Source organism: Phocoena phocoena, chromosome 7, assembly GCF_963924675.1.
Source record: "Phocoena phocoena chromosome 7, mPhoPho1.1, whole genome shotgun sequence".
In the NCBI taxonomy this organism is placed as follows: Eukaryota; Metazoa; Chordata; class Mammalia; order Artiodactyla; family Phocoenidae; genus Phocoena; species Phocoena phocoena.
This window is the reverse complement of record NC_089225.1, coordinates 71,937,098-72,081,276: the sequence shown is the minus strand read 5'-3', so window position 1 is coordinate 72,081,276 and position 144,179 is coordinate 71,937,098. Positions and strand designations below refer to the sequence as shown.

General features: G+C 39.4%; 1 protein-coding gene across 1 annotated transcript; it reads left to right on the top strand.

Annotated features, from left to right (window-relative positions):
- Positions 1-51,667: 51,667 nt before the first annotated feature.
- On the top strand, positions 51,668-134,777 carry STAT4 (signal transducer and activator of transcription 4). Its single transcript, XM_065880470.1, has 23 exons — positions 51,668-51,798; positions 53,146-53,290; positions 96,402-96,500; positions 99,544-99,636; positions 100,559-100,637; positions 103,426-103,511; positions 105,018-105,169; positions 106,771-106,929; positions 107,732-107,824; positions 110,316-110,375; positions 110,677-110,694; positions 110,781-110,874; positions 112,672-112,716; positions 123,176-123,259; positions 124,777-124,875; positions 127,260-127,395; positions 128,943-128,992; positions 129,228-129,322; positions 130,442-130,578; positions 130,912-131,103; positions 132,581-132,647; positions 133,574-133,682; positions 134,719-134,777. Exons 1-23 carry the CDS (start codon positions 51,671-51,673, stop codon positions 134,743-134,745), a joined length of 2,247 nt encoding a protein of 748 aa, XP_065736542.1. The 5' UTR covers positions 51,668-51,670; the 3' UTR covers positions 134,746-134,777.
- The last annotated feature ends 9,402 nt before the right edge of the window (positions 134,778-144,179 follow it).

Genomic DNA, 144,179 nt, shown 5'->3' with positions numbered 1-144,179 from the left:
CCGCTCGTCTAGGCTCACAGGTGTGCTTCCTTACCTCCATATATTGAACTCAGGTGTGGCTGTATGATTGTCTACCGTCAATAAAACGTGAGGGCAAGTGATATGGGTCACTTCCAGGTGAAGCACTTAAGACCTGGTGCACGATTCCTCGTGATCTTTTTTCTCCCTGCTGCCATGATGGGTGCCTTCCAAACAAGGGAGCCTCTACCAGCCTAGGTGTCGGAGTGAGGATAATGTAGAACAGGCATCAGCAATCTACAGCCCCTGGGTTGGCTGCCTGCTTTTATAAATAAAGTTTTATTGGAATAAAGCCATATCCATTTGCCTATGTTTTCAAGTTGCAATGGTAGAATCAGATTGTTGAGGCAGAGACTGTATAATATGCAAACCTAAAATGTTTACCAAATGGGCCTCTAAGAAAAAGTATGCCAACTGTTGATATAGAGCACTGTTTCCACAACCCACATACTTGAGAAAGACATGTAGATTGAAAGGAAAGACATGCCTTTGCTATTTTAAACCAACAAAAAGTGGGAATTATTTGTTAGTCATACATAACCCAGGTTATTCTGACACAAAACTCTTAAAAAAAAATCACCCAATTTGTGTGTATGTCATTAATAGAAATATATTACTCAAGAAATAGTGAAAACACAGATGTTAAAAACAAACTTATGGTTACCAGGGGGTAGAGGGGGAGGAGGGATAAATTGGGAGATTTGGATTGACACATACACACTACTATATATGAAATAAATAACTAATAATGACCTACTGTAGAGCACAGGGAACTCTACTCAATATTCTGTAATGACCTATATGGAAAAAGAATCTAGAAAGGAGTGGATGTATGTATATGTGTAACTGATTCACTTTGCTGTTCAGCAGAAGCTAACATTGTAAATCAACTATACTCCAATGAAAACTCTAAAAAAGTAGTGAAAACAACTAACACAGTACTTGGTGCAGAGTAAGCACTTAGGTAGTAGCTTTTCTTTTCCTGGTTGAACATTCCCCATGGAAAAGAGACAGAGCACTGGTGTAACCAGGAAGGGACTACTTGTCACTCCCTCAGAACACATTGTCTAAAAGTGGTGGGTTTTCAGCAATTTTTAAAGGAAAGATGTTGACTTGTCAGTTATTAAAATGTTAGAAAACATTAGAAGAACCAGAGAATGAAAGCAAAGGTGAGTCTGTTGAATACGTTGAAATCAATTGTCAGAACAGGAGGCATGTAAAGAAAGGAGGCAAAGAGTGGCCCCTTTTCATCTGATTGCTCCTGGGATGCTGGAGCTTGGCTACACGTTTGAAGCAGAGGTGAAAAAGCTGAACTGGATACAGCTACTTCAGTAATGGAAATGATTTAAAGTTTTAAATGGTAAGTATTTCCGCCCCCCACCCCCACCCCCCGCACTCTGGAAGAAAGTTTAGGGAATATTTACTGTTTTAAATATCAATACCAACAACGAACACTTTGACAGCTCTTATAATGTTCTAGGCGCTATTCTGAACACTTGACATATTTTCCCTCTTATAATCAGCCTACGAGCTAGGTATCATCATTATCTCCAGTTTAAATAAAAGGGTGAAGCATATAGAAATTAAGTAGCTTTCCCAAGGTCAGCAATTACAAAGAAGTGGAGCTGTCCTTGAACGCAGGCATTCTGGGTCCAGGGCAATGGCTCTCAACCGTTTTGCTCTATTGAAGTTCAAAAGTTTACTGCTGGACTTGGGACAGAGTATGAAGGCAAAGACTCATTGCTAGGCTGCTGTGTTCGCTAGGATGCTTTGGCTCTGTGTATCAGAAAACCCAACTCAAACTGCCTTAAGCAACGACGAAATTATCTCGTGTAACAGAAGTCAATAGGAAGGGCAGCTGCAGAGTTGGTCGTCAATGGTTCACCGATATCATGGAGAACCCAGGTTCTCTTTGCCTTTTGATTCTGTTACCCACAGCACTGACTTCACCTAAGGCTCTTTGCCCTTACGGTCAGTGATGGCAACCAGCAGTAAAGGGTGCATATGTGCTCCTTTGCTGCCACCCAACAAGAAAGAGACTCCTCCCTCCATTTTCCATTCTTTCTGGGCCAAATTAGGTCACATGTTTATGCCTGGGGTGGGGTAGCAGGGGGGAAAGGTGACCAGGGCAATGCCGATACTGTTTGGCTTAGAAAAATCGGGGTTCCTGGAATTGGAGAAGGAGTCAACTTCAATCCTGCTGCACGGCAAAGGGACTTAATACCTGAATAAAATCAGAGTTTAGTTAGGAAGGAAGATGGGAGCTGGATGGATGAGCAACTAACAATGTCCAGCGGCAGGTATCAGCTAAAATGCAACCATATCTGCCAACTTGGTTATCTCTGCCACCCTTTCTCTGGGAATCCTTTCTCACAGAGAGTATACTGAAGTGATAAAAACTCATACTCTTGTTGCATCATGAGTCTGAATCTTAATTCTTTTATCTGTTCAAAGATAAGTTGCTGGGCTTCCCTGGTGGTGCAGTGGTTGAGAGTCCGCCTGTCGATGCAGGGGACAAGAGTTCGTGCCCCGGTCTGGGAAGATCCCACATGCCGCGGAGTGGCTGGGCCCGTGAGCCATGGCCGCTGAGCCTGCGCGTCCGGAGCCTGTGCTCCGCAACGGGAGAGGCCACAACAGCGACAGGCCCGCTTATCGCAAAAAACAAACAAACAAAAAAACAAACAAACAAACAAAAAAAGATAAGTTGCTTAAATTCTTGAGAGACTGTACAAACAGACAAATATATATTAAAACTATGAATATATTTAAAAATATATATGAATATATGTATAAATATATTTAAATATATATATATAAATAGGACTCTGACCCACAACCTGCAGCAACCCACCCAGAAAGCCAGCCTAGTATGCAGGCCAGGAAGTCAGACTACTACCTCTAGCCATCAGTTCATGAACCCAAACGGTACCCCTGTAGTAATAGGCCCCAAACAGTCAGGACTTGATTAATAACTGACACCTTTCATCATTTTTGGCCTCAATTCCAACTCAGGATCAACCAGAGAAAGTCAAGTATGCACCCCTAACCAATTACACAGCAATTCCACAATTCTAGTTAGCAGCTTACAGCTTTCTCATGCTAACAGCCTCCAATCAGGATAGACCTGAAGCCTTCCCTTTGTCCACTACAAAGCTTTAATTTGAATTGCATGTTGAAACCATTTTCATGTAGTTAAGAAGCTAAACTGTTAAGGATCTATGACGGAAACATATACTTAGTCCTCATAAATAATATTTCAAACCACAAAATTATAATTCATTACCCCTACTGAAAGGAAGATACAAAGAAATATGATTAAAATATAATGAAGAAGAGGAAATACCAAGGGAGAGAGAGACAGGCATCTTTTCCCATGTGCATTATGAGACACATGAACAGGGCAGAAGAGGCTCCCAGGGGGAAATAAAAAAGGACAGGATGGTGTAAGTGTCTTACAGAGAAGGAGATGATTTATTCCCTTTATCTTAAGAAACGATAAAGTGTTTGTTTTGTGCACCCATCTGTATTATAGATTATTCTGATTAAAAGGAGTTAAAACTCATTGAAAGGTGGAGAGAGTGAAGATGAAAGTAACTATGGTTGGGGAGCATTCCAGGTTATAATCAGTTTATCCCTCAAAGACCTCTCCAAGTGATCAAAGAATGTGAATAAATTCAGGACAAAATCATTTTAATCATACTGATTCAGAGAAAATACTATGAGGCACCTGCATGACGTAAGATGAGTCAGGGCTAGGTTTCTCAAAGATGATTCATGGGGTACCCTGGATTCATGGTGACCTACTCGCATGAAAACCCCGAGAGGCATCCCCACTCAGCCACCTGTCTGGACACTTGAAAAATACATGGACAGCAGGGTGTTAAGGGGAGGAAACACTTCTTTGAAGGTGATAATTATAGCCTCTGGGAAACACTGAGAGCTCAAAGAGATATCCTAAAAATTAGTCTTTGATTATCTGTAACAGAAAGTAGTGGGGAATCAGAGTCCCGTCTCCTTTAAGTAATAAAACAATAAAAGACAATAGGGAGGCAGAGAACTGACCACAGTCTTCTGCTGTATGCCTTAAGCAAGATTGATTTATTATTTTTTTTAAAGCTCAGGCTTGATGTTTCAACAGTTGCCAGGCAGATTTTTCCTTTGTGAGCCAGGTTCTGCACTTACTCACTGATTCTGCATTTGGCCCTCTTACACTAATAACCCCACAGAGACCCCTCTTCTTTCACGCACAGTGAAGCAGTAACTCCTCATTCTCTATCTCTCCATGTGAAACAGATGCTGTGTCAAAATGCTGTCGACACCCAGAAATAGATCCACACAAATATACCCAACTGATTTTTGACAAAGGTGAGAAAGCTGTTCAGTGGAGATAGGATAGCCTTTCAGTAAATGGTGCTGGAGCAGTTGGACATCATAGGAAAAAGAGAGAAAGAGGGAAAGAGAGAGAAAAGGAGAAAAAGAAAAGGAAGAAATGAGCCTTGACCGAAGTCTCACACATCATAAAAAAATTAACTCAAAATGGATCATAGACTTAAATGTAAAACATAAAAACTACAAAACTTTTAGAAAAAAAAAACGAGAGAGTCTTTGAGACCTAAGACTAAGAGAGTTTTTAGACTTGGCATCAAAACCATCATCCATAAAAGCAAAAAAAAAACCCCCACAAAATCGGACCTCATAAAGTTTAAAACTTTTGCTCTATGAGAACTCACATGAAGAGAATGAAAAGAAAAGTTATAAGCTGGGAGAAAATATTTGCAAATTACCTACATGGTAGAGGATTAATATCTATAATGTGAAGAACTCCCCAAACTCAAGATTTAAAAGAGCAAACAATCCAATTAGAAAAGGGGCAAAAAAGACATTAATAGACATTTCACCAAAGAGGATAAACAGATAGAAAATAAGCACTTGAAAAGATGGTCAACTTCATTAGCCTTTAGGGAAGTGCACAGTGAAACCACAAAGAGATATCACTAAGACATATCAGAATGACTAAAATTTAAATAGTGGCAATACCAAATGTTGGGGAGAATGTGGGGAAATTGGGTAACTCATACATTGCTGTTGGGAATGTAAAATGATACAACCACTTTGGAACACACTTTGGAAGTTTCTTATAAAACTACATGCAACCATCATATTACTCAGCGATTGCATTCCTAGGGTATTTATTTCAGAAAAATGAAAATATGCACAGTCACACAGAGACCTGTACACAAATGTGCACAGCAGCTTTACTTGTAGTAGCCGAAGATAGGAATCAACCTGGGTGTCCTCCAACATGCACATGGTTAAACTGTGGTACATATATAACATGAAATACTGCTCCCCAGTGGAAAGGAACAGACTATTGTGATGGCTGCAACAATTTGGACAAATCTCCAGGGATTTATGCTGAGTGAAAACAGCCAATTCCAGAAGGTTACATGGTACATAATTCCATCTATATAACATTTCTGAAATGATGAAACTTTGGAAATGGAGAACAGATTAGTGGTTGCCAGAGATGAGAAACTGGGGAGGTGGCACGAGAGGTGCGTATAATGATAAAAGGGCAACAACATAAGAGATACTTTTGGTGCTGGGACTGTTCAGTATCTCGACTATGGTGGTCACAGACCTACACAGCTGGTAAACTCATATGGAACTTGATACAGAAGTGTGCCTGCACCTCCAGGAACACATGCAAATGAGCACAAGTAGAACTGGGAAAATCTCAATAAGATCAGTAGATTGTGTCAATGTCCATATCCTGGTTGTGACATTATACTATAGTTTAGCAAAATGTTACCACTGGGGGGAACTGGGTAAAGTGTACAAAGGATCCCTCTGCCCTGTTCCTTATAACTGCAAACTTATAATTATCTCAACTAAAAAAATATATGTATACATATTACGCTGTTGATGGAGTAACAACCGAAGTAACAACATGTGTCAGAAAACTAAGCTAGGCCCTTTTGCAGGTAATTCTGACCATTCTAGATGTTTGTATGTTTACTCTCAGGCTGTGTCCATATCATACCCAAAGTTTTGGTTTTTAAGTTTAATTTTTATCATAAAGGTAATATTGAACTGTAGAAAAGAAAGAAATAGACATAAAAGGAAAATAAAATAAAAATCACTCTAATCTCACCACCCAACAATAACTTGAGATTTGGCTTTTTAAATAGGCCATAATATAATTTTTAGTTTTTATCATTTTAGTATTATGATTAATGCTCTCATAAATATCTGAGGCTTTCTGAAAATATATATATATATTTAAAAATTATCTTATTAAAGATACCATTACTATACATATAAATAAGATCAAGAGATTGTATGTCAATATCCCAGTTATGATATTATACTACAGTTTTGCCTTTGTACACACATGTACAAGATAGTTTATCTACTCCAATACAGTGATCATGAACATTCCTGCTGCTCATTTTGGAGATAACTCTGCATCCGTGTTCATATAGGAGGTCAGGACCCTCAATGCGTGCTTGGAGAGAACATCTATTGCTAGTGCTGTTACCCGACTGCTCTACTAAGGTGTTGGGCCGCACCCCGTGTGCAGGCCTGCAAGCGCTGTAATTGTCCAGCCTCAAGACCAAAGAAAGAGCCTGGAGACAGCAACAGAGACATCAGTGACTTACTGGGCAGGGCATCCTACATGTATGAAATGAAGGATCCTGGAGCAATACCCGCCATGTGTGGTATGCAGCAGGCAGGACATGGCAGCAGTCCTCACTACTCCGGGGAGAAGGAAGCTACCGTTAATAGGGGGAATTGATGTCAGTTGGGCTCATCAGTTACCAGGGAAACCAGTGGCTGGGGCTGGGGTCGGGGGAGAGCATGTAGGCAGTTACTAATTAAGCCTTATAATTAAGAGCTTGGATAGTCATGTGAGTGAAGTGGGGCTTGTCCAGCAGGGATGTACAGAGAGCAAAAGAATAGCCATCTTGAATGGCCTGATCATATGTTCCACCCCTACATACCCTGCATGACCCTTAGCGTCCTGGTCCACCCCTCTTCCGGGATATCCCTGGAGCCAGATATGTAGAGGGGCACCGCAACCAATTACCACGAATGCAATACAGATGGCAGCAGCTGAAGAGTATTAGGAGTAAGACGCCTAGTAGACTAAAGATAGTAATTCACCAAGAGGTGGGCAAACTGTGGAGCCAGATGCTTTTCGGGTCAAGTGTTCATGGAAATCCAGAGGAGGATAACAACAGCATCTCGCTGGAGACCCAGCAGTCAGACTTTTTCCACAGGTGAGACCACCACTGTCACCCAGTCTGCAAACAGATTCCTTCCCTTCAGACTAGGGATGAAACGTAAGATGTTTAACAGGCACAGTACAGGTAAGTTCATGACCGTGAAGTAGCATACAAGCAGTAACAGCATTCTGAGATAATACCAGCCCTGCATGTGGTTTTTGTCCTGGCCTGCAGTTCCATACCCTCTGTCCACACTCAGTCCCCACAGCCAGTACTGGACACTGGAGAGACAGTGGAGAAAAACAGAAAATAGGGTTAACATATTGGTGCATTTCTCCAGTAGGGGGCCTGGATTAATTACCCTAGTAGTCTCAGGTGGGGCTGGGTAGAAGACAGGTGAAATCTGTACATAATTTTTTAAAATTCTATTCCCCAAGGGGTGTCAAACCCAAACCACCAGGGACTTACCTTACCAGGGCCATTTTGTAGTGTGTTCACCTGGGGTAGATCCTGTGAGGAGAGCAAAAGTGAGTTTTCATCCTAACTGACAGTTGGCAATGGTCCTTTGGTGGTCAGTAGTTGAACTCAAATTGTGTTGACTAGTTGCCTCTGGATTAACTTGGTGTAGGCACTGGGATGATTGCTCCTGGGATGTTTGGTTATAGTTTGCAGGGCTTGAGCTAGCCTCCTGGTCCACGTGTTGAGACAGTGGTCTCCCACCTCAGTCGTTCACAGCCCGGCAGCAGGCGAGTTGTAAGGCAGGTGGAAATGCCAGTGTATGTTATTTTTATTGGCCCATTCCTGAACTTCATGGTCCTTGGTCGCTCTCCATGTCCATGGGAGGCCCGTATGTCGCACACAGCTGTTCCAGACCCTGAGCAGCGGTTTTCTGTGTTGCTTGACGACTCAGGTAAGCCTTTTGTAATGTCTTCCACCTGTTGTAACACATCACAGACTGCATATAGCTGCTGTTCCATCATACTCTTGTTGCTCTGCCCGCTCCAGAGCTGGGACCGGAAGCCCATGGGTACTCTTTTATTGTTTTGCCATTACCACTGGCCCCAACCAATCCGTCTGGGTAACTAGCCACGTCCAATTCACATGGCTGTCCCTAAGTTAATGTCCCTGAAGCCTGTGTCTGTAATTCTTTAGGTGTGGTGGGTTGGGGGTATGCTTGTCTTACCCAACCAGAAAACATCCAAGTATTTAATAGATAATCCAGGTCCTTGCGTTCTGTCTGTATTCACCAGCCACACCCCGTGCAGTCAGATGAGCCATGAGCGTGGGGCTGCTACTTTTAAACTGGAGAGAGGCTCTGAGGTTTACAGGATATCATCCGTACAGCAGAAGAGAAAGACATCTCTCATGGTGGTCAGCTGCCACAGGGCCCCACATGCTAGTGGATGGCCACCTCAGGATTACCTCCTGAAACTTTCTGTTCCCGTCCTTATTTCCCAACATCTCCATGCTCACGGAGTTTCCTTGGCCTCCTGGCTGGCTCACCAGTTGTTGGGCTGGCTGCACCCTCACAGGCCTGCAAGCCTTGTAGTTGTCCAGCCTCAAAACTGAAGAAAGAGCCTGAGACAGCAACAGAGACATCAATGGCTTATTGGACAGAGGATCCTACACGTCTGAAACAATGGATTCTGGAGCGACACTGTACCATGTATAGTGGGTGGGTGGCAGGTAGGACGTAGCAACAATCTTCACTACTCAGGGGAGGAAGAGGCTACCATTTACAGGGGGAATTGATGTCAGATAGGCTCATCAGTTACCAGGGAAACCAGCGGCTGGGGCAGGGGGTGAGGGGCCAGCATGTAGGCAGTTACTGATTAAGCCCTATAATTAAGAGCTTGGATGCTCGTGTGAGTGAAGCAGGGGCTGGTTGAGCAGAGGATGTACAGAGAGCAAGAGAACAGCCATCTTGAGTGGCCTGACCATACATAAGGGTATACATTCAAGGAGGGGCAGAAAGTCCTCCAATATCTATCAAAGACTAGGAGATTGCCCCTCCTGGATTTCTGTAGGCTTTAGTGCACCTCCCAGTTCTGAGAGGCATGTATGTTCAACGATCTTCCTTCATATAAAAAGAAAAGGAGAAAAAGCAAAACAGACAACCAAAAATCACACTTCTAGAGAGTCCAGTTCTGCGGTCCTGGCTTAGTCTCCATGAGTAGGTGAAATCTGATTATTTGGCTCTATACTTGTGCAAGCCTGGAATGGATTCTCCTAGGCAGCAGGTAATAGACCCTGACATTTCAGAAATCCTCCAAAGTAGAATTCACTGGAATGAATACCCTGCATAATTCAGGAAACAATCAAAGAAGTGCATGACTATATATTTCCAAGTCTTCGTCATCACAGTGCCACAGAAGGGCAGTAACCTTTCTTAAGCTAAAAGGGGTAAAATAGGAAACTCTACAGGCACAAAAGTGTGCTATTACTTCCATTCCAGGAGAGGTTTCCAGCATCAGAGTACCACCTGGCAGTCCCTGGAAGCGAGCATCCTTTCTGTGGTGGAAACACTAGTTGAAATGCTTTACTTGCACTGCTGATGTGACAGTCTTGCCTGGAAACTACCTATGCTTTTTCTCACACTTCACTGAATTGCATTTAATCTGTATTTTTCTTGTTGTATTTCAATGTATCTTTCTGTGCTGGAAAGGGATATAAGGAGAAGAGCTGACAGATTGAATAGATGCTGTTTCCCACCCCACCCTCGTCTATAGCTGTCTTCTCATTCAGGGCTTGATTCCCTGTGGAATCAGAAGTGAAATTTTGGCTTGGCAAAAAGCCTCTGAAAGCAGTGCCAGGGCACACCGTAGTTGGCATCCACCTGTGGAAACTCAAGCCAGCTCCTCAGTTCCCTCCCACAGCACTGGGGCAGATATTCAAGCAAATTGATGCCAGGCTAATTTAAGACATGATGGGAAACTGATTTCAGCAAAGCCAGAATGACTTTTTAAAAATTTTCTCCGACAGGAAATAAAAACAAGAAGTTCCCTAGGATATTATTTGGAACATAAAGTGAAAGAAGATTAGAACATCGTCCCTGTGTAGCTTCTGTAGCTCCAGAAATGGGAGCTGTCAGAAGGTAGAGTTCAGGTCTTTACATTGTCAGTGCACATGTCAAGAGGGCAAGAATCTCCAGATGTCACTGAAGTCAATGTGTCCACCAAGGGCAAAGCGAGCAGGTTGGCTAGAAATGAGGCTATTTTCAAGGAACAAGGGGTTTCTGCTCTAGGTGCACATTGACCTTTATGACAGCTACGAATGCTGCTTCAACAGCTGTGCTGAAAAGGGCACAGACTGTTATGCCTCCACTTCGGCATGAACATAGAACAGAGGAAGAAGACCTCCCAGCCAATCCTCGAGAGTTGTTAACATAGATTTAGAATTCAAGGGAGCCAATAACTCCACATGACACACTCACCTTTGTTTGTTGCACTTCCTTCTCTGTATTACACTCTATTTCATATCCGAAGACGAGGTGTTGCTTCTGGAAACACAGATCCTTCTAACACCCACTGTGATTCACCAACAAGCCAGGCTAGTGTTGTTTAAAGACTTTTTGTTCCAAAACCAACAACAGCACTTCAAAATTACATAACATCTTTCTTTCAGTGTTCTTACAGCAGCTCTTAGACATCACCTCACTAAACCGACACCTTCAAAAGACTTTGATAAAGGCAAGAGTGGGTGCCAGCTAACCCCCCGCCCTACACCTGCCTTATCTGTGTGATATTGCAGAATGAGGCCTGCGCTGGAGGGGGGTGGTCTCGCTTCTCCACTTACTGTTTGGCTTGAGAGGGTCACCTAAGCTTTGTAAAGCTCACGCATCTCATCCGAAAAATACGGAGGCTGAACCAAATGATGTGCACGCTTTCCAGTCCTGTGAGCCTATGAAATTCTGACATGGGGAAAGGTTCTCATGACAAGAGGTAGAGCGCCAACTTGCCATGCAGTTAAGTGGGCTTAACTTTAACATCAGGCTTTATTTCCTTGAAGGGAAAGTGCATATGCTAAGCCTAGTTTCTGTGCCACCCAGATCCACTCATCCTCACCTATTCAATAAAACCTGGCTTTGGCCATTAGCCTTCATTCCTAACTAGGAAGGGCCTGGCTGCAGCCCATCCATTGCTGCAGTCTTAAGGCCTGGCCACTGTTGCTGGAGCTGTCACCACAGACGGAAAAGCTTCAACAGACGTGACCAGCTAAGGAGAACAGACGACTGTGACCACGCGCTGCCTGGATTGGGCCTTCAGAAGCTCCGGGGTCTTCCTGGAGGGGGTGATGAAACAACTCCGATGTGGCAGGAAATTGACATAATGGGGTGAATTCTGACCAATAGGAGACAAGAAATGAGAGGCCCCATGCACATAAACTCCTTGCCTTTTTCCCCCCAACAGACTGTTCCAAATGAAGTTATTTTCATATTGTCCCTCTGGGGATGTCCTTATTTTATTTATTTACTTTGTGTGTGGCCCCGTCGGGTCTTAGTTGCAGCACGTGGGCTCTTCGTTGTGGCGCGCGGACTGCTCTCTAGTTGCAGCGCGTGGGCTCAGTAGTCAGTAGTTGTGGTGCATGGGCTTAGTTGCCCCGCGGCATGTGGGATCTTAGTTCCCCAGCCAGGGATTGAACCCTCGTCCCCTGCATTGGAAGGTGGATTCTTAACCACTGGACCACCGGGGAAGTCCTGGGATGTCTTTTTAAGACTGAGAAGCTAATGTGTTTGTGGCAAAACTCTGGCTAGCTAGGTCATGCACTTCCTTGTGTTTGTTCTTCCTCATTCCCGTCCTCATTTCTCTTTGCCTGCTGTGATGCCACCCTACAGTTAAGTGTTAGCACAGAAAATTTTGCCTCAGGTTCTGTTTTCTAAGAACCTAGGCAAATACAGTGGTATAGGGAGTTCCCTTAGAAGTCAGACATTCAGGATAGAAGTGTGGATCCCCATTTGTGGTGGTAAACTGAAAGCCCCTAATCCCTGGCATGCAGTGATGTCATGTCCCTGGCATGCAGCCCCTAATCCCTGGCATGCAGGTGATAAAATATTCACCTGGGTTTAGTTGGTATGTGGTATAGGTGGAAGGCAAGATATTGTTGTGTCAAGTGGCTGCTGTTCCTTGACATGAAGGGGAAGTGATAATTACCAGAACTGTCTTATGGAGTAGCTGCTTTTGATGGCTTTTTGAAAGATTTACAAAATGGAATAACAGGCTCAGGAAAGCTAATTGCCCACTTACAGCATGCTGTGAGAGCCAGAGGGTCTCTATGGAAGCTTTTAAAATTCTCTTGTCTCCTACAGCTGCAAGGCATACGAGGAAGAAAATCATGTCCAGGATTGCATGTTATAGGGTAGCAAACTTTCAAAGTAGACAAAATGCACAGCCCAACGTGCTCCTATGTCAAAGTGAGGGTCTGGAGAGGAAGAGTAATAACCTGAGACCTAGAATGGGGACATTTGAGTGAACAAGCCTGATCATCGTGAATGTCCAAATGTCCCTGCCCCTCCTTCCTGCCTGGGAGAAATGGCCCCTTCTCCCTCCCCGGAGGAGAAAAACTTCTACTCGTGCTGAACAATGTAATGATCTCATCTGAAGTCTTGTTCTGCTCAAGATCTGCCCCACTGCCTTCAGGTTGATAATCACGGTAACATCTCAGAACAGCCTGGCCACGGAGGGTGCTTTGGTCCACAGGGATCGCTGGTGATGGGTAATGGATCATGACCATCCTAGGAGTGAGATGGATAGACAGACAGCCACTTTGGCTACCAGATCTCTATAAAGAAGGCCCAGTTTCAAAAGTGGCCCAGAGGCAAAAGGGATGTGCAACCAGTCCAGGCTGCAGTGAGGGCCTCTCTGCCACTTGAGCCATGTGATTCACCTGGCTGGAAGGTTCTAAATGTATCTGTGGGTGAGAATACTGCGTAGAATCTCTGAAAAGTCTCATTAGAAGAATCATAGCACAGACCCTCGTGATTCTGGAGCACAGTTTCATCTTTTGTGGCAGAGAACAACTCCCTATTTGGAAAAATAACACGATGTTCATCCCAAATAACAATTTAGACCTCATCATGGAACACCAAGTGACTGTGAAACACAGCTGCTCATCGTGAGCTGAGTGCTATCAGATCCACCAAATCACAGGGCCGGGTGGAGACGACAGCGATGCATGACACAATAGAAGAGGTACATTCAGGATTAGACTAAAGTCAGTCCAGGACACCTGAGTGAATTACAGACGCAGGTGGCCTGGGCTCATTTTCCCTAACTCTGTTGTACTAGTACCTGTCCTTCAATCTACATCTATGGCATCATCGGGGGTTCCCTATGGCAACTGTCAGAGGGAGAAAGGACTTGGGCCTGGTTCACAAAAGGGATGGTATAATATGTTGGTTCCAGCCAGGGGTAAGCTGCTGCTCAAAATTGACCCTGAAGGAAAGCGGTTAAGAGAAATCCTTCCACTGGGCAGAATTAAGGGCAATACATTGGTTATCCATTTCATATTGAAGGAGAAGTGGCCTGAGGAAAGGATGTATACCGACTCCTGAGCAGTGGGAAGTGATTTGATTGAATGGCCAGTACTTAGACGGAACAAGACACGAGACAAGGATGTCTATACCAAAGCTGTACGTACACAGACTAATGGGAGTGAAGAAAACGCACGCAGATCTGTTATCACATACTAATACGTACCAGAGAACGGCAATCTCGTACCAAGCTCTCAACAAACAATGTCAGTCAGCTCCTTACTGAGTCATCCAGTGCTCATGCAATGGGGCCGTGAAACCAATGTGGCAAGAAGGGAAACTAAGCATGGATCAAAAACACATGGACTCCCTCTCAAGAAGGCTGAGGCTAGCTCCTGTCGCTACTGAATTCCCTACTTGCCAGGATCAGAGACTAACACTGAGCCTTTGGTATGGCCTCAGTCTTGGAAAGACCTGCCAGCCAGCTGGTGGCAGGTCAATTACAGCAGACCCCTTCTACCTTAAAGAGAGCAGTGATTCATACTTGCCTAAATTGATACTTTGGAGATGGATTTGCCCTCCCTGCCCACAGTACCTGTGCCGACACCACCATCTAAGGACCCACATAGCGCCGAATCTACTAACTTTATACATGTGACCTTTCCTCAGAGTAAAGGACTAATTTTATAACAAAGGAAGTGCAACAACAGGCTCATGACTGTATAGTTCACTAGTCTGAAAATGCATTCTGTCACTCAGAAGCAGCTAGCTTGATAGAAGAGTGGAATGGCCTTTGGAAATCTCAGCTAAGGTACCAGAAAAGGGACAACACCTTGTAGGGTTGGGGTGCTGTCCTTCATGGTGTGATTGATTAGATAGGTAGATGTCCTATATGGTATAGCGTTGGACCTGTTCCACCATAACTCCAAGTGACCCACCTGCAGAATTTGAGCTTCTCGTGCCCACAGACTCGGTCTCTGCTAAATTAAGGTGTTCTGCCTCCCCGGGTGGGAACTCTTGGGCCTGGGGTTCCACTGAACTGAGGGCTAAAACTACCACCTGACCTCTTTGGGCTTCACATGCCAGTGAACCAGTAGGCAAAAAAGAGAGTTACGATACTGGCAGGCATGATTGGTGATGATTCCCTTGAAGAGAGAGGGTTGCTGGTACAGAGAGGAATATGTCTAGAACCCAGGGGATTCACTGGTACTTCTCTTGGCTCATCTGTGTCCAATAATATCTATTAAAGAGCAATGTATCAAAAATAATTTGATAAGAATAAGGCAACTAAGGGCTGAAACACTTCAGAAATGAAGGTCTGTGTCACCGCACCAGGAAAGCAACCAAACCAGACCAAAGTGTTGGTCAAGGGTAAGGAAAATCTAGAATGGGTGGTCAGGGGATGAATGAGTGTCGGTGCTGCCCAGGGGTTGGCTGCAGCAGCAAGGGCTGTAGCTTGGTTTGTTAACCTTCTTTAAGCCTTTTAAGAGACCAAAGGACTGGATTGCATTCCCGCTTTCAGGAAAAGAAAGAACTTCTTATTACCGTAAAGATAATAAAGTCAGGATCTCAGGTTGGAGTAGCCCAAGGGAGGGGTCATGTCTGTGAAGGGACAACTACCAAGTTGCCAGCATCATACTCACCCTCAGACTCTGTCATGATGCTTCTCATCATCAAGGGAAGAATCAAGGTGTTTCTGTGAAACCAGTCCAAACAGTAAGTCTTGATAAAGGGAAGCACGGGGATGGGGGAGGGGACGAGGTCAGGGCAGGAGTGATTCAAGAGCCAGTTCTTGATTCCAACACTGGTTCTTGGAACAGCAAGAAGAGCCTGCACATGCTGCCCTGAGGGTACGAACTGGCTAAAAATCTAAAGTGTGCTTGATGTTCAGCAAGGCCGAGGCTCGCCCAGCAATTTTCCACAAAGAAATGCAGAGTCATCAAGGGATGTGCAACCAGTCCAGGCTGCAGCGAGGGCTTCTCTGCCACTTGAGCCATGTGACTCACCTGGCTGGAAGGTTCTAAATGTATCTGTGGGTGAGAACAGACCTCCTGTCAACTGGATCAGCCACCTCAGAACCAAGGTGTGGAACGAAGAAAATGAGAAGACCTTTGCACGTTTTGTTTGTGTTAAATAAAACCTCAAATGGGGTGTGTGCGTGTGTGTGTGTGTGTTTACGTACACAACACATATACAACAGCAGTAGAGGGTAAAAGGAAGAAAACTTAAACTTCTCAGAAAAACCCACAAAAGCAATCTGGGGAGATTCCGAGAGGAGCATAGATACATATCAGTTTGTTTAAATCTGAATTGAAGAGGAAGAGAAAAGAAGACTAAGACTTTGTCATTGAACTCTCTACACTGATAATCACCGGATTGAGGTTCAGGTGACCATGAAATGGGCTGTACTTGAGACTCAGAAAGTAAAGACAGTGAACCGAAAGAATCAAAAAAATCCAGTCTATGTGACAAGTCAATACTCAATGAACTAAAGTGGGCATCTATAAAAGATCTCCCTACCCACTGCCCCCATAGTTTCTGCTCACGTAGTAAATGTGTTTTGTATTCAAATTACACAAGGATGTGATGAACTATAGGAAGACTCAATAAATATTTATGGAATGAAAAATAGTTACTGCAGAATTCTAAGGCAATGCTAGAAAATCCCTCTAAATTTCTAAGGCCCAAACAAACAACTTTATCGGGATATTAGTCTCTAGTGAAGACTTTTTTTATTATTCCTGGTAATTGTAAAACTGGTTATTTGGAAGGAAGGACTTAAATTTTGTATTAGCAGTATAATAGGGTTCTTCGAGAAACAGAACCAATAGGATGTGTGTGCACGTGTGTGTGTGTGTGTGTGTGTGTGTGTGTGTGTGTGTGTGTGAGAGAGACAGAGACAGACACAGAGACAGACACAGAGAGCGAGAGACGGAGACAGAGACACACAGAGAGACAGAGAGAGAGAGACACACACACAGAGACACACAGAGAGACACACAGAGAGAAACAGATGCACACAGAGAGAGAGAGAGACAGAGAGAGAGAGAGAGAGAGAGAGAGATTCATTTTAAGGAACTGGCTCACACAACTTGTATCTCTGTGGAGATACAAGTCCAAGATCTTCAAGGTAGGCTGGCAGGCTGGAGACTCAGGGAAGAGTAGCAATTGAGTTCAAATGCAGTCTGCTGGCAGAATTCAATCTTCATCAGAGGACATCTGTCTTCTTTTTATTAAAGCCTTCAACTGATTTGATGAGGCCCACCCACTGTCTGGAGGGTAGTCTACATCACTCAAAGTCTACTGATTTAAATGTTAATCTTATCTAAAAAATACCTTCACGAAATAATGTTTGACCAAATACCTGGGTACCATGACCTAACCAAGTGGACATATAAAATTAACCATTACAAGCAGTAAGTGAATATTCAAGCATATTTAATTGGATTATAAAGTTGTTTCTTTGCATTGAGACAATGAGTGTATTAGTTGAGTTTGCAACATCAGTGCTTTGACTTGGTTGTTAAGTAGTACATTTAAAATACATGAAAGTGATTCGTGCTCTGTGAACTCCAAGGCATTGGGTCCTAAGTGTGGCCAGTTAACACCCTAAACTTTTGTGATGTGTTGGGTTGTGGTAAGGTGACCAATTCGTTTTGGTTTTTCTAGGACTCCCCTGGCTTTAGTACCAAAAATCCCACTTCCTCAGAGACTCTTCCCTCCCAGCAAACCAGGCCACTGGTCACCATGGTGTGCTGTGCTAAGACCTTCCTTGCTCCCCAAGAGCAGCAGGGATTTAAGGGTGGTTTGTACTGACAATAAAATAATTTATGTTTGGACGGGTGTGAATGACTTCATGATGCTTTCTGCCTCTGCCTTGGAGAGAATCCTAAAACAAGCAAAGAGAACCCGAGATGGGGCCTTGTCCCTGGGTGACTTTATCACTTGATATGACTCATTGGGAATCTTACCAAGAACAGTTTTGGCAATCTCACATCCAAAAGAAGGTATATCCTCACCGTTTGCTTCTGTGGCCCCGAGGACCAAAGTCAGGACCTCCGTCAGGAGGCAACTGCCCTGGTGGTGGGCGTTAAACCAGGTCTGTGATTGTTTCTGCCCTCCTCTAGGACATAGGAGCACCCATGACAGCACAGGAGAGGGTCCACCGGTGGCCAGGGCCCCATCATGGCCACAGCATTCCACCTTGGCAAAGATACACCTCTGTCACCTACACATGGCGTTTGTCTATTTCCTGGATTCATTTGCTTGAGCGGTATGTAGTCAAATGTTTAGGATTCTAAAAATTATTTGGGGCCATAGACTAGAACCATAGAGTTCCTGAGGTTTGGTTTTTGTTTTTGTTTTTTTTGTGGTACACGGGCCTCTCACTGTTGTGGTCTCTCCCATCGTGGCCTCTCCCATTGTGGAGCACAGGCTCTGGACGCGCAGGCTCAGCAGCCATGGCTCACGGACCCAGCCACTCCGCAGCATTTGAGATCCTCCCGGACCGGGGCACGAACCCGTGTCCCCTGCATCGGCAGGTGGACTCTCAACCACTGCACCACCAGGGAAGCCCAGAGTTCCTGCGTTTTGGGGAAATGGTTGAGAGGAGAGGCCAGAGGATGCTGACACCTGGTCAACCTCCCACCTCCAAGACACACCCTGAGATACTCCCCTTTCATTTACTTTACATTCTGGGCATCCACACCAGGTTCTGTTTAATTAAAATATTCTTTTTATTGCTAAAATGTTTGAAAACAAAAATATAGGATACAAAATATTTAACATTTACCTCTACAGATATGATTATGAATACTTGAAAGCACTTGAGTGTCGAAATGACCCCAATATCTTAAGCCACATAAATTTTTTTTCTTTATTTTCATTTCCAAATATAGCATTCCCCCACCCTCCTGCCTTTTTTAAAAAGATGTAAAGGCTGAGAACTTGAATGATTAGGTTCAAAATCTAGCGCTGCCATTTTCTACCTTTCTTACTGTGACCAGTAAACTTAAGCTATGTGAGCCTCTGTTTCCTTGTGTATAACATGAGTATAATAATGCTGACTTTCTGGGTTCTGTGAGGGTTAAATGAAATAATGCACATAAAGTGCCTGGCATGTAGTTGCTTAATAAATGGTAACTACTATTCTAATAAACTGACCATGAAACTTCACGACCAAGCCTCTGCATACCTCTCCAGTCTCACCTCTCACCATCCCCTTACAGTTCACCTTATTCTGGCTTGAACATCCTTTCAAGTTCTGGCAGACGCTTAAATCACTTTCAGAATAAAGAAATTAAAGAGTTTTCTTATTTGGGAAAGGGTGGCAGAAGACGCCTAAAGTGTGAATTCATCATGCCATCCTGCCCCCAAATCTCCTTCTGTGCTTTGAATATGCTGTTCTCATCTGCCTGTGGTCCTGTTTCTCTTCTTCTTCACCAGACTAATCATTAACGCTCCCCCAAGGTTCAGCTCAGGTGTCACCTCGCCAAGAAGCTTTCCCCTTACTCCTCCCATCTAGATTAGAGGCAGCCTCCTCTGTAATCTACCATGGAACCCATGAGAAGGCCCTGTACATGTACGTTTTAACATTTTAGCCCTCACAAGACTATGGTAGCAAACACATCTCATGGTGCCTGTATGACCATAGCCTGTTGTAAGAGGATCTCGCTACTCAGATCCCTGGGGTGGTCATGTTTTGTACACCCTGCTCCTCTCCACCCTATCTTTCCCTTCCTCAGATGAAACTGTACCCGACCCAAGGTCTTCACCATGAACTACAACGTATGACTTGTCACCTATGGCAGTAGTTTCAGTCCTATTTGTGCATCAGCATCACTACTGGAATTTTTGTTGTTGTTGTTGTTGGCGGTACGTGGGCCTCTCACTGTTGTGGCCTCTCCCGTTGCGGAGCACAGGCTCCGGGCGCACAGGCTCAGCGGCCATGGCTCACGGGCCCAGCCGCTCCGCGGCATGTGGATCCTCCCGGACCGGGGCACGAACCTGCATGCCCTGCATCGGCAGGCGGACTCCCAACCACTGCGCCACCAGGGAAGCCCCATCACCACTGGAATTTTAAAACAGATACACATGCCGTGCTTTCCATCCCCAAAGATCCTGAGTCAGTAGGTCCAGGATGGGCCCACGCATGGATATTTTTTAAAAGCCCTCAGTTGATTCTGAGAGGCGTCCAGGATAAATGACTCTCTCGACTAGCACAGAAAGAAGACCTTGCCTAATTAGATCTTACTGGAAATTTGAATAAGGAAACATGGAAGGAATTTTATAATGAGCTTGGAATGGAAAGGGACAGAATTTCATGGGATTGAACAAGGGTTATGGAAAGTCAAAGGCACTCGTCATATGAGGTGACCGGGAGCAGAGCATATGTGGATGGTGAAGTTGTTCCTTAGAGAGAGGACAATGGAGCTGATGTGTAGGCAGAAGCTAACCAAGCGAGAGAGCAAGAGACACAGAGACAGAGCGTCACAGAGAAAAACAGAAAGGACAGAGGCAGAGAAAGAGAATAAGAGAGAAACAGGCAGAGAGAGAGAAAGAGAGAGAGAGAGGGAGAAAGAGAAACCTCTTTTAGAACTGCCACCATTAACCTAGTTCCCCAAACTAGAAACCTCTATGAACTTCTCCCTCCTCAGCCACATCCAATCTTGTCATTTCCATCTCGAAAAATGTGTTTGAAATGTGGCTTTTTCTTTTCTCTCATCCTGCCGTCACTACCTTCATCCCAGCCTCCATCAGCACTTGCTAAGACTAAGGGCAAAAACCTCACATCTCGCCTCTCCCTCTGGAATCCTCCTACCCCAGTCTATCCCCAACTCTGTTGCTAATCACACCACCTCATCTTCTGGTTTATGAGACGACAGGCCTTCCTGATCTGGTCCAACCTGCTTTGCCTCATCTGCAACGTCTACTCCCTCCAGATCTCACAGCTGCCTGGGCCCTCGCCCTTGTAAACGCAGTTCCCTTGGCCCTCTCTTTTGTTTCTGGCAAGCTTCTACTCAGCCTTCAAAACCTAGCTCAAAATTCGCCTCAGTGTTGCCTTTCACCTTCTCCAGGCAGTGTTAGCTTGTTCGAAAGCTCCACCCTTCCCCATTAGCCCGTGAGCTCCTCAAAGAGAAGGGCTCTTTTGTTTGTCTCCGATTTCCCAGAAGGCACTTGTGAGGTGTTATCACTGTGTCTGGGGGATTGTAGGAATCAGTGAGCAGTAATTTGAGAGCCAGGGCATTGCTGTGTGCAGAGGCAGCTGTGTGTATGATTCTATACCCCCAGACTCTGCTCCTGCATTGCAATGTCTTGTATTCACCTGCATTTACATACACAGATCCCTGGATGCTCCAAGGAGACTTTCCCCAAAGTTTCTGGAGATGACAGTTCTGGGAAGCAAAGAAAAGCAGCTAGGGAGAAGAAGCCATTTGTCCATGTGGGTATTTGGACTACCTAGATGTACAAAAGAACAATTTCTTTCCTTTTTATTTTGAATCCTAAGAAAGTGCCCCAATAGGAAGACTTAATCTTGAAAAGGGAGAAGATGGAAATGTGAATTAACTCATTCTCCATGACCTGAACCACTTAAAACCTCTAACTAAGCTTGGGGGGCAGAAATATGAGTTCAATCAATGTTGAAACAATCATTCTGATGTGGAAATGTACATGCAAAGAGCACTTGCTTTTCTTTTTTTTTTTTAATATTTATTTATTCATTTATTTTGGCTGCACCGGGTCTTAGTTGCAGCACGTGGGATCTCCGCTGCAGCATGCGGACCTCTTAGTTGTGGCATGCGTGCGGGATCTAGTTCCCCATCCAGGGATCAAAGCCTGGCCCCTGCATTGGGAGCACAGCGTCTTACCCATTGGACCACCAGGGAAGTCCCTCAAAGAGCTATTCTGACCAGTTTTTATTTTTTTATACTTTTTTCCCTTTGACAGTGATGGCAAAAGGAACAAGACTTTTGTTCACTAGAGGAAGCTCAGTAACATGTATCGGGGCAATTAACTTGAAATTCTCTAGTGGCTAAGCGGTTCAGGGGACTACTGAATGTCAATTCAAGGCCTCTCATGAATCCTGTTTGCTTCCATTGGCTGAAAAAATACTTTAAGATCTTGAATTATGTGCTAAACATTTTCATTTTGGTCATGACTCCCACTTGAGTCACTTGGTATTAGATGGAAAATGAGTAGGAAGGGACAGATCTCTGCCAACTGGAAGGATAGAGGCTAGTCTGGACAGAGCATTTCGTAGGATGCAGATTTGAGCGTAAGCCAACTATTTTTAAAATCCTCATTCTTGTAAGCTAGTGCATGACCTCCATAAGGGCAAGGGGATTCTAGAGGTACATATTTGCCATCTGAAGTGGCCTGTGCAACTCATCTAGAAACCTGCATCACTGAGAACTCGAAATTAATCATAGTGATGAACAAGGAGAACAAGCTGGGGCAGAGAGGTCAGTTTCATTTGATAAGAATGGAACGCGTGGTCTAGCTGGGAATGTGCTGACATTCATTACATTCAGGAAAATTCTCCACAGCCTCTCCCTCTGGAGAGGATTCCTGGGAAAGAGAAGGGCTCCCTGTGAAGCTATAAAAAAGAGAACCCCTAAAAACCCTGGCTTTTGATGGTGTCCAGAATCACGGTGACCCTAATACCATCAGATGCCGTTCTTCTTGGTCCTGCAAGGGAAAACATCTTTCCATTCACACCTGGTGGGGTTCCTGTGTTTGTCCGAAGCATGTTAGAAGCAGAATGCCTAGTTAGTAACCAAGCACCAGCTGGAGCTGTTTTCTACCCAAATGGATGGTTTTTATCTTGAAGCTCCCTGTTCCATTGTTCTTCAGAGCTGTGAAGGGCTTGTAACTTAGCTAACCGCATCTCCCACTTTGTCCTGGGAAACCAAACGCAGATCTGGCTTAAACTTCAAGCAGGCTAGAGGCAAACTTTATTGAGTTTTGTTGCTGTTATTCGTTTTTGAAAGAGGCAGCAGTGGGAATGGCATTTGAAGTTTGCTTTCAGTGTTTGGGGAAATAGGCACCTATCACTGTAAAAGACATTTTCTTCAAAATGTGAAAGAACTCCTCACTGTTTCAGCTTAGCTCTTGAAATTGAAGTGTTTAGGGAGAAGTGGATATCTGGTAATAGATGATGATGAAGAACTTAAGGGGGTGAGAGAAGATATGAAAAGTCATCGAATACAATCCCTTGCTTTAATAAGACCACAATCTGTAATTTTCTTTTGAAGTGATGCAGCCTGGAAATAGGTATTGCAGATGAGTCTAGGTCCTTGTACTTCTCTGCTTCTATGTCTTGGAACTGTCATTCACAAATTCTACTCTGCCGTCTCTGAAGATGACTTTTGAATCTGTGTGTGCAGAGGAATTGGCATCAAACAGAGCTGGGTTAAAATCTCAACTTGGCCACTTTGCTGCTGTTTGACCTTGCATAAATTACTTGACCACTGTGACTCTCCTGATGAGTCTAATACAAGTTGTTATCTCACCTGGCTTTAACCTATTACAGTTCATTATTCAGTATTGGTTCTCCTCACCTATAATAATAATAACTATCTTGCAGGGATGATTTTTTTTTTTTTTTTTTTTTTTTTTTTTTTTTTATGCGTTACGCGGGCCTCTCACCGTTGTGGCCTCTCCCGTTGCGGAGGACAGGCTCCGGACGCGCAGGCCCAGCGGCCATGGCCCACGGGCCCAGCCGCTCCGCGGCACGTGGGATCCTCCCAGACCGGGGCACGAACCCGCGTCCCCTGCATCGGCAGGCGGACTCCCAACCACTGCGCCACCAGGGAAGCCCTGCAGGGATGATTTTTAAGACTAAATGAGATAATACTATTTCCCCTACTTGGGTAATGCACACAACTCCTTTTAAGTAAAAAATTGTGTGAAATTCAGTATTTATGAAATTATTTTTATCATAAGGTTACTTAAGTCTTGGTGCTGAGTTGTGAATAGTGTCATAGATGCCCATACTTGAGTGGGCTTATGGAGCCACACCCCTCTAAAATCCACTGAGAAATCTTCAACAGAGGGGTTATATGTTAACTGCATCTTATAAAAAGATCACTTTGGCAACAATTTTGAGGATGGCTTGGAGTGGCTGAGAAGTCAGGCGAGGCCAACTGGGCCCTAGAAATACTCCAAACTCATAAGCCTGACATTCAAAACATCACAGCTCTTTCACTGCTCGCTAGCTTTACCCACTTCCGTTTGCCAGTATGAAGCGTCTGCTCCTTCCCCAAACTCACTGTGTTTTCCTGTCTACTTGGCCTTTACTGACACCTTTCTCATCACTTACAACATCTCCCAGTCCTTATCAAGGGACTTGACTTATCTTCTCCACTCAGTCTTCCTTAGTTTGTTCAAATGACCTAATATGAATCACAGGTCACCTTGTATTGAGGTATTTATGTTCAATACCATGATTTGTCTCTTTCAGTTATTGGGATCAAATTTGATGGCAGGGACGAGTCTTTTACAGGTTGGTGTCTCACTTGGCTTTAACCTATTACAGGTCATTGTTCAGTGTTGGTTCTCAGTAACTTACTGAATTAATAATGAATAAATAAACCACCCACTGACTCATCTTGTAGAGACATCTGTATATAGGTATAAGAAAATTATTTAGTAAATGCCTAAAATCTATTCAAACTGGATGTTTTACATTAAGTTCATAAGTGAAAAGTGAGAGTTCATTTAAGACATAGAAGCTTGTCAGAGATTTTTAAATGAAGCTTATTTAATGAACTATTTTACAAAAGAACATGTACAATAATGGAAAGCCACAGAAAGTGGGAGTGATGTAGAAACATGCTTTGGAGAAAAACATTTTACTAATTTACAAGGAAAGTAAAAATAGAAGCAAACAGTGAAAAGACTGAAATAATCTTTTTTCCATATGTTTTGTTTTATGTTTCTTTTACTTCTGACCATGACAAAAACAAAGTTGCAGATAAAACAGCACTTTTTGTTGGTAAGAGCAGGGCACTGGTTTGCAATACATAGAAACTGTAAAACAGTAAGAAAAAAAGTCAGAAATCTAGGATCTATAGACAAGGCTGGAATGATACTCTACACCGTAAGTTTAAAAAGTCAAAATGAAGCAAAGTCATAATTTAAAAAGCTGTTTTAAGAACTGTTTTTTTGAATTCTTGTCCTCGTTTACACCAAATCTTAAAAATACTTAAAGACTTAGTTACACCTTAATTGTTATTCTTGGCCACTTTACAATTACTTTGATAATTTTTTAAATAGAAAAGTCAGTACTGATTAGATCATAATCAAAATGCTCCCCAATGCAGCTGTTCCCATTGGGGAAAATCTTAACGAGCTGTTCATAATTTTTATTTTCTTTACACCTCATAAGGTGCCTTGCAAAACCAAGGCACTTAATAAGTGTTTGGTGAATGAGTGAATGAATGAATGAATAAATGAATGAAGGATGAATAAATAAATAGTACTGCACAAAGCAGTCATCCACTGACAGCTCTTTGAATGATGGGCAAGGTGTCTCAAAGGAACAAAACCGTCCTCGTTGGTCTGTGGTTGGAAATTCAGTTTTTTAAGGAACAGAAAAAGGCACAACATCTTAGATTAGCTCAACTCCCTTGGTTTTATACCCTGGTACAAAGTATGTCCCTAGCTGTGGCCTCCAACCCCCCTTACTCCCACCCGGAGACCCAGCCTTGTCATGGCTTCTCAGCTTGGCTGTGTACTCTGCACCACTGGTCCCAGCTCTGACACACACATATAATTTACCTATTATTTGTCAATAGATTAAAATACTAGATTGGTCTGGGGAAAATGTAGTTCATGTAAAGTCAGTATCTTATTCTAGTCACATTATTCACTGTGGCAATTTTTTCCCTTGCTATAAAAGTTGAGCTAACAGGTCTTTAATTTTTAGAACTAAACCTTTTTCCCTTTTATTACACAATCGTTTTATGTTGGCTCTTTTCCCGGTGTGCGGTCACTTCCTCAGTCCTCCATGAAATGTTAAAGCATAACAGATGTAACTCGGCAAAACTTCAACCAGTTCAGCGTGTTCACTGTGAAGTAAGTCATACTCCCTGTAAGTTTGAAGACAGCTTCTTTATAAACAATCTACCATCAGTCTCTTGTTCTCTTTCTGGGGCTCTCTGTCCTTATTTCTAGTCCATAGTGTGGTACTATTTTGATATTCTATCAATCACATTGCTTCTAATAGAAATTCAACTCCAAGTTGCTTAAGGGAATAAAAGGAGTATTCATTTCCTAGGTTAGCCAGGAAGTCCAAAGGTCCAGGGCTTTAGATACAACTAGATCCAGAGACATATGTTGGCTTTGTTGAATAACACCTTCCATAGACAGGAGAGGAGGCCACTGAGAGTTCCAGGCTTACATGGTCCTTACCATTCACGATCCTGAAGAGAGAGAGTCAGAGAGATTGAGTGCCCTGACTGGCCATCCTGGGTCCCACCATGAGTCTGAAAACATGGGTGATTCTGAGGAATAAAGCATTGCTGGCTTGAGATTACTGCGTTCTTCACAACAAAGACCAAATTGGAGTAGGAATCTGACAGCCAATCTGGATAGGCCTAGCCTCCCACCTCCAGATATTACAAAATGCACTTTGAGAATTTGAATTAGCCATATATGTATTCAACATTTGATTGTAAGAAGAAAATACACTCAGGAACAAGATAGACTCTCCAGTTCATAAAAAGAGCAAAGCCTAGGGGTGAGAAATCAAGCATTTCAGCTGTGCTATTAAATAAATTCAATCAGGTGAATAAATAAGCCTGAAACAATGGCCCTTTCTGAGCCAGAGTTTACACAATACAGTACACAGCAAAGGTGAAAGCCTCTCCAGATGCGAGGGCCCTCAAGGACTTTTCCCCTTGTTGGCCTTGTCCAGTAAAGGTGTTCTCTGCAGTAACCTGACCTTGAGTTTTGCGCAGGCATCATTTACAAGAGTTAATTACATTTCACCAGATACCATTTACTCCACTGGTTATCTCCAAAGAAAAGAGCAGGACTGTGTTGGAAGCTCCCATTTAAGGAATTAAGTAGAGCATGAGCACAGCGAACTAAAACAGATTTGGTGCTCTGTCAGTATTGCCAGAGAAGACAGCACAACGAAGTCAGTGTAGCTCTTACTACTTGGCCCTTTGCCTTAAATAAAGTGTTAGATTCCCTATCTGGGGATTCTGCCCTTGGCTGGAAAGATGAGTTGCGTGGATGATCTAATCATTTTTTCTCCTTTTGCCAACCACTGTATGTAATCCATTGTTATCATTAGTAAGCAACACAGAGAGGCTTTCTCTGGGAATGGCATAGGAAGTTAGAAATACAAACACAGGGAATACAGCCTTCCCCTATGATGTCAGCTTCTGTTTTAGTTTAAATATTTTTTAGAGGATCTCCCAGTTAAGCCAGACGTCTTGTTTACAATGGGGCAGTATTACAGAGTGTGAGAGAGAGGACAATACACTGATAGTACAAGTTACCACTATGCAATCATGTCAGAGTTTCATGTTACATCTGGTTAACTGGCTGCTGCCGATACGGCCAAACATGACAAGCTTCTCTGCCCTGAATCTACAGACTGAACGCCATCTAAAAGGGAGTTTGAGTAGCTAGCTAGCTCTTTGGTACATTACCCGGGATCTTAGTATTTATGAGAACGAACATTATTTTCATTAATTAATCTTTGATGTCATAGCAACACTTGATAAAGATGACTACCACCCAAATTTCCCTGTGGATTTTTCTGCCCCTTGTAGCAAATGAGGAAGTGAATGCAGAGGCCTTGCCTTTATATGACAAGTGAATTGGATTATTAGGGAAAGTTCTCTGGAAAAACCAGTGAACCAACAAATAAGCAGTAGTGGCTCTAGAATTTCCATAAAGCGAGAACTTAAAAGTAGCACCTTTTCTGGAAAGGACAGCCGAAGAATTTGTCTTGAAGGTGAATTTGCATAGCAAGTACACCATATTTACTTAGATAACGTGTTCTTTGGTGGGTGACGTGGTGAATGTTATGGAAAGGCAAGAGATTCCTGATCTCTTGGCAGTACCGCTCTGGGTAAATTTGAAAAACCCAAGTAAATAAAGTGCAAACAATGATTTTTATCTAAATTGACCAAATTCCTGGCTCAGATCTCACCTAGGCATGAAACTGACAGTGTCACCATTCAGGTATTCAGGTAAAGCCAAGCCAAGAAAAAAGCCCCACCATTCGTTGACCTAAGTGTTACTGTTCACATCACCGCTGCTCCCCTACACATCCATCCTGGTGTAAAGTACTATCCAATACACTTGCCGTAGAGCAAGTTGGTGGGTCAAGTTTATCAATTCTGTAAACCCTGTGATGTCTCAGGGACAAGGCCGTTATTCAGTCACAGATGACAAAAGCCTAGAGAATAATACTTGTCTCGTTTAAACGTGAAAGGAACTGTTACAGATAAATTCAGAAGAAGCCTCCATCTTTAGTCGCTCTGTGAGTTGGTTTCCCTGTGAGAATAGTGCCCTCTGGCGTTTCTTTAATGTTCAAGCCTTCAAATTGGCTAGGGAAGAGAAAACCTTTACAACTTGACCAACTGGAAAGATTTAGGTAATAGTATTGGCTGTCCTTAAAATAGCACTTTTCCATTAAAGACTGTGTTCTTAATTGTGCCTCAGACTCCCCACCTCCCTTGTTCTAAAATAACATAAAACTAGGAAGGAACTCGGTAGTTGACACAGATCAATGCAGGCAGTAGCCAAACAGACAAGATATACATTTATTGCAGCTCAGCAGCGGTGATTTGCAAAGTCAAACATTTCTTAAGAGAAAAAAGATAGCAATCCTTCATTTTAAAGATTTAGTTCATTATTTTCACACCCAGTGTAGCTACAGATGGAGGTTCACCTTCCGTGGAGACATCTAATTTAGTTTCCTTTAGTTTAGATTGGTTTTGGACGGCACAGCCGTTGGTAATTTCTACATATGGAAGAAAAAAAAAATGCTATTCCCTTCTCGTGACAGTTTTTCAGAAATCAGATATTTGTTACAGGTGGTTATTTGCTTTAGAGAATTTTTTTTTCTTTCTTTTTTTGTTTGTAGCAAGGAATTCCAAGCTGGTGAAGATGGGATACAGGTTTTTTTCTGCAAAGATTTGTTGTAACAACTCTCATAATCTCCAGATCTCCAGAGAGGGATACTAGTCTGAAATTTGGGAGGCGAAACTAAATACAGAACTATATTAAGTCTGCATCTGGTTGCTTCAATCTATTTTTCCGGACGCGCAGGCTCAGCGGCCATGGCCGCTCCGCGGCGTGTGGTACCTTCCTGGACCGGGGCACGAACCCATGTACCCTACATTGGCAGGCAGATTCTTAACCACTGGACCAACAGGGAAGTCCCGTTTCCTCCGTTTTTTTTTTTTTTTTTTTTTTTTTTTTTTTTGTGGTACGCGGGCCTCTCACTGCTGCGGCCTCTCCCGTTGCGGAGCACAGACTCCGGACGCGCAGGCCCAGCGTCCATGGCTCACGGGCCCAGCCGCTCCACGGAATGTGGGATCTTCCCGACCTGGGGCACGAACCCATGTCCCCTGCGTCGGCAGGCGGACCCTCAACCACTGCGCCACCAGGGAAGGCCGCTTCAACCTTTTAAGATCAAGCTGATGAATGAGAGGGGAGAGAAAGGAGCTGTTTGGGTTCATGTCTTCCAAAATACTCACATTCATCCATCTTGCCAAACTGGGTAGTATTTGCCTTTGTTCTCCTCTTCCTCCCTCTTCCCTTTCTCTTTCTTTTTGGGGCAACCCCCAGGAGGTAATATAACTGTGTGTAGAATGATCAGGGCTTGGAAATACGGCTTTAAAACTGAGAAGGCACGCTAGTAGCATTCATGCCTGCAGGTGTGTGTTATTTGGTTAGAACAGTGTAAGTCCACACTGTGTATTGTGAGGTGTACCTGTGTGTGCAGGGGGCGGGCTTACACTTTTTTGAATTATGCCAACAGTTGAAATGCAAGAGATTTTTCCTTAAAAATCCGGATTTGCAGCTTCTCCTGAAAGACTTTCCAGAGAAAAAAGATTTTCAGGTATATGTTAGAAAGGTTCTCCACAAGCCCATTATCTTCCTGGCCCCGGAGGCCTTTGAGTTCACAGCACCGGATTTATGGTGGCCATTCCTTTTTTTTTTAATTGAAGTACATTGATTTACAATGTTGTGTTAATTTCTGCTGTACAACAAAGTGATTCAGTTATACGTGTATATACATTCTTTTTAAAAATTCTTTTCCATTGCAGTTTCTCACAGGATATTGATTATAGTTCCCTGTGCTATACAGTAGGACTCTGTTTATCCATTCTATATATAATGGTTTGCATCTGCTAACCCCAAATCGCCAATCCATCTCTCTCCCACCCCCAGGGCCATTCTTCATTGGTTGCCTTTCTGTTAATATACAGACCACTGGGGCTTGTGTTGAACTCCCAAAGGGTCCTATCAAAATATTCATCCACAGCTCCATCAGCCCCATCTCACTAAACTACTCTGTTCCCTCCAACCATAATACGAAATTTCATGCTTTCCCTTTGCACTCTTTTTTTCCTAGTAGCCCAGCAAAGAGATGCTCACGGTTCAGAGACGACGCACCTTCAAACATCTCCACCTACCTCTCCCCATAGCGGCTCTCACACTGAACCATCTCGGTCAGATGTCCGGAGGTAATTATACTGTGACTACTTAGAAGGAAGGTACCAAAGCTCCCACCCAGAGCCTCAGATGCCCACAACAACCTTAAAATTAGAAAAAGCATCCTTTCTTCTGACTAGATGAGCCCCAGCACTGAGACTCATATCTTGGAAATTAAAACAGTGTAGATTTCAGGCCTCCCCTATCCTCCCACTCGGTTCCCCTTGTGCAGTGAACAAACTGAACAACTGTTCTCAGAGGCCCTGGTACCAGCTAACTTTGTTTATGATGGCTTTTCCATAGAGTCTTTTTGTTCAGGTTATTTTCTCTGTTGTCCAGAAGGATACCAATCTAAGTCCTGCATCAGCGTCTTACATCTTCAGGCAGGCTGGGCGTCACCGTCCCTCCCACGCCTGAATACAGTTCTTTCATCCTTCACTTTTTCTTGCTAACCATGTCTCCTGGATTTTCTATTTCAGTCCATTTTGGTCTTTAACTCTTCTGAATTCCTGTGGCATTCATGCCGAGTATTTTAGGTCAACTGAGAATTGATTAGTCTCATATATGCTTATTTTGTCTTCTCTGTCAATCTGATATCTCCTCCTGGAGATCTCTCCCTAAGTCTCATTCTGATGAGCACAGTGTAGGAGTTTGGTAAATATTTCACACAGAAGGGAGTGGATTTCCAAACAAGTATACAGCTCCAGCACCTAAAAGAGTCTATGGGGACTTCTGCTTTGGACATGATGAATTAATAGGGATTAAGGTTGCCAGATAAAATCCAAGAAGGCCCATTAAATTTGAATTTCAGATATAATTATACTATAAGTATGGGTTATGATAAAAAGTATTTGTTGTTGGTCTGATATTCAGATTTAACTGAGTCTTGCCTTGCTGAGTTTTGCTACACCTGGCAAATCTTCCAGGAGTGGATTTACCCTCCTGCCTTAAACAACTTTGAAAAAAACTGAAAAATATATGAAACAATGGTTTTCAGACATTGGTGAACAGGCAGTGCAAGACAATGATCCCTGAGAGGAGTGAAGAAATGAGGCAATTTTTATGATTGCCCTAGCTTACTTTTTGGAAAAAGTTTCCAGGCTGATGCACGGTAAGAGGGAACTCAAACGGAGCCTGGCAGGCTTGCTGAAGTTGAGAGCTTGGGGAAGCTAAGTTGGCTAGAATCTACAGGACAGAGCACCAGAAAGGAGACTGCAGAAGGCTCCCCTTGATTCTTCAGCTGAGTACTGATCACTACCTGTGTGTGAAGGAACTACCCAAAGTTGGGGGGAAAACCACTAGAAAGGAGAGGGTGGGACAATTTCTGGAGTTCACACAGGGCTAGGCATAGTTCATATTCCCAACAGCCAGAATGGAACAAGCCCATAATACACGACAAAGGCAGAAATTGGCAACCTGGATAAAAAAGCAAGATCCAATTATAGGCTACCCACAAGAAACCAGCTTCAAATATAAATAAATAAATTAATTAAAAGTAAAATATTAGGGAAATAATATGCCATGCTAACATGAGTCAAAGAAAATGGCTATATAAATATAAGACAAATAGACTTCAGGGCAAAAACCATTATCATGGATAAAGAGGGATTTCATCATGATAAAGGGGGAAAGCATCAAGAGGACAAAATAATCCTAAATGCTTATCACTTAATAGTAGCGCTTCTAAATACATGAAACAAAGGACAGAACAGAGCTGGAAGGAGAAATATACAAATGCAGAATTATAGCTGAAGATTTCAATACTCCTCTGATAATAATAGTTTGAATAAATAGGTAGAAAATCAGAAATGATGTAGAAGACTTGAACAATACTATCAACCAACTTGACCTAATTGATGTTAATAGAACACGCTACTCAGCAGCAAAAGAGACCACCATCCTAAATACTGACCAAGATAAAGCATATTCTGTGCTATAAAACAAGAATCAATAAAGTTCAAATAATTCAAATAATTAAAAAGTATAATCTCTAATGGAAATAAATTCAAAACAGATAACAGAAAGATATCTGGAAAATCTCCACACATATGGAAACTAAATGAGACATTTCTTTAAAAAAACCCATATGTCAAAGAAAGAATCATAAGGAAAGTTAGAAAGTATTTTCAACAGAATGAATGAAAATTAAAATACAGTATATCAAAATGTGTGGGATGTAGCTAAAGCAGTGGTAAAGGGGAAATATGTACATGCGTATGTTAGAAAAGAAAGATCCAATCAATGATCTAATCATCCACCTTAAGATATGTGAAAAAAGCAAATTGAAACCAAAGTAAGCAGAAGAACAGAAATAATAAAAGCAAGACCAGGGATTAATAAAATAACAGAAAAACAGAGAAACCAAAAGCTTGTTCTTTGAGATGATCAATAAAATTGATAATCTTCTAGTCAGATTGTCTTGGAAAAAAGAAAGAAAGAAATTACTGGTATCAGGACTGAGAGAGGTGACTTTACTACAGATTCTACAGATGTTAAAAAGAGCAAAAAGGGAACATGAACAACTTTATGTCTATAAATATAACAATTTAATTAAAATGGATACAGTTTTTAAATTGAAGTATAGTTGATTTCTAATATTGTGTTAGTTTCAGGTATATAGTGAAGTGGTTTGGATATATATATATAAAACCAAAAGAATTTTTTAAATATATCTTTTATATATAAATAAATATTATATAAAAATATATTTCCATTATAATTTAGTACAAGATACTGAGTATAGTTCCCTGTGCTATACAGTAAATCCTTGTTGATCTATTTGATAGATTGTAGTGTGCACCTGTTAATCCCATGCTCCCAATTTATCCCTCTCCCCCTTCCACTTTGGTAACCATAAATTTGTTTTCTATGTCTGAGTCTGTTTTGTAAATAAATTCATTTGTACTATTTTTTAGATTCCACATGTAAGTGATATATAATATTTGTCTTTCTCTGCTGACTTACTCACTTAGTATGATAATCTCTAGGTCCATGGATGTTGCTGCAAGTGGCATCATTTCATTCTTTTTATGGCAGAGTAGTATTCCACTGTATATATGTACCATGCCTTCTTTATCCATTCATCTGTCGAAGGACATTTAGGTTGTCTCCATGTCTTGGCCAGTGTAAATGGTGCTGCAATGAATATAGGGGTGCATGTGTCTTTTTGAATTATGGTTTTCTCTGGGTATATGTCCAAGAGTGGGATTGCTGGATCATACGGTAACTCTATTTTTAGTTTTTTAAGGAAACTCTGTATAGTTTTCCATAGTGGCTGTACCAATTTACATTCCCACCAACAGTGTCGGAGGGTTCCCTTTTCTCCACACCGTCTCCAGCACTTATTATTTTTAGACTTTTTAATGATGGCCATTCTGACCTGTGTAAGGGGATACCCAATTGTAGTTTTGATTTGCATTTCTCTAATAGTTAGTAATGATGAGCATCTTTTCATGTGCCCTGTTGGCCCTCTGTAAGTCTTCTTTGGAGAAATGTCTATTTAGGTCTTCTGCCCCTTTTTTGATTGGGTTGTTTCTTTTGTTGTTATTGAGTTATATGAGCTGTTTGTATATTTTGGAAATTAAGCTCTTGTAGGTCGCATTGCTGGCAAATGTTTTCTCCCAGTCTATAGGTTGTCTTTTCATTTTGTTTATGGTTTCCTTTGCTTTGCAAAAGCTTATAAGAATGCAATGTCAATATACTAAAGTTAATTGCAATGAACAAGTAGAAGTGAATTTTTTAAAAAACCATTTATAATCACACCAAAAAAGAAGCAATTTGGCATAAATCTAACAAAAATGTATAGGATTTATATACAAAACACTAATGAAAGAAATCAAAGGCTTAAATAAATGGAAAGATATGCCACACTTTAAAAAATACTCTTTTCATTTCCTTCAATAGTACCATAACAAAAACCATGTTGGTCATTCATGAAGCCTGGAAGGGATGAAGGAGGTGGGCAACAGAGACAAAAAATAACTTGATATAGATCATTAGACATGGGTCATTAGACCCCACTACTCAAAACTTTCCACTGACCCCCATTTTGAGGCAAGTTTTGTGCCATGTTTTATTTTCTCTCCCATTCTTTCCGCCATCTTCAACTTCCTCTATCTTCCTGTATCTTCCTCTTTTTCCTTTCCTTTCTTTTTTTCTCTCCTATCTGCTTCATTCTCCCAATTTCTATTTATGTCTTTAAGTGGAGTCCTTTAGCTGTTTTTTTCACTTTTTCCTACCACCCAAAACACCTTAACCAGTCTTTTCCTAAGTAAAGATTGTGCTCTCCCCAAAATATCTGAATGAGAGAATGAGAGAGAAATTGAAAGATAACCTCCTTTTCCCTCTTCAACTTGGTGTTCAGATAGAATTGATGTACATTAAATCATTATATTAATTTATATAACTATTAATAAATGTATAAATGTGAGATATTATTATACTTTTCAAGTGTAGTGAAAACTGTGGTAGGAATTAAGGGACTCGACAAGAAAAGTCATCAGAAAGAGCCCTTCTCAGGACAGACTATGATAATAGAGCCCTTCATTAGCTCTTCTCTCTGTTCAGTAAACATTCCTTGAATACCTACTCTATGCCAGGCACTGAGCTGGATACTGAAACACAAAGAAAAATAACATTTAGTCCTGACCCCCTAAATATTCTGTCCAGAGAAAGAATTGTATATGAAAAATACACAAAATAGAATAGGGTGGTTAAGGGCTATTTAACTGGCCACACAAGCAGAATTTTTTTTTTTTTTTTTGAAGAGTCTACATTCAGATATCCTAGCCTGGAGCTTCCCTGGTGGAGCAGTGATTAAGAATCCGCCTGCCAATGCAGGGAAAACGGTTTTGAGACCTGGTACGGGAAGATCCCACATGCCGCAGAGCAACTAAGCCTGTGCGCCACAACTACTGAGCCTGTGCTCTAGAGCCAGCAAGCCATAACTACTGAGCCCGTGTGCCACAACTACTGAAGCCCTGTGCATCTAGAGCCCGTGCTCCACAAAAGAATCCACCACAATGAGAAGCCCGCACCCCACAACAGAGAGTAGCCCCTGCTCACCACAACTACAGAAAGCCCACACACAGCAACGAAGACTCAATGCAGCCCAAAATAAATAAATAAAATAGATACAACATTAAAGAAATTAAAAGAAAAAATGTTAAAAGAAAAAAACAACCTAGCCTGCTGTCAAACTTCATTTTCTAATTTGTGGCTCAGCAGAAACAGTCACCTCATGTACAGTATAAACAAGATGCTGTAGAAGCACGTAATTTGCTAAATGTTTTGGAACTCTGTTGGCAATGTGTCTACCACCATGATACATCAAGGACTTTTAAATGCATGGCTAATTGTCCATATGCTTCACAGAAGCGCTGGAGAATCAGAGTACGTGCATCATCTCTAACCAATGGACTAGGTAATGAGCCTCTCTATTTTGGAATTTGTGTTTAGATACTTAAATTTACCTCTTCCATAGCTCTCTGAGCAATTTATTACTTTTATTATCAGAGCAGATAAGATTTTTAGTAAAGCTGAATGCTTTCAAGTGCTGTTTCTGGAGTCAGATAGGCCTGTGTTTGAATCCTAAATCTGCCCCTTACCATCGGATTAACATTGACCAAATCCTCTAGTTTCATTAAGCCAGGTCTTCTTATCTGTCACTTGGAGATAAGAATGATACTTAGTCCTGGGCGTGTATTGTGAGGATTAGGTAAAACAATGCATGTGGAGTTCTCAGCACCTTGCCCGCCTTGGAGTTAAAGCTGAAAAAGTGCTATTATGGGAAAGTGCTATTACAAAGGCCCATTTGTAAGTTGCAATGCTGCCGAGTGGGCAGTAGAGAGAGCACTGTCATTGGGAACGGGACTTGAGAACTCTTAACTTAAGATAGGTAGTAAGCCCCCGTACAAGACATTGTTTTGGTGGAGATTGAGTGACCTATACACAGATGAGTTACTAAGACCCACACCAGACTGCCTTGTCCCAATAATCCTGCTGTACCACTCATTTGATACCAGCTACCTCGGAATCTGGTGTATATTTCTGTAGGTATTGATAACATATTCTGTCAGTCCAGCATCCAACTCTAACTCACCCCAGTTCCCTTGGGACACACAAGAGAGGAAGCTTGGACAGGAGAGGTAAGGTGCCACCACAAAAATAAAAACAAAACAAACAAATGTTTATATTCTTTGTATAAGAATTGGGAGAACGTGGAGCTGGCTTACACCCTGTGGCAGGGAGAGTGATACCGCTTCTCTTCCGGTCTCACTGCCTCCAAAAAGCAGCTCTACTTAGCACAGCAGAAGAAGCAGTCAGAAGAACTGACTGAATCCTCTCTGCCTCCAATTTACAGGTGTGAACCTGCTTATCTCACTTTAACTCTCTTCATCTCATCTCCATTTGAAACCCTGTCTGGACAACGATGGGGAAGGGAAGATGGAGGGTTAACCTAGTGACCTCCAAAGTTTCTTACAACATGGTTATATTTATTACTCTATTAGCAATAGCTGCTGAGCATTTTTCCTTATCTCATTCCTGACATTAGATCTTTGAATCTTCCCAGCAATTTCATGTGAGCTATAATATCCCCATTTTTACAGGGAGTTTGGGACTCAGAGGTTAGGTAGCTTAACCAGCTTGGTACTGCTAGAAAGTGGCAAAATCAGAACTAGAATCTATTTTTCTGAAAGTCTATAATCTGGTATTTCCTTCTTAAAATGAGGCAAAAAAGAAAAAATTAGCGGTAGGGCTTATAACAAGGGCAATTAGGGGACCATTTAAAGGGGAGAGAGATCCCTGGGGCCTTAGGGCCAGGTCCAGGGTGCCACAGGACTGTCAACCGTACCTACTTCCGTCTAAATGTAGCAGGCTCTCACAGAAGCTGTTGGTCTGATAATTCAACCTTGTTCTTAATTTGTATATTCTGGATAGTTGTAGTTGTCAGATATATATACAGGGAATATTTTCTTAACAATGACATTTTTTATAGGTAATCTTTTTTTTAACTTTTTATTTTACATTGGAGAATAGTTGATTAACAATGTTGTGTTAGTTGCAGGTGTACAGCAAGGTGATTCAGTTATACATATACAAGACTTCAAAATTTTTTCATGAAATACAAGTTGTTGGCTTTTTTCCTGTTAGTTTTATTGTTTTTATGTCCTTTCTAAGAAACATTTGCCTGCCCCAAGTCACAAAGATAGTCTTCTATGTTTTCTTCTAGAATCTTTGTAGTTTTAGCTTTTAAGAACAGTTCTATGATTTAGCCTGAATTAAGTTTTATGAGGCATAAGGTAGGGTTCAAAGTTGATTTTCCTCATGCATTTGTTCAACTGTTCTAGAACTATTTTGTTAATAAAACTTTACTTTCCTTAAATAAATAAATAAAGGGGAGAGAGAAATCTCTGAAGGCCTTTGAGCTTGGGGAAACCTTATGGGGATTGCACTTTAGAATGTTTTTGTTTGTTTTGCTTTGGATTCTTTTGGGGGATATTTTTGGTTTTGGGGGTTTTTTGTTATTGTTTGGTTTCATTTTTTGGGTTTTTGTTTTGTTTTGTTTGTTTTCTGGCTCTGAGGCACTGATGAGGCCAAGGTCAGTGTAGGGTCAAAAAATTGGGAACCTAGCTTTTTAGACTTGATTCTAAGAAAGAGAAGCAAAGTGGATGTAGAGATACCCTTTCTTAGAAGCCTGGCTTAGTTCATGAAATAGGAGAGGAAACAGAGGTTAAGCATATGTTTTAACCAAGAAAAAGTGTTCATTTGGGTGGAGATTCCCTCATGATCTATACCTCTGGGTGACTGACTACTGTGGACAGGAGATGGTAGATGGAACAGGGGTTCTGAAAGTGTTGTCTAAGGAGCCCTGAGGATAGTCCCCCAGGTCTTTTCAGGGCATCCGCCAGGGTAAAACTATTCTTATAATAATACTGTTTTGCCTTTTCACTCTGTTGACATTTGCACTGATGGCACCAAAGCAATGATGGGTAACGTTAATGCCTTAGCATGAACCAAGGCAATGGTGCCAAATTATCCTAGTACTCATTGCATTCTTCACTACCACACACTTAAATTTTTCTAAATGCCAGTTTGAGTTAAGAATTTTCAGTGAAGCAGGAAAACGTATTAATTGTATTAGATCTCAGACCTTGAATCCATGTCTCTTAATATTCTGTGTGATGAAATGGCACATACACATATTAATACATGATGGTCATTTCAAGGAAAAGCACTTGTGTGACTGTTTGAGTTACCTGCCCACTGTCCCGCCCACTTTTACTTGAAAGAATGACTGACAAACTATGGCTATACGGAGGTGGGAATTTGGAAGACATTTTCCTGAAAACGAACAAAGTGAGACTGTCACTTCAAGGAAAACAATTGGCAATATCTGTTGCCAATAACAAAATGGGAGCTTTTCAGCAAAAACTAGAATTTGGGAAGCTTGTATCTGTCATCATGAGTTTAACAGCTTTCAAATACTTAAAATACTTTTCTAATGAGATCAGTGGTGATATTAACTAATGTGATTTTCTGATATTGTACGATGAAGTATGTCAGCATTTGGAAGAGCTGCATAATTCAGTGAGCCAATATTTTCCAAATGGACAGTGTGTGATATTACAAAATTATTAGTGGGTAAGAGTTCAATTCAAAATACAAGGTATACCAATGGATTTTAATGTAACAGTATATATAAAGTTCTCTGATATGGTTTCACATTCCACAATACAACTAACTCTTAAGGAACTACCACTTTTTGAGTTTTGGTGTGGTATCAAAGAAGAATATCTACATTATCTGAACAGGCTGCTAAAATGCTCTTCCCTTTTCTGATTACATATCTGTGTGAGTCCAGACTTTCTTCAAATACTTCAACCAAAACAATATTTTGCAATAAATTAAATGTAGAAGCAGATATAAGAATCCAGCTGTCTTCTCTCAAAGCAGACATTAAAGAGTTTTTTTTAATGTAAATCAATGCTACTCTTCTGTTTTTTTGTGTCTATGTTGGAGAATACGCTTGTTTTCCATTTTTTAAATGTTTAGCACATAATGGGTTTATGACTATAATTTTCGATGAACAGATGTTTTAATTTTTCTCAGATTTAAGTTTAAGTACAATAAATTAAAAAATGAATACAGAATAGAAATACACAAAAATTCTTTGGGCTTGTCAACAATTTTTAAGAGTATAAAGGTATCTTGAGACCAAACAGTTTGAGAACTGCTAGGAGTGTCCCAAGGTGAGGTCCTTAAAAGGAAGAAGGGAACAAACTCTCTGCTTCCTACAGCAGTCACTCAACAGTTGAATATAATGATGATAAAGACCTGCAAAACCACTATGACTAATACTATAAGGCAGGAAGTGAAAAGTGTTAAGTGAGTGGGCTGGGTCTCCACTGTCCAGTATGGTAGCCACTAGCCACATGTGGCTAAACACTTGAAATGTGGCTAGTCCTGAGATATCCTTGAAGTGCCAAATACACACCAGACGTCACAGATTTAGTATGAAATAAGTTTTTTAAATTGAAGTATAATTTATTTACAATGTTGTGTTCGTTTCTGGTGTACAGCGAAGTGATTCAGTTATACATGTGTATATATATTCTTTTTCATATTCTTTCCTATTATGGTTTATTATAGGATATTGAATATAGCTCCCTGTGCTACACAGTAGGACCTTGTTGTTAATCTATGGAATGCTCTCTCTCATTAATAAATTTTTATATTGATTATATGCTGAAATGTTAATATTCTGTATTTTTAATGTGGCTACTAGAAACAAACATATGTGGCTTGCATTTTTTTTCTCTTGGACTGCACTAGTTTGGACAGGAAGTACGATGAGATTTCAGAGCAGGGAAAAGTTGCTTATGGGTTGGGGTCATCAGTGAAATCACTGAGAAGGAGAGGATTTCAATAAGTAGACAAGTTGGGGGAAGAAACTGCAGTTGAAGGGAGCATCAATACTGAAATATGAGAGGTTCACCTAGGGAGCAGAGAAGACTGGTCTTCATCAGATCATAGGCTTTCGTTGGGGGTGTGGGGGGAAGTTTCAAGGAGAGGTTAGGACCCAGTTGTACAGAACTTTGAGTGCCTTGAATCTGGACTTTTTCCCATAGGCAGTGACCTTTTCCCCAGAAGAAACCCAGGCTTTGCCCCGTAGCTTACGGAACAGCTCAGATGAGGCACGTTCTTCAGGTGGGGACAGATCAAGCATAAGCCCCTGGAAACCGCCCAGTGAGAGCAAGTGGCCAGGACCATCTCTACCTGACCAGTGAATTTAGAGGGATGACTTTGAATTTGGATGCGTGACTTTGGGGTTGATTGACTTATTTTTTGTGAGTGAGGGAGAGGGGTAGTAAATTTAATCACATGATAATAATGTCTCCTGAAAGAGGAGGAGAACCCTGTGCGATGCTGGTCCCGGCGATGGTGAAGCAAGGCCTTTGACCTTGGCAGATGGCTCTAGGCATGTGTATAAGCAGATTGAGTCATTCTTTCTACCTCCTTTTGTCTATCTTCCTTTATTTTTGTCTTTACTTTCCTGAACTTTTGTAGAACTCTTACTGCGTGTCAGGATGTTAACATCTGGCTCCGAAGAGATGAAAGGAAAAGAGCACTAAGGAGGGAGTTGAAAGCCCCAGACTCTCATCCAGCCTCTGCAGCTAACTCATTGAGTAACTCTGGTCACCTCTCTGGGCCTCAGTCTTTTCAGATATGAAAGAGGAATCAGAACCAGACGAAGCCAAGGCTCCCTCCAGCTCTGTGATTCTAGGACCAGCCCAAGTCACAACGGGAGAAGGGCCCCAGGTGTTGGGAGGGAAGGAGGATACTGGGCTAGTAAGGGCAGGAGTCCACCTGCACAGGAGACGGCCCAAACCTTTGGGTGAGGTTGTCCTCCTCCTGGCGAGCAGACCCTGCTGGAATCCGCGCACAGTGAAGTCTTCGATTTGCTGTTTTCATCCTGGCGAGGTACCCCTTTCATCCCAGGGGCTGGCTCCAAGATGAGTGAAGTCTGTAAGGAGGAGGCTGGGAAGCCAGGAATTTAGCTCCAGGCAAATAAGTCTGCAGGGGGTCTCCGATGGTCCGGGGAAACTAGAAGAAAATGACTGTGTGTGACCCCCTCCCACGCCTCTCCTCCTGACACCCACGGGCCACAGGCAGTGGCCGGAGTGATTGATGGGGATGAGGAGAGGGCGCCCTGCGAAGGGGCTTCAGCCAGACTGTTTCTGGTCTTCAGCTTTTCTAGAAGAGAGAGTGGGTGGGAACGACCCAAGTAAAGTCCCAGAGACTCTTAACGCTGACGCACAGGAAAGCCTCAAGTGGGAGGAGAAATGCAAATCCCCTACTGACGATGGTGTCAGCGGCTGGGCTCTGGGGAACTTGAAGGGCGATTCCGACTTTGGACTTGAGCACCGCCTGGGATCCGGGCTGAGACAGCCAGGTAAGGAGGCAGACCACACCTTGGCGTTGCTTCTCCGGAGCAGCGCAGGCCAGGAAATCCTTCTGCAGGACGCTGCGGAGCCTTAGCTGTTCCCTTGCTGTTTTGACAGTTACTTCACGTTAACCTAGCTGAGGATGGGTAGTTTTAAAGAGAAGCGATCGACTTCACGATTCAAAGGTGCGCCGTGGCGGGTCTCTCGGCGAGACTCGGGCGCTCTGCCCCCGAGAATGTGAACGGTGGGTGGGACCGTTGTGGCTGCTGCGGAGGTGTGTCCTTGCGAAGGGCGGAGGGGGCTCCCCCTTCACTTCCTTAGCCGACTTCTCTCAACTGTAATGTCTGACATTAGAGTGCGTGCCTCGGTTTCAGCAGAGAGCCCCGCAGCTGAGGTAGCTAGTGATTGAGGCTTTGAGGAGAGCAGTGATATTTTAGGGCAGGTCGCCTCCTTTGCATGCTGCGGCTCACCTCAGAACCAAAGCGGCACCATTAGCTGCCAGGCTGTGGGACAAAATGCCCGTTTATAGGGATCTTCTAGGACCAGGCATTCAAAGAGACTAGGCAGGCACTCAGTTTTCAAAAGAAATGCTCCATAGTTTTCTTGGGATGGAAGAATTAGCCCGTAGACAGTGAAAGACGTTTTTGGAATCCTTTAAAGGCATTTCTAGAAGCTGCAACAGAAAAGAATGTCCTAAGACTGTGAACCTATCTTTTCCCTTTTCAGCCTTGAGTTCAGCTCTCTGGAGGATGGACTCAGGTCCTAGGAGTGATCTCTCTAACTTCAGGATGGGTTCAGTCCAGTTAATTGTTAGTTAGAAAACAGATTTTCGTCCAAATCATACCAAGGGTTTAACAATAGTAGCAATTACGATTATAATGCTGTTTTCAGCACCTGTTCTCTTGTCATTAACTAGAATAAATTGATAGAGCAGGGCAATGGCAATAGTAACATGGGAACAAATGTTCCAATTTTGGGTGGAATATGGTTACACCCAGCGTCTAGAAAGACGACCATGTCTGGTGTCAGGAGACCTCAGGTTGATCCTGAGGAGCTGTGCATCTTGGGTAAGAGTCGTTTCGCCTATGTGTCCCTCAGATTTTTTACATTTTAAAGCTGGGGTAATACTATCCACCTGTGCTATTCATAGCATCAGGAGTGCCACTCATTCTTCTCTTAATGAGGACTTATTGAGCACTTAACAACACACCTAGGATTTTATGTGTAAGTATAAAGTGATAGGAAAGTGAAATCTTTGTTTTTCCGGTTGCTTTCTTTAAGCAAAACATTGGCAATAATCTTTTTCTAATACATTTAGATCAGGGAAAAGGTGCCCCCAAATGGTTCCATTTGAAACCTGAGGAATATGTATATGAAATATATGAAATTTATTATCATGATATTCTGTAGGCAAAAGTAAATCTTAACTTACCTACAAGATAGGTTGAAATACTATCGTGATTGATCACATAAAAGTTTTTTCGGTTTAATCTAGAATTACTGACAAAACAATAAAGGATTTGACTTTGAAAAAAGTAAAATACAGTAATTTCAAGGAGAGATGTCATATTAATTTCCCTGAGTTAAGAAATATGTCTAAAGCTTCTAAACTGGACAGAGTAGGGTTATGTTGGGGAAACACATACTTTCATTTTATGACAGGCTGCTAACTATGTATCAAGTGTGGTTTCTTAAGTATCTTGAGGGTTTAACTACTGTCTGATGCACATCAGAGACTAATTAAAAGTAGACTTCAAAAGCTTTGCCTAGCCATAGCAGATCATTACAGAGAGAAAGAAAAATATTTATTTGTCCAGAGGTATTTTGAACTGAAAAATTTAGAGCCCACGAAAGTGTATACATGAAACTCTTCATAAAGATAAGTCTGAATTAGATTAGAAGTCTTAGAACATAAGGCTGACTCCAGAAGCCAGACAAATCTGAAATAAAGAAAAAAGGATTAGGCAGTTTTATATAAAAGAAGCTTTTATTGGGTGTTCCTCACACATAAAGCCTTAAGAGGCTCTTAGGACGTATAGTTGAGTATGTTATTTGCCTTCAAGTTGCTCAAAGCCTAATACTGTAGAGGCAGCAAGAGATAGGGAAGGAGCTTGTTGAGAATCCAAATCTGTGTACACAGGTGTGGGGTAGGGTGAGGGGTGTTGAGCGGGAGTGAAAGCTTTCTAGAGAAGGCAGAACCAGAGTTTCTGTTAGAACAAAGAAGGACGTGGCTTGGGGGCCGAGAAAGAATCCTGTTTCCTTCACTAGTGATGACGTAGGAAAAAGCTCAGAATTACATTATCTTCGGATTGAAAACGTTTTAGCATTTCTGTTTTCTTTAATTGGGTGACTATAAAAGAATTTTTTTTTACATCTTTATTGGAGTATAATTGCTTTACAATGGTGTGTTAGTTTCTGCTTTATAACAAAGTGAATCAGTTATACATATACATATGTTCCCATATCTCTTCCCTCCTGCGTCTCTCTCTCTCTCCCACCCACCCTATCCCACCCCTTCAGGTGGTCACAAAGCACCGAGCTGATCTCCCTGCGCTATGCGGCTGCTTCCCACTAGCTATCGACCTTACGTTTGGTAGTGTATATATGTCCATGCCTCTCTCTCGCTTTGTCACAGCTTACCCTTCCCCCTCCCCATATCCTCAAGTCCATTCTCTAGTAGGTTTGTGTCTTTATTCCTGTCTTACCCCTAGTTTCTTCATGACATTTTTTTCCCTTAAATTCCATATATATGTGTTAGCATACGGTATTTGTCTTTCTCTTTCTGACTTACTTCTCTGTATGACAGACTCTAGGTCTATCCACCTCATTACAAATAGCTCAATTTCGTTTCTTTTTATGGCTGAGTAATATTCCATTGTATATATGTGCCACATCTTCTTTATCCATTCATCCGATGATGGACACTTAGGTTGTTTCCATCTCCGGGCTATTGTAAATAGAGCTGCAATGAACATTTTGGTACATGACTCTTTTTGAATTATGGTTTTCTCAGGGTATATGTCCAGTAGTGGGATTGCTGGGTCATATGGTAGTTCTATTTGTCGTTTTTTAAGGAACCTCCGTACTGTTCTCCACAGTGACTGTATCAATTTACATTCCCACCAACAGTGCAAGAGTATTCCCTTTTCTCCACACCCTCTCCAGCATTTATTCTTTCTAGATTTTTTGATGATGGCCATTCTGACTGGTGTGAGATGATATCTCATTGTAGTTTTGATTTGTATTTCTCTAATGATTAATGAAGTTGAGCATTCTTTCATGTGTTTTTTGGCAGTCTGTATATCTTCTTTGGAGAAATGTCTATTTAGGTCTTCTGCCCATTTTTGGATTGGGTTGTTTTTTTTGTTATTGAGCTGCATGAGCTGCTTATAAATTTTGGAGATTAATCCTTTGTCAGTTGCTTCATTTGCAAATATTTTCTCCCATTCTGAGGGTTGTCTTTTGGTCTTGATTATAGTTTCCTTTGCTGTGCAAAAGCTTTGAAGTTTCATTAGGTCCCATTTGTTTATTTTTGTTTTTATTTCCATTTCTCTGGGAGGTGGGTCAGAAAGGATCTTGCTGTGATTTATGTCATAGAGTGTTCTGCCTATGTTTTCCTCTAAGAGTTTGATAGTTTCTGGCCTCACATTTAGGCCTTTAATCCATTTTGAGCTTATTTTTGTGTACGGTGTTAGGGAGTGATCTAATCTCATACTTTTACATGTGCCTGTCCAGTTTTCCCAGCACCACTTATTGAAGAGGTGCTGTCCTTTCTCCACTGTACATTCCTGCCTCCTTTATCAAAGATAAGGTGACCATATGTGCGTGGATTTATCTCTGGGCTTTCTATCCTGTTCCATTGATCTACCTTTCTGTTTTTGTGCCAGTACCATACTGTCTTGATTACTGTAGCTTTGTAGTATAGTCTGAAGTCACGGAGCCTGATTCCTCCAGCTCCGTTTTTCATTCTCAAGATTGCTTTGGCTATTTGGGGTCTTTTTTGTTTCCATACAAATTGTGAAAATTTTTGTTCTAGTTCTGTGGAAAACGCCAGTGGTAGTTTGATAGGGATTGCATTGAATCTGTAGATTGCTTTGGGTAGTAGAGTCATTTTCACAATGTTGATTCTTCCAATCCAAGAACATGGTATATCTCTCCATCTATTTGTATCATCTTTAATTTCTTTCATCAGTGTCTTATAATTTTCTGCATACAGGTCTTTTGTCTCCTTAGGTAGGTTTATTCCTAGATATTTTATTCTTTTTATTGCAATGGTAAATGGGAGTGTTTTCTTGATTTCACTTTCAGATTTTTCATCATTAGTGTATAGGAATGCCAGAGATTTCTGTGCATTAATTTTGTATCCTGCTACTTTACCAAATTCATTGATTAGCTCTAGTAGTTTTCTGGTAGCATCTTTAGGATTCTCTATGTATAGTATCATGTCATCTGCAAACAGTAACACCTTTACTTCTTCTTTTCCAATTTGGATTCCCTTTTCTTCTCTGATTGCTGTGGCTAAAACTTCCAAAACTGTGTTGAATAAGAGTGGTGAGAGTGGGCAACCTTGTCTTGTTCCTGATCTCAGTGGAAATGCTTTCAGTTTTTCACCATTGAGGATGATGTTGGCTGTGGGTTTGTCATATATGGCCTTTATTATGTTGAGGAAAGTTCCCTCTATGCCTACTTTCTGCAGGGTTTTCATCATAAATTGGTGTTGAATTTTGTCGAAAGCTTTCTCTGCATCTATTGAGATGATCATATGGTTTTTCTCCTTCAATTTGTTAATGGTTTATCACATTGATTGTTTTGCGTATATTGAAGAATCCTTGCATTCCTGGAATAAACCCCACTTGATCATGGTGTATGATCCTTTTAATGTGCTGTTGGATTCTGTTTGCTAGTATTTTGTTGAGGATTTTTGCATCTATGTTCATCAGTGATATTGGCCTGTAGTTTTCTTTCTTTGTGACATCCTTGTCTGGTTTTGGTATCAAGGTGATGGTGGCCTTGTAGAATGAGTTTGGGAGTGTTCCTCCCTCTGCTATATTTTGGAAGAGTTTTAGAAGGATAGGTGTTAGCTCTTCTCTAAATGTTTGATAGAATTCTCCTGTGAAGCCATCTGGTCCTGGGCTTTTGTTTGTTGGAAGATATTTAATCACAGTTTCAATTTCAGTGCTTGTGATTGGTCTCTTCATATTTTCTATTTCTTCCTGATTCAGTCTTGGCAGGTTGTGCATTTCTAAGAATCTGTCCATTTCTTCCTGGTTGTCCATTTTATTGGCATACAGTTGCTTGTAGTAATCTCTCATGATCTTTTGTATTTCTGCAGTGTCAGTTGTTACTTCTTTTTCATTTCTAATTCTATTGATTTGAGTCTTCTCCCTTTTTTTCCTTGATGAGTCTGGCTAATGGTTTATCAATTTTGTTTATCTTCTCAAAGAACCAGCTTTTAGTTTTATTGATCTTTGCTATCGTTTCCTTCATTTCTTTATCATTTATTTCTGATCTGATTTTTATGATTTCTTTCCTTCTGCTAACTTTGGGTTTTTTTTGTTCTTCCTAATTGCTTTAGGTGCAAGGTTAGGTTGTTTATTCGAGATGTTTCCTCTTTCTTAAGGTAGGATTGTATTGCTACAAACTTCCCTCTTAGAACTGCTTTTAATGCATCCCATAGATTTTGGGACATCGTGTCTCCATTGTCATTTGTTTCTAGGTATTTTTGATTTCCTCTTTGATTTCTTCAGTGATCACTTCGTTATTAAATAGTGTATTGTTTAGCCTCCATGTGTTTGTATTTTTTACAGATCTTTTCCTGTAATTGATATCTAGTCTCATAGCGTTGTAGTCAGAAAAGATACTTGCAACAATTTCAATTTTCTTAAATTTACCAAGGCTTGACTTGTGACCCAAGATATGATCTATCCTGGAGAATGTTCCATGAGCACTTGAGAAAAATGTGTATTCTGTTGTTTTTGGATGGAATGTCCTATAAATATCAATTAAGTCCATCTTGTTTAATGTATCATTTAAAGCTTGTGTTTCCCTATTTATTTTCATTTTGGATGATCCGTCCACTGGTGAAAGTGGGGTGTTAAAGTCCCCTACTATGAATGTGTTACTGTCGATTTCCCCTTTTATGGCTGTTAGTATTTGCCTTATGTATTGAGGGGCTCCTATGTTGGGTGCATATTTACAATTGTTATATCTTCTTCTTGGATCGATCCCTTGATCATTATGTAGTGTCCTTCCTTGTCTCTTATAACATTCTTTATTTTAAAGTCTATTTTGTATGATATGAGAATTGCTACTCCACCTTTCTTTTGGTTTCCATTTGCATGAAATATCTTTTTCCATCCCCTTACTTTCAGTCTGTATGTGTCTCTAGGTCTGAAGTGGGTCTCTTGTAGACAGCAAATATATGGGTCTTGTTTTTGTATCCATTCAGCCAATCTGTGTCTTTTGGTGGGAGCATTTAGTCCATTTACATTTAAGGTAATTATCGATATGTATGTTCCTATTCCCATTTTCTTAATTATTTTGGGTTTGTTATTATAGATCTTTTCCATATCTTGTGTTTCTTGCCTAGAGAAGTCCATTTAGCAGTTGTTGTAAAGCTGGTTTGGTGGTGCTGAACTGTCTCAGCTTTTGCTTGTCTGTAAAGGTTTTAATTTCTCCATCAAATCTGAAGGAGATCCTTGCTGGACAGAGTAATCTTGGTTGCAGGTTTTTCTCCTTCATCACTTTAAATATGTCCTGCCAGTCCCTTCTGTCTTGCAGAGTTTCTGCTGAAAGATCAGCTGTTAACCTTATGGGGATTCCCTTGTGTGTCATTTGTTTTTGTTCCCTTGCTGCTTTTAATATGCTTTATTTGTATTTAATTTTTGACAGCTTGAGTAATATGTGTCTTGGCATATTTCTCCTTGGATTTATCCTGTATGGGACTCTCTGTGCTTCCTGGACTTGAATAACTATTTCCTTTCCCATATTAGGGAAGTTTTCAACTATAATCTCTTCAAATATTTTCACAGTCCCTTTCTTTTTCTCTTCTTCCTCTGGAACCCCTATAATTCGAATGTTGGTGTGTTTAATGTTGTCCCAGAAGTCTCTGAGACTGTCTTCAGTTCTTTTCATTCTTTTTTCTTTATTCTGTTCTGCAGTAGTTATTTCCACTATTTATCTTCCAGGTCACTTATCCGTTCTTCTGCCTCAGTTACTCTGCTATTGATCCCATCTAGAGTACTTTTCATTTCATTTATTGTGTTGTTCATCGTTGTTTGTTTCATCTTTAGTTCTTCTAGGTCCTTGTTAAATGTTTCTTGCATTTTCTCCATTCTATTTCCAATATTTTGGATCATCTTTACTATCATTATTCTGAATTCTTTTCCTGGTAGGCTGCCTATTTCCTCTTCATTTGTTAGGTCTGGTGGGTTTTTATTTTGCTCCTTCATCTGCTGTGTTTTTCTGTCTTCTCATTTTGCTTATCTTACTGTGTTTGGGGTCTCCTTTTTGCAGGCTGCAGGTTCGTAGTTCCCGTTGTTTTTGGTGTCTGTCCCCAGTGGCTAAGGTTGGTTCAGTGGGTTGTGTAGGCTTCCTGGTGGAGGGGACTAGTGCCTGTGTTCTGGTGGATGAGGCTGAATCTTGTCTTTCTGGTGGGCAGGTCCACGTCTGGTGGTGTGTTTTGGCGTGTCTGTGGACTTATTATGATTTTAGGCAGCCTCTCTGCTAATGGGTGGGGTTGTGTTCCTGTCTTGCTAGTTGTTTGGCATAGGATGTCCAGCACTGTAGCTTGCTGGTCCTTGAGTATAGCTGGGTGCTGGTGTTGAGATGGAGATCTCTGGGAGATTTTCACCATTTGATATTATGTGGAGCTGGGAGGTCTCTTGTGGACCAGTGTCCTGAAGTTGGCTCTCCCACCTCAGAGGCACAGCACTGACTCCTGACTGCAGCACCTAGAGCCGCTCATCCACACGGCTCAGAATAAAAGGGAGAAAAAGTAGAAAGAAAGAATTAGTAGAAGTAGAAAGAAAGAAAGAAGGGAGGGAGGGAGGGAGGGAGGAACAAAGGAAGGATGGAGGGAAGGAAGGAAAAAAAGAAAGAAAGAAAGAAGGTAAAATAAAATAAAGTAAGATAAAATATAATAAAGTTATTAAAATAAAAAAATAACTATTAAGAAAAAAAATGGACGGATAGAACCCTAGGACAAATGGTGGAAGCAAAGCTTTACAGACAAAATCTCACACAGATGCATACACACTCACAAAAAGAGGAAAAGGGGAAAAAGTCATAGACCTTGCTCTCAAAGTCCACCTCCTCAATTTGGGATGATTCGTTGTCTATTCATGTATTCCACGGACATCAAGTTGATTGTGGAGCTTTAATCCGCTGCTTCTGAGGCTGCTGGGAGTGATTTCCCTTTCTCTTCTTTGTTCTCACAGCTCCCAGGGGCTCAGCTTTGGATTTGGCCCCGCCTCTGCGTGTAGGTCGCTGGAGGGCGTCTGTTCTTCGCTCAGACAGGACAGGGCTACAGGAGCCGCTGATTCTGTGGCTCTGGCTCACTCAGGCCGGGGTGGGGGAGGGAGGGGCATGGAGTGCGGGGCGAGCCTGCGGCGGCAGAGGCCGGTGTGACGTTGCACCAGCCTGAGGCGTGCTGTGCGTTCTCCCGGGGGAGTTGTCCCTGGATCCCGGGACCCTGGCAGTGGCGGGCTGCACAGGCTCCCCGGAAGGTGGTGTGGATAGTAACCTGTGCTCACACAGGCTTCTTGGTGGCAGCAGCAGCAGCAGCCTTAGCGTCTCATGCCCGTCTCTGGGGTCCGCGCTTTTAGCCGCAGCTCGCGCCCGTCTCTGGAGCTCCTTTAAGCAGCGCTCTTAATCCCCTCTCCTCGCGCACCAGGAAACAAAGAGGCAAGAAAAAGTCTCTTGCAAGAAAAAGTCTCTTGCCTCTTCGGCAGGTCCAGACTTTTCCCCGGACTCCCTCCCGGCCAGCCGTGGCGCACTAACCCCCTGCAGGCTGTGTTCACGCCGCCAACCCCAATCCTCTCCCTGTGCTCTGACCGAAGCCCGAGCCTCAGCTCGCAGCCCCGCCCGCCCTGGCAGGTGAGCAGACAAGCCTCTCGGGCTGGTGAGTGCTGGTCGGCCCTGATCCTCTGTGCGGGAATCTCTCCGCTTTGCCCTCCGCATCCCTGTTGCTATGCTCTCCTCCGCGGCTCCGAAGCTTTTCCCCTGTGCCACCCGCAGTTTTCGCCCATGAAGGGGCTTCCTAGTGTGTGGAAACATTTCCTCCTTCACAGCTCCCTCCCACTGGTGCAGGTCCCGTCCCTATTCTTTTGTCTCTGTTTTTTCTTTTGCCCTACCCAGGTACGTGGGGGTTTTCTTGCCTTTTGGGAGGTCTGAGGTCTTCTGCCAGTGTTCAGTAGGTGTTCTGTAGGAGTTGTTCCACGTGTAGATGTATTTCTGGTGTATCTGTGGGGAGGAAGGTCACCTCCGTGTCTTACTCTTCCGCCATCTTCCCGGAAGCCCCCCTCTTGAATAACTAGGCTTTAGAATGCTTAGGCCCTGGATTCTACCTCACCCAGTTTCTGACTAAAACTGAAGTGGATTTAGCCCCTACTTGGCTTCTGAATAACTAGCCTTTACAATGCTTAGGCCCTGGATTCTACCTCAGCAAGTTCCTGCCTAAAATTCTATAAGAGAAATTTTTTTCGCCGGTTACTTGATGAACAACATTGTCTTTGTCTGAAATCCAAGAAAAAAAGAAAACATGTACCATAGTTATTAATTAACATTATTTTTAAACTCTAATTTTTCCTCTTCTTTGTAGTATGACTCAGTGGAATCAAGTCCAACAGTTAGAAATAAAATTTTTGGAGCAAGTTGATCAATTCTATGATGACAACTTTCCTATGGAAATTCGGCATCTGTTGGCCCAGTGGATTGAAAATCAAGACTGGTAGGATCAAACATTATTGTATTTTCCCTAGAGGTTGATGCACAAATGCTTTATGCTCTATCCACGTGGATTTATTCTATGGTCCACTTTTGATTCAGTTGATACATTCTTATCAGGTAAAGAACTTTCCTTGAGGATTTGGAAAGCTTCCTTAACGGAGGAGAATCATTGTCCTTTCTGGTTTCATCCACTGTAGATGAAAAAATGGTTCTAGTGCTTTGTTTTTTAATAAGCTAATCTCCAACGATTTCTAAGTATTAAAAAGACAAGAAGTAAATCTCTTGTTTCTATCAATTCTCTATCATAGACTCAATATAAATATTTTTCTTAACATGTTTTACAAACGTTTTTTAAAGCTCTATTCACCTTGTACAATTAAAAACATATTTTGCTTTAAATAGTTGTCTTAAAATTTTTCTTTTGATAAAATATACATAACATAAAATGTACCATTTTAACCATTTGTTAGGTATACAGTTTAGTGGCATTAAGTATATTCACACTGTTGTGCATCCATCTCCAGAACTTTTTCATCTGTGTACTTATTAATAACTGTGTACTTATTAATAACTGTGTACTTATTGATAACTGTGTACTTATTAAATAATAATTCCTCATTCTCTCCACCCCGGCCCCTGGCAACCATTATTCTGTTTTCTGTCTCTGAATTCAACTAGTCCAGGTACTTCATACAAGTGTAATCACACAATATTCGTTATTTTGTGACTGACATTTTACTTAGCACATTCTTTCAAGGTTCATTCATATGAGCAGCATGTATCAGAATTTCCTTCCTTTTTAAGACTGAATAATATTCTATTGTATGTATCTACTACATTTTACTTATTCATCCATCCTTCAGTGAACATCTGAGTTGTTTCCACCTTTCAGCTATTGTGAATAAAGCTGATATAAATGTTGATGTCAAGTATCTACTCAAGTCCCTGCTTTCAATTCTTTTAAGTATCTACCCAGAAGTGAAATTGTGTATTTTTTGTTTTTAATTTGAGGAATCTCCATACTGTCTTATACAGTGGCTGTACCATTTTCCATTGCCACCAGCAATATATAAGGGTTCCAGTTTTACATCCTCACCAAAACTTATTTTGTGTTTTCAATAATAGCCATCCTAATAGGTGTGAAGTGGTATCTTATGGTTTGATTTGCATTTCCCTAATGATTAGTGATGTTGAATATACTTTCATGTGTACAATTTAATTTTTAAAAACCAGTAAATGCTTATCACTGCGGGGTATATTTATCACTTTAAAATGATTATGGTTAAAAAAAAAAGTAGACATTTTACTAAGTTGTTTCCTGCTGTGTAATAGCACTTTTGTTTTTTAGGGAGGCAGCATCTAACAATGAAACCATGGCAACAATTCTTCTTCAAAACTTGTTAATACAACTGGATGAACAGTTAGGTCGCGTTTCCAAAGAGAAAAATCTGCTTTTAATACACAACCTAAAAAGAATTAGAAAAGTCCTTCAGGTGAGAATTCATTCTACTTTTTAAAAATATTTGGATTTACAAGTCCTAAATTTAGCAAAAACAAAAATGTAGCCTCATCTTATTTCCAAACCAGATTTAAGAGGGAAAAAGCTGAGTTCTCTTACTATTTTAAATTTTGTGCTCAATTTTATTTTATTACCCAATGTTTGTTTTGCACCAACTTTTGAATCTAAAATACACTACAAGTGGGAGGGTATGTGATTTACATGTGACTGCTTACTAGTTATGATCAAGTTGAGAATGTGGAACAGGGATTTGAAAGATGCTAGGTTCATGGCTATCTCTCCATCCTCCCTTGCCTTTGTCTCTTATGTAACAATTTAGAGTTGGTATTGTTCTCATTCATAGGTGGAGGCATTATGGTTGTATGTATCCTTCCAGATTTGGCCTAAACTTCACCTCCTTCAAAAGCATTCTGTGGTGCCCTGTAGCTTCCTATTCCAAAAGTTCACCCAGGCAAAGCCCATCTCTCTGTGTTCCCATAACACCTCCAACACATCTGTACCATAGCATTTAGTATATTCTACATTAGTGTTATTTCTATGTTTTTCTTCTCCCTCAAATTGTGGGTTACTTGAGGCAAGGATGTTATATTCAGCTTTGAATTCCCAGTGCCCACCACACAGCTGGATATATAGTAGGTGTGTAATATTCATTGATTAAAGGGATGAATGAATGAGGTAAGTGAAAGAGAGATCTAAAGAATTAAGGGCAGACTAATAATGACCTAAACCCAGAGATGCTTATGAAACAAACTCTGAACATGGACAGCTCTAATATTTACTGAGTGCCTATACAACATATTAGAGAACGTGAAATATACATACGTCATTTCTCAGTGAGGCTTCTTTAGAATCTCAAACTTACAATTAATGCATTTTTACAAAAATTTTCCTAGACTATAATAGAAATGTGCTTGATGTTACTAACACTTGTGAGAGGGACATAGGTATTAATTTTTTATTGTTGTTTGGATTGTTGTTTTTAATTGTTGTTATTGTTTTATTGTTGTTTGGATTGGATTTTTTTCATTGCTGTTTTACTGTTACCTTTGCCCTTGTAATCCCCTACAAATTTGCAAAACACTTGGCTGGGGGTAGGAAATGAACTTGTTGCCAACAAAACAGGATTTTTCACAGTGTAAAGCAAACTATCTATTCCAGAGGTAAGACATTTAACCTTGGCTTTGTTAGTTAGTGCTCTAATCAATAAACCTAAAACAGGGGTTTGGCATACTGCTACCGCAAGTCAAATGTGGTCGCTGCCTGTTCTTGTACGGTCCACGACTGAGAATGGCTTTTACATTAAGTGGTTGAAAAAGAATAAAAGTAAAATAAATAAGTGGCATGAAAATTATAGGAAATTCAAATTTCTGTATTTTAGTGGAATGCAGCTTGCTTAGTCAGTTACGTATTGGCTCTGGCTGCTTTTGCACTGCAGTGGCACCGTTTGAGTAGTTGTGACAGAGACTGTATGGCTCCAAAGCCTAAAATAAAAATGTGTATATGTGTATTGTGTGTGTGTGTGTGTGTTTGTGTGCGCACGTGTGCGCGTGTATGTCTGTATTAAGCATATTTATCTGGCCATTTATAGGAAAGGTTGCTGACCCTTGGTCTTTGCTAGAGGGACATGGGTGGGTAAAATAGGTGATGCATGGTCTTTGGAAATTCTGATTCTCAAAATGTGGCCTTGGGCAAGTCACTTAATTTTTCTAAATTCCTGTATCTTTTCATGTAAATGAGGATGATTATTATCTACCTTTTGGGATTGTAAGAAAGACTGAAGCTTTTATTTTGGCAAAAAAAAAATAGGCTTTCAAAAAACAGACGTTTTTGTTGATAGGGAAAGTAGCAGGATCTTCTCTGTAAATCAAGGGTAAGTGTCCAGCCCATCATTTTTCTGAGTGGAGATAAGATTGTGAGGGAGCCTAAGAACCGGCGGTAATTCCCAGTCACATTTCAGCTCAAGCACAAATGTCTCTGCTTAGGTCATGGGCCTTCCAGCATCTTGTCTCTGTCGACCTTTTCCAATAAACTGCCCCAAGCTCCTCAACATTCCTGCCCCAGAAAAATAGATCTACTCCTTGTTCCTGAGCACAACCAGCTCACTCTTGAATGACTCTGGGCCTCTGTCCATGAGTCTCATGGCCAGGAATGCTCTGCCATCTCTCTTCCTCCAGTCCAGCTCCCATTCATCCCTAGAGGAGCTATGGAGGTCCCAGAGCAGTAAGGGAGCCTTCACCGGTGCTTTACCCCTTATTCTCATTCCTCACGGAGCATGGGCTGCAAGATAAGCAGTATCTCATCTGTGCTGGATGTGTCTAAGCAGGTCACAAGCTCTTTGAAGTTAAAAGTCTGAGTTCCTTTTGTGACCTTCCTCTTCCCTCCAGTACCCAGCATGGTTCTACTACGAACTAGAGACTCCCAAAACAGTTTGATTGGTTAGGATATTTTGTATTTATTTTTATTTATTTATTTTTGGCTGTGCTGTGAGGCTTGTGGGATCTTAGTTCCCCGACCAGGAATTGAACCCGTGCCCCCTGCAGTGGAAGCTCAGAGTCCTAACCACTGGACCGCCAGGGAATTCCCTGGTTAGGATATTTTGAATGGACAAAAACATTTGTTCTTTCCTTTGATTTATAAACTATACTTACTGGGTATTTATATTCAGAACATTGCCAATTATGTTAAGACAAGTCTTTTTGATAAAACAAGATCCCCCTCCCCTCAAAAGAAAAAAAATCACACCTCCTGCTGAAAGAATAGTGACACTGTTCTTACCTGGTTTGAACATTTTCATCCTCTCGCATTTTAAGTACAATCCGTCATAACTATTATAGCATAAAAGAGCAAACAGTATTGTATCAGGGGAGCTAAGCAGGTCTAAGGTAAATTTATTTTAGCTCTTGACAGAGCAACTGGGATCTCCAGTTTCAATATTTTAATTTACTATTTATATCCCACCTACTTCTGATAAGAATTTGGAATGGCTTGTTATAAAAGACAAACAAAACCATTGAACCAAGAGTCAAGGCAATCTCCGAGGTGGAAGCAGTGAACACTAATGTCCAGGTCGCCTTAGTCCCTCTAAGGGGAGGTAGCCTCAGGTGAAGGCCAGGAGCAAGGACTATGTTGTGTTGAATCCTGGCTCTGTGACTTCCTTGCTGTGTGGCTCAGGGCAAGATGTTTACACTCTCTCACCTCAGTTTCCTCAGCGGTGTGAGTGGAATCACAATGGTACCTACTCCACAGGGATGTTAGGAGCATTAAAAAAAATTGTAAAGCATGTGGTAAGGACTGTATTAGGGTTTGCTAAAAATAAATATCTGTCCCAGATATTTCAAGAACGCTTCACCCTGTTCTTAGGACTTTTTTTAAAAAAGCAATAGACTTTATTTTTTTAGAGCAGCTTTAGGTTTACAGAAAAATTGAGCAGAAAGTACAGAAAGCTCCCATATTCTCCCTCTCCACCTGCCTCTCCCAAGTTTCCCATATTATTATCTGGCATTGGTTTTGTACATTTGTTTCAGCTGATGAACCTATTGTGGTACATTATTATTAACTTAAAGTCCAAGATTGCATTAGGGTTTACTCTTTGGGTTGTACAAGTCTATAGGTTTTGACAATGCGTTATGTCATGTATCCACCATTTCAGTTTCACTGCCCTAAAAATTTCCTCTGCTCCACCAATTCATTTGTCCGTCCCTCCCCCACTCCCTAACTCCTGGCAACCACTAATCTTTTTACTCTATAGTTTTAGCTTTTCCAGAATGTCATATAGTTGAAATCATACAGTATGTAAACTTTTCAGATTGGCTTTCCTCACTTAGTAATATGCTTTTAAGTTTCCTCCGTGTCTTTTTGTAGCGTGATAGCTCTTTTTATCGCTGAATGATATTCCTTTTTATGGCAGTAGTACAGTTTGTTTATCCATGTTGGGGATTTATAAACAAAGCTGATATTAACATTTATGTGTAGGTTTTTGTGTGCGTATGAGTTTTCAGTATATTTGGGTAAATACCTTGGAGCTTGATTGCTGGATCTTTGTTCTTGGACTTTCTAGTGAAAATCTCTTTTCCTTATTCGTCTTCCTGTCTGTGTCTTAGTCTGTTCTGGTTGCTATAACAAAAGTACAATTGATTGGGTGGATTTTAAATAAAAGACATTTATTTTTCACAGTTCTGGATAGGAAGCCCAAGGTCAAAGTGCTGGCACATTCAATGTCTGATTCAGCTTTCTGGTTCATAGATGGCTGTCTTTTCCCTGTAACCTCACAGGGAAGCTCTCTAGGTTCTCTTTTAAAAGAACACTAATCCCATTCAAGAGGGCTCTGCCCTTATGACCTAATCACTTATAAGAGGCTCCACCTCCTAATACCATCACATCAGGGGTTAGAATTTCAACATATGAATTGGGGAGACACAAATATTCAGCCTCTAACAACCCTTCTCTCTCTTTCTCCCGCAGAATGACTAAAAAAATTTAAATGGTGCATATTCATAACTTTAAAAATTGAAGCAATACAAAAATATGCAAAGAAAATATGAAATAATCCAAAATCTACTCCCCAGATATAACCATATTAATATTTCATGAACATCCTTCCTAACATACATATATATATATATATATATATATACACATATATATATGCAGATAGTAAGGCAGGCTGCTATTGACATTTTATACTCAGTTGCTATCAGTATCTTTGTAGCCTCCTGTGCCCCCACCCCCATCTCCACTCTGCTCTCTCTCCACCTGCAGTAACCACTCATCTAAATTTTAAGTTATAGAACCAAAAAAAATTTTAAACTATAAAACAGAACTGTGAGTAGGAGCTGACCTGGTGGCTGTCACATATTCTTAGATTCTAGAAATACAGGCCCCAAGCATTATAAATAAAAAGAAACTGCAGGACACCAGAGAGGAAGAAAAGGTCCTAAAAGTAGCAAGGGAATCCAAATCTATTACCTACATAAAAATGAGAGATAAACTGAAAGCCAAATTTAAAACAGTATTAAGTGAGAGACGAGTGGAATAAACTCTTCACCGAGCTGGAATACGATATCCATCAACTTAGACTTCTATACCCAGCTCAATTATTATACAAAATTAAAAGTTCACTACAAAGATACACTCACAGAAGGAGCTACGAAAGGGAATCAGACACAGATGTTAAGCGCACATGCTAAAATTTCAAAAGTATCACTACAAAAAGTGAAAATAGAGTGCATGAAAGATTGAAAGCACCCAATAAGGTATCAGAAAATAATATCCATTATGTGGACAAAACTTAGCAATTCTAAGACAAACTAGTTTTTTCAAGGATGTATCTAAAACATGCAATAACAAAGTGATGAGATCAAAGAGGTGAGCTGGGCTGTCTTGTATAGAAGCTTGTGGGCCTTGGTCAGGAATCTGAGTCTTATACTGAGTGTGATGAGAAACCATTGAGAGGTTTGAGCAGAGGTGTGACATGAACTGATTTCTGTTTTTTAAGCTTACTCTGACAAATGAATTGTAGTTAGTCAAGGAACAATCAGGGAGATCTGTTAGAAAATTCCATTGATTTTTTTTAAAGCAACATACTGAAGTCAATCTTTTTCTATCACTGTGGGTTTATCAACTCTCCTAAGCTTCTAGAAGTTTTTGCTTTGTGTATTTGTTACTATGTTGTAAGGAGCATAAGATAATATTGGTGAATGCAACTTTTAAAAAATCAATGTAAAATATCCTTTTTGACCCATTTATTAAGTTTGCATTTTACTGTGTGGCTTTCTTTTTGTTACCATTTGCTAATAGGCACATAAGTCCATCTCTTCATTTTCATACCTTGTCTGTCACTTTATACTGAGTCTTTTATAAATATCACGTAACCAGTCTTATTATCTAGTCAACAAATATTTAATAAGTTCTTATGTTATCAGTCACATCTTAAGCACTAGGAATACAATTGGAGGAAATCATGAAGCTTACAGTCTAAAAAATTCACACCTCCTGCATTTTTGTTTTTAACTGATGGGAACTTCTATGGCTATCCCTCACAAATTCCTGTTAGGGAAGTAAGGGGAAACAGGCAACAGCAAACTTGTCTGAAAGTAGAAAAAAACTCCATCTATTAGAAGGCTGAGTTCAGGGTTTTGGTGTTAAGTCTGTGGTTAGTAATCCCACCACCCACAGAGCATTTTTCACCCACCAGGGTAATGAGTCTATTAGTGAGAGTTTTAGACTCTGTGTGTGAGGGGGAGTGGGCAAGGGCAACCCACACCTAGCATGTTCTATTCTCTGTACCCCCATGGCCTCTTTCTCAGAGTTGTTTGGATTTGCCTGAACAAAAATACATGTTGGAGTTGAAAGCTCCTCAGAAGTTGGGCAAACAGTGGTTCCTTCCTGTCCTGTCTGTAAAAATCCTATTGTTGGTTCTGAGTATCAGGTGATAATGAGATTTTTTTGTGTGTGTGGTATGCGGGCCTCTCACTGTTGTGGCCTCTCCCGCTGCGGAGCACAGGCTCTGGACGCGCAGGCTCAGCGGCCATGGCTCACGGGCCTAGCCGCTCCGCGGCATGTGGGATCTTCCCGGACCAGGGCACGGATCCGTGTCCCCTGCATCGGCAGGCGGACTCTCAACCACTGCGCCACCAGGGAGGCCCATGATATGAGATTTTTTACATGACAAAGTGAAGAATAGGAGACACTATTTTGCGATATGGGGGAGAAAAAAGTTGCTTTAACTGTTGAGCAGCTCTGAATCTGCCAGATTGTATCCTCTAATTCATGCTGCTTTCTCAGTTCACTCCTCTTCTTTCCTCTCTGTGCACCACATGCAAGAGACGCCACCTCAACCTCCAACCTGAACAGAGCCTGGTGTGGCCACTCGGTGTTAACTCTGAAAGAGCTGAATGGAGGGTTCAATCTTTCAGGTCATTTTCTGCACATGGGTGGCAGCCAGTGTGTCATTTTCAGGCCACAGTTATTTCCCCAAGTCCTCAGCACACACTCTCAAAATCTGTTTTCCTCTGAGAAAATTACCTGATGCCAGTATCACAATGCTCATATTTCAAAGGCTAAGAGACCTGCATGTCATGCCATCTAAGATGAAACGTGAGTTACCTGTCAAGATTTTGTTTGCTGTATAACCTGGGACAGCCAACAGAAGGTAGATGGTGTGCATCACAATCCTTGTCCTGTGCACATCGCACTAAACTAGAAGTCCAGAGTGATCAACTCAAGATCCCACCCACCTGAAACTTTTTTCATGGATCATTTTGTGCATATTCACCCAAGCCTTCATCTTAACCAAACCTAGATTGCACTCCCTCCTTATTAAGTTTTTTCTCACAGTTTATTACTTGTCTATAACAATTTGTCCTTTCCTTCTTTGTGAAATAATTACTTTGTCTATAGTGCACATGTTTTTAAATTCCAAATGATAGTTCGGATTTCTTAAAGTAGGGCTCATATAATTTGCTTAGTAGGTATACTAAGTACGTACTTCACAGACATTTGTTGATCGAATATTGGTTTCATCATATGGATTTTTTTTTTCTTTCTTTCTTTTTTTTTTTGCGGTACGCAGGCCTCTCCCTGTTGTGGCCTCTCCCGTTGCGGAGCGCAGCCTCCGGGCGCGCAGGCTCAGCAGCCATGGCTCATGGGCCCAGCTGCTCCGCGGCATGTGGGATCTTTCCGGACCGGGGCACGAACCCTGCCGGGAGAGGCCACCAACCAACCATGGAATGGCATTCCATGCCATTAAATATTCTTTTTCAGCATCATTTGTATTCACCTACTAATTGGATATTTATTACTTTTTCCTGTTTTTTACCAATATAAACAAGTGAAGAACACATACCTATTGTCAAAATTTCATTAATATTTACGATTATTCTGTTAGAATGGTGGGTTTTAACTCTATGCATCAAAATCGCTTATAGAGTTGTTTTTAATATACCCACTATTGACATGAGTGTAAACTGATATTAATGAGAATAACACTAGTTACTGTACTAAATAAACTATCAGACAATAGGATTTTATTTACCATGCACGTAACAGTTTAATATTGGTTACTCTGTAGATACAGTGGGTGGCTTTCCTTTTCATTGCAATTCAGGGATCCAAGTTTCTTCCACAGTGTGGCTTGGCTATTGCAAAGGGATGTCTTTGGAGATAGACAGGAGCTAGAGAAAGAGCATGAAGTCACAGCCACATCTAAGATTCCTTGGCCTAGTAATGACACACTATGTATGCATCCCATTAGCAAGAACTAGTTACAAGCCTTCCACACCATGCAAGGAATGCTAGGCAGTGTAATCTCTGAATGGGCTGCTGCTTTCCACCTCAAAGGACTTACTGCATCCTATCAGAGAGGAAGCAGGAATTTGAGGGGACAGGTAGGTATGTCTGCCACATTGAGTAAAACCATTTTGGAAAGCAGTTTGTCAATATCAAAGTTTAGTGCAACTCACGAATTCCATTTCTGGATATTTATCCTACAGAAATTCTCACACAGGTAAAAAGAAGGATATCCATACAATGATGTTTTTTGTTTTGTTATTTATGATAACAAAATGTGAAAATGATCTCAGATGTCCATCTTTAAATGATCTCAATGGTTAAATAAATTGAATTATTTACATCCATAAACAGCTATTAAAATATTAGATCTGAATATACTGAAATAGAATAATAACTATAATATATGTTATAGAGTGAAAAAATGCAGAACAACATGTTCTCTGTGATTACCCACAGGGAGCGAGGGGAGGAAGTGGAGGATGGGGAAGGATTTTAACTTTTTAAACTTTTTTAACTTTTAACTTTTTAAACTTTTTTTTAACTTTTTAAAAACTTTTTTAACTTTCAGCAATATTAACTTTTTTATTACCTGAAATTAAAAAAAAAAAAAGCCCAAATGACAACAGTATTTTCAAAACCCAGGTTCCCAGACCTTGCCCCAAATCTACAGAATCAGAATCTCCAGGGAGTGGGGCCCAGAAATGTGTAGTTCATAAAAGCTTCACAAGGGATTCTGATAAATTGCCAAGGTGGAAACCACAGCCTTAGGATAAATTTCTAAAAGTGGAATTACTATGTCAAAGGGTATGAAAAATGTCAAGGCTCTTGATAAGAATTGCCAAATTGTCCTTTAGAAACGTACCAATTCACATTACCACCAGCAGTGTGTAAAAGCTCATTCCACCATCAACACTGAGTGGTGCAAAGTGTTTTCATCTTTGCCAGTTTGAATAATGAAAAATGGTGCCTCTGATTGATTTCGACAGAAGCGCTCATTTGTTGCATCTGGTTCTCTTTCGGAGACATTCTGTCCCATCTGTCTTCCTCTTAAATTTTGTAGAGAGATTCATCACTCTAAGTTAGCATTTCGTTATAAAAATCCCTTGGGGAACTTGTTAAAAATATAGATTTCTAGCCCCCGCTTCCAATTCTGATTGAACAGGTTGAAGATGTGGTTTGGGACTATGAAGAGGAGGGGTAGGATTCAGAGAGTTTACAAAGGAGAGATGCATCCCAGGCAGAAGCAACAGAAGAAGAAATGAGCAGTGGTGGATTTAGTTTATGGGTATTTCATATCCCTGGGATAGATGCTTTGCTCATGATTTGCCAGGCCCTCTGCCCAGGACCCAATTCCCCTTTCCTCCCAGCATTCATTCACCAGCCCAAGACCTATCTCCATGTCATTAAAATCCGCATTGATTTCTCCCTCCTCTGCACTCCCCCAGCCCTTAGTGTCTGAACAACTCATCCTGACACTTAATCACATGCTGCAATTACTTTAGATAGATGAGAATCGACTTACAGTAATAAAGATATAGTCTAATGAAAGTTGTAGAAGTATTACTTCAGGACAAGAAGAAATGCCCCAGGATAGCCTGGAAAATACTCCTGCAATAAATTACTTTTGTGTTGACACTAAATTAGAAGCAATGGCATCTCTATAGAAGATGAAAATTGAAGTCAGGCAGCCTTAAAGAATTGGAAACGAGCGCTTCTCTGTCAAAACAAAATAGAGGTCACTTTTTACAATATCTTCCAAACTAGCAAAGATTAAAAACCCTTGATACCACTCGGGACTGGGCGGTATTGTGGACTGAGCAACCCAGGTGATTCTTATGATCAGACAAGTTCGGGAAAGAGTGCCTCTCAGTCAGTATTCTCAACATTGCCTGCTTATTAGAATCATCGGAAACACATTTAAAAATTAGCCATGCTCAGCTCCATCCCAGAGATTCTGTTTCAATTGGGATTTTTTTAAAGCTCCTCAGTTGATTATAATGTGGAGCCAAGATTGAGATACCTTGCCCAAGGCAATGCAAAAAAAAAGAATCATGTGTAGATAGCACATATAATGTATCTTATTATTTTTTGCCACTTTAAATGGAGGGGATAAATGAGTTGCTTTTCTAGTGGAAATGATGGATTCCCAAGGATTCATTTAGTATCTCCCTCAAATCCATTGTCACTTGTGAGAAGTTTGAGTAAGTTTACTTTTATTCATTCATTCATTCATCCAACAAGTATATGCATTGAGGAAGTTGTCTGTCAGGAGCATTGCTGATGTTGGGAGTACTGACTTCATGGTGTGTATAATCTACCAGAGCAGATGGAAATTTAAGTAATTGCAAGTAATTACATTGGAGCTGAATCTGTGGGGGGTAGGCTTTAGTGATGTTCTGCTTTAGCCAAGAAAGTTAACCGTTATGGACCATTCCCAAAATATGCCACCTTTGTCTTAATTGAATGCATTGTGTTTAAAAAAAAGCTTTTCTAATTCTTTTAGGTTATTTCTTCTAATTTTTTGTAAATCTACAGTTATTTTGTTAGAAGATAATTTTCTATGGTACTCAGGGTTATTTCTTTCTAACCTGAAATAACATTTCTCAACTTTTAACATTTCTCAACTTTCATTAGGCTATTTTTTTTATTATGACTAAACTGATTCTTCTTTATCTAAACTTTATATTGCAAAGTAAATTGTATACCAACAAGACCAGCTGACCAGGGCATGAGTCCAGGTTGGAGTGTAGTGGCCAGTAGGATCCTGTAGAGAAGGGGGTTACCAGATGGTAGGTCTAAAAGCATTGCATTATCAAACTGTTTCCCTCTTGTCGACATCAGTGGACAAAGGGTACATGTGATGTTTGTCTCATGTTGGGAACTGGAAACAATGGAAGGAGCCATCAAGATTTCCATCTGTCAGTCATGACCTTTACCCAAAGTATTTCATGTTATAAGCAGAGCACATTCCAAGTAAATGCAGTTTTTCTGACAATTCAACATCATTCAAAGTTTTTCTCATGATCATAAGGTTCATTTGAACCATAGGTTCCATGACCATAGGTTCATTAATCCCATTTGACTAATCCCTTACTCCTGCAAGAATTAAGCACTACTATATAATAGACACAATCTTATCTGGCCTTTTCACGTAGCCCTGCTTGAAAACAACAAAGGACCTAATATGTAGAATCAGAGTACATTTTTGGACCCCCAAGAATTGATATATATTGATTACTATAGTCCTGGTATAGTAATACCAGGTATAGTCCTGGTATAGTACGTACTAAAGTACGTAAGATGATACCTAATTTATTAAGGAATTCTTCACTGTGCATTGGTAGGGAGTCATTATTTCCAAGGACCAGGCTGGACCCCCAAATACTTAAATGTAGCCCAAGATCCTCATTGGAAACATGGAGCTGTAAGCTATTGCAATTTTGCTACAGCGGGGGCATCATTCTGTCCAATTGTGTGCAGATGAATAAGGACCCTAATGAGACACAATAAAAATGCTGCATAGGCTTTTGGGGAGTCTGATAAAGTAGCATTAAGCACAAGACCAATGCAAATGTTTTCAAAACAGTAGAGCTTTCAAGGTCTTGAAGTATGGTTGACAGGCTATGACCTGTACAGATGTGCTAGGCTGGGGGAAAAGAGAGGACCCCTGTTATGAAGCTGTGTGTCCTGCCTAGGTTGCTTTATTGCAAGTCACATTGCGTTGTCCTAGGGCCCAACAGCTGCTTTGGTTTTCTTTGTTTTTTTTTTTGGCCTCGCCACATGGCTTGCGGGATATTAGTCCCCCAACCAGGGATCCAACCCAGGCCCACAGTAGTGAAGTGCCGAGTCCTAATGCTTTTCTTTTCTTTAATTTCCTACCTGCCTATGAGCCCTGACCCTTCCTCAGCCGAGACACATCCAGTTTCTTGTCCTCTTGGGTTGGCATTGTTTATGAACCTGACAGCGTGAGGCAGGACATGACCACCAGCTAGCAGGGAGAGCCCAGTGTATGCACAGCTACTTCAGGAGCAGTTGAGGCGTATTACTGAGGTCAGGACTTACCAGCCCATCCAATTTCAGGCCTGTATATGCTTAACTAAGAAATTGTGGAGCTGGGAGAATGGAGTTGCTCTTTTTGCTTCAGTGAGGCTGTGTGAGTGAGAAGGCTGTATTCAAACACTTCTAAAAAAATGATACAAATGAACTTATTTACAAAACAGAAACAGACTCACAGGTTTAGAGAATGAATTTACAGTTACGGGTGGGGGGGAGGGGTGGGGGGAGGGATAGATTGAGAGTTTGGAATTGACATGTACACACTGCTATATTTAAAATAAAATGCCTTTCCCTTAAAAAAAAAGAATTCTTATAAACACAAGGTGAAAGTACATAAGTAAAAGGAAGACCCCTCCTTGTGCTTAGTTTGGACCAAAGCCTAGAGTTCAAACTAGCCTTTGAAAAACATACCCTTTCCATCATCCTGCTTGACTTCATGAAGAAAAACTAAAGGACACAATATAGATTAAATCCAACTCCTCCTTAAGAGTACAGATCAAAACACACTTTCTCACTGGATTGATCTCTAACCCCAAAGAAGTATTATTTTCTTCTCTGGGCTTTGAACAGTAACTTTGTTCACACCATTGATAAAGCAATGTCATGGCTGTTTACATATCTGTGTTTTCTATCAGATTGTGAGTTTTTGAGGGCAAACGGCCAGGAATCACTTTGGCAAATGGGCTTTTAGTGAACTGGTTTTTGACGAATTGACCTGGTGGTAGAATTATATTTTGTTCAACTTTCCCCTTCACTTAGCACAATCTCTGGCACATAGCAGATGTTCCATAAGTGTTGGTGGAATTGAAAAACAGATAACATTTTTTTTTCTGTTTATAAAAGTAATGCACTTCCATGCTTGTCAAAAAAAAATGTGGAATATAGAGGGAAATATCAACAAATTTAACTTTTGAGCACACAAACTAGTTTTGAGAACCAAATATTAATAGTAGCAATCAATGATAACAACACAGAAACCAAGAAATATGAAACATTGCCATTGAAAGCGGGACTGTATCTTCCCCTGACCCAACAAAACACTGGTTGGCTGCTAAACTGAACTGGAAGCAGACCTCTGTCCTCTTCCATTTTCATATTTGCTGTCTCCCCCTCAAAGGAATCCTCTAATCTCTCTACCCCTCAAGGGGCACGATCAACAGCACTGACCCTATGGCAGGTGAGATATTTTGGTAGGAGAGCCCCAGTGCTTTGATTGCGTTGAAGGTGACGTCACATGTTATAAGTTGTGTCATGATGGTGTTCTCACTAGAAGTGACTTCATATTTCTAATAAATGCTCAGCTGAAAAATACACAGAGGATGGAAAACACAAATTATGCAACTGAGAACTGTGACTTCCTGTTGTACTTTGTGGAGGAGGTGAGACTAGAACAGTAAGAGAGAAACTATTCTTAAATGCTTCTTTTTTGACATATTGTTTCTTCTTTTGCTTTTCCCACTATCTATACTATACAGAGAGAACACTACATTATCTGTTTATTACACTATATGTATAAGCATCCTAGAAAAATAACATTTTCGATATGGAAAGGACCTTAGAAATAATGAACATCTATGCAACAAATAACCAGCAAAACGGTTTTTTTGTTGTTGTTGTCGTTTTGGTTTATTTTTAGAGAAAGGAACATTGTCTTGATATGTGGTCTCATTATCATGACTTTGATAAGACTTCAGGCTATAAATCTTTTTTAAGTTTTATGTCTTGTTCAGCTTTAAAAACGCTATTAGCAGCTTAGCATTGCATACAGCAACACTTAAGCCTTGAGGTTTTTCATTAATTTCATTGATAATTATTCCCCTGTCTCTATGACAATTCAGTTGCTTAAACTAAGTCTAAAAAGCTACCTACGTTGTAAAACAGTTGTGGCCCAGACTAAATTCTAACAGCAGCTTCCTGTATATCACACTTTGCTCAGACCACAGCTTTCTTCAGAAACAGTGTATTTTAAACATCAGATTTGATCAACCATAAACTCTAGGGGAGCCTCCTGTCTGTGGTAGTTTTGAGCAGAAGAGAGAGAGGCAAAAAATACATATGAAAACATTTTCTCTATATAAATCACTTTCCCTATTTTAGAAACCTATAACGTTCATACAACATTCTCTGCTGCTCTTGGGGAGAACTTCCTCTGTGAAAAAGCTGCTTTTAAAAAAATTTAAAATTTCCACAGATTTTCATTATACTGCTTTCTGTAATTATTTTTCCTTGATACTATTTCCCTGGTCCTTTTGCTGAAACTAGCACTTGAAGCACTCTCTAAATTTTACCTTTAACCTATTTAATCCCTCTTTCAAGTGACAAAAGGTGGTGAAAGTTGGCCCTGGTGGCACCTAGTTGCCTTCCTACATCTCCCTGAGAGGCCAAAAGTTTCCTAGAGTTTCTTAAACCACTTCAGCCTTGTTCAAGTTTGGCTACCTTGTGTGAGTTTCTGAGCATTATTTACATCAAACTTTTTTATTATATCATTTCAACACTTTCCCTTCTCTTAAATTAATAAATTTTGAATAAGAGTTTGTCTCCCACATCTCAAGCCCTGTACCATGCACCTGCCATAGCTCTCAAGGTTAAAGGAACGACTACCACATAGGCACTAATAGTGAAGGTCAGATTCAAAGAAGGGGAATATGGAGGAGGTGATGCTTCTTTGGTGTGGTTTTCTCAGCACCCAGATCAGCGCCTGGCAGTAATTATTGTTCAATACAAATTTGTGGAATGAACAAATGAATGAATGAATAAGTGGCATCAGTAATGTCTGCAAGCACTGGCAGAATCTTTATAATCAGAGGTGTGAGCAGGTGTCACAGGTGGACAAAACTATGTATGCAAAGGCACAGAGGTAGGAAAGCAATGTGAGGAGACATAGGAACCTGGACCAGGCAATTTGTGGGCACCCTTGGCCCATGCACTTGTCATGGGAAGATGGATCAAAGCAATGGAGAACTGTGGGGATGCCCTTCACGTGATGGAGCACAGTGAACTGTCATGGGGTGCAGGGCAGAAAATCCTTTTCCTTAATATTGGGTTGGCCAAAAAGTTCATTCGGGTTTTTCTGTAACATCTTATGGAAAAACCCAAACGAACTTTTTGACCAACTCAATATTTGCTCTCCAAATATGTATATATAGACATAGGACTACAAATTGTCTATTTAATCTGAGTCACAGATTACTTATTAATTACTTCTGAGAAATGACCTTGAATTTTCTTCCTATGGTTTGTCCAAAGAGCCCTAGACCTGAAGTCAGAGTGTCTGTGTTCCACTCGTTAGCTGGATGACTTACCCTCCTTCTGTTTCAGTTTTCTTACCTGCAGAATGTGGGTAATATTAGGACTTACCTCACATCGCTGTTAAAACTAAGATGATGTTTGGGAAAGTAATAATAATAATAACAAAAGTTTCATTTTCATAGATTGATTCATTGCTGCTTTGGGCTTCATCACTATCCTATATTATACATAGATTGTGCCACAATATCTGCTTGTATGAAATATGTAAATGCATACACATAGGCATACATGTTCATACATGTGCATGAATAATGGCGCATGCTTAGTATACTCCAGTATCTAATTTCATAAGCTCCTTTAATCCTCACAACAACTCTGTGAGGTGGCTACTGTTATTTCCCCCACTTTACAGGTGAGAGAACTAAGGCTCAGAAAGGTCACACAGCTAGGAGGTGAGAGAACTAAGATACAATCTCAGTGTTTCTGAATCTAGAGCCTGTGCCCAAAATATTATACACATGTAGGTACTTTCCCCAGTTTTTTCTTTATATTTCTCTGAAAAAATATAGTTTATGATAATTTCAATAAGTTATTGAGATATAATGATGTACAATAAACACATATTTAAAGTGTACAATTTGAGAAGTTCTGACACAAGTATCCACCCATGAAGCCATTACCACAATCAAGATAATGAACATACCCATCACCTCTAAAAGCTTCCTTGGGTCCTCCCTTCTATGCCTGCCTGCCCTGGGTCCCTTCCACAGGCAACCACTGATCTCCTTTTGCTTACTAAAGATTAGTTTGCATTTTCTCGAGTTTTTATATAAATAGAACCACACCTTGTACTGTCCTTTTAACTGGCATCTTTAACTCAGCATAATTATTCTGAGTTTATTACTTTTTGTTGCTGAGTAGTATTCCATTGTATGTATGTACTGTAACAAGTTTGTTTATGATCATTTTTAATAATTCCGTATACCCTGCAAGAAGTATAGAAGAATATGCAAGAAGCAAAAAAGCGCATCAGATTCTTAAACGTGGTGAGAGTCCGTTCCCCTTAATTTATATTTGTTTTAATTCTTAGTATCATGTTTCCCTGAAACATTAAGTAGATGTCTAAACTGAAAAAGAATGAGATAGGGAGTTAAGAGAGAAGAGAACAGAGGATGGATAAGATTTGTCTCCCAGATGTAATATCACTGTGGTCTTTCAAAACCATGTTAATTTTGAAATTTTACCCTCACAGGCATGCATATAAAATCTATATTTTTGTATTCTATATATAAAGTTCTACATTTGAAATATTATGTTTACAATTAAATTAATCCAATTTGGTGCTATAAACTATGGAAACTCACTCCATGATACAGCGCTTCAATTGTATCTGTTGAAATTCATACTTCTTTTCTTTGGTGATATAGTTGTAAGTGACCAATAAATTTTCCCACTTTAGATACACTTACACCACGAAAAAACACTTTAAAGAAAGACTAATGACTCTTTTTTCAGAGTTGCAGATTGACATCAACATGACACCTGGCTCCAGATGATATAGTAGAAAGACCCATGGATCTTAGGCTGGGATCTGGCTTCCCTTCTCCTCAGTTTCCCTGTTTGTAAAACGAGAACAATAGCTCTCTTGAAGGGCTGCACTGGGCTTTATGTAAGTAGGCGTTTGAGAGCCTATGACACATGGAAGATATTTATAAATGGTATTTCCTCTCCCTGCCCTTCCCGAGTCCTTTTTCCTAGAGACTTCCTTAGGCTCCCAGGGAACTTAAGACTTAAGGTCTGCTTTTACCATTCCTGTTTTAGCACTTTTCATATACTTTCTTCCCAACATGTATCACAGAGGCAGGCACATAGCTGGTGCTGGAATATATGTTGAATGAAGGCCTGAAGGGGACCTTTTTATCCTAGCACACTGGGCATCAAACCAAATCCATGGTTGTGCAGACTGAAGAATGGGAGAGATTGTTCTGCGGCCTGTTCCCATGAAAGGCATGAAGCAGTGTCTCTCTGGGGGAACTGAGGCCATTGTGTGGTTGGCATTTTTGCTGCAGGGCCTTGTAGATTGTGCTGTCGGTTGTTGGATCTTGGGTGGGAGGTGACAGCTCAGATTGGAAACCAGGGGTTTGCTAATTGTGGTCTTTCTTTGTGCATGAGGCCACCTGGGAAAGGTAACAGCTTATCAAGGGCCGTTTAGCATAGCTGGAGTGTTGGCACACCCTCAAAGCCAGTGATTAATAAACCAAGTACCTTGCCATTGTGCGAAGTGCAAATATTAGGTTCCAGGGAGTCAATCAAGAGACCCTTGTGAGACTTTAAATGCTTAGAAACTTGGGCATGTTGAGTGAGAAAGAGAAAATGGCAGAATTGTTGCCAACATCAATAGGTTTGCTTAGACAGTGTTTCTGGGTCTGCAGTTAGGCCTGTTTTCCACCAGTGGTTTGTTCTGTGTGTTCTGAGCCTCCATCCTCTGTATTCGTTCCCACTCCAAAAAAGAAAGCCAGAGTTGAACTCTAAATGACCACATAAAACCAACAGTGGGGTTGTTTGGAGGGATAGAGTGGGACATGAGAAATAACAGGACTGAGAAATAAAATGTTCTCAAAAACAGTTTTGAAACCACTGGAATCAGAGAAATTCAATGCAATGTAAAACTTAAAGAAAAATGGCTAACCTGTGTAACTTTCTCCCTCCACTATTATAGACAGACTTCTGGAGGGATAGGAAAATTTGGTCTGAATTTCAAGCCGGCCTCTAACAAGGTCAATGACTCCAAGGAAGCCCCTTCACTTTGAGAATGCTCATTTCCCCCATTTGTGAACTAGTGATTCATGGCATCTATCCTACCCAACTGCTTAGAAGAGGACAGACAAATGCGAGCAAATTGAGGACAGACAAACTGAACACAGGACTTAGCACGTAGTGTTCAATAGATCTTTGTTGCGTGAATGCCTGAAGGAGGCCTCCTCCTCTTAGCCATACAAATGGAAAACATCCTTCTGGCTTCCCTCCTTCTCTTTAAAAATATTTCATCATATTTTATAAGTTTCTCTGAAAAGCTGAATTTTCATCAGAACTAATAGAGTTTCCTTTCTGCCTCTGTTCTGGTATCTGTAAAATGGGGATAAATCCATCTGCCTCCTAAGGTGTGTGTGAGAACCACAGGAAATCAGCGAAAGTGCTTAATGCACACCCAGCGCACCGCCGCTCAACAAGCATCTAAAAACGCTGCTTTTCTCAGGAGCAGAAACACACGGCTGTTTGCTAATACTTGTCAGTATATGAAACCATTCAGATAGGTGGAGAGTCTCTTTGATAAATAGGAAAGTAAATAAAGCTAATATTTTGCAATTTTCCATTAGAAACCAAGAGGTTTCTGTTTTTGCCAAATGGAAAAAGTTTTGTCACGCATGCAGTTTTAATTTTCAGGTAGTTTAATAGACATGGAAAATTCAATTAAGAAAAGCTATTTTGTTAGTGAATCTCTATCAAATTTTTTAAGGGCATGTACCCAGAGTTTTAGAGTTTTAGGGGAGTTTCCATTAGTGAATAGCACTTGTTTTGGCTGTGACCTTTTGGCTGGTTTAAACCTGTCAGGTCCAACCACAGAATCATGGTCCCAGGGCACAAACTTGTTTTCTCCTTTTAACCTATTTGCCACCCCTGTTTTGCTGATGCTGACCAAAAGGTTTCCTTTTCTAAGTTAAGAAAAATTCATCTGCTTAGCTTCGTATAACTTGTATGCATAAATTGAAGTGAAATAAGCAATATTTCATCTGTCCCTGTTCTTCTTCCCCCACCGCCTCCTCCACTTCATTTCATATTTGACTTATTTGTCCTGAACATGCAAAAATCAGTTTCTGAATCTGTTTCTCAGAGTATCACTGCATGTAAGTGAAAAAGTATCTGTTTCCAAAAGAATATTCATCTAGAACAATACTGTAACTATCATTACATTTATATATAAATAAGTTCCCTTTTTTTCCCCCTGTTACATCTCCATAAGTTAAACAATGGATAATCTCTTTATTTCATCCTTGGTATGCTTCATAAATTACATAATAGTTTTCAGAGATCATAGAAACTACCTCTCTTTGTAAAATGTGGGCACTGATCAAGTAAGAAACATTCTATAGAAATTGGGGCCCTTCAGCCTATAGAAAATTTGGGACTTCCCCACATAAAAAATACTTGATGAAAAACTAGAGCTATCATTGAGATTCTCTTTCTGTGACCAGACATTAAAACAGCAGGAAGGGGTAATAATAATCCAGATTGAAACAATGAAAAACAAAGAATTATACCTTGAATATTTCCACTTAGCCTGGGTAAACCGAAGCATACTCACTGACGTGCTAACACATGTATATGGAATCTAAAAAAAAAAAATGGTTCTGAAGAACCTAGGGGCAGGACAGGAATAAAGACGCAGACGTAGAGAATGGACTTGAGGACACGGGGAGGTGGAAGGGTAAGCTGGGACACAGTGAGAGAGTGGCATTGACATATATATACTACCAAATGTAAAATAGATAGCTAGTGGGAAGCAGCCACATAGCACAGGGAGATCAGCTCGGTGCTTTGTGACCACCTAGTGGGGTGGGATAGGGAGGGTGGGAGGGAGACGCAAGAGGGAGGAGATATGGGATTATATGTATGTATAGCTGATTCACGTTGTTATACAGAAGAAACTAACACAACATTGTAAAGCAATTATACTCCAATAAAGATGTTAAAAAACACACACACACATTAAAACTAAAAAGATTAAAACTAAAAAGTGGAAACAATCTAAAAACAATAGCATAATGTTTAAGTGCACATGCATTCATGAATCAGACTACCCGGATTGACTCCTGGTTCTGATTTACTAGCTATGTGACCTTTGACAAGTTACTCAATCCCTCTGCACCTCACTATCCTTATCTTCCCTATCAAATGGGGAGAGCAGTAGTGCTATGCCCATTATCATAGGGCTGTTATGGACTAGATGACATAATTCATCTAAAGAGCTTAGCATGGTGCCTGGTACTCAAAAAGCCCTCAATACATGTTATTTTATAAATATTACCATACCTAGAACTGAGTGTAAATGACATGTTTCTTTAAGACTGGTAACAGGACAATTACAAAAAAGAAATAAGGATGATTTGGAGAATTTCAGCTCATAAACATGCTTGCAGTACATACAGAGGTCATCACACTAGGTTTGACCTTGGGGATAAAAGGATGACTATCACACCATAGATCTCACAGAACAAGAAGGCTAATCTCTGAAACTTTGAAGCACTTTTCATCTTACTAACCTCCCTGGACACTGCATTAAAAAAAGAAACCTATATTTATTCCATGCAATCACAAGTTTCTGCTGCTGTTAAGTGTGTAGAAGTTCTTGAATTCAGCAGCTATGCAGATCAGCAGATCAGTATCAAATGCAATATCACTTGACTGACACACTAGTTATATCACCAAACACTAAACATGTCACCTCTTCAGATAGCAACATCCTGTGTAGTTTACTTTACCTAGAGGATTCCAGGAATGCTCTCTCATAAAACTGAGGTTTCTCCACATACTGTAATATTCCTAATGGGATCTGGCCTCATTCTAATGCTGGGCATAGACATATGCCGTCACAGGGATGCAGTCTTGCTCTACCCCTAAAGGATGTATGTTTGCTTTAACTAAAATGATTTGATGAATCACACACATTTTATTTTTCCAAAAGCTCCTTAAATTGGACACGTTTTTATTTTTTTCCTACGCAGCCACTAAACCGTGAAACTTAAACAGAATTAGGCCTGTGTTTTGACTTGTCTCCTGCTTTGCCAATTTGGAAAGTTCCCAGTACCGAGTGATCTGTTTGCCAGCAAAGCCACGAAAGTACAAATGAGACCCCAAGGGTTACAAGTTCTTTTGTAGTATCTGTGTTCTAATGGATAGCTAATTATTTTTGGCTTGAGACCCATTAATAACAAAACAAAAATTAGGGGAGCTGGAATTCTAACACCATTTAATCCAACTCTTAATGTTACTGATGATTCAATTGAGGCCATAATGACCTGACCAGAATTCCTCAGTAACAGAAAAGCTGACCGGGGATCTTTCTCCTGCTCATTCTCCTGCAGTCCTCACAGCAAATCCCAGTGATACACCCACAGTCTTAGGCTATCATAAGCCTCTAGACTGATGCCAACACTATCCCACTCCAGAAGTTAAGGGTTAGCTATTTTCCATTCATATGTGTTAGCAAGGATAGCAAATACTATATTTAAAAATCAGGAACAACCTGAATGTTCATAACAGGGAACTCGTTCCATAACTGTGGCCTAGCCAAATAATTCAGTGACACACATTTATTTAGCATCATGTTTTTGAAGGCTGTTTAATGCCATGGAAAAATTATCTTGATGTGTTATTTACTAAGTGAAAACTATGGAATACAAACTTTCATCTGTTTATATCATACTATATATACATATTAGGAAAAAATAATTTTAAAAACCTGGAAGTAAATTACATAAAAATGTTACCGATGGGGGCTTCCCCAGTGGCGCAGTGGTTGAGAGTCCGCCTGCCGATGTAGGGGACACGTGTTTGTGCCCCGGTCCGGGAAGATCCCACGTGCCGCGGAGCGACTGGGCCTGTGAGCCATGGCCGCTGAGCCTGCGCGTCCAGAGCCTGTGCTCCGCAACGGGAGAGGCCACAACAGTGAGAGGCCCGCGTACAGCAAAAAAAAAAAAAAAAAAAAAGTTACCGATGCTTATCTTTAGTGAGTAAAATTAGGCATGATTTTAATTTTTTATGTATAATTTTATTGTGTTTTATATATTTTATACAGTAGATATGGATTATATTTATAATCTGAAAGACAAAGATTGTTATTTTAAACAATCCAGTGTATTCATAATCAACTAGAAGAGAGGTGTCGGCAGCTGTAGGGACCATCCCCTTTTTAAAGTAAGATGTCAGCATGAATATGATGCATGATGTACGTGCCATGAACTCATGACTTTGGCTTGACTAGGACAGTGTAAAGACTGTGGCTTTTATTTTGAAATGAGAAACCACTGGAAGGTTTTGGTAGAGGAGTGGCATGATCCAACTTAGATTTTAACGAGATCACTCTGGCTTCCATGTTTAGCCAGGTTGAACAAGGATGGTCGTGGTAGAGGCGGTGAGAAGGTTTGAATTCCAGCTAGTTATCCATCACAATGTTAGGTTTTGAAATCTATTTTCCTACAACCTATCATTTATTATATGGGGATTTATATTTTTTTATACCTTTATTGGAGTATAATTGCTTTACAATGTTGTGTTAGTTTCTGCTGTACAACAAAGTGAATCAGTTATATGTATACATATATCCCCATGTCCCCTCCCTCGTGAGCCTCCCTCCCACCCTCCCTATCCCACCCCTCTAGGTGGTCACAAAGCATCGAGCTGATCTCACTGTGCTATGCTATATGAGGGTTTAAATATGTATTTTATATATTTTTTATCAGTAGAACTTGTGATGAACTGACAAAGCATTGGATCTTCTCCATAAAAATAATACCAAGTCTGATTTTTCCTTTCCTTCTCAAACATCTGCTTCTATACCAACAGTTACTCTGTCTCTATGGAGCCAGGTAAGATGGGCCTTCAGGACTTCTCTGTCCAATCACCAGAAGAACCAAGTCTTAGTCCAGGGGGCATCAAGCACCAGCCAGGGCCCATCCTTAATAAAATTTTCACCAGTCAGCAGCAAAATAAGAAAATTTGCGAAGTCAAATTTATTCCTATTAAAGGATTTTTTAAAAAAATTCTATAACATTGTGTATCCTTTCCAGTCATTTGGGATAGGAATGTTCTGTTTTTTTGAAATGATGATGATATGCATGGCAATGTTTGTGGAGCTTTCCTTATATACTTATTTAAGCAGAATAAAAAGTTGACAACTTTATATCAGTCACCAAAACTTCTACTATTTTCTGGTCCACGAAATCCTCACATCTGGAAAACACAGCATTAGTCTGTATGGCAAAATCTTCTTCACATGTGCCTACTGTGAATGTCTTTTTGTTTGTTTGTTTGTTTTTGGTAACTGAATGAGAAATGACCACTAATTCTACAATTTTGTATCCACAATCTACTTTTGTCCTTTCCCAGAAAACAAATGTTAGTTGGAACTGAACATGGGAAAAACATAATTCATTGGTTTAATTCCTTCATCATTAACGCTTTGTTCAGTTAGAACAGAGTGGGTTTTTCTTTGATTATATAAGTAATGCATATTAATTATAGGAAATTTGGAAAATAAAGGCAAAAAGAAGATAATTATCCATAATTCTACCATCCAGATTTCTACCATGGTTGATACTTTAATATATTTTTTCTTATCATTTAAAATGTATTATAGATGGATGCATACAATTTTCACAAAATGGAGATTATATGGTTGTTTCTTTACTATATTACATCAAAAAGCTATCACAGAGGCTCTGATACCTAGAAAGCTTAGCAACCCATTACTCATAGTCTCAAACCTTATTTGCTATCAGAAATGTACAAATGAAATTACATATATTTGAAAGGCTGGGGTGATGAAAAACATAGGCAAACTAGGGAAAAACTACAGATTCCTCAAAGTCTGTGAAACTTCCTTCATGTTAAAATAGAGATTAATAGACATTAAAGACATATTAGCATCTCAGTGAGACTAATATGGTAAAAAGAGTGACAGCCATTTTTTAAAAATCAAATTATGCTTCAGCTTGAATAGAACCAACCCTATGAACAAGAGAAATAGGGCTTTCTAGTTTTGCTATTAGGAACTCTGACAAGAGATTAAATTTTAGCACATCCCTAAAGATGCCTTTTTCAGTCTACCATAGTGCCTGGAAATCATACCTTTGACTTTGGTAACAAAGACTTCAAGTTTACAATTGTATATAAAAATCTCTCCAAGCTTTTAGATAAAATACATAAGAGGAAAACAAGACAAATACATATAACATTAAAACCTAAAATGACTGGACAGTTAAATACCAGAACATGAGTGAAATCTATACCAGTATGAGACAAATAAAACTAAATCAGGAAAATCAACCCCACATTCATCCATTGAAACATTGCCTAAAGATACATGCCCAGGACTTATGAAAAAATCCTGATAACAAAAGACTGGCAAGCTCAAATTGATGTATTGAAAAACGAGCACACTTCTGAAAATGATCTACTCCACAATATGAAGAGTTTTTCGGAAACCATCTGAATAAAATAGGAACAGAAATCTAAAAGAGGCAAATAGGTTTAAATGAAAATTTCAAACAGATAATATGAAAAGAGGGAGATGATAACTAAGATAGGAAGTGATTTTAAGAGGGAAAAAGAGAAACAGGATTAAATCCATGTTGGACACAGGAAAGGATAGAATTGATACTATGGAGAATAAATATAAGTGATGTGGGATGTATGCTTGAAGCACCCAATGTAGTGAAGTGAAGGAAAATGGAATATGGAAATCAGAGACAGAAGGGCCAACACACGTATAATTGGTGAAGAGACCAAAACAAATGGAACAAAAATAACAATTGAAAATATATTCTAGAATACTTTCTTGGGATGACAAAGAAACGATTTAGACATGGAAAGTATGCTAAATTCCTTATTTTGACATGGGAATTTCAAAGCTTAACTTTTACTCCAGATACTTAAAATGAGGCTTCAATGGCAGTGTCATACAGCCATGGCATCTTGTGACTGGTGCAAGAGAAAATGGCAGAATTAGAGATGGTGCAACTGGGAATTGTACATAATCCACAGCCCATTCTATTAATGTGGCAGTGCATAGAGGAGTATGTGGTGAATGTGAGGTTATCCACCAGGTGGTTGTGGTGAAACCTAAGTTGTGAACTATTGGGTGCAAAAAACAGTTTTGATAAATTCAATGATAATTGCTGTAAGTATGTAAAACTGTATTTATATCTTCCAAAATAATGGAGAGAGTGACAGAAAAGAAGTATAGACTATATAGCAAAAGACAGGCAAAGGAAAGAGAAAACTGGTGACAAAGTAAAACCAAACATATTAAATATGGCAGTGAATGCAAGTGGATTGAGCTCTCTTCTTAAAAATAAGAAGATTCTCACTTAGAAGCAAAACAGAAATTTCAATGACATGCTATTTACAAACAACCCCTAAAATGAGGTATAAGAAAAGCTAAAAGTAAAAGGTTGGGCAAAGGTATATCAGGCAAATGGAGAGAAAAAGGAAGTATGGTCACTATATATTGTTATAATAACAATAATAAAATAGAAATGAGATATAATAGCTGACATTTATTTAGTGCTCAGGACATGCAACATCTCATTTAATCCTCATGGTGGCTCTGAGCTTGTTAGACAATGTCAAATTCCAGTTCAAAATTCCAGTTCAGAAGCAATAATCAGGACAAATATTGTATTATTATCAGAGACAATTTCAAATGAAAGTATAACTTTCACAGATCAATATGCACCAAACATATTGAATCAAAATATAAAGTAAAAATTGTAAGTACAAGAAGAAATGAGAGGGCTTCCCTGGTGGCACAGTGGTTAAGAATCTTCCTGCCAATGCAGGGGACACAGGTTCGAGCCCTGGTCTGGGAAGATCCCACATGCCATGGAACAACTAAGCCCATGTACCACAACTACTGAGCCTGCGCTCTAGAGCCCGTGAGCTACAACTACTGAACCCACGTGCTACAACTACTGAAGACTGCGTGCCCTAGAGCCCGTGCTCCACAACAAGAGAAGCCACTGTGATGAGAAGCCCATGCACCACAACGAAGAGTAGCCCCGTCCCCACAACTAGAGAAAGCCCGCACACAGCAACAAAGACCCAACGCAGCTAAAAATAAATAAATAAATAAATAGATTTTTAAAAATAAAATAAAAAAGAATGAGAGAAAGCAAGTAGTAGTGGGATACTTTAATAAACTTTTCTTAGTTTCTGACATATTAAGTAGGCAAAACCATAAATGAACAAGATCTAAATACCGTAATTTAATGAGGTTGGTTTAATCAAGAATATATAATATCACAACATTTTAATGGTGAAAATTTATAAATAATCTAAATGCCAACAGTGGAGAATTTATTCAGTAAATCAGACTAGGGCTAAATTAACCATTCAACAGCTATTAAAAATCATATTTAGATGTTTTAATGACATTGTGATTTAATTATCAATTAAATGGAAAAGCAGATATGTAATAATATATAAAGTGTGCTCTAAATTTTATTTTTTTAATGTCTGTAAATATGTGTACATTTGCACATGGATAAAATAAACTAAATGGGCACATTAAACGTTAACATCAGTTATCTCCAGATCTTGTGATTATGGGTGTCTTTTATTAGTGATTTTTGCATTTAAAAATTTCTCTTCAGAGGATATTTTTGCTTCTGCAATCTAAGCAAAACATAATTGACCTTTGCTTAATGATTGACTCTGATCTTACGAACATCCCACTTGATTCTCACAACTTAAGAGAGAAAGGCAGGGTACAGATTTTATAGGGGAGGAAATCAAAGCTCAGAGACGTAAAGTGGCTTTTTCCTTTTAATGTCATGGTTAATGGCAGGGCTGGGGTAAAACCCTGACTCTAACCTCAAATCCTGAGGACTTTCCAGTGTCTTCTGTGTAAACCATGTCTCCACAAAGGCCTGGCTCAGCATGGCAAGTGGTCCAGGCCCTCAGGTAATAAAATATATATAAACCCATGTATATTGTATAAACCCTTACAGCTTAATAGGATTTTTCATCCAAGATGATAGGAGAAAGAGGCAACTACATTTGATTATAGGCTATATATGAGCAAGAAGTGTGGGAAGGAGACGAATACATTTTGATGGAAGCTGACGGTACAAATAGTCCTGGAAGCCAGAGCTGGTCATCTTAAAAGACTCAGGCACCTGAGGGATGAATTTCACATGGTTAGCGTCTTTTCTAGCGTGGCCTTGAGAGAAATGTCCCTTTAAATATAAACATGTTAGTGTGACTTGCATTTTAAGCCTAAAGACCACTTTGAAGTGTCACTCTGGGTATCTGTAAACCAACATTAGGATTCCCAGTTTTAGAACTAGCTCTGAGACCTAGCCCCATGGTCACAGTTGAGTAATAGGTCATTTGGGTACTCACTTTCCATTTTCATGAGCTATTAGCAACCCTTCAGTTTCCATTTCTCTCAGTAGCTGAATGGTATTAATACCTCCACTACAATTCAAATAGATTTCAGATTTTTGTTCAATGGAAAATGTATAGGAACACTTTGAGGATCGCTTCGTAAATGTCAATGATCTTCAGAGAATGGTTTTATTTCTTCCGGTTGGAATGATTTTTCCACTTCTAGATTTAGGAGTTCTAATTTTTGCACAATATGTAAATTAATTTAAAAAGTTTTTACTATGGTCTTTTTTTTTGAATTAAAAATTAAACTGCTTTATTATCAAATCTTTTCATTTGCAGCTCTTAAAACATTCAATACATAGGAAAATAATTTCAATAAACACATTTTATAATAAAAAAATGTCAGAAACTGTTAAAATTTCAAGATCGAAGAGAGTCAATGATGCCATTGGAAGAGACTAATATGTTCTAATATATGTACTATGGTCTTTTTTGATATGAAGAAAATAGCTTTCTAGTTTTCCCCCAATTGCTTAAATAATACAAATCTTTGTAAAAATTCAAACAATAGTGAAAAGTCTAAGAAGAAACTAAAAATCCCCTAAAATTCCACCAAAATAAAATAACCACCATTATCATTTTTGTCACTATCTTTTCATGTTTTTACTGCACACTCACATATAATTTACCATAAATTAGACATAAAACATGCTGCTTTTTTATTACAAACTTTTTTCCTTTCTTTTTCCCTTACCTCCATCCACACCGTCACCCCCAAAGGCATCAGTGTTAACAATCAATGGACACTCTTCCATACCTAGATCTGATTTATAAATAAAATGGGAACATGTATAATTTATCCCCATGTATATTGTGTGTGTTCGTTTCTTATTTATTTTATTTTTGGCTGCGTTGAGTCTTCGTTGCTGTGCGCGGGCTTTCTCTAGTTGTGGGGAGAGGGGGCTACTCTTCGTTGCGGTGTGCAGGCTTCTCATTGCGGTGGCTTGTCGCGGAGCACAGGCTCTACGCATGCAGGCTTCAGTAGTTGTGGTGCGCGGGCTCAGTAGTTGTAGCTCACGGGCTCTTGAGCGCAGGCTCAGTTGTTGTGGCTCACAGGCTTAGTTGCTCCACGTCATGTGGGATCTTCCCAGACCAGGGCTCGAACCCATGTCCCCTGCATCGGAGGTGGATTCTTAACCACTGCGCCACCAGGAAGTCCCTATTGTGTGTGTTTTTACGGAATTTTGTAAATGAGAAGTTTTGTTAATTTCTCTGCTTTCCAAACTTTATATCACAGAAATCTCTGGGTGTTAATGGTAGCAAATGGTCCATGGAGTGGATGTGCCATAATTTATTGAGCCATTCCCATTAGTGGAGCAAGCACTTTAATTCCAGTTTTCTCTACCATACTGTTGTAACAAACAACCTTGTGGGTGTGTTCATATGGGCTAGTGCTCTTATTTTTATGGGGTAGATTCCTAGAAATGTATTTACTAGTCAAAGGTATTGATATAAGTATTTTAAATTTTAATAGGTATTGTCAAGATTGCTTTCCAAATAGGTTGTAAAATTCACATTTCCATCAGCAAAGTGTATGAAGACCCTCTTTCCCATAACTCCATTAATAGCAGGTATTTTCATTCCTTTTCATTTTTGCCTACCTGATTGTTAGGAAATAGTATCTCTTTTTACTTTGCTTTTCTCTGACTACATGTGAGGCTGGGCATTCTTTTTCACATTTATTGGTTACTTGGATGTGCACTTTGTCAATTCCCCATTCACTTTCTTCTATTGAGCTCTCTCATCAATTTCGAAGGGTTCTTTACATATTAAAATGTTACTTTAAAAATATTTTTATGGTAAATAACTCTTTCATATGAGTTGCTAATATTTACCTCAATCTATCATAAGTCTTTTGGCTTTATGACACATTTTCCATACAAAAAAATCTTTAAATGTGGTGAAAAATCCACCTTTTTGTATAGTTTTGAGGGGTCTAGCCTTGGTTAAAAGTCTCCCAACTCTTAAATTATACATGTTTTCCTGAATTTTATTCTAACTTTTCTTTAAAAATTGTCTTTCATCTACATAGAATTCTTTCTATAGAGATCCAACTTTTTCTTCTGGATTGATAGACAATTATACTAGCAAGATTCTTTAAATAATCATTTTTTCCCGACTGAACTGAAATGCCATCTTTTTGCATGTTAATTTTCTCATGTAATAATTCTCCACCACCCTCTGTTATGCTCCGCTAGTCTAGTTATATGTCAAAGCTATTGATTATAATGTAAGTTATATAATATATTTATACCTTATAAATAAATATACTACACTTTGCAGTATATTTCAGGTTCTTGTATGGCAAGTCCTCCTCCCCTCAACTTGGAGACAATGACCTGGTGGTTAATTGGTTGAAAGCACACACTCTGGAGTCAAATTGAATCTTGGCTTCAAGTTGCTTCACATCTTTCTATCTCAGCATACCTATCTGTAAAATCAGGATGATAGTACTGATCACAAACAGTTGCTGTGAAGATTAAATGAAATAAAACATAGAACACTTAGAAAATTCCCTGATGTATTTTAAGCACTGAAAAATTAATTAGCTTTTGTAATTTTCTTAACTGTTGTGCAACATTTCTTTCATATGAACTTTATTGCCTCTTTCTTTCAATCCAAGTCCTCCAAAAGCAACTCTTGGAAGTCTAACTTTAATTGCATTAAATATATGTATTCATTTTGGGATAATTAACATTTGTAGGATAAAGTCCCAATCCTAAAATTCTGTTATGCTTATTCTATGTTGTGTTTTTAATTTATGCCATCTCAGATCTTGTTTAAAGTCTTTAGTATGACCCTAGTTTAATTGATGTAAAATGTGTAACTTTCTTGTTAATTTATTCCTAAGTTTTAAAAATACTTTCATTACTATTTTGAATGCAACATTATCCCCATTGTCAGTCTGAGATGATTATTGCCAGTGTAGAAAAAAGGTGTCATCTTGTTCATTCATTCTAGAATTTTTTTATTAGTCTCGTTTTTTCTAGATATACATTTACATCCTCAACAAGAGAGATGTGTGTATACCTTCTTTATCAATATTTACATTTAGGATTCCATTTTCTTGTCTTTATACTCTCATCTAAATATTCTTCGATTATAATGATGATGTATCCTTGTTATCATGAGAACAAGGGTGAAAGGGTGACTGAAGGATCCTACTAGACATAAGCAAAGGACATTGATTCTTTTACTATCAGTAAAGGATGTGTCTTGCCATACAGAGAGCAGGAGACTCAGAGCATCATCTCCACTGTTCACATCTCCCAAAGGCAGCCTCACTACCAGTGACAGTGGTCAACCAGGGTGAGGATACCATCAGGTCTTTGAGAAGCAAAGTTGCCATCTCCAGGAATATTTCATACCTTGCTGTCCTCTTTCAACTAATCTCAAGACTCTTTTATATCTTCCTGGCTACTAGGGTTAGGTGACTAATAAAAACTCGAGAAGGATTTAAAGACAGCATCTTTACCAACACTGCGATTGAATAATATGCTTTTTCTATTTTTTCTCAGTTAGGAAGGAATTATTGTAATTTATTTATCTTCTCATTTGATTATTCAACAAGCATTTCTGAGGTTCCTATAAGGTGACAGCTACTTCAAGTTCCATCTTGAAGAAGACCAGTTCCTGATTTTGAAAGATGCTGAGTATAGATGGGGAATAAGACATAGAAATAAATAATGGAAATGCTATGTGATAAGTTTTATGATACAAATTGGTATCGAGATGTGTGCAAGATCTAGAATTTTACCTTCCTCTCAAACTAACAAATGAGCTTGTTGTTGTTTCATGGGTGCCAGATAAAGCATGAGACTTCCGGATCAGTGGCAAAGACTTTATTATTCACAGCAAAAGTAGTAGTCAGAGCTTCATGCCCATTTGCATTGGTTTCCCATGTCCCCCAGGTCCTACAGGGGTGACACAGATCCAGCACACTCAGTGGGTTGTGTAACAGGAGAGGAACAATTAGCTTGAGGAATTCACTGCTTTTATAGCTAGGGGAAGCAAGCCTGCTCTTTAGCTGGGGGGAGACGTTAGCTCATCACTTAAGGTTGCTTGCTGCAAATACAACCCCGAAAAATGAGACAAGTGATGAGTGGTCAGGGCTTTGTATTCTTGGCATACCAGCAAGATCACACAGGGACACTCAGGGTCCATGTCAGATTGCCTCTACAAATAGCAAGTATAACTGCCAGAGGTTATTAAGACCTAAGTCATCTCAGGAAAAGTGATTTAATAATTTTACAATCAAACACATGGTAATTTTCTGTTGGTTTGTTTAACCACTGCAACTATCTTGAGGTTCCATGAAGAAAGGTTAATCCTTGAACAGATTTATCATAGGAAATACTATAAAGATAATTTCCAGGGAAAATAAAGTTAAATGCACCTGTGGCTGTAGGGGTCCAGTTAAATAAACAAGGAATGCATTTTTTATAAAGCAGTAGTGATTTGGAAAGGTCATAGTTTGTGGACTGAGATAAATCTGGTTTTTGAAGAGCTCCTTTACCTTAGCTTCTGAATTCTATGACTTTTCACAAATGACATGACCTCTGGGCTTCCTAATATGTACCTTGCAGGCTATTGTCAGCTTTTATAATGCACCCAGCATATAATAGGCATTCAGTAAATGACAGGTTCTGTTATTGTTATGTTCAAACATATAAATGATAAGTAGAGTTTGTTAGCATCTACCTTGTTCTCTTCCTGTCATTTTGAATTAAGCAATTCATTTATCTCAATTACAAGACTCTGAGTTCCCCAAAAGCATTGAATTTTAGTCATCATAATGATCTAACTAGGTTCCGACTCTCCTTTTTTTTTTTTTTTTTTTGCGGTACGCGGGCCTCTCACTGTTGTGGCCTCTCCCGTTGCGGAGCACAGGCTCCGGACGCGCAGGCTCAGCGGCCATGGCTCACGGGCCCAGTCGCTCCGTGGCATGTGGGATCTCCCCGGACCGGGGCACAGACCCGTGTCCCCTGCATCGGCAGGCGGACTCTCAACCACTGCGCCACCAGGGAAGCCCCCGACTCTCCTTTTTTCTCTTCTCACCTGAATAACAAATTTTCAAAGCCAACATTCATCTTTTACAAAAACCTTTGCATAAATAAAGAAAAGAGAAAGATCTGATATGGAGTATATATGTGTAATTTATCACTACTTATTGCGTTTTAATCATATAAGTAACACATGCTTAATTATTTTTTAAAATTCCAACAATACCAAAGAATTGAGGTGAAAGTGAAAATATCCAGCCACCCAATCCCATTTCCCCAAGGATGATCATTAATGAGAGTTCGTCACATTCCTTCCCAGGCCTTTTTCTTTGCATAGAAAATGTAGTACTGATCATTTTCTTCCAAAGATGTTATGAATGATGCTCAGGTGGGAGCACTGTATTACTATTTCTAATTGCTAGCTTGTATGAGTTGAGTTTTTATTTAAAGCAGCTTTTAATGCATGTGTGCCCGTGTGCAAGTTAATCCTAAAGAAATGCTGGGAAAGTCCCTACTCTTTAATGTTTTGAAAACCCCCCAATACATAATCTTCCTTTTTCTGGAGTTTATCTTGTATTCATGTAAATATATTTCCCAGAATACAACTCGGTGCTCATTGACTTCTTAATCAGTTTTCTTCCTTTCTGTGAAACTAATAAGAAGATTTTTATCTTGTTTTTACTGATTTACCATTTATGAGCTTTAAACTCTCCTAACACCCTGATGAGGCAACATAGAAAACTTCTATTTTTAGAGTGTTTTACAAGTTACAAAGCTCTTTCTCAATTGTCTGGCATGCTCCTCACAATGACTCTATGACAAATGATAAGTATTAATATCTCAACTGACTGCGGGGCAATTAGAGTAATGAAGGTTAAGAAGTGACTTGCCTAAGGTCACACAGCTAGTAACAGCCACAAGTGCAGGTTCCCCTGACTTTATATAGAGAATGCTCCAGCTGCTTCACAGAGCAATTGTCTAGGATGAGTTAAGCCTTCACAGACATAGAACATGCTGCCAGAAATAGACTCCAAATTTATAAAAAACATACTTGATGCCTTTAAGAAGTATTATCTTTTTTTTTTTTTTTTTTTTTTTGCGGTACGCGGACCTCTCACTGTTGTGGCCTCTCCCGTTGCGGAGCACAGGCTCCGGACGCGCAGGCTCACGGACCCACCGCTCCGCGGCATGTGGGATCTTCCCGGAACCGGGGCACGAACCCGTGTCCCCTGCATCGGCAGGCGGACTCTCAACCACTGCGCCACCAGGGAAGCCCCTAAGAAGTATTTTCTTTTAATTTAAAAAATAGACCAAGACAAACTATACCTGCAGTTAATTTTTAGTTAGTTTGTTTTAAGATGGATGTATTATTATTAGCATAAATAGAAATGGGACATTAATTATTTGTATCCATGGAGAATCTATACCTCACTTCTCTTTTATCAAGAAAATCTTTGTGGTGATGAGAGAATTTAAAACTAACTGAACAAGAGAGGCAGGCAACTCTAGTCATTTGAATTTGTTCATTCCTGGCAAAAGGAATAGCACAAAGATATGTGAGAACTGTGACTTCAGAATGACAATTTTTAAAAATAGGCTTAATTTTTTTTTTTTTTTTTTTTTAGAGCTGTCTCAGTTTACAGAATAATTGAGTGGAAAGTACGGAGAGTTCCCATATACTCCCTTAGCCTCTCCCTCCAACCCCTGGCAGAGACTTTCCCCTGTTATTAACATCTTGAATTATTAGTGTTGTACATTTGTTATAATTGATGAACCAATAATACATTATTATTAAAGTTCATAGTTTACATTAAGGTTCATTCTTTGTGTTACACAGTTCTTTGAGTTCTAACAAATGCCTAATGTCATGTATCCACCATCACAGTAGCATACAGAATAGTTTCACTGCCCTGAAAATCCCCTGTGCTCCACTCAGCCCTCCATCCCTCCCCTCAAACCTTTGGCAGCCACTGATCTTTTTACTGTCTCCATAGTTTTGCCTTACAGTATTCCCGTAGCAATATGTTTTCAAGTTTCCTCCATGTCTTTGTGTAGCTTGACAGCTCATTTCTTTTTTATCACTGAATAATACTCCGTCATAGAAATCTACACAGTTTGCTTATCCATTCACCCATTCAAGGACATCTTGGTTGCTTCCAAGTTTTGATGATTATGAATAAGGTTGCTATAAATATTTGTATGCTGATTTTTATGTGAACATAAGCTTTTAATTCATTTGGGTAAATACCTAGGAGCATGTTTGCTGGTTTGTATGATAAGAGTAATTTTAGCTTTGTGAGAAAATGCCAAACTGTCTTCCAAAGTGGCTGTACCATTTAATAGTTCCTGTTGCACCATATCCTCACCAGCATTTGGTGAGGTCAGCGTTTTGAATTTTAACCTAATAGATGTGGAGTGGTACCTTATTGTTATTTTAATTATCATGAAAGAAAATTGCTTTTTAAATCTATTAGACTGACCATTCTACATCTAAATCAGCCTTAAGACAACTGGATTAGCTCTTCTTCAATTTAGTAGTTTTTTTTCACCATAGACATATCCTTATGATTCTAGTGAGGAAATCTTAGGAAGAAGCCATTAAGAAAAATCGTGTGCTCAGAACAAAGGGAAGGAAACAATAAGAAGCTGAAGCTGAGAGTGTGTTGTCATAGCCAGTGTGTTTGACACTGGTAAGGAGCAAGGATAAACATGATTTAACAGCAGTACTTGGGATGATAAAAGGGGAGAGACTGAGCTGGCAGCCAGAAGTGTGCAGTGGATCGCAGATTGCCAATAAAAACGTGAATGAAAACATTTTACTCTGTAATTGGAGACAACTGCTTCATATCTCAGAGGTACCATAAAAGAAGAAATATCAACATTTGAGTGTAGTATGGTTGTAGGTAGTTTAAAAAATGAGAAGTCAAAAATTTCTCGGGCTTCCCTGGTGGCGCAGTGGTTGAGAGTCCGCCTGCCGATGCAGGGGACACAGGTTCGTGCCCCAGTGCGGGAAGATCCCACATGCCACGGAGCTGCTAGGCCTGTGAGCCATGGCCGCTGAGCCTGCGCGTCCGGAGCCTGTGCTCCGCAACGGGAGAGGCCACAACAGTGAGAGGCCCATGTACCGAAAAAAAAAAAAAATTCTCAAATTGAGGTTAGGAGGAGAGCTGGAATAGCAGACTTCCCTGCTTATATCCCTTGGACCTTATCATTTTAGTTCAATCAGGTGGACTTAAAAATGCCAGCATCTGTGTCTTTTTGCTTTAGGGCTAATAACGACAAGAGCTGATGTAAAAATACTCCAGTTCCCAAAGGCCTTGGGCAGATAACTCTAAGGCACATGTTCTACCCTATTCCCAGTGTTCCCAGCCAATCTTAGCCAATGGCTGGATAACACACCCTTTACTGGATGCCTTCTCTTCCTCCTCTCACTTACCCGCTCCCATAACTGTGTGTTTTGGGATGAACTCCCATTTATATTTCTTGCACTGGAATCTTTGTCTCAGGGTTAACTTCTAGAGAAATCTAGGCTCAGACAGTTTTTGGCTACATATTTCTTCAGAATCCTACTTCCCCTTTGGTTACTGTTGCCTTCCTCTTTCAAGGCTCTCCTGAAACTTCTTTTATTTGCCCTGGGACCCATTACATCTCAACCTGCAGGTGCCAGGTCACTACAGCCAGAGAGCACATCTGATAAATCCTTAACAATGCAGAGGAAATTAATTAAATGTAGTGTTAACTCTCCCTCATATCTTTGCATTCTAAAGGGGATCCTGGGGGAAGAAATTCAAAAGAGTGAAAGTCTAGTTGTGAAATCTCAGATTTTGTGCCACCTGAACGGAGGAGGTTATTTTGAGCAGCCTTATCACTTCCTTTACCTCTGACTCTGGTACTCCTTGGACCACCACCAAAAAAGGAGATGAACTAGTCATTCTTTAGTGACAAGTCAAATTTAGAAATTAGATGGAAGGTAGTAGAATGTGAAGGAAAGCCAAGGAATTTAGCACAAAGCAGAAAAAAATCATAAAATAGCACATTTGTTGATTCTAAGACAACTTTTTTCTGCATTTTATCATCTCTGAAATCAAAGCACATCTTACATTCGATAGCATCTCTCAATTGCTATTGTTAGGTAGCAATCACAATGGCATTGCCATTTCCTGTGATGTAGAATTGGGTCATAGCTATTCATGTTGTTGTCACTTCAGCTGAATTATGTGCACAGTTGGTACAACACATTGAATTTAATTGCTGTTTAAGTGTCGTCAGTATAATACTGTGATTTAGGAATGAAACAAATAGTTTTCATGTATGCAGGATGGGACAGGAACAAATCAGCAGGGCGTAATTTGATATTTGTTAAGCAAGTTAATAGTCGCTGGATGGATGGTCCTAAATTCCACCTTTTCTTAGAAAGCAACAATAAAGTGCTTTGCGGGATGTAAGAAAGGAAGGAAGATGTCCACTAGTAGAAGCTGTATTATATTTTATTATTGAGACTCATGCAAAAGGATTGCCTGTCATACACACAGCAACAGTGACAAGAGAAATCAGCAAATTCCTCACAATAGAGGAATAAAATCTCAGCACAATAGCAGGCTGGAGTAAATGAATCATGCATTGCACAGGATTATCATTAAGATGTATAATATCCATTTATCAGAAACGTCCTGCTGATTTTGAACAGAATGCACTTAACTTCCAGCATGATGCCACTGAGGAAAAATTAAAATATGTGTTTAATCAAATAGGTAATGCTGGGAATTGGAGGTGGTTTTCTTTGACAAGACAAAATTACACTGTCAATGCAAAAGGATTTTTTTTTTTAATTTTATTATTTTTTTAAATTGGAATATAGTTGCTTTACAGTGTTGTGTTAGTTTCTGCTGTACAGCAAAGCAAATCAGTTATACGTATACATATATCCACTCTTTTTTAGATTTCCTTCTCATTTAGGTCACCACAGATCATTGAGTAGAGTTCCCGGTGCTGTAATAGGTTCTCATTAGTTATCTATTTTATACATAGTAGTGTATATATGTCGATCCCAACCTTCTACTTCATCCCACCCTCCCCTTCCCCCCTTGGTAATCATAAGTTTGTCCTCTACATCTGTGACTCTATTTCTGCTTTGCAAATAAGGTCATTTGTACCATTTTTTTAGATTGTACATATAAGCAATATTATACAATACTTATTTTTCTCTTTCTGACTTATCTCACTCTGTATGACAGTCTCTAGGTCTATCCACATCTCTGCCAATGCCACTGTTTCATTCCTTTTTATGGCTGAGTAATATTCCATTGTATATATGCACCACATCTCCTTTATCTGTTCCTATACTGATGGACATTTAGGTTGCTTCCATGTCCTGGCTATTGTAAATAGCGCTGCAGTGAACATTAGGGTGCATGCACCCTTTCAAACTATGGTTTTCTCCAGATATATGCCTAGGAGTGAGATTGCTGTGTCGTATGATAGCTCTATTTTTAGTTTTTTAAGGCTTTTTAGGGTTTTTTAACCCTAACCCTAACCCTAACCGTAACTTCCATACTGTTATCCATAGTGGCTATACCAATTTATATTCCCACCAAAAGTGTAAGAGGGTTCCCCAAAAAGATCTTTAAAAGGATCAAGGGTACGAGTTTGGATTATGAAAAGCAATGTATCACTGTAATCTTATGCCTAGCTGACAACTGCTGAAGGTACCACTATATTTAATTTAAACTGTAAGCAATGTCTACGAATAAGAACTTCTTCAAAGATATTAGGAGTGAACCAAAAGAGTACAGGTGGTGGTTGAGCTGACAGAGTATTGGTTAGACATCTTCTGGAACAGACATCTAGGAACCTGCTATATAGTCTAGTTCTCAGTGACTTTATGGACATGTATCTGAACAGTTGCCTATTAATTTCATGTAAAAGTATAATGGTTGTGAATCATGATGGTATGGCTAGGCCACTACAACCCTCAATGCTTCAGTCATCAAATCATTTCAGGACCATTTGCAGAAGGAATGTGAGTGAGTCCTGGTTCTTGTCTGAAAACTTTCTGTTGAAAACTTCTGGTAAAATCAAGGAAGTGCCAGCATCAAAACTCACAGAATGTAGGTAATAGTGGTGCACATTTTAAAGAAATGCTGCATCACTGACTTTCTTGATGGCCCAGAGGACATTATTTTATGGGAAAAAACATGAATGCCAATGAATCTAATTTGAAAAGAGATTCAGAAAAGTTGAATTGTAAATATGCAAAGAAGTTTTATGAATACATAACCAATTTATTTCATGTATATTTACTCTTTTATATAGGTATGATGTGAATATGTGATATTAAATATCTATATGTTTAAGTAAATCCAGAATTCTTTCAGTAGGATGAAATAAAAATTCTAAGTGATAATAAGTATTATGTCATAGTTTATATTTTGGTTTCAAGGCAAAAAGCATTCTTAACAATAAAGGTCGGTTCATAGTATTGAAAGATTTGACTCACTAGTAATACATAACAAGTCTGAATGTGTATGAAAGAACCACAAGAAGAAAAATTCACAAACTAGATTTTAACATGCCTCTTTCAATATTTGATAAAATTAATGAGGCAAAAAAATCAGCAAGGATTTTTTGAACAAAACAATTAACAAAGTTGGGTTAATAAACTTGTATAAGACATTTGCACCCAACAGCTGCAGAATTCACATTTTTTACAAGCTCACATGGAATATTTACAAAAAGTCTATATGCTGGGCCACAAAGCAAGTTTCAATAAATTTTAAGTGACTGAAGTCGTTCAGAACATCTATTCTGATCAGAATTTTTAAATCTATAACAATCAATAAGAAGGATAATAGAAAATCCCTATCTTTGGAAATTAACCAATACATTTCTAAATAAATCATAGTATGAAGGTGAAGTTCTGACTGATATTAGATAAATGAAAAGGGGAAAAAATATTATCAATACTCATACAAGATGTGATTTGTATTTGCAGAAAATCCAAAACAATCTACAGATGAATTTTTAGACTTGGTAATAGATATTACAAGTACATTATTAGAATTATTAAGAGTTTAGCAAAGTTGATGGATTTAAAGTCAATATATAAAAGTCAAATATATTTCTACATACCAGTGAAAACAATTGGGAAAGAAAGATACTATCCATTATGAAAAATACCAGCTACATAGAAATAAACCTATCAAAAAATGTATAAGATCTCTGTGGAAAATTATAATGCTTAATAGAGAGACATTAAAGAAGACTTAAATAAATAGATTAGAACACAAAGATGCCAAGTATCTAAAGATTTAGTGCCATTCAAATTCTCAACTTGTGTGTGTGTGTATGTGTGTTTGTAGCTTGACAAGGTGATTCCAAAATTTATGTGAAAAATGCAAAGGAAAACTATTCTACTTGACGTCAAAAAACTTACTATACAACTCTAGTAATTAAGACGGTCTGTTGATAAAGCAGATAGAACCATAAGATGGGATGGAGTCAGAAGCAAACCATCCATATATGGGCACTTGATTTATGACAGTTGGCCCAGCAGAGCAGTGGTAAAAGAACAGAATGTTCAATAAATATTGTTGGAACTGATATTCATATAGAAAAAAGTGAAAGGGACCTCTCATTATTCAGAACTCCAAGTGAATTACAATTAAGGGCAAAATTCTAACGGCTTAATATATATATATATATATATATATATATATAGGAATAAATCTCCATGGCTGTAGATTAGGGAAAGATTTCTTAAGTCATAAAAAGCACTAACCATAAACAGAAGAGTTAATAAATTTGACTTCACTAAAACTAAAAACTTCTATTTATTGACGCTAAGAGATAGTGAAAAGAGAGCCACAGAGTAGAAGATATTTGCAGTACCTACACGTAAGACAGACAGACACACGCTAGAAAAAGGGCAATTTCTCTTCCGTCCTTCCTCCCACCAACACACACTTAGGGGTGGGTTTTCTTTTGTTATTTCTGTTTTTCTGTTTGTGCTTTTTTTGGGGGGGGGTGTCCATGGTCCATATACATGGTAACTACTGAAAGGTGAACATAACTACATCTTTGATAACGAAAATTTAAAATGCTAATTTGAGACTCACAGACATAGAAAACAAACTTATGGTTACCAAAAGGGAAAGTGGAGGGGGGTTGATAAACTAGAAGTCTGGGATTAACAGATACACACTACTATCTATAAAATAGATAAACAACAAGGACCTACTGTATAGCACAGGGAACTATATTCAATATTTTGTAATAACCTATAATGGAAAAGAATTATACATATATGGCTGAATCACTTTGCTGTACACCTGAAACTAACACAACATTGTAAATCAACTATACTTCAATAAAAAATAAATTTTAAAAGGCTGATCATTAAAAAAAGTGCTACTTTGGTTTTGAATCTATAGCGATCAATTTTCCATAAGATGTTTTCATCTCATACATTTAAGTGAGAGCTAAGTTAGGAAAAATGCAAAAAGAAAGTGAAAAAATAGCCTGGATAAAAACAATAGTGATTCTTTACTCTTAACAAAGGAGAAAAAATGAATAATTTAACCTCACAAGACAAGGGGGAAACCAAATCTGAAAGGGAAGGTAGAAGAAATTCAAGCAGGAAAGAAAAATGAAAAAGTATAGACAAAGGAGCTGAGAAATGCTGAAAGATAGTATCTGGATAATCAACAATGAAGAACTCCTGTAACAGTGAGAAAAACAAAGACAAATAGTGGTGATTTTTGGGATCTTAGAGGAACTCCTGATCTTGGATAGGAAAAGTTTTCAACGTTACATAGATAGCAGTCTCCAAATTAGCCCTGGGAGAAACCCTTTATTTTCATCAGTGGAATATTTTAAGAATAAAGGCAAAATGAGCAAACATAGCTTTTCTTGGTGAGTTAAATGGAAGGTATATGGGAAAACAAATCAATGGGAAAATTTAAAAATAAGAACAAATTCAAACTAGGAAGAATCTGAAATTGTCAGCATGCAGGAATCAGAAATTTGGTATCCCTGCTTAATGAATAGGATAATTTTAATTTCTTTACCTTAAGAGTTTCTGTCAATTCAATTTTGTTTTTTTCTTTCGGAGTGTTCTCATTTAAAGGGGAAAAATGTTTTAAAATCTATAGAATATGGAAAAGCAGGAAACCAGATACTTGGTGTTTGCCCTGGTTTTGCAAATAGAAATGCTAATTAGAATGCATCATCTAATAAAATTGTGGCCATGGTCAAGGCCTTAAAAATGTTTACAACCAATAACCTCATTTCTTTCCAAGAAAGACCCTTTGGTTTACTAGTCTGTATAATCTACTTTTATTAATTTTCCACTTTTATCTTTTCTGCTATTGCCCTTTGGCCATTTCATGGATAATTAGCACCTCCTTCAGACAGGAGGGCAGAGGGAAACTAAATAAAGGCATTTGTCTACATTTATTGTGTTTCCTGTTAATCCTGCCATGGAAGGGTCTAGTAACAAAGAAGTTTAACACTACTGAATAAAATGATGGTGTTTTTCAAATTAATCCTGTAAACCAAGAAAACCTGTAGGTGCCTGGCAGGTAAAATAAATGAGTGCCTAGGTCACTCAGTGCTGGATACTATGGAAACTATGGGTAGTACATGTTCCCCTGAAGGGATTACAATATTTCAACTTACACAACATACCTTATGGCTGAATTAGACCCACAGGCTGCCAGTTTACAGTATCTGAACCATTAGCATCGGTAATAAAAAAATGTATATACTTAGATGTCATAAAAATATTGTTGCTAAAATGTGTGTGATAGAGTTTCTCTCTAGCATACTGATATAGTTATGAGCTAATTGACATGAAGAGCACCAAACAGGGGCCAAAAGAAATGCGTTAGGCACACCATGTAGTACAGAGTTAACAAATGAACAGCTGGGACCACCCTAGTTCATAATAATTTACAAAGAAGTAACTCTTGTAAAACTTATCCTAAGCCCAAAGTAAACTGATCCTCCTGAGTGTGTGTTCAGGGCCTTTCCTACAGAGGTGCTCAAGAACTATTTTTAATTATTAAAAATAACTTTTAGAGACAGCAATATGCTGCATAGGCATCTACATTCACAATATTAGTTTCTGTGGTTTTATAATAGAATAGGTTGTTGAAACAAATCCCAAATGATTTCACATATTTATTTGGAGATTATTTTTGATTTGCAAATAGTGATGTATATATTGAAGATTTTGTGTTGTTTTTCACTTTTTTTCAGGGAAAATTTCATGGAAATCCGATGCATGTGTCTGTGGTCATTTCAAATTGTTTAAGGGAAGAGAGGAGAATATTGGCTGCAGCCAACATGCCTGTTCAGGTAACATTTTCTTCCATTGTAATCTTGTTATCACCTGGAACTCAATTTTTCTGAAACAGAAATTCTAGTCTTCTTTCCAGCCATCTTCTTCTACCTATGCTGATGGTCCCGTCATCCTTCCAGTCACTTGGAATCAAGGTCTTGGGATTATCTTTGAATAGTTCCTTTTCTCTGCCTCCTTATTGAGATAACTACCAAGTCTTTCTAGAGTTTGTTTCTGGAATCCTATCTATACATCCTTTTCTGTTTCCACTGCTCACACTCTGGTCCGTGGTCTTACTATATCAGTTGAGGAATAGAGTAACCACCTCTGGGCTGAATTCCTAACTACCATTTAGGCTCTGTTTCTCTCAGCATGTTTATCCTCAGGGATTGATCTTGCGCAAACCCTTCAGTAGTTCCCAATTTCCTACCCCACAAGTCCAAACTACTCCACGAGCAGGAATTTTGTCTTACAGAAACTCCATAAATATTTGCTTGTTTATTGTTTCAGTGTGCTTTGCCTTGCCAATAATATTTTAGATTATATTTTATCCCACTATGCTGAATGAACTCAGGGCCCCCATCAAAGATAAATAGAGGAATATGAAGTCCCTGGGAATACTTTTGCAGTTAATCCTTTTGAAAAGGAAAGAGCGTGTGAATAATCAACTTTCCACATGTCACACTCTATAAGTTAGTAAATCACACTAGTGTATTTTTTTTATTATTTTTTTTTATTTTGCGGTAGGCGGGCTTCTCACTGCTGTGGCCCCTCCCACTGCGGAGCACAGCTCCGGACGCGCAGGCTCAGCGGCCATGGCTCACGGGGCCCAGCCGCTCCGCGGCACGTGGGATCTTCCCGGACCGGGACACGAACCCGTGTCCCCTGCATCGGCAGGCGGACTCTCAACCACTGCGCCACCAGGGAAGCCCTAGTGTATTTATTTTTGAAGATCCAAGAAAAGTATCTTTTTTCAACTATTAAAAATTCTCAGATTTAGTTGCTGTCAGGTTATGGTTGTTTTTAGAGACGTATGAAGCTTTAACAACTTACTCTTATTTTAGATGATAAAGAAGAATGGTATCACCTTTATTTAATTTAAAATCTAAAGTTAGTGAGTTTCTAAAGTAAATATAGTTTGATTCAGTGCTTTTTGGGTGAACATTGAGATGCTGTTACTAATATATGATATTCTCATATATATTCTGAGCTGTCCTTTTTCGTAGCCCTCTTATCTCTAGTCGTTTTGTCTGTGTGTGTGTGGTGTTGTTGTTCTCTTCATATGTCAGGTATCAGGCAAATTAGAAACATTTATTTGAATAGATGCTCATCAAAATCATTCCACAAATAATCTGCTAGTGCTACATACTACCACAAAAGAAACACTAGTTTGTAAATTTTGAACCAGTAGACAAATATAGGGAGATACACACACAAATACAAATAATGGGGGCCAAAATGAGAGTGAATTTTACAAAGGCTTTACCCATCTGAAGAATGTGATGTAGTTGAAAAAACACTTGATTGACAGTCAAGGACCTGGGTTCCACTTGAGATTCTGCCACTGATTTGCTGTAGATCTTAGTCAAGTCATCATCCTTTCTAACCATACGTCCCCATCCAAGTGTAAGGTGAAGGGTTTACTGACATTCTAACTCTCAACTCTAGATATCTACATAAACGTTATATCTAAGGAACTTAATGCCAGATTATTAGAGTGGCCAAGAAATGGGGCTTGCGGTTCCTAACAGTGCAGACTGGTAGTGGTCCATGGCCCTGGCGTTGGGAACCCCTGCTATAAACCATCCTCTCCTTTGGGGTGAAGTGGGGAGAATAAGGGGGAAGAGAAAGGGTTGCTTCTTCGTTTACCTGCCTGGGACATAGAGGCTTCTCCCCCACTAGGGAAAGTAAAGCATAAATGAAGCTAGATCACATTTGGAGCCCAAAGTGGTTAGCACCAGAGTTTGGACTTTACTGTAGTTGGTGGTGAGCAAAATGGGAGAGCCTTGACATCTCCAGACTTGCCTTTGAAGTTTGGTAAAGGGCGAAGGAGAAGGAAGGGGGCTGGAGACCAGGAAACCTGAACTCAGGTGGTGGGAAGGATGTGTGCAGAATGTCACACATGAGAATAAATCAAAGAGAAAGCTACTCTTAGAATTTAGAAAAGGAATTTAAGATCCTCAGATGAACACATTACTGTTAAAGAGTTCTTTGAAAAGAAGGAAACAATATTGTCCTTCTGTGCAGCCAACAGAAACATTTCACAACATTCCACTAACCTTACAGCTCCAAACATAATGAATACAGCTGTTAAAAATCATAATTTTCATATACATTTAATCACACAGAAAGCTGTTTACAACGTGTTACAGAATGAAAAATAAAGTTATAAAATCATACTTAATATGAAAAAAAAAAAAAGAAATGGGGCTTGGAGTAGCTGGTTAGCCTTTCTATTTAACCAGCCTAACATTTTTACATATTCTTTAGCAAACTCCCTTTGTTCCAATGTAAAAATAAATCTCATCCTGACAGATTCAACATCCCTAATTCTGAATTTAAGTCCAACTTAATGTAGTTTCACTATACTAATTTTTAAATTACATGTATTCATATTATAAAATTTCAAAAGCAATATGGGTCTGTTATAGAAAATTAGGGGAAAAAAATTTAACCATAAAATCATCTGTAATTTTACTGCTCAAAGATAGCACATGATAATATTTTGGGATGTGTGTGCTTCAGGTCACATGTACTTGAATTTACATGTCTATACATATATCCAGATTTTTGTAAATAAATAAATAAGTATAAATATATATACATATACAAGCAACAGAGATCACAAACATATGGTGTCTTATAATTTGCTCTATTTCTTAACAATTTAACACTACTTGTATGTCATTAAATGTTTTTCTACAGCATGTTTTTTAATGGCTGTAGAGTATTTCATATCATACTCATCCATACCTCAGTTCAAAGTATATTACATATACTGCATTCTTCATAAACCTGTTTTATCAACATCATCGAAATTTCAAGACATTGTTTTTCCAGGGACCTCTGGAGAAATCCTTACAAAGTTCTTCAGTTTCAGAAAGACAGAGGAATGTGGAGCACAAAGTGGCTGCCATTAAAAATAGTGTGCAGGTGAGTGAACTCTTACAGACACCAGGAAAGTCTAGCTGTTGTCGCCATACTATGCATCTTTCTCTTGTGTGCCCAAAGTTAGTGCGTACAGAAATCATAGGGTAATTTGTTATAAGATAAATATCTCTCACACAGTACGTTCATATTAGAAAAAGTTTCTTTGAGGGAAGCTTTTACCTTCAATTTACTGGAGATTAGGGTTTCCACACCAGACTCCATCAGTGAGAAGCCATGTGACCTTCGGCGAGTAAGCTGCTTCACACCTCTAAACCTCTGCTTCTTCATCTGTAAAGTGAGGATAACCACTGTAACAGGATTGTTGTGAGGACTACGTGAGATAATACTGTATGAAAAACCTTTAGCTCAGATCTTGACACCTTTATATCTGAGCAGAAAAACGTCACCAGGTTTGGAGAAGAGTAAAAGTAAAAATCTCAAAGACAGAAATGAACAGGAAACACAGAGGAGCCACAGATATTTTTTTTCTAAGAGGTAGAGAGGAAAAAAATTTAGACTCAATTGTCATAAACTATATCGTTTGAGAATGGAGATTTTAAGCAAAAAGATAGTTGGTACATTAATACAGAGTTGTATGGAGCTAAAATGAAAAATGTATCCATACTCTCCGATAAAAAAGATATTAGTTGCATCATTTGAATTAACTGAGAAATGAGAGGCAAGATGCTGAAATTTGCAAACACTCAGGAAGAGAAAATGGAAGAGCAACTTCAGTCTGGTTCTTCTAGTGCTATTCAACGTTCATGGGCATTAGCGCTTTAGAAATGTAGATTCTGTATAGTTAGTCTGGGATATTACTGGGGATTGCAAGCACCAAACTGTGTATTTTGAAATACTGATGATGGATGATGTTGTTGCATTGACGTGCTTAATTGTAAAAAGAGTATGTTTTCTTTGTAAAAAGATGACAGAACAAGACACCAAATATTTAGAAGATCTGCAAGATGAATTTGACTACAGGTATAAAACAATTCAGACAATGGGTAAGTTTTTGTTTTGTCTATAATTCCACATAGGGACATAAAGGCAATGTGACTAGGGTTTCGTCTTTGCTGCAGAATTGATAAATTGATCCCTTTTTTTGAAGAGAGTGTGCAGGAGAAGTTAATTTATTTTGCTTCCTCCTTTTCTCTCCATATAAATATATCTTTTTACCCATGATTCAAAGTAAATTATGAAGCTCATGTGAAATCACCCCTATTTCAGGATGCATCTCCAAAAAGTAAGAACATTCTCCTATAGAATCAAAATATCATTATCACAACTAAGAAAAGTAATAATAATTGTCTAATATGATCAGGAAATTACTTATATTATCTCTAGGTGAGTCTTTTAATATAATTTTTAAAAATTAAAAGTAGAAATGTGACTTACTGTAGGAAATTTAGAAAGTAGAAAAAAGTATGACAAAATTAAAAATCACACAAAATTCTGCTACCTAGATATAAACACTGTCAAAATGTTAGTATATTTTCCTCCAGCCTTTTTCCTGCACGTTCAAATACATACATATCTATTTATTTACGAAAAAATTGAAATCATCTTGTACATAGTTTTTTGTATAGCATTTTAAGCTAAAGTTTTATTTTATGTATTTCCTCATATAAAAAAATCTTCAAAACATAATATCAATAATTGTATAAATACCAAAATGTAAGGACACTGAAATTTATTTGACTGTTTCATTGTGGTTAAATATTGAGGTTGTTTACAATTTGATGTTTTTTAAGAAATATAAGGAAAGAATGATAACATTTATAAAATCTAAGATTTACAAGTAATAACATTTAGAGTGTGTTGCAATTAGTGGGACAATTGGAGAAATTCTCATTAGTTCTAGATTAGTTAATAGGATTGTGCCAGTGTTAATCTTCTGGCTTTGAACATTGTACTATGCTTATCTAAGACACTAGAAGAAGCTGGATGAAGGATATATGGGAACTCTGTACTATTTTCGTAACTTTTTTGTAATTCTAAAATAATTTTGAAAAACACATTAAATATAAATTCTTTGTACAGATGATTTACAGAATCATCCTTAACTACTGAAATGTTAGCTTAAAATTTATCTGGGGGCTTCCCTGGTGGCGCAGCGGTTGAGGATCCGCCTGCCGATGCAGGTTCGTGCCCCAGTCCGGGAGGATCCCACATGCCGCGGAGTGGCTGGGCCCGTGAGCCGTGGCCGCTGAGCCTGCGCGTCCGGAGCCTGTGCTCTGCAACGGGAGAGGCCACAGCGGTGAGAGGCCCGCGGACCAAAAAAAAAAAAAAAATTTATCTGGAAGGAAGTAGTATGGGTGATTGTGATCAAATTCTTTATTAACTTTCCATCTAAGATTTAAAAGAGAGGATATTCGTTTTTCCTGGCATAAGTGAGATGTGACATGTCCTTCTGGCACCTTCAGGATGTCTTGACTCCATGAAATGTTATTAAATATGTTCATAATTGTATGTACAATGTTTTTTCCTTTGGAAGAAATGACACAAACACAGGTTTCATTGGCTTATCAAAGGGGTCCATGATTCTTAAAAGGTTTAGAACAACTGCACATTTAATCAAGCATTACAATTCATTGAAAGCAGCCTCAGCCTAAATTTCATATGTGAACCATGAATTTTATGAAATAGAATATACATTAAAATATACTGTTTTACATTAAAACAGTAAAATTATTTTGAACTTAGTATATTACAATTAGAGTTACTTTAGTATCTTACAGTGCTTCATAAGCATTATGAAGAATAAAAATGATTATTACTTAATCAACAAATATTTTGTTGATTATAAGTGAAAGGAAATGTTTTAAGGGAAATGAAAGATACATGGGAAACAAGTTATATCTTTGCTGGTGAAGACTGGAAAGTATTAGCTAGTGAAGTTTTGAAATGATAAAATACCATATAAGCAGGATTTTGCTACATATGGGATCTAGGAATTTGTGAATTTGTGAATTAATACAACCAGAAATGACTTCTTGGAAATCAGTGCTATTTTGTCGAGGACTTTGCCACAGCATTGTTCGGGGGCCTCTTTTCACAATAACACAATTCAGATCAGCATTCCAAAACTTCATTTATTATAGAGATGAGCAGTTGGTATAAGCAGTCACTTACTATATACCAATAAAGTTTTAGTTCAAATTAAATAATACAGTGTTTATCGTACATCTGTCATTTAAGAGGATAAATCATTTTGGGTTTTGTTCAGTCAGAGATTTTTCTTAATTTGCAACTCTTTCCCACTTCTTCTGGTTTTACTGTGAGGCTAGCCTGTTTTGCAAAGAAAAAGAGAAAGCAAAGGATTTAGTCTTTATTAGTTAATGAGACTATGTACTATAAAATGGCAACTCTTCCAGGAGATTGAGTAAAGGCATCAGGAGGGGTCAAATATGATTTAATCATAGGCGCAAAGAAGGGCCCCTTTTCTTTCTTACACATCCCAACCAACCAAGGTCATTATAAATGTAGAGATGATCTAATAAAGAATCCGTTATAAAAACATTTATATTCTCCTCTCTCCCTGCCCCCAAAAGGAACATTGTGTGAAGAATGGTGTTCTCTCAAGATCTGTAAGATAGAGAGCTCATCTCTGGCATGCTTGGATGTAATCCTTCCTGGCAGCCAGGGATTTACTTCTAAGCTCATCACTAATGGCCCCATTTAGGCTCTTGCATCATGGGATCTTAGGATGGCAGGTTACAGCTGGCTTTGGCTTTCAGGACAGAGAGCTTCGCCTTGGAGAGGACTGTAAGTCTGATCTCTTTTCCTTCACAGATCAGGGTGACAAGAACAGCGCCCTAATGAATCAGGAAGTTCTGACTCTGCAGGAAATGCTGAACAGCCTGGACTTCAAAAGAAAGGCTAGTGAAGAGCTTTAATTGGGCCTTTTGCCTATTTTTCTCCTTTTTCTACATCTAGTCCTACTAGATAAAGCTCTGAAATTAAGCTCTTTGATTTTATCAGTTCCATTTATGCTGAATGAATAAAAGGCAGTGTTTCTAGGAAGAGTATCATACTGTTTACCATGCTTCTTCACCTAAGTTTACAAAGCAGAACCCTTCTAGAGTCTATTTATCCTGCTTATGTGGTACAGGTACTGTAGCTACCATTAATTTCAAGGTGAACATTTTACCCAGTTTTTTTTTTGCCATTATTTCAGACATGACTGTTTTAGTTGCTGTACTTAATATGCTGGGGTGGGTTCTACTGCACATGTATAATTGAAATATTACTTGACGACTACTAAAACTTTGTTACAGAAATAAGTGTCCCAGTTTCTATTCTGAAAAATGACATTGTGCTAAATAATTCTGTAGATTTCAGGAGAGTCCATTGAGACCTGAACATGTTCAATCTAACCTCTTCCCAAGGAGAGGAAGAAAATTTTCTGGCTCAATAAAATATTTTGAAAGAGGAGAAATATCTCTCAATTCTACCTCTCCTTGAAAATAGACACGTTGAAGTTTAACCAGTCACTGAAATCAATAGTTTATTTCTAAAAGTTTGGCTTCATCTTTTTGTGCAGGAATTTGTGTAAGCACAAATAAATGTAAAATTTATTTTCACCCTAAATTAATTATAAACTTAAACAGTTATATATCAGATTTTAAATATGTATATATTTAACCCAAGATAAACTTAATGCTTTTATGCATAATAAATCTATGCTATACATTTTATGCATGCCATCTTATTCTACTTTGAATAAGATTTTAAGGAGAGGGGGAATCTTAGAAATAATTCAGTCCATTCACCTGACTGTATAGAGAAGAAGATCAAGTCCCAACAAAGATAAATGGCTTGTCCAAATTCACATAGCTGTGGCAAAGCCAGGGTAGAAATTCCCATCTTCTAATCCCTAGGCCTTTGAAAGTTATATTTTCCCACTATGCTTCCCCAAACCCAGATAAAGTGGTACTAAAAACTAACACAGAAAGGCTTAAATTCTAGTCAGTACATTTAAAAATAAATGCATAAACATAATTATAAGAATATAAGTTCAATTTATAAATGGCTTTTTAAGAAGCAGATATATGGCTTTTATGACTACAGGATTCAATATTGTCACAGGAGTTACAAATTCAACCTACTTATAGTAAATGATATTATGAGAGTATTTTGTGCTATTATGAGAGTGTTAACTATGGTCATGCTTCTTTCTTCATGACATTATTGAATGGCAATAATTTAATTATTTGAAAAGGCAGTGCTATGGCAGATAGAAGGTAGTATTTGGTAAAATATTTGGTCAAAATTTTAACCAAGGCTTTATCTCCCAGGTCAGACAAATTATTTTATAGGTTAAATTATGAGTAACTTTGGTTGTGTGTCTTAAGAATCTTCTCAGTAGTCACTTTTGTCTTCAGGAAGCCCTCAGTAAGATGACACAAATAGTGAATGAGACGGACTTGTTAATGAACAGCACCCTGGTGGAGGAGCTGCAAGACTGGAAGAGGCGGCAGCAAGTCGCCTGCATCGGAGGTCCACTCCACAATGGGCTCGACCAGCTCCAAAACTGGTAAAATGAACTGAATTTAGTTTCTAGTGAAAACCACAGGAAGTACACAACAGTGTCGCTTAGCCAGAGAATACAGGCTTAGACCCAAATGTCAATTCATTCAGCTTATTGATGGCTTATTAGCAGCTGGAACTCTACCGTTGAAAACAAATGGATGTAATTGTCTGAGTGTTCTTAATTTCCATCCCTTTGGGGAGAAAAATAAAGCATCTATATAAATCTATAGAATGCATAAGAATTGCTTATTTTCTTATCTAATATATCAATCTTAAAAGACTCAAATGAACTTTTTCAAATCAGCAATAAATACACTTTCTTGAAGGGCATGAGAAGCACTGGCTCCAAACACTATATCTCATTTTTAAAATGTGTATCTTAAGGTGTCAGAGTTAAATATTAGTTTTGTGTTTTCAACAAAGTGATTTATTTTTGTATTTAAATGAAAAAATCTCAAATGGCTAATACAACATGGCATCCCCTGCCTGTGTACACATGCATACATGCAATTATGTACAGATATTATCCTTTGTATTAAAAAAATGTTTTTTGGTTTTCCCCTTCATCAATGTAAAAGAAAACTATGTGAGTGAAAGAACAATTAGAAAATATAATGAAAAAGAAGGAAAATTTTCAGTTGAAATCTAAAATTGCTTTCCAAGGGTACAATCCAATCCAATGAAAAAGCACAGTAACTGGGCACCCTTGCACTAAAAGGTCTGCACTGCCAGGCCTACTTCTCAGGAAAAGTAACTGGGCTGTTTTTTAAATTTATTGATTTTCCTTGGGGAGATACTTTGTACTCTGTTGTTGTGAAAACAAGGTAAACAAAGGGAGCATAGCAGATAATGGTGCTCATACCAAATTCAGTAGGGGGTTTGCAGTTCTTTCTACAGTGTTATGTGGGGAATAAACTTTCAGTAGAAAGAGCTGCTGTCAGGGCACACGGACTTAGCAAGTCTCATGAGACTTCTGCCTCCTCTTAGTTGGAGGCCTCTTCTGTGTGCCTTTCAATCTCCCTCCTTCCCAGACTTCCAGCCCAAGCTGCCACCTCTGTTTCTAAGGTAAGATCCAAGGTAAAACTCTAAGCAGATACCTTTCTCCAGGAAGATCCACTGATAATTTTTTGGCTAATACTTAGGACCTGTAAAAAATATATATGGGGGGGTCATACTGTTTTTTTCTTCAGTATTCTTACACATAACATTCTTCATATCATGTATTTTTAAAGTTTTAAATTTGCTCTCTTTAGTGAGTGCAATATTTTTAAAATAGATGTGTTTAACAGACTTTTTAAAAAGGATAATTAAAAGGGATTTCGTTCCAGACGTTGACAAAATTTCCTAAATGATTTCTTATCTATAACTGAAGGCAAAAATTTTAAAACATTGAAAACAGTTAACATCTATCATGCATTTTAGCAAAAAGCTGGGTTAGGAAAATAAACATTAAAATAAAAACTGTCACTAACCCTTAATGGAATTAAGTGACTAATTTAATTAATTTAATAATTATTTAGTAATATTTGCTAAATATGGTTAATAGTTAAAATGGTGGATTGTTAAGTGGAAAACTATCTGCGTTTTTCATTTGCTGTTCGATAGCTTTACACTGTTGGCAGAAAGTCTGTTCCAACTCAGAAGGCAGTTGGAGAAATTAGAGGAGCAGTCTACCAAAATGACATATGAAGGGGATCCCATCCCACTGCAAAGAACACATCTGCTAGAAAGAGTCACCTTCTTGATCTGCACCCTTTTTAAGAAGTAAGTCAACACTTTGCTATACACCTGAAACTAAAACAACATTGTACATCAACTATACTTCAATTAAAAATAAAAAGGAGTAAGTCAAATGTTACCCATTTAAATGCCTCTTGGGAGCCTCAGTCCTGTGGAGTTGGGAGGACACCCTGGCTGGGGTTTTGGTGTTCAGGTGAAGGAGTGGGAGGGAAGTGTTAAACAGTGAGCCTCAGGGTGCAGTGAATAAAGCTCCAGACAGTTCCAGAAACATTTCTACTCTTCACTGTTTATTCATCAACACTTCTCCCACCACCTAACTCGGTTTTTCATGAGCCACCACATCACCCACCCAAAGTTCATTTTTCATCTTTTAGAAAAGAAGATTTCAAGGATTTCTTCTCAAGTACGTATCCAAGAAATGAAGGGTGGAGAACATGTTTATGTTTATAAGCTCATCTAAAGGAAAAAAAAAATACTAGTATGTACCAGAAATCCTAATGTCTAGCTCAAAAATGGCATGAAATTAACTTTCTACTTGATGTTTAGTATGATAAAAATAGACTGGGGCTTTTATTCTTGACCCAATTATAACAATCAAGAGTTATTTAGTGTTGTTACTTAGGGACAGTCTTTAGGTATTTCCCATCTCCTGGTATTTATTTATGAGAAGTCTTGGAAAGATTTGAGCTTAACAAGGGTTTGAATGCCTTCTAAGTGTAGAAAATTTGGATTTTATAAGAGGACAGCATCCTGTTACTCTGTGGTTTTCAGCCTGTCAATGTTTCCAGTGTTTTCAAATGACGCACTTTATTTCCTTTGAACCCAGCTCATTTGTGGTTGAACGACAGCCATGCATGCCAACCCACCCTCAGAGGCCGATGGTACTTAAAACTCTCATTCAGTTTACTGTGAAGCTAAGGTAGGCAGAATGTATTCTATCATTTCATATTTATGATGCCATAGCCACTGTGTGGTTAAGGCTAGTTTCTCTCATTGTGCCTTTCATTCAACTATCCTTTACTGAGCACCTCCTGCATACCCAGCACTCAGCTATGGTAAGTACCCACAGAAATATTAAGGTGAGAGCCCTGCTTGTAAAGATTAGAACAATGAAGATGAGGACATGAGAGTTATTAGCATGAAATCGCAATATCGGACAACATGGGATTAATTGCTCAAAAGGCTGACTTGAGAGAAAACTGGGGAGCCTGGAGAATGCCTTGTGGTCACTGAGGAAGGACCTTGAGGGAAGAGCAGGGGCGTGGGAGAGTGAGACTATAGAAATAATGACTTCCTGGGTCTGTTTTGTAAGCATGGGGAGCAGGGAGAGAGAGAATTGAGTAGATAGATTTGGAGACAGATTATGGAAGGGTTTGAATATCCTATCCAGGAAATATAGTGGAACGTTCTTCACCTGTTATCACCCAGCAACTAGCTTATTGGATGGTCCATGAAAAATCTCAACACCACGATCTTCAGTACATCCTTATTATGTACCTGATTTAAAGAGAAATGATTATGTTGTTGCCACTTTATCTATGTATCTGATCCTTTTCATTTGCATGAGCAAACTAAAGCATACAGTGTTCCCTAATGACACTCTTAAAATAATGAGTTTGACTTCAAACTTTCAAAGATTTTCATCATGCCTCAATCTCTTGAGTCCCAAAGCTTTACATTTCTAATCACTAGGTCACCTCTGGAAAGCTGAAATTCCAGACTAGTACTAGAGGTGGTGATGCCATGATAGATGGTGATTTAGGATCCCATGATAGCATCCCTGATCACAGATCACTATTGGAACCCCATTTTAAGTTTAGTTTAGTTTCATTTTATTGAGATATAATTGACATACAACACTGTATAAGTTTAAGCATAATGACTTGACATACATAAGCTGCAAAATGATTACTACAATAAGTTAAGTTGACATCTATCACCTAGGAACTTCACTTTTAAAAGGAAGGCATTTGTCTTTCGTTTGCATTTCAGAAACCCATCTTGAAATTCTTAATCATTTCCTTTGTGTGAATTTGCACCAAGACTTTAAGAAACAAACAAAAAAAAAAGGCAGAGACCAGGTCCCTTTTTAAAATTTTATGATTTTCAGAAGGTGTTCCTTCCTCATCCCCACATCTCTATGTAGCCCAGAAAATTGTAACACTAAAAGGAAATAGAAGGGTGGTATATATGCTGCTTTTCCTTGAGACACCCCCATAGATGTTATGTTCAGTCTAAGATGCTCTGTGGGACGAAGGGGAAGATGATTAGGGACTGCTCAGCAAAAAGTTCTGAGTGGAAGAGGTCCCTGAATGGCGTGGTGTTTGAACTGATTGCCAGAGGCACAGACCATTAGTCCCTGGCTTAGGTGTTCTGCCTTCCTCTTCCATCTAACTGTTCGGTCCTCATCCTTCTTCTCTGTACACTGTCCTCCACTGTCTTGATAGATGATCCTTTACTTAGTATTCAAGATTTTCCCTAAAACCCCTCTCTACCATAGCATTCCATCCTCCTGTTTCAAAGGAAGGGGGTGACATGGGACTCCCTTTTGTCGTCAGCATCCTACAGTGAATGCGATCCTTCCTGAAATAGGATAGAGAGGAATGCAGAGGGGAAAAACATCTTGTCTTACTCCATATGACCTCCTCACCCCTCACTACGAACAGCTGTACACTTATTATATCCCAAGCCCTGAAACCAATCCTGGCAGGATTTTTAAGGAACCTTTGCTACATTATTTTTGTTTTGTTTGGGCTGTCTGTTATCTATGACTGTATTTCTCTAATGAGTTGGGAAAAGCTAAGGAGTGAAGGAGGGCTGACACAAGAAGGAATTAAAGGAATTGTTATTCTGACCTTTGATCATTTGTTTGTTTGAAGTTAGGTCTTTTTTAGTTATGAACATTTTTGCTGTTACTTAAATATAGTGTCTTTAAAGACTGCAAATGCATCTGAAGTGGAATTTTCCTTATTCTACCAGAGTCCTAGTCTTTATCAGTATTTTACCATAAAACACTTATCAAAACATTTAGTCTTACTAAGCTTACAAATTTTTTATAATATGAGAATAAAATGGAGCCACATTAATAGACTTGCAAAATTTTTTTTTATACATTTAACCCAAATAGCTATTTTTCTGACCTAGCCAATGTGTTATCCAACACACATCAACTGAAATAATATGGAAATACTTTCCAAGTATGTGTTATATTAAGTGGCTGATGTCAATATTAGTAACACGGCAAAGTAAAGAGTAATTGGACATTTTAAAAACACACTAACATATGACTGGAAATAATGTGAGTTTGATTTATATGTACTTACTGTAAATATAGTTAAATCTTTAAATATAAAAAGGCTTTTAGCCATTAAAATTTTTATCTTTAATTCTTTATTTATGTGTCTTTCCAGACTATTGATAAAATTACCAGAACTAAACTATCAGGTAAAGGTGAAAGCATCGATTGACAAGTAAGTTTCTAATTTCATTTTGAAACATGAAAATGTAAGACTTTTTAAAAACAACTGTCCTTATTTTATAGAATAATTTTAAACTTTTAAATGTACTTCTCTAACGTTACATATCAATGTACTTCAGATATTTGACTTTGAAGTTCAAACATTTAACAGAACGCCAAGGAAGACTTACTTTAAAAATTTTACTGTAAAGACTTGAAATGAAATTTTATATACTATCCCCTAAAGTATCATAGAAAAATTGTTATTAGATCTATTAAATAACTCATTTTAAAGAATCTTCTTGGTTTTACAGGAATGTTTCAACTCTAAGGTAAGACATTTACTTTAGAATTTTCGGCTGTTCTCATAAATATAGTTTACCTGAGACCATGTAAATAGCCAAGATTTTCTCTGTAGCAATCGAAGATTTGTGCTTTGTGGAACTCACGTCAAAGCCATGTCCATTGAAGAATCTTCCAGTGGGAGTCTCTCTGTAGAATTTCGGCATTTGGTGAGTTTGGCAGTAAAATTACACAAGCTTTTTTTCTCCTCCAAATTAGACACATTTAAACTAATAGGCCTTATAATTTAATGTGTTTTGTTCTTTAGTGTTTCTTATGCAAATTAAGGGCCATATTGAGACATAAAACATGCCATCATTGAAGAATTTTAAATGGTAAAAAGAACTCTGAACCTTAACTCTGAAGGTGTGAGTTCTTAACAACGGTGATGTTGTACCTAAATATATGTCTTAATTAGTTAAAATATTTTGGTAATACTGACAGAGATAATCTGTCTTACAGTCGATAGGCATTCCTGGTTTCATGTTTTAAATCTCCCTAATGATACCAATAATGACATGTCTGGCTAAAGGCTCTTTCATTTTAGGAGGATTAGCTTGGGGAAATATGATGTTTCTGGGTGTGAGTTGCAGTTTGCCTTGGCATTTCTAGAAAGCTTCTGACCCAGCCTCATCCTGTTACTTCTTGCTTTTACCACTTCCTCTTAACCTAGAGTTCTCTTCCTGCTTTCTTTCTAATTCTTTGCATAGTTCTTAGATTCCCAAAGACCCTGCTTGTCTTGCCAAAAACATGTTGCTCATCTGGTTTATCAGCATTTGGGAGGTACCTCACCTGAATGTTGGGGCACCACTGAAGCAGTCTCTAAAAGTCTACTTCCTTAAAGATAAAATTTATGGTAACAGAGAGATATCTGCATACATAAATTTATGCTGGTTTTCATTTTTTATTTTGTTTTTGTTTGGTCTTCAGTATTGAAGAGTACATTTCTTTGTAACTGAATCTCTCTATATGACACTGCTAAATCAATAAAATGTAATGAGGGGTGATGACATATACATCCTTATAACTAGAACTCTTTTTGCTTAAGTTCAATTCCTATTTTCAAGGAACTTTCAATAATGGCCAATGTTTGCTAATAAGTGAAGCCGTAAGAGGCCCTTCCGTCTTCCAAAAGAGTCACTTGGAAAAGGAAGGACAAGGAACAAACCAAAAAGTGATGGGTCTCTATTCCAGCAGAGATAATATATAAAATAACAAAACCTTAGTTTTCATGGTGCTTTTCTAGTTGCTAAGCATTTTCACATATATTATCTTTTACATAATACTTTAATCACTTTTTAATACAAAAGTAAATATAGAAAATCAGAGAAAAAATTAAAAACCACCTATGATCCCAACACCTTGACATAACATATTTATTTTTACATTTTCATTCATATATATATATATATATATATATTCTTTTTGTTAAGTGGGATCAGACTGTACACACTAATTTGTTTTCTGTCCTTTTTTTCCCATTAAGTAATCTATGTCATGAACATTTTTGTATCTCCTGCTCTCATGGCATTTAGTAGCTCACTGTGCCATGTGGCACGCTGCCCCGTTGTCTATTTCCCCAGGCCTGTGTGTTAGACTTGATTTCGTAGGCTTTGAGAATCATCACGGCTGAGCTCAGATGATACTTGTCAGGTACAAAGGAGTGCTGAATAGATTCTAAAACATCCCAGCATGATTTCCTCTTTCCAAAATGTGACTGAAAAATACAGTCTTATGCCAGCTTGCTCCCTTATCTCAGCGACAGTTCCTAAAGTGGCATACCTTGAGATGAAACAGGAAGCTCGTTTCTGTTGAATCCGGGCAGCTATGTCACATCAGGTTTCAGTGAGTTAGAAAACATCTCGGTTACTGTTCTAGAAGTCAAAATTATCGGCCAAGAAAACCCCAACTTGATATTTAGCTGATAATGCTTCTCCATCTAAATACTGTTGTTTTCTTTTACAAAGCAACCAAAGGAAATGAAGTCTAGTACTGGAAACAAAGGAAATGAGGTAGGAAATATTTTCTCCAAAAGAATCTTTCTAGGTAATAATCCTATAATGTCTTATTTTTATAAAGCTCTTAAGCTGCCCTTTATATTTTTATATAAAGTCAAATTCATGTTTCTCTAGTTATACATGTAAAGCTCAATAAGTTGCAGACAGTATAAGAAATTTTGTTATTAAAACAGAAAATGCATGTAACACCCTCCTAAGAAAATGACTATTAATATTTTGGTTCACATCATTCTAGACTTTTATCTTTTATCTAGACTTTTATACTTTGAAAGTATATATACACATTGTTTCATAACCTGCTTTTTTTTTTTATCACATAGCAATGTGAGGTGAACAGCTTTCCATAAACTTAAATACTCTTGGAGAACATGATTTAAAGTGGTTGCATTATATTGCTATAATTTCTTTAGTCAGTCCTTTATTATAAAATATCTTAAAATCACTCATTTTCCACAGATAAGAGGTAAGTCTTGAACATCGTGACCCAGTATGTGAAAATCACAAGTGAAAAACAGTTCTATTACTTTATGGTATCAATTACTTTGCTCTTATATTAAAGTTGGCATTTCACTAGATGAATTGATTAAAAGAACAAACTGGTGCAGCCCAAGTGTTCAAGTTTGAGTCAATAAATAATAGAGTGGTCAAATCCTGGATTGGAAGTGGCTTTGGGAATCAGCTATTTAGTTGACCTAGATACTAGAGCATATGTTTATGCCCTACATATTTGGAATTAGAAAACCTGGGTTTGAGTCCATTCTGACAGTGACCAAAAATGTGATCCTTGGCAAATGATCTGATGGAAAAATATTGCATTTTTTTCCTCTGAGAGATCAGAGTAGTAATTCCCAGTGCTCGCTGCTCAGAGGAACTGCATATGTAAGACCACCTACATGATGCAGTTATAAAGCAGTGAGGCTTGTTTCTAGTATGGTTGGTATGGATCCAATCTCCTGGCTTTATAGTCACAGCTCCTATGAGAAATCCCTTTGAATTATTTGGAAGAAAAAAAGCACTTTATAAATCCAGCCTTCAACTGCAGTCAATCTAGCGCACTCCACAAAACCACAAAGGTCCATCACAACAGGTTTTATGCTCTACATTTTCCCTTCCAAGAATTCTTCATTCCCTTAATCGTGTCTTAAAGATACGATTTGCCAAATATCACAGCCTCACCGAGGATGAGCTAAGCTTTCCTCCCAGGGTAGAACCTTGGCTTAGGGCAGAGCATCAGACAGGTTTCTCAGCCCAGATATCACAGGAGCAAAGCTTTTGAGTTTAAGGATATTCTAATAAACCAAACAAGTAGGAGTTATTCTTCTCACCTTATAGAAATCCATAAAGGTTTTCCAAACTTCCTAGTTGAAACATTAGCTCGTTATAAATAAAAGCCCATTTCTTGATTATCCCTGGAATTTTGGCCAGAGTTGCAAACAATATTTCATGCAGTGACCTCCCTGAATAGTATTTACTAAGTCTGAATAGACTGAGCACAATGCTTCTAAACTCTTCTTAAGGAAAACAAATCAAATGGGAATAAATCTAAATCCCTGAACTCTTTTAGTACCTTGTCATCTTTGTGAATGTAAAATCGAAATCTTTACTTGGGTTTCTCTAGAGACAGAAATCTAAGTAAATCATCTTCTACTATAGAAAAACAACTGCCTACTTATCTCTCTTTGAATTTATTTCCTCTCATTTTCTGATTAATAACAAAATCATATGGTTATATCAGAATGATTTTATTTCTTCCTTTTCTTTTTTTTCCAAGTTTTCTGGAGCTGGATAATTTTATTTTAAGCTATTCTTTGAGCTCCCCCTGTTGACAGAATTTTAATATGACTCCTACGTACATTTAAAACAAACCACAGACTTGAATGCTATTTTACGAGCTACAGGAACAATTGAAAAGTCACACAATATATGACGTGGACTCAGAAGGATGAGCCTGGGGAATCAGGGGCTTGGCTAGGCAGTAGGGGTGACGAAAGGAAAGTCAGGAAAGAGTGGGGGAAGATCTGATGTTAACATGGGCTTCATAAATTAATGGGGCCAGGGATTGAAGTAACCAAACTTTAGGGAGAACAGGAAGCTAGGATGTTATAACCTCATTTTCGAATTTCAAACAGTAGCTGTCGCTTATCGCTTATCTGTGAGCACCTGAAGCAGGAGTTCACAGCCTGATAAGAACTTATTGGACAAATCCTCGTGCGGCATTTACTATATATCGGGCACTGTCTAAGAGCTTCACTGGCATTGATTTACGTAGCTCTTGCAGAAGTCTATGAAGTAGATACCGTTAGTGTCATACTTATTTTGGCTAGGGAAACTGAGGCACAGAGTGGTACAGCAAAGATGATTCAAACCATAGCAGTCTGGCTCCCATGTCCATGCTCTTGGCCGCTGTGCTATGCTCCCTCTGTAGTCATGAAACCTTCCCTTGGAGAGGCTGCCCTAGTTGGCCCTCCTCTTTGACCTCTGCTGCCCCTTTATCTCATCCCAGCCCGCCATTTGCTGAGATTCCTATAAGGGAGATTTTTTTTTTCTTTTTTTTTTAGGTTTATGGTATGAAATTTATTTTTCTGATTCTTTGAAAAGAAAATTTAAACGATATATAAGTTTATGCTTCTGTACTTTTATTGTTGCCTAGTAGTACCTAATTTTTCTTTAAATGAAATACATGAGGCAAATAACTTGTGGGAGAAATTTGTTATGGTCTGGCAGCTCAATCTGAATGTTTTTTGTTTTTTGTTTTTTACATCTTTATTGGAGTATAATTGCTTTACAATGGTGTGTTAGTTTCTGCTTTATAACAAAGTGAATCAGTTATACATATACATATGTCCCAATATCTCTTCCCTCTTGCATCTCCCTCCCTCCCACCCTCCCATTCCCACCCCTCTAGGTGGTCACAAAGCACCGATAAGGGAGATCTTTGCAGGTTTGCGAACAGCATCTCATCCTTTCCTCTCTGTTCCAGCTGCTGCTGTCGTTGTCCTCACTTTACCCACCTGCTCAGAAATCACATAGTTACCTCGCACTGGAATCCTTACGAAGGGTAGAAGGAATTTAAACTAATGCTTCCTGAGAAAACGTTGACTTCTCCCTTATCTCCTGCGTGCATCGGTGCGGTGGTGGAAACAGCACTGCCCACAGCTCTGCCTCTTACAGGCAGCTGACCTTGCGCTAGCTGTTTTACCTCACTAACTCCTTAACTATAAAGTTTCATGTTAACCTGCACTTCATAGAGCTGTTGTGAGGACCACACGAGATGGCGTGTGTGAGAGTCAATTGCCGTGTGCTGTGCGGCTGTCTGCCATGGGCTTCCTGATCAGCCCTCCAGGCTGCCCCCTCTATAAAGAGCAGGTGGGGAAATGGCTCTAAAGGTGGTACCTGGCCTAGGATAAACCACTAATCCTTATCCTTCCTCTTCTGCCCACCTGCTAGGTGCTCTGCTGGAAACATTCCCTTTCAAGGGCCAGTGAGCATGGCTTTCTGGCTCCAGGTCCATGCAACCTCAGACCACCCCATATATAGGCCCCTTTTACAGGACTGCACATCTACCTGCTGCCTACCGCATCACCACACCCCACAGCTTAGGGTCCCTCAGTTCTATGTTTGTGGTTGTGAGAGCTTAGACTGAATACTCATTAAATGATCACAGACACACCATGACAGTTTCCCCAGGATTGCCAATCCAAACCTCCTTAGAATTGCAGCACCCCTTGTCTGTTTGACTCTGAGATTAGCCAGGAAGAGGTGACCTGTCAGGATGTGCATGGGCGCCTGGCTGTAGCATTGGGTGAAGGGAGGATGTTGACGTTGCCCTAGACTCATGTTGTCCCCAGAAGGCCAGGGAGAACAATGGCGCCACCTCCTTGGTTGGGGGCTGGTGAAGGGTGGAGCTCTGGGTCCCCCACCCCTGTTTCAATCAGTCAGCTCTATTTTAAATATTTTACAGATTGGGACTCAGGTGGGAAATTTACTTTTAAGAACATGTTCCAGGGTTCAAAAAGATTTGAAAACTGTTGGACTAGTCAATCTCTAAGTTCCTTTGACTGAGATTCTGTAATCCTCAGAAGTACAACAGAGGGTAGGGTCATTTTTTTCAAAATGAATTTGATTTTGAGAATCTGCTTGGAAATGAGGAATCTGTAGACACGCTATCTACAGATTCCCAGGAAGCAACCTTTCCCAGACGTCCTTAGAGCCAGCTAGAGAGTGATTGTTGAAGTGCAGAAATTGTTTGAACAGGGAGGCTGGAATTGCAGTGTCTCGAGTTTGCTCTGTCAGTAGGCTTTAACTGATAAATGACAGTTTTAGTCACAGACTGAGGTGTTAAGTAATTTTGTTTATGTGGTGGAAAGTCATGAAACACAAAGAAGCTATTAGTAAAGCCTGGGTGACTTGAGTTTCGTTTAACAAAATAGCCAGACAAATGTTCTTTCAAGGTTCAGTGTTCTCAAACACAGAGCCACCACTCACACTCCAACTAGCTTGAGCATTTTCACAGGAAGTTGATTTCCTTCTGAACTAGTTTAAGTAGTTGCAATGCTTTCTTAAGACAAACATTGGTACCAGAATAACACTAAAAATGTAGACTTTTTCTGCAACACCCTCCATACAATCCCCTTACATTATGGGCTGATAATTTGTTGTCACTTTACATTCATTTCCTATGATTCTGTGACTAAGGTCTGTCTCTCATGTGACTGTACCATTATTTCCCCTCTTACTGTTTCCCAGCATCTAGGCCAGTGGTCTCCACATGACAGGGACTCAACAAATACTCATTAAGCAAATGGATTATTGCAGTCGTTTTCTATTCCACATAGTTTTCCATGTGCGGCATTATCATAGAGTATGGCTTGTTAAGAGACGAGCAAGATAAACAATAAGGTCCTACTGTATAGCATAGGAAACTGTATTCAATATCTTGTAATAAACCATAATGGAAAAGAATATGAAAGAGAATATGTATATATATGTATTACTGGATCACTTTGCTATACACCAGAAACTAACACAACATTGTAAATTAGCTACACTTCAATTAAAAAAATACTAAAAAATAGAAAAGACGAGCAAGAAATTTAGATGAAAATCATCCTTATCCCAGTCATATTTTCTTAACAGAGGTTGTCTTTCAAGTCAAAATCCAAAAGCCATAGCCACTCGTTAACATATTCTAGGTTTTCAGGGTGTGCTGTTAGACACTGAGCAGAGGTAACATAAAAGAATATGGTGACATCTATACCTACCTTTCATCAGTTTGTGTATTTTTTTCCAGGCAGAGCCCTGGTCAGGTTGTTCAGCCAGTTTTCCAATTCCTTAGCAGATTATCCAGTGGGTACAATACAGTCAATCCAGTTATAATATCAATGTCATATAATATAAATATCATAAATATGGATATTTTAAATCTCTAACCATCTCAGATGGTTAAAATGGCTTTAATACAGACATTAATGGTACATCTTATCTATGATATTTTGCCAGCGTGTAAGGAATGGACTCTGGGAACGTGAGATTGAATAGTGTCTCTGGCTTGGACTGCTCTGATAAAATAATAAAGACTGTGATTGATGCCATTCAAGCTTTGAAAATTAATGACACTCTCTTCTGTCAGAACTGCTTGTCTCCAGTCATGTGTATTGTCCGTCAGCTTCCTTGTTGGATTTCATTCTAAATGTGCCTCACAGTTGCATCAGGGGTTTTAAGTAAACATTAGAAATTAGTTTGAATCACTGAGAAAACCTCTCACCACCCACATTACAGTTTAATAAAGTAATATTTAACGTACAAAGTCTTCTTCCAAAGTTAATGGACAACCCCGTGTGTCATTGCTCTGTCTGTGGAGTCCTGCCATTTGGACAGTGAGCACACAACTGCCATAACCCAAATATCTGAGGGAATTATCCATAATGAATTATCTTATATATATATGTACACATTTAATCATATAAATTAAACAATAGAGGCTAGAATGGGGGAGGGATAGGACTCAGAAGGCTCCCTTTGGCTGCCCTCCAGCTGTGGCCCTCCCTACAGAGAAAGATGTCTGAGCGGTCGAGGCTATGTGCTCACCCAGAATTCCCAGCTGCAGAATTCCCAGCCCCAAAGACCTCAAGCCCACTTCCAGGGCTTGTACAGACCTCTTCCCCAGGTATGCTCTTTCAAGCACAGATGACACCATCAATGCAAACATTGCTAGGCACAAGGAGAGACCTAGGGGCCACACTAGTCCAAGAAAGCCCCTCCCAGAGGTGGAAGAGAGGGGGATGGGCCACGGTCCAGGATGGCCACGCTCTCCCCAGGCCAGCATGTTTGTGGCACTTTGAGGAGTTAAAACCTGGCCAGTTAGGTCAGGTGAAAGCTTAGCTGTCAAGGCAGGAGACGAGACCATATTTTAACAGTTTGATCACTTGCTTTGTAACAGCTAAATAGTTAGACATACGGTATGTGGTCTCCATCTGTGTGCTTGCCTCAGGCTTCTAAATGTGCTGCCCAGGCTCGTGTCCCGTCCGCCACTGAACTCAGTGAGAATGGGAGCACCCCCCACCCCCCACCCCGTTAGTGAACGTGGACTTGTGGATTCTTCATTTGTCTCAGTGCTTTGCATAGCGTAAACACTTCCTCCCCGTAGGGCAGTGGGATTTTTCTGTTGTTTAAAAAAATGTGGTTTTTGTTCACCTTGGTGCCTGAACATAGCCAACTACTTCACGTCATGCTCAATCAAAGGAAGAGCAATTTATTTATTTCAACATGTAAGGGGATGTCAGGGGAGGGGGCTGGCTGTTTGGCGTGTTTGGAGTAATTTTAGGGGTGGTCTAAGGGAATTTTCAAGAGGAATTTTCAGGATCATAACTTTCTACTAATCCAGTAAGAAGCAATCTCACCAGGTCAGTCTAAGTTACTCCAGGCAGAATAAGGTACCACAATGATCTAACCCAAGAGAGAGAGGAGTTTTTAATTTTCTATTTCCTTCTCAGGAACAAATTCTATTTTAATGTGCCTCATTATCACCAAAGTCTTCCCCCATGTAGTTGTTTTTCATATCATCATATTAGAACTATTTTTATTTTTTGAAATTTAATGCCGATGGATTCCAGCTTATTATCAACATATATTCAGCGGTAGATGTCCCTTTCCCTCAGGGCTGACTCAGCCACCCCCAACTGCACACTGACTTTTCTAACCTAGATAATTCCACTTCTGTTCATATGTTCCCCCAGGGCTTATTTTTAAAATCGTTTTGGCTTTCTGTATCATCTGTAAATTTTCCACATCCCTTTTGAGACGAAACACAATGTGGATACATCGCATTGAGAATAACTGCCTCATAAATTCCACCCGGGGTTTTTGTTAAAATGCAGAATCTGGTTCAGTAGGCCTGGGATGAGGCCAGAAATCCTGTTTTTCTAACAAGCTTTTAGATGATGACAGTACTGCTGGTCCTGGGCACATAGCAAGTTGCTGTCAGATTTCATCATGGAAAAACAGCAATTTCTGTCCCACTCCTTCCCACTCCAAACCCACTCCCCAGAGATGACCATTTTTTGAGCTATAAATATCATGCTAATATCATACTGTTACTTCCTGATTTTTTTATTTTATACACTTAACTCCTGAATTATTTCTATAAAAGATTAAGCTGTGGCTCTCTCTCTCTTTTTAAACTTTTTATTTTACATTGGAGAATAGTTGATTAACAATGTTGTGTTAGTTTCGGGTGTACAGCAAAGTGATTCAGTTATACATATAAATGCATCTATTCTTTCTCAAGTTCTTTTCCCATTTAGTTGTTACATAATTTTGAGCAGAGTTCGCTGCGCTATACAGTAGTACCTTGATGGTTACCCATTTTAAATTAAGCTATGGCTCTCTTATACCAGCTCTTCATACATATTAATTTCACCCATCTTCACAATATTATCATATACTGTGTTTTGGTTAGTTAATATATTCAGTGTTTACATTACTATGATTATATAAAAATTGTTAACAGCTGAACCATATAACATAGTATGATTGTATTTCCATTCTTGTATTATTTTAGTTTTCCCTGGATTTATTAGTTGCCTCAGATTTTTTATTTAATCAGTTTATTTTATGTAACTGTTACTAATGTAGCCCCAAACTTTCCTTCAGAACTTGAAAGGTCCTTAAAATATAGTCATACAAGTCCATCTGAATTTCTGTCTTTTTCTTTCTTTTTGGCAACATCCCTCTGGGAACCCTCCATCTCTTGCTCCAATCTGGGCCGATTGCCCCTCTGATCCTGTTGCACAATCGTGTTTTGTTTTTTTGTTTTCTGGTTTTTATAAACTTACTCTCACGATCATCCTGGGGAATGAGTGCATCTCCTACTTTATTAGGTATTGAGACATTATTCTCAAAAAGTGATTGTACCAACTCCCATTAGAATGTATAAGAGTTACCATTGGGTTATGCCTTTGATAGTTCCTCTACTCCATTTCCTCTGTTCTCTTTCTGGAACTTCTGTTTGTTGTTTTGAGTTTGTTATTCTTTATTTGTTATCTTTTCTGTCCTATTTTTTATTTCTTTGGGGGTTTTTTGTTTTTTTGTTTTTACTTTCTGGGACATTTCCTCAGCCCTACTTTCAGCTCTTCTATTGTTTTGTCTATTTCTCTTATTATATTTTTAATTGTTCATCATTCTTTTCTGAATGTTCCTTTTGGTAGTATACTATTCTCCTTTCATGGATGTAATGTATTGGTTACATCTGTAAGGATGTAACATCTGAAGTCTTTTAAACATCTTTAAGAACTTTTTAATGAACAAAATGTATATGTATATACAACTATATACTAAAGTATATAGAGAAATACAATGAACCTTCATTTTTACATCACCCAGCTTCAACAATAATTAACATTTTCCCTGTCTTAGTTAATCTATTTTCCCCATAAACACACACATTTTTCCTGGAGTACTTAAATTCCAGATAGTATAGCATCTTACTCATTGATATTTTGGTAGGTATCTCTTATCTAGAAGATAAAATTTTTTAAAAACCTAACCACAATACACTTATCACAAAAAAAAACGAAAATAGCATTTACTTAAAATCTTTCCTTAATAAAACTCCATTATTTGTTCAAATTTCTCCACTATCTTGAAAAGATCTTCTTACAGCTGGTTTGTACAAATCAGTATCCAAGCAATGTTCACCCATTACAGTGGTTGATTTGCCCCTTTCCTATGCCATTTATTTGTTGAGCTAATGTATAAAACTGAGCCTGATATACTTTTTTTATTATAATATTTTTTATTATAGTTTTTTTAAACTTTTCGTTTGCTTTTTGCATTCTCTCTTTTTTTCTGAGTTCTTGGTTGTTGATTTTTGTATCTGCATTTCATGTGAGAGGCTTTGTCAAATGTTGGATGACCATTAGTTTACTGTTTAAGAGCACTAAAAAACTGGAAGTTCTGTGTGCATGGTAGGGATTTAGACTTAAGAGTGATTATTAGGACCTGGCTGTCTCACTGGGGGGTCCCTAAAGGTAGTATCTGTAAGTTGTTTCTCCCTTGGTCTGGTTATCTCCCGGATATCTCTCCTGGAGGTGTCAAGCAGGGACAGGGGCATGGGCTTCCCCTAGATTTGGCAGGATCCTCCCGCACAGTACCTCACCCTGCCCTCATCTTGGCCTTGTATCCAAAATGCAGAGAGCCTCTCTAGTTCCTCTGATACATCCGCTCCAGAGAGTAAACTTCCTGTCTCCCACCAGTGTCGGGGAATGTTGGGAACCTCGTTGCAAAGGGCTGGGGCTAGTAACTGCTCCTCCTGTTCAGCCCTCACTCCAGACTCAGGGGGCCCAGTGTTTCCAACCCCTGGTTCTGAGACACACTACCCCTACTGCCACCCTCGCTCCACACTCCCCTACCTCTCATTTTGAGACCTAGATTACAGCTTTATTTTCCTGGAAAGTAAATAAAACCCTAGCTATTACTTTACCGAAGTTTCTGGAAGGAGCTGGGGAAAGTACACGTTTTACACCTACCGTGTTTAACCAGAAGGAAATCTTGCTTTTTTAAAAAAAACAAATCCATTATGACATTGACTTGTTTCTTTTATAGCTACACACATATGGCTTGCTTTTATTAATGGTTGGTAAGTCAAAAGGGCTAACTTCCAAAATTAAAAATAAGGAAAAACTTCTCTGAATTCAACTGATGAAAATATACTGGAATTGTAAAAACTAGAAATTATATTGTTTTGGAGACTTAAAATCATTCTGTTTGTGGAAATGAAGATTTCTCAAACTCTGTATATACTTTAAATAACCTTTTAAATAATAAGAAGGAATGTTCCATAATAGGAGGTGTTTGAGGGTATTTACTTTAAGAATTTACTAATGTTTATAAAAGCATGCCTAATAATAGATAACAACTATGTATTTGTAAGATAGCAATTTCTTTCTCCCCTTAGGGCTGTCACATGGTGACTGAGGAGCTTCATTCCATAACATTTGAGACACAGATCTGCCTCTACGGCCTCACCATAGATTTGGAGGTAGGTATTTCAAGGAATATCTACTATTTACTAGTAACATTTTCAGGAATTGGTCATCATTTGAAGATGAAAGCTCAGTATTTTCTAGGTTTTAGTACATTCCTTATTCATCATTTTTGTTTTAATTTAGGAAATCAGTATGTCAAATATTCACTGATTCGTCAACATATATTATTCTGGTTAAATATAAATGATAAAATCTCACAGTCATTATAATTCAAGACTTATTGAATAATTTGTTGCCCAGACTGTTTTTTTGTCTGTTTGTTTTCTGGGATTCCCTGAGTCATGGATACTCAGAGGAAAGCCTAAAGAGAAATAAGTATACTTGAACCATGTCATGTATGATATATTTTCAAAATTTTAACGTGTACGTAAAAATCCCTCAGAAGAAAGGTTTTTATAGTATAATGAGCAAAGACCAATGATAGGAACATTAACGGTACATTGTTTTGATCCTCTTGTAACTGTTACTATTGAACTCAAAGAAGGAATAAGGAAACTGGGGATTAAGTTGAACATGATTGACAATGAGCTCTTGAAGGCAGGACATTACACCTTTATCCCTCCATTACCTGTGCCTAGCACGATGCCTAGCACATAATAGATGCTCAACATTTGTTGAATAAATGAATGAGTGCATGAATGAACAAACGCAATTTCACATGATTGAATATGGTCCTATTTGTAGGATATGTTTTTTTAGAGTTCTGCCTTTGCTCTTTTATCTTAACGAATGTAAACATGTTTATAAAATTTTCCATGGATTCTTTCCTCATCTCTTTTCCTTAAATGTCTGTTTCCATGAGCTATTAAGTTCCGCAGGTGGGTATTTCACTGTCTACAAGCAACCTAACTAACCTCCGTTAATGGGAAGGGACTAATGTAAGTTGGTTAGAGTCCCACACTAGTCTGTGAAGCCTGTTTATTCTGTAAGGTTGAAAACTTCAGCACGAAAGTACTAAGTTGGGTGCCATGACAACAGATGAGGCAGCTCTATCTCCCATAATGCTTTGTTTTCCAAGATCGCTTGCCTCTCCATCTTCTACAATTAAAACTCCCATATCTGATACTGACATTAATTAGATGTTAGATCATAATTTGAATATATTAATCCGTTCCAGAGATAAGTTTTAAATTAGATTCTTAATATAATTTATTAAGAGGAAATTTGCTAAGTCAATACAAGCTCTAATTAGTTACATTTTAGGCAGTACATGACATAAGAAAGTAAAAATACCTCCACAATGTCAAGGAAGATATTGGAGCTGACTGACCAAGCACTCTGAAAGGATTCCTATTTGTATAGCTCCTTTCCTCCCTGTACCTTGACTCATATATGCTCAGAAGGTTCCAGTGCCTTCATGAATCATTTTAGTGACCAAGGCAGTATAGACACCACTGCCTTGGAGGAGTGGGGTTGGCTTGAGATGACCCTTTAGGGAAGAGGGCCAAGTGTAAAATCAGTGTAAGGTACTACTACCTGTAATAACTGTGCTATTTTTCTTTTTAACCAGACCTGCTCATTACCTGTGGTGATGATTTCCAATGTCAGTCAGTTACCTAACGCTTGGGCATCCATCATTTGGTACAACGTGTCAACCAATGATTCCCAGGTACAGTCTCTTTCTATTCCTGTTTCTCCTCCTTTAATTCTATTTGATTTTTTTTATTGTTAACAAAACCCATCTGTCCCAAAAGATGTGTGTGTGTGTATGTGTGTGTGTGTGTGTGTATAAATTTTGACATGTCTTTGTGGATTGTTTATTCCAAAATTCCAATATATTCAGTTGTATGATTCCTCCCTCATGTCATATTTAAAGTAATATGTTCTGATGTACTTGGACCCTGAGAGAGTTCTGGCTAGCAGAAGTGACAGACAGGTATTCTTTATTTCTGACAGTCTGGTCAGCTCCCAACTCTGTACATCACAGAGAGTTCTAGGGCCATCCTGTGGCTCTGTTAACTAGGCTCTGGGGAGACTCCTCTCTCCAGAATTTGATGTCCGACTGTTGTGTTTACCTCCTCAACTACTTCTGGCCACACCTTATCCACACAGGCTCTTCCACAAAGGTAGAGAATTGGTTTCAAATAAGTGACTAGAATATTCATCAATCTCGCCTAACGACACTATACAAATTTTCAAGTTGATTATAGATTTATTCCATTCTAGGCTCAAATTGGGTTTTAATGCCATCTGGTGGTTATTTAAGATATGGAAGAAAAATTGGCCTCAAGTTTCAAAGCAAGCAGAGAATAGAAGCTCTTCTTAAAAGAAGGCCAAGGAAGGGTGTGGCAAAAAAGATGAGTCAGCATTTCCCCTTGCTCCCTCTTACAAAACCCCAGTGTGTTGTCCTGGAAACCACCAAGGTCTAGAGAAAATAGGTCAGATGTAAATATTTCTTCTTGATTCAAAGCAAGTGTTTCTTCCAAAGGGAAGAATTCTTTTACCTCAGGTCCTAGCAATAGGAATAGTCATGATGAGTCAGCTTCAAGTTCCTTCCCTTTTGTTTTAATGTGCCTAATAAGGAAACAGCATGGAAAATGACTCAGCCCTGTTCCTTCTCATCTTCTGGTGCCCCGGCCTCTGAGGGAGATTAACTGCAGAGAGGAACGCTGTACAGAGTGCCCTGTGCCTTACTTCCTCTCGGCCTGCAGTGAGAACAGAACTCACTAGAAAAGTTACCTGGTCTGTAAAGCCAAGAACAGCCAACACTTCTGAGATTTAACGTCATTCCCCATTAGGAGCTACACATTTGGAGCTTTTCATCCAATTCCAGGATATAGGAAGGAAGATGGGATACTCTGTCCTCCAGCCTCAGAGTGCAGTGCTGCTACACTTAGCTTTCTTCAGCATCCTTCTTCTATAAGAAAGCCACCAAAGTTGTCACACTAACCGTCTCAGATTCTGCTCTAGTCTTGGATGAGGAATCTGGAGATGTATTTCATATACAGCTCCTAACACATAAATGCACAGCCTACATACAGAGTTCAGCAGAACAAGGAACTCTGGTTTCTCTTCCTAACTCTATTCTGCTTCAAAACCTAAGCTCCTAGACCTTGATTATGTTCTATGCTTTTTGGTCATTTGTCCAGACATAATCCTTAGGTTCAAGGAAAACTGCCCCTCTAGAAATTCTTTCTCTCCATTCCTCTCCTACCTATTTCTCACTCCTTCTTTGATGCTGTGTCCTCTTTTATTGCCACCTTCTGAAGTCTCTTGAATTGGTTCCTTTTCTTGCTGCCCAGCTTAGTTCAGGTTCGCCAAAGGCCTTCTCCCCATACTGCAATGGATTTCTTAATTCCTCCCCCCACCCTTCCTTTCTTAAAACATCTTTCTCGGCTTTAACACCTTCTGCTTTCCAGTAATCTGAGGTGAAGCCTTCTGTTCCACCACTGTTGACCCATTTTCTGGTACAAACAATCTTACTTGCAGTTGATCATACCAAAGATCCTCTTGTCTAGAGCAAAATAAGAAAAGACTATAGTCCTATCCATAAAACAGGAGTCCCAGGTTAATTATGATTCATATTGTAGGGTCCCCTTCCTTAGCCTGGGACTTAACTGTCTTTCTGCTTTGGGATGCTTTGTCTGGTCAAGGTATAACTTGTACCAATCCATGATAAACCAATTAAATAACATGATATAGGTCTTGTTTAAGATTAATATTATTTCAGAAGAGAGTATTTGTCTAACTTGTTGAACAGTGTGTTGTCAGTACTTGGTTGATAGACTATAGTCTAGGGAAAGTTAAAGAGCTACACAGTGATTCTTTCAAGGATAAGATAGAGCCATATATCATATTAGACTCAAAGAACAAGGGATTCTTTAGGAAAAGGCAAAATCAGTCTTACTATAAAAGCACAATAGAGATGAGACAATAGTTCTGTACTATTAACTTAGGCTGGCCTAAGGAGTTTAAATCAGGAATCCTATGTGTTGAACTACAGTGTGTTCAATGTGATTAAAACATATAATCATCACTACAACTCTGTTTCAGAACTTGGTTTTCTTTAATAACCCTCCATCTGCCACTTTGAGTCAACTCCTGGAAGTGATGAGCTGGCAGTTTTCATCATATGTTGGCCGAGGCCTGAACTCAGATCAACTCAATATGCTGGTCGAAAAACTTACAGGTAAGATCTGGTAGATGTGGAGGACTTGCCCCTGTTTTTGGTACTCAACCGTTCTAAAGAATGAGGGTGATGTTACTATTAATAATAATAATGATCATCACAATTTATTGAGTGCCTACTACATCGCTGGGCATAGGGCTAAATGCTATAGTATCTTTCTCACAAAATTTCCGTAAGGCAGAATATTGAGGATAATTCTTCATTCTATCCATTTTATACATGGGGATACTTAAGTTCAGAGGTTAAGTGACTTGCCACAGCTAGTACATACTAGAGCCAAGATGCAGGCCAGGGCTGTCAAGTTGTAAAGCCCCTTCCTTTCCACTCCACACTCCAGCCTCCAGGGTGTTCTTATGCCATTTCCACTGAATGTACTGTGAAGCCTTAATGGTGCCTTGATCTTCATATTAATATTGCAATGGTCATTAACCAACTGGAAAACAGCTGATCCCAGGATCAGGAAATTTATTATAAATTTAAAACTATCCAGGTAATACTTAATTCTTCATATCGAGAAAATTTCCGTTTTGACCGATATTTCTAAAGTTTGCAAAATAGTCACTGGTGCTCCATGTAGTGACTACAGTGTAAGCTTTTTATAAAAGAATTTTAAAAGATGTGTATATTTTGACAAGTATGGAGTGAACACATTTGGCACCAAGAAAAGAGTTAAAATTGAATTTGTATACATTTCTAGTTAAAGCAGAGCCAAAGGTGAATTTGAGCAGCAGTAGTAGAATCATGTGTGATTTGGTTAAATTTGACTTACAAGTGATGCTGGGTCGCCCTTGTACTTACTATCTGATCAATTAGTGTTTAAATAAATTGGAAATATTACAAAATTTACTTAATGTAAATATCCTTTTTGAGCCTTATTTAATTCATAAACCACAATAGTAGGCATTCAATAAATATTTGTTAATGAGTGAATAAACCTTTTAAATATATACAGTATAAATAGCAGCCATATCCTTTCGGGTCTTCATCAAATTTTTCTCATAATTTCCTTAAATTTTAGATAGAACCTCTTTTTTCGTTGGGCTGGATCAAAACAGTCAGTGGTTCCTTATTGCCAAGTGGATCTCTAGTTCATTCTTTTCACGACAATATTCAAGACTTCTGGCATTCTGGCTTTCACGAATTTATTTTATAATGTTTATTTACCAACATTACGCTGTACTTACTTTCTCCTATATAAGCTGTGTTCATATCCACTACGCCTCATCCTACATTATTCTTGCTACTGGAGTGGCCTCTTCCTTCTCCTCTGACAATTTATATCCTATCCATTCATGGAGGTCTTGTTCTAGACACCCACCCACTTCCTAAGGCTATCTTTAGCTCCTCCATTGAAAAGAATTCTTTCCTAGATAAAAAAATTTCATGATATCTTTTATTTTTACTGTTTCTAGCATTAAATACACTGTAAACCCATAGCAGGTGCTTAGGAAATGCTTATCAGTGGTCGGGGGGAGAGATCTAAATTGAGCACCAAATTGAGGAGTCTAATTGTTTAATAAAAATCTCATTCTTTTCTTTCATTTTAGTCCAGTCTAGCTACAGTGATGGTCATCTCACGTGGGCCAAGTTCTGCAAGGTACAAACAGGGGGAGGGGTAGCATCATTTAGATTTTTGTTTAGTATTCCTTTTTAAGCCTCCATATTATAATTTGGGATTTTGAGGATTTCCTGGATAAGGTTATTTTAAGAAGAAACTCGAAACTGTTTTTTCATTTGAAGGAAATATTTCATTGAAAAAAGGAACTTGAATTACCATACTAACATTACTATTGAAATAATCATTGTCCTAACATGTTTGTTTATTCCAATAGGAGCACTTACCTGGTAAATCATTTACCTTTTGGACATGGCTTGAAGCAATATTAGACCTAATTAAGAAACACATTCTTCCCCTTTGGATTGATGGGTGAGTTACAGCCTATATTTTCTATATGAACTCATTAGGTTCTTATGTTTATGCTGTCAATTTTTTTCCCTTTTTAAAAACACTGAAGTTTAGTTGATTTACAATATTGTGTTAGTTTCAGGTGTACAGCACAGTGATTCAGTTATACATACATATATATGTGTATATAATATTCCTTTTTAGATCCTTTTACCTTATAGGTTATTAAAAAGCATTGCGTATAGTTTCCTGTGCTATACAGTAGGTCCTTGTTGGTTATCTATTTTATATACAGTAGTGTGTATATGTTAATCCCAACATAAATCCTAATTTATCCCTCCCTCCAACCCCCATTCCCCTTTGGTAATCATTAGTTTGTTTTCTATGTCTGAGAGTCTGTTTCTGTTTTGTAAATAAATTCATTCGCATTATTTTTTAGATTCCACATATTAGTGATATCATATAATATTTGTCTTTCTCTGTCTGACTTCACTTAGTATGGTATCCCCTAGGTCCATCTATGTTGCTGCAAATGGCAATATTTCATTCTTTTTTATGGCTAAGCTTCCATTGTGTATTTATACTACATCTTCTTAAGCCAATTATCAGTTGATGGACACTTAGGTTGCTTCCATACCTTGCCTGTTGTAAATAGGGCTGCTATGAACATTAATAATAAATGCTGGAGAGGGTGTGGAGAAACGGGAACCCTTGTACACTATTGGTAGGAATGTAAATTGGTGCAGCCACTATGGAGAACAGTACAGAGGTTCTTTAAAAAAAAAAGAGTTACCATATGATCCAGCAATCCCACTCCTGGGCATATATCCAGAAAAGATAAAAACTCTAATTTGAAAAGACACATCACCCCAGTGTTCATAACTGCATTATTTATAGTAGTCCCTTTTTCTTTTCTTTCCTTTTTAAGCATATCTAGTGTCATAGTGTGGAAAGTAGTTGCAGTTTCTCATACTTTATAGAGTATTAATATTTACTTTAATCTGTATAAGAGTATTCAGGCACTACTGACTTTTGATTATATCACAACAAATTCAGGTCTGTTCTTTGTGAAAGCAATAAATGCAAATGCAATAAATTATAGTCTTTGATCAGATAAAACTATGCATATTCTATTTTTAGGTATGTCATGGGCTTTGTTAGCAAAGAGAAGGAACGACTCTTGCTAAAGGATAAAATGCCGGGAACCTTTTTGTTAAGATTCAGTGAAAGCCACCTTGGAGGAATAACTTTCACCTGGGTGGACCATTCTGAAAATGGTACATGCTCACTATTATTTATTCATGTGAAATTAGTATTGTGTTTGGTTACTGGTCTTTCCATCTTCAGAAGTGTGTGGCTTGCTGTTCTGTCTTTTATGTGTTCAGTGGGCTTGAATATTAGTTGTTACAGTTGTTTCAGAGAAGGGTAGCATGAATTTCTCACAGCCTATGTGGGTGTCCTGTATCACGTGGCAATCTGTACTGTCCACATGCAGAGAAGGGCTGGCATTGTTTTACAACAAGTGACATGAACATAATGTGGGTAGGAAGAATGGCCACAAAGAATGCCTGCAGGAACCTGAATATTCTCTCTGTTTTCTCTTTTTCCAGGAGAAGTGAGATTCCACTCTGTAGAGCCCTACAACAAAGGCCGGTTGTCTGCTCTGCCATTTGCTGACATCCTTCGAGACTACAAGGTTATTATGGCTGAAAACATTCCTGAAAACCCTCTGAAGTACCTCTATCCTGATATTCCCAAAGACAAAGCCTTCGGTAAACACTACAGCTGCCAGCCATGTGAAGGTTAGGTTCTTTCCGTTTGCTTTGCTTCTTAAGATTTTGGAAAATAATCTCAGATTGGAGTAAAGTAAATGAAGTTCTTCCCTTTATGTTGACTTTTATCGTTATAAGATCTATGAGGTATGTGGAGGTCAAAGCCTTAGAAATGAAGCCTTAGAAATGAAGTGGTGTGTCAGCCGTTCCCGAAAAGGAACAGCTGGGGCTGTCCAGCTAGCAGAGCACTTAGTAATCAGTAGCTGTAGACGGACTTCACCATGGCCATGGGAGCCTCTCAGCCACTGGTAGAGTTTCAGTTTTCTCCTTTCTAATAGGAGTGGCACTAACTTCACCTCTATGCCTGGGGAGAGGAAAAGAAAGAGGAGGTAATGATTAGAAAGCTGTTAAAAGTTAGGCAAGGCTGTTTTTTACAAAAGAAACTCAGGGTTGATAAGCTTTATATTTTTTACTTACTGTAGTCTCACAACTCAGAAAGTATTGTTCATTTACCAGGGAGGGGACAAGGGGGTCTGTGCTTCATACCCTTCCTCGCAGCCTATCAATAACAAGTCTTGACATACCTGCCTTTTCTGTTGTATCCTAAGGGTCTAAAATGATACCTGGCCCAAACAGGTATTTGGTAAATATTTGTTGAATACATGAAAAGAACATTCATGAAATAGCTATATAATTGTAATATAAGTTCACTATTCTGTTTCTTTAAATCGAAGTATATACAATCCATTACAATATTTCATCTGTAGCAACTAAATACATGAGCATCACCATGTGGAATATCGTACAGCTGTCACTCACAGGTGGTGACTTGCTGCCACCCTCCTTCATCCCCCTCTGAAGCAAACAAAAGACAACAACCACCACAAAAACGTGTGGCTTTTAAGTGTTTCTACATCTGACTGAATGAAATAACAAATGTCAATGCAACAAATTACAGCTGAAAAATTACAGCTGGTCCTTACTATTGGATCACACACAAGTTCAACATAGTATACCAGAGAAATCTGGGGGGGTTTCCAAGGTGAGGTTTGAACATGACTGTTACTACAGCGCAGCAGTGCTTTTAGTAACACTGGTGTCTGTGCCTCAAAACTTTGTGTAATTATAAGATTACGATTGGTGTCAGTTTTAATGAAAAGAATTGCGTTACTATAAATCCCCAATCCATGAATAAATCTGTCCTTATAATTAAACTTAAATGTAACATGGAAGACAGGTAATACAGTTGATTCCCAATTTTTCTCACACAGTTTAGAGCATTAATATGTAAAGTCAGGTTAGGCCTGCCAAGAGATTTGTTTCTCTCTTCTTGCACATTTTATGCTCATCTAAAATGCTGTTTCATCTATTCAACTAAAAAAATTTGTGAATCACTAGACAATTGTATTATCTCTTCTTTTTAGTATCACTTATACTTTTTTAGACTTTTTTTTCTAATTTTATCAATAATAATAACATTTTCCCCCAACATACCTTTCTTTTCCAGTTTCAAGACCAACAGAAAGGGGAGACAAAGGTTATGTCCCTTCTGTATTTATCCCCATCTCAACAATGTAAGTAATCTTAGTCACATGTAAAATAGTTCTTATTGAACTTATCCAAAAAAAGCTGGAAATTTAAGAGTAGCGCAGGGTACATATAACGGAGAATAAAGCAGTTTAATGCTCAATGTCCCATTACCTTTAACACATAAAGCTAGTCTTCAGGATGCACCACGAAGCCCATCACGAAGGAATTCTAAAGTTGCCCTTTTATATGCCTTATGTTCCATAGCAGGCTGAAGGCTCTGATTTCAAATGATGAATTAGGCACCTCAGTGTCACAAATAGATGAAGTCCTAGAAATGAGTTCTGTTGGGGAGATGGAAATTTCCCCCTCTACCCCTTCCAGTTCTTATGGCTGGACTAATAATAAAATTGACACAAGGTAGATTTACAGGATAAAAGGAACAAATTTTAAGTCGTGTGCATAGAAGTCTCATAGAAATGACTGAAGAAATGGCCAAAACAGGCAGCTTTTATTCTTTTTTGGGCAAAAGGTCAATAAATTTGTGAGGAATCGACAGGAAAAAGATACTTAGGCTTTGGGTGCTTAAGTCGTGAAGAATCTAAACAGAGTTTGGGCCTGAGGTATTAAATTAAAGAAGTAACAAGCTTCATTTGTACAGGCTTCTCAGCCCCGAATGAATCCCCTGTCTCTGGCAAGAAGGATGTTCTTCCACCTCCAGATGCAAGGAGGGCGCCTCTCACGGAAGAGATTTATTTCCTGCTTTCGGGGAGGCAAAGAGGAGGGTCAGAGTGTCCCTCCTGCATTGGTTCTTTCTTAAGTAACTTAAGTCATTTAATTCAAAATAATCGATATGCCACTGAGGCACATTTTGGAGTGGCCTGCCCTGAGCCCTAACAGTTCCTAACACAGTAAGTCACTACAAGCTATTATTTTTAATCCCTTTCCATATTTACCCTGTCATCTCTTTAAGCCGAAGTGATTCAACGGAGACACATTCTCCAACAGACCTTCTTCCCATGTCACCAAGTGTGTACGCAGTGCTGAGAGAAAACCTGAGTCCCACAACAATTGAAACTGCGGTATGTCCCCTTTCTTTCCATTGCTGTCAAGGGCATTTCTGAGGAAGCGAAGGTGGTGTGTGAATCAACGAGGGGTGAAGATCTGCAGTGAGAAAACACATTTGTTGGAACAAATCCATGAGCATAACACAAGGGGTGTACGTCTGTATGGTCCTGCGTGTTGCTGATGTTAGGGGCATTGGAAGCAGATACCTACACTGACTTGAACTGCTTTTAGGTCTTTCCATCAAAAGCCATCCAAGGGCAAAATATCTCTGTATCCTCCTACTCAAGTACACTTCATCCCTACTTCCACCATCAGCCCCACCAATCTCCACCACTCTCCCCACTGTCGCAGACAATACTTATATGTCATTATATGCAAGTCTAGTTTAATATTTTATTTTAGCAATTCAAGCACCACAAATTCCAATTTTTCTTGATTATTGGTCCTATCCTGGGAGCTTCTTCAAGTAGTATACGAACAATCAAGAGCAGTATAATAATACTCCTTTGAGAACTGAGTCATAATCTTATATGCTACTATGTGCTTTAGGATGCATTCTATCTAGTATTAGTCCCCAATATTGTCAAACAGTTCAAAACCCCAATTACATTAGGATGCATGTACATCAGAATAATAGATTCTTGGAGGGACCCTGAGCTCCAAGAGATTAGTGTCTGGCTGTAAATCAAGTGGTTTTTAGTCCTTCTCTTGAAGATTTCCAGGGATAGAAAAACTTATTCCAACGTTAATTGTCCTCAGATCATTTAGTTGTAAGAGGACTTTTGCTACATTTTACACCCATTTCTTCATTACGTTTTTATGGGTTGAATAGGCCTCCTTAAAATCGTTTTTATTTATTTTAAAGTTTGTTTTATTTTAGATTGATCAACCTTAGTTACTTTTGTAAGTACTGTACTTAGTAGTTAATTGGTAGAAAGATTATGAAGTAAAGTATGTATTTAGTAGACAAGAGAATGTTTACCTAAGAAATGGTGACTTACTTGCAAAACAGTAGTTTGCTCAAAGGTCATTTTCATTTTCCAATTTTAGATGAAGTCTCCCTATTCTGCTGAATGACACGATAAGCTCTTGACACCCCAAAGAAGGAAGCAAATGAAAAAGTTTAAAGACTGATCTTTGCCAACAATCACATCTTGTTTCTTCAGCTTTGTATATACCGATTTCCAGGAAATGGTTAAGTTCGAAGCTTTCCTCTCACTGGTATGACACCCCCAAATGGGAATGTCATGATTGAAATGCTAAAAACCAAAGCTTCAGATAAAACACTTTAAGAAACCAATGTTAATATAATATTAACAAAAGACTCATTTGTATGTATTTGTTTCATTTCTGATTCTGTTTCTCTTGTGTTACTTATGATTTTGGCTCTAGCAGGTTTAAGTGTTAAGATTTCACAACAGGTCAAAAATAACAAAGTCACATGTACATTACTCAGAAACCATCAGGATGGCCTGATGGAAAAGCCTAATAAGCTAATGTCCTGAGTTCTAGCAAGTAAGAGTCATCACATTAGATTCAAGATGGAAGTAATGACAGGGCATTAACAGCAGCAATTCACACGGTGTGTGTCCAGGGGTGAATCAGGAAGCCTCTTGGTTGTTATGTCAACATTGTCCTAACTTCAGAATTCACAGCTGCTGGTACCACGGCCAGGGACACCTCTCCTATTAGGGAGAGAGATCCAGAGTCATTCCTGGTGGTACCTCAGGCAAACCGCACTAAAAGCAGACACATGGGTAAAAATCTCATGAAATGAGTACCTGGAGGAAGATAACAACACTGGCCTTGGGTGAGTGATTTGATCCCTGGCTTGTGTGTTCTTCCTCTCTAGAAGAGGTTGGGCTAGGTGGGCTATGGTCCTTTCCAGCTCTAAGAGTCTCTGGTCCCATGAATCCAACCTGAGCCAGGGGAAAGGAATTTAGGATGAGAAGTTCCATCCCTGGTGATGCAGGAGGGGAGGTGGTTTACCGAATGGCAATACATGTATACGGGCTGCAGGTCTACTTTGATCCTTCCCTTGCCCAGACTGAATGCTTAGTGGTGCCATTGAACAGCTGCTGCCCTTAGTAATAGTGTGGGATCTCTCAGTGCCCAAGCCCTGGGGAGCTCTCCATGTCTCCAGGCCCTAAAGAAGCTGCTGAGCCAGGTGAGGAAGTCATGATGCTGAGGCATCTGCCATGACCAGCCACAAAATGTCCTGAGGCTGGTGTCCAAGGTAAGCCCTGACTGCAGAGTCAGAGATGGCAGTCCCCTGTGAGGTGTTCCTCACTAACTGTGAGGTGTTCCTCACTAACTTCTTTAATCCATTTCCCATCTTCCAGGTAGGTCAAACAAGGAGAAGCTAATGTTTGATGGAAAAGATTTCAAAGAAAAAAAAAAAAAAAGCTTTTAATGTAACCTGCCTTCTCCCTTAGAGAGATTCCATCCTATCCATCTCATCCTTTATACCCACCCACATGATCCTAGATTGTTCCTATGGGACAAACTCTGCAGCTGTCCCAAGGCCAATTCCCTTACTCCTTTGCAAGCTCTTGACAGTATTCTTTGGGTGAAGGTGTCTGTTCAATGTAGGACCACAGGCTAACTCAAGGTGCATTTTCCCAGTCTCCACTTCTCTTCATCAGCCCAATTTTCTTGAAATTCAAATATATGAATTGGCAGCCGAAGCAATAATTTTAAACTTGGTTTAAGGAGGTAATTTCCTCCCAGCAAATACTCACGAACAATTGGATTTAGATACCAAAAAATGTTGCAGAAACCTTTTTTTATTTTTTTATTTTTGGCTGTGTTGGGTCTTCGTTGCGCATGGGTTTTCTCTAGTTGCGTCAAGTGGGGGCTGCTTTTTGTCCGGGTGTGCGGGCTTCTCACTGCGGTGGCTTCTCTTGTTGCGGAGCACGGGCTCTAGGCATGTGGGTTCAGTAGTTGTGGTGCACGGGCTTAGTTGCTCCACAGCATGTGGGATCTTCCTGGACCAGGCTCGAACCCATGTCCCCTGCATTGGTAGGTGGATTCTTAGCCACTGTGCCACCAGGGAAATCCTGCAGAAGCTTTTTATTCCCTGGAAAATATTAAAAGTATGATGGACTCTCACTTATTTCAGAAGAATTTTGAAAAGCTTGTAAATATAGAGCCTGACAGAAGAATGTCAAGGTTTCATATATGTGATCTCAGCCATCTTTGTTATTTGGAGGTAGACAGTACAAGGACATTTGTAGTTTACTCCCTATAATAGAGGCAGAGGCCTCAGTAAGAGTAAGAGTTCAGTAAGCGGCTATGTTTTATTTAGATTCAGAAAATCAAAATCAAGTTCTTGATCCCAGGGTAAAGAGTTATTTCCAGCAGTGTGAGTCTTGCATTCCAGAAACCATCTTTGTGGGGGTAATGGGATTTTGTCAGGAGATTCTTGGGGATACCTGTTTAGATCAGGATAAGGTGTGCTGCATGAGATGGAAATACGATGGGAAGGGAATTTAGACCACATTTCCACCAAATCCTACCCCAGAATATTTTTTTTCTGCCAACTAATAGCAAATAAGCAGCATTTAATGAAGCAAAATGGAAATTTATTTTCAAAATATTAATCACCTTTTCACTTCTCCCTCCAACCATCCAAGACCAATCACAGATGCCCATTTTGCTAATTCCTTTTCAAATTCTTTTTAACGTAAAGACTCACTTTGACCAATTGTACTGAATATCAATGTCTTTATCTGGAATAAGTGGTGAAAGAAGGCAGCTGCCAGTGGATTTCCTCAAAGTCATAAGGTAACAAGGAAGGCTCCCCAAAGAACCAGGAACAGGGAGGATACTTGTGGCAAAGCTGAGGGAGTTTTCTGTACCTCAAATGGTTCAGGAGGCCTATGTACTCCCTGCAGTAGCAGGAAGAGAATTAGGGGTCAAAACATCCTAGTGCTGTGTTCCAACAGCAGGAAATTATAGTCCGAACTGGGCAAACTGGTCTTGCTGTGCACACATTCCAATTTCTGACAGACAAGTTTTCCTTTTTTTCAAGTTGTCCGTGAACATTGATTGATTTGACTGCACTTCTAAAAGTCTGGCTTATTGAAGCATAATTTACACATAATAAAATTCATCCTTTTCCAACAAACCCATACAGTTGTGTAACCACCACTGTAAGACATAGAACATTTCCACCAGAGTCCTCACAAAGAGGACACTCTGAAAACATGATGAAGGACATTCTCCACAATATCCTTAGAGTAAATACAGCAAACTATTCCATGTGGCCTCTTATGTAGACAGAAGGCTCTATTTAAAATAAATAGGATCATTTTACTCCCTGCTTAAAATCTTCAAAGGGCTCATGGTGCTGTGGATTGGCACTTCTTAGCTGGGGTATGTGGACAGAATTCTGGAGAGTCATGAGTTTGAATGGCAGAAGTTAAAGCTTTATTTTCACAAACTTCTAACTGAAACTTAGAGTTTCCTTCAATTAGGAATAAAGGTAAGAAACCGTAAACCACACCACGTTTTTGTCACATCACAGTTGTTACACTTATCTCAAAATATTGCTTATGCTAAGCACGGCTTTGAAATTGCATTCATCCGACCCACTGCTAGATCTCACTTCATGCCATTAATAAAGAAGCACTTATATTACTCTACCACAAAGTTGGTTTTACTATTTTGATCTCTGTATTTCAGTGTAATTGGTTTCCTATTTAATCTTATGCATTTTATTTTATTCAACAAAAAAATTAATCTTTGAAAGAGCTCGTAGGTTCATCAGACTGCCGAAGGGGTCCATGGCACAAAAAATAGTTAAGAATCCCACCTCTGGATGAAAACTCTGATTCTCAACAGATCTTTCCAAAGTCATATATTATTTAGTCTTCAACTCATTTCTCAACACTTCTCCCCAACAATAGCTTCTCTTCTTCCAGAATATACACAAGACTGAACTACTTTTAGTTTCTTTCACGGCCCAGGCCCACTCTCGCCTCCCTCTGCTGTATCCTCTCAGGTCTCCAACCCCAGCCCACCTACCCTCTCACCTCATTAACATTCACACATCCTTCAGGCTCTGGAAAGCCTTCCTGCCCAACACATACACACACACACACACACACACATGCACATGTGTAGGGCTCAGGTCACATCATGCCTCCTCCATATCCTCTACATTACCCAGCACCATTCTTATCACCTTGGTTGTAAATGCGTATCATCTGTCTTCATTAGACTCTAAGCAAACTCTGTATGTACAGGGACAAAGAAGCCCTTGTTCACAGTTATATCCCTAAAATCTAGCACAGTCTGCCTCTTAATAAATACTAGTTAATGATTTAGTGTTTGAACTAAAGGACATACAGGACAGTAGTTAGTTCCTTTCTTTCCTTTGCTCCTTGATCTGCCTGCAAGACAAGGCTAGAATTCCCTTTATAACCCTCCAAACTCTAAAATTGTGGAACAGTCCCCGATATTTTACTTCAAACTGATTAACCAAAACACACTTGCTATTGCTCAAAAACCATAAGACGTTTCCTCTACTTCACCTCACTCATGACATCCAAACACTATAGAAATGCTCTGGAATTAGACTGTCCGTTAGCTCTAACTTCCCTTTAATTTAGGTATCTCATGTGTGCCTAGCATCCCAGACATCTGTCCATCCACAGATGAATCAAGTGCTCCTGAAATTTCCCCTTAATTCCCCGTGATTAAACTCATTGCCTTTATTACTCCCACCCCTGGTAAAAGTCCCACACAGCTCTCTCTTACTTAGGCTGGACAGTCATCCACTGAGGTGTCTCACAGGCTGCTGCAGATAGAAAGAACCCTAGAGGCCCTCCAGACAGGGTGGAGATGGGGGAAAGGTTGGAGGGGTGTGGAGGAATGGTACTCTCACTGAAGTTTTTTGGAATACACCTGTTCTTAATCGTCCTCCCCCTCAATTCTAGCTCAATAGGGTAGAGCCTGTGCTGAGGTCTGAATGGTTGATTTGACCTCTGATTCCTTATCCCAGGGTTATTCATTCAAAAATATTTTTGAGACTATGTATCAGGCATTGCCTTTTTCAACCGGGGTTTCCTATCTGAACCACAAAACACAGAAAGTGATTTGCTTGACTATTTTCTCACTTCTCCCAAGGATAATTAATACACAGATGCCCCGGGCATTGGGCTTAATTCTCTCGTGGAACCTGAGATGAGACAGGCTGTAACACAGCACAAAGTTCCTCCTGTTGTGAGGAGAGATGAAAACAGACAAGCACATAATAAAGGACAGATTTAGTAAGTGCTATGAAGAATATAAATGTGACATAGAGTAACTGGAAGAAATGGTCATTGAAGGTCTCTCTGAGGAGATGACATTTGAGCTGAGACCTAAAGAATGAGAAGAAGCAAGTCCATGCCACAGCTGGGAACACAGCATCCTAAAGGAACAGCATACACATGCATAGAACCCAGGCAGGTAAAAGCTGGGGGTACTTGAGGAACAGAAAGAGTCCACAGGGTGGGGAGTGTAGAAGAGCATGGAGAGAGTGGGACAAGATGTGTAGGAGAGGGAGACAAGATCAGATGGTGTAGGGCTCTGCTGGGAGAGTGGAAGCCTCTGGATTGTATTGCAAATGCTTTAGGAAGGAGTGGTGTTATAATTCGTTTCTTCATTATATCTAAGTTTTCATTTGTTTTAAGTAAACATGTAACAAGGTTTCTATAGAAGAACTCTCCCCTCCCTCCAATTCCCCTACTAGGGACCTCATGGGTGTGCAATGTGTGCATCTATAAAAGGCAGAACAGTCAGAGGCTCCGCACTTGGTTTAGTGCTCTGCCTTTGCCTTCTTGAAATTCTTAATAAGTTTGAATAAGGGGTCTCCTGTTTTCATTTTGCATTGGGCCTGCAAATTATATAGCACGTCCTGTCCTCTCCTAAGGGAAAGTAGATGCCCCTTTGCATTCTGGGAATTATGTAACGTGCCCTTGCAGCCCTGGGGACTGGTGCTCACTGTCATGAGGCCAGAAGCTGTGGTCCAGTAAGGTGGGGCCCATCACACACTGGAGGTCTTAGGTTGGTCCCCAGGTCACCTTAATAGAGCCTTTTACAGAATGATTGAGCAGAGCCCAAAGAAAAGCTGTCCATGCATCCTAGAACCATTCAGTAAATAACACACATAGCAAGCGGGGCCAAAACGATTTTCTCTGGTCCTGCCAAACTTTCAAAATCATGGTCCGGTTACTAAATTATTCTTCTCCATTATACTTCTTCCCCACTCCCTCTGGTATAATCACCATGAGCGAGAAGGTGGGGATTGGGGGTGGGAAGCGGGAGCGACGAAAAGACGCCAGAAAAAGGAGAAAAGTCCCGTCTGCAGATCTAGAAAAAGACAGCTGAAGAAACAGCCAACCTTCCACTCTTATCTCTGGATTAAGGGCAGTCAGGCCAGCTGGGTGAGGGTCAGAACTAGAAAAACTAATGAGATTTGAGTTAGCATGCGTGCAGATTGTGTAGATACAGAACTGAGGGGAAAAAAAGGGACGTCTCCAGGCTACGGGAAGAAAGAAAAGATGGAAGAGAATGAGACAGGTTTCCAGCACATTAAGCAATTAGAAAACGTCCCCAGTCCTCCCTCCAAAGTTAAGAGGCACCCAGGCCCCCGCCGCTGCCTTTCATCGTGTTCAGGGCCACTATTCTCAGACTCGGGTAGGGAGGGCGCCGGGCAGCTACGCCGAGCTCGGGCGAGCGTGAGGATCCCGCCCTCGCGGAGGCTGCCGGAGGGAACCGGCGGATGGGCGAGCGGTCAGCTGGAAAGTCCCGGGCCCGCGCCTGCGTACTGCTCCCTCCATCTCTACTTTCGCTTTTCGGTTTCTTGTCAATCCTGCTACTTCTCGCTCCCAGACTATTTCCCCGAAAGCACGTGGGGCGGCTCTTCTGAGCAGCCGCGTCCCTCCCGCCACGCGCGGGGCCAGCTATTTTGGAAACTTATCAAACAGCCTGACAGACTGCACCTCCCCGAGTGTACCTCATCCTGGGCGGGCCTGGGCTGCTCTTCTGAAAGCACAGGACTAAAAAAGGTGCTCGTAATGGTGTTTGGTCTACGAATGTAATGCTGCTCATAATAGACATTAAAAAAAAAAAGAAGAAAAGTAAAGAAAATTATAAGAAATAACTCACCACCACGGAACATGTTAGGGACATTCTGTAGAGGGTCCAGACTAGCAGGCAAAGTTTGTGTTTATCATAAATGCAATGAAAGTTGTCAAGACTTTTGAGCAGGGAATGACTACATAAATAAGGTGGTTTAGAGAATTTAATGTGGCAAATACAGTCGAGGGGGAAGGGACAGAAAAAGGTAGTGTAACTGGCATCTACTGTAGCATTCCAGTTCTGAACTGATGAAGGCCTACAGTGGGGTATTATCAATGATGGGAAAACTAAGGCAGATAAAGGCATTAGGGAAGGAAGCATCCACAGAACTTGATGACAATCAGAATGTGGAGAGCCAACGAGAGACATCCTATTTGCAGCTGTTAAGATTATTTAATTTCCCTGTCAATACTGAAGCTAGTCTCTGTGCAAATTTTACAGTACCAGAAAAAAATATGTTTAACATATTATCTACCTTTCATAGAGCTTTTCTCAGACATTGTCTGGGCCCTTAGTACAGGGAGTGAGTAGAAGGGGAAGGACTTTTTTTCGTGTCCTGGCATCTTTTTTCACAGAAGGCTGCTACTTTGGTACCAAGGGTCATTGCTATCAGTACCGGCTTTGTGAGGGTGAATATGTGACAAGAGGAAGGAACATATAGATGTGAGAAGGGAAAAAACTATAATAGATACACATATAAGCATACCTCTGGGAAATTATTTAGAGGCTTTTCCTACCCAAAGTTGCCTTATTATTCTAGGCTTGATTCAAGTTCTACCTACTTAGAGGAACCAACTGATTTTCTGTGCATGCATTCCAAGAAGATCTAGTCAAGGCTGGCCTCAGAGATGCCTACCTGGGGAAGTGACATTTAAGCTTAGATTTTAGCTAAGACATAAAAGATGAGTTAGCCCGCAAAGAACTTGGGGGAGGGGGACATTGGCTCAAGGGGCTTTCCAGATGGATAACTACTGGTGAGAAGGCCCTGAGTGTGTGGAAAGAGCTTGTCTTATTGGAAGAACAAAAATGCTGAAGTAAGGAAAGAGTGGCACAAGATGGGGTTAAAGAAAGGGATGGGGAAACCAGGGCTTTATAGGTTACATTAAGAAATTTGGATTTTATAAGAAAAGCCATCAGAGGATTTTCAGGTTGGCAAACACATGATCTGCTTTGCAATTAAAAGACAAACCACTCAAACTGCTGTAGGGAATATGGACTAAACGGGAGTTAAGAACTGAAGTGAGGGCTTCCCTGGTGGTGCAGTGGTTGAGAGTCCGCCTGCTGATGCAGAGGACACGGGTTCGTGCCCCGGTCCGGGAAGATCCCACATGCCGCGGAGCGGCTGGGCCCGTGAGCCATGGCCGCTGAGCCTGCGCGTCCGGAGCCTGTGCTCCTCAACGGGAGAGGCCACAACAGTGAGAGGCCTGCTTTCCGCAAACCAAAAAAAAAAAAAAAAAAAAAGAACTGAAGTGAGGCAGCCATTTGGGGAATCTACTGCGAGGATCCAAATGAGAGAAAAGGAGAGATGGTGTGGGAGATGGCAAGAAGCGATGAGACTTGAGAAATATTTAGGTGGAAGCATCAACAAGGCTTGAGGACTGGTGGGGGTGAGAAGGCAATGTCAAAGGTGGCTCCTAGTTTTCTGGCATGCACCAGTTCTAGAAAAAGGGCAGGTTTCAGGAGAAAGATGATGAGTTGGTTCTGAACACAACTAGTTTTTAGAGCTTACCAGACAGCCAAGTGGAGAGTCAAGTGTGGGCTGTACTTGTGGGTGTGGAGCTCAAAGGAGACGTGTGGACAGGGTACCCGTGTAGAAGTTCTACATATCTAGAAGGACATTGAAGCTGTGGATGAGGTCATCACAGGACAGCCTGAGAACTGTAGGTAAAGTAGACCAAGATCCGGACACTGACCACACTTAACATTGAACGGTTTGGTGGCAGAGGAGCAGAGGATGGAGAAAGGATAGCAGGGAGGTAGGAAGAAGCAAGCAAAGTGTGTCGGCATCATGGCCCAGGAAGAAGTGTTAAAGGAGGTGTCAACTGCGCAGGTTTCTGAGTGGTCAAGTAAGGTGAGGACAGAAAAGCGTCCCCTGGGTTTAGCAACATGGAGGTCAGCTGCTAAGCCGAGCATCTAGAATGACAACGTCTCCACCTGTGTCCTCTGCCTCGAATTCTCAGGTTTGGGGCTGATATAAGGATCTGCAAGTATGGGCCTCTGCAAACACATAACTTCCTTTTAGTTGTTCTCTAAAACATGTGTAAACATAACCCGCAACTTGCAACACAGAACTGAGCTTCACCTCTTCCAGATGGGGGCCCGCCCCAAATTCTAAGGAAAGACCCAGCGGGTTGGCAGAGCAGTAGCCCCGGGGGGAGAGG

Coding starts and splice junctions, on each gene's coding strand:
- STAT4 (XM_065880470.1), top strand. CDS start 51,671: ATGACTCAGTGGAATCAAGTCCAACAGTTAGAAATAAAATTTTTGGAG. Junction 99,637..100,558: donor CCATTAAAAATAGTGTGCAG/GTGAGTGAACTC, acceptor CTTTGTAAAAAG/ATGACAGAACAAGACACCAA. Junction 131,104..132,580: donor CAGCTGCCAGCCATGTGAAG/GTTAGGTTCTTT, acceptor TTTCTTTTCCAG/TTTCAAGACCAACAGAAAGG.